The 141,822-nt window shown below is 29.4% G+C and overlaps 8 protein-coding genes across 12 annotated transcripts; 1 reads left to right on the top strand and 7 right to left on the bottom strand.

Moving 5' to 3' along the window:
- Positions 1-9,218: 9,218 nt before the first annotated feature.
- On the bottom strand, positions 9,219-30,400 carry LOC136978921 (uncharacterized). Of its 5 annotated transcripts, none has more exons than XM_067274754.1 (5): positions 30,386-30,400; positions 10,401-10,586; positions 9,826-9,859; positions 9,643-9,677; positions 9,219-9,440 (listed from the first exon to the last, which is right to left on the bottom strand). In XM_067274754.1, the coding sequence occupies exons 2-5, from the start codon at positions 10,419-10,421 to the stop codon at positions 9,225-9,227; spliced, it is 306 nt and encodes a 101-aa protein (XP_067130855.1). In that variant the 5' UTR covers positions 10,422-10,586; positions 30,386-30,400; the 3' UTR covers positions 9,219-9,224. The 5 variants fall into 5 exon arrangements, with proteins under 5 accessions (XP_067130855.1, XP_067130860.1, XP_067130861.1 ...); XM_067274759.1 differs by lacking the exon at positions 30,386-30,400 and adding an exon at positions 18,832-18,842; XM_067274760.1 differs by lacking the exon at positions 30,386-30,400 and adding an exon at positions 15,862-15,903.
- A 5,226-nt stretch (positions 30,401-35,626) lies between these two features.
- Positions 35,627-37,977, bottom strand: LOC136978940 (acetylcholinesterase-like). The gene is made up of 2 exons (XM_067274779.1): positions 36,439-37,977; positions 35,627-35,818 (listed from the first exon to the last, which is right to left on the bottom strand). The coding sequence occupies exons 1-2, from the start codon at positions 37,917-37,919 to the stop codon at positions 35,677-35,679; spliced, it is 1,623 nt and encodes a 540-aa protein (XP_067130880.1). The 5' UTR covers positions 37,920-37,977; the 3' UTR covers positions 35,627-35,676.
- Positions 37,978-45,492: 7,515 nt separating this feature from the next.
- Positions 45,493-49,200, bottom strand: LOC136978932 (monocarboxylate transporter 2-like). The gene is made up of 4 exons (XM_067274769.1): positions 48,993-49,200; positions 46,538-46,681; positions 45,707-46,477; positions 45,493-45,629 (listed from the first exon to the last, which is right to left on the bottom strand). The coding sequence occupies exons 1-4, from the start codon at positions 49,198-49,200 to the stop codon at positions 45,493-45,495; spliced, it is 1,260 nt and encodes a 419-aa protein (XP_067130870.1).
- Positions 49,201-51,776: 2,576 nt separating this feature from the next.
- On the bottom strand, positions 51,777-53,240 carry LOC136978931 (uncharacterized). The gene has a single exon (XM_067274768.1). It carries the CDS (start codon positions 53,238-53,240, stop codon positions 51,777-51,779), a length of 1,464 nt encoding a protein of 487 aa, XP_067130869.1.
- Positions 53,241-54,465: 1,225 nt separating this feature from the next.
- On the bottom strand, positions 54,466-66,792 carry LOC136978943 (heat shock factor-binding protein 1). The gene is made up of 3 exons (XM_067274782.1): positions 66,634-66,792; positions 57,264-57,330; positions 54,466-55,346 (listed from the first exon to the last, which is right to left on the bottom strand). The coding sequence occupies exons 1-3, from the start codon at positions 66,754-66,756 to the stop codon at positions 55,258-55,260; spliced, it is 279 nt and encodes a 92-aa protein (XP_067130883.1). The 5' UTR covers positions 66,757-66,792; the 3' UTR covers positions 54,466-55,257.
- A 226-nt stretch (positions 66,793-67,018) lies between these two features.
- Dpm1 (Dolichyl-phosphate mannosyltransferase subunit 1) lies at positions 67,019-106,329 on the top strand. The gene is made up of 8 exons (XM_067274781.1): positions 67,019-67,223; positions 76,435-76,534; positions 84,551-84,661; positions 86,490-86,515; positions 90,194-90,289; positions 91,868-91,936; positions 97,247-97,361; positions 105,459-106,329. Exons 1-8 carry the CDS (start codon positions 67,108-67,110, stop codon positions 105,561-105,563), a joined length of 738 nt encoding a protein of 245 aa, XP_067130882.1. The 5' UTR covers positions 67,019-67,107; the 3' UTR covers positions 105,564-106,329.
- A 1,168-nt stretch (positions 106,330-107,497) lies between these two features.
- On the bottom strand, positions 107,498-122,734 carry LOC136978951 (protein spire homolog 1-like). The gene is made up of 13 exons (XM_067274796.1): positions 122,403-122,734; positions 113,683-113,714; positions 112,628-112,894; positions 110,416-110,613; positions 110,183-110,344; positions 110,020-110,106; positions 109,832-109,949; positions 109,532-109,750; positions 109,314-109,462; positions 109,077-109,220; positions 108,903-109,004; positions 108,691-108,830; positions 107,498-108,568 (listed from the first exon to the last, which is right to left on the bottom strand). The coding sequence occupies exons 1-13, from the start codon at positions 122,659-122,661 to the stop codon at positions 108,181-108,183; spliced, it is 2,265 nt and encodes a 754-aa protein (XP_067130897.1). The 5' UTR covers positions 122,662-122,734; the 3' UTR covers positions 107,498-108,180.
- A 6,722-nt stretch (positions 122,735-129,456) lies between these two features.
- Positions 129,457-130,490, bottom strand: LOC136978956 (uncharacterized). Its single transcript, XM_067274808.1, has 3 exons — positions 130,345-130,490; positions 130,116-130,259; positions 129,457-129,808 (listed from the first exon to the last, which is right to left on the bottom strand). Exons 1-3 carry the CDS (start codon positions 130,397-130,399, stop codon positions 129,684-129,686), a joined length of 324 nt encoding a protein of 107 aa, XP_067130909.1. The 5' UTR covers positions 130,400-130,490; the 3' UTR covers positions 129,457-129,683.
- Positions 130,491-141,822: the final 11,332 nt, after the last annotated feature.

The raw sequence follows: 141,822 nt of genomic DNA, 5'->3' as shown, positions 1-141,822 counted from the left end.
GTCACTCACACTCATCACACTCTTTTTACTTATTTGAGAATGAATGCAACTCATTCTCATATTTGGTTTGGAAAGTAAAGTTGGAATGAGTGACTAGTAGAAGCGGGTAGTTCCGGGTTGGAACTATTTCAAAGATACCCTTCCGTATTCGGAACTACTAGGAATCGTTCCACACCGAACATGTTTCCATGTTGTTCTGAATTCGAACACAATCTACCTGACAAGGGCTCATAAATAGAGCCAAAAAACGTTAGTATAGAAAATTTACATACTCCAATGGTAAGGTGTTTTTATCTTTAGTTTAAATAAGAGCTTGGTTAGAATGGATTGTTTTCGAATAAGATTTGCTAATCGGAAACCACACCAGTATAATAAGTCTAATTACTATACAAGGTCCAAGTAGACAAGGATACAAACATATTATAACTTATTTTAGCTTATCATTGTTGTTTATCACTGTCAAGGGATTATATAAAATCGGGAAGGTGTAGAGTAACCAGGTTTCATTTTAGCTTACAGAATTCTAGAGAATAAGTATGAAAAATTTGGTGCAGATCGGTCAAAAGGTTTAGAAGTGTACAGAGGAAGACAGCATCAAACATTCTATTTTATATGCAGACTACAAGTTTATAGTTATGACACATGCAAACAATCAAAAACATTTTATTTATTACTACACTCTTGAGAGTAATGTGATTTCATGTTTCAATTTCTCTATTCCGTTTCTTTATACAAAGGAATAATGTTTTCTATTCGTTGATTCCATTCCTTAACTGCATCTAGGCAGTTTTGAGGAACTACTCCATCGTAACAGCTGCGCACTCGGAACCGTTCCAGGTCCAGAAGCCGAATTGGATTTCCCAACTCTAGTGACTAACGTGAGTGCGCATATCAGGAAATCGTCATATTTTCGTCATTAAATTGTGACGTAAGTGCAATCGCCATCATGACATAGTCGCTTGATATCGCATTTGAACGTGCTTATTTTATTATTTTTGTGACGTTGTCGGAAGTTTAAGTGTGAGATATGATATCTAAGCAGAGAAAATTGTTCGTGACGGCCGAAAAACAATATTAAACGAAGTTGGAGACCCGAAAACAAAAATGTAGAATAACGAAAACTGACTGAGAGGACGCTGTAAACAATGAATTCAATTCAGTGGCACAGCATACATTTGTAAGTATATTTTTATATTATTTTTAATATTGAGTATAACAACAAGTCCAGATTTGTATATAAATTATCTAACTAATAGGTTTTTGCATATAATATGATGACAAAAGGGATTGCTCTGTTTTGCTAGAATACATCAAAACAGTTTAAAAAGGCATGTGAGAATATAAGCCTAAATGGTCGCAACTGAAGAGAAATGTGAGTGAATATCTACAAGTGATGGTGCTTCTATACTTCTATACGTAAAAACCTATATTACACAATTTATATACAAAGCTGGACCTGTTCTTATACTCAGCATTAAAAATAATATACATTATAACATATAGGTTGAAAATCCTTTTTCCAAAATTCTAAAAACTAAAAACGTCCAAAATACAAAAGTTATTTCAATGCACTGGGAATGGGTCAGTTTCCTCCGCAGGTTCTTTTTGTACTCCCGGTCCCAAGCATTTCGGATAAAGGATGCACCGGAAAGTACAGGTTTGACTTTCAAATGTATGCCAAATGTATGCTGTGTCACTGAATTGAATCATTGCTTTTAGTGTCCCATGTATTTTCCTCTTACAAGTTTGAGATGTTGACACAATAAGTTTTGTTGCATTCGATGATAAGAAATACAATTCTTACAAAATATGGAAGTAAACACACAGAAGCTTTCATTTAGGGTCGATTTACACATAACAGTGACGTGGCGGCACAGTGACCGTTTGGTGACAATAACGTCGAGAGTGGCACAGATTGTAAGTGTGATTTTAGGGTCCTCCTGATTCCCCTTAATTGTCATTCACCTTCCACTCGCCTTTCCCTCATTTCACGCTCACCTTTCAGATGACTTATTATGTTGGTCGTTTGTTTCTGAATACCGTTTTGAGTGAATAAAGTTGCATAAATGTAAGATGAGAGTGAGTAGCTCTCGAGTCATGTTTCTTCCACCTAGCTAAATTCCACTTTAAATATCTGAATTTAAAATAAATCAATAAATAGTGAGCAAATTCATTTCTGAATGGATATTTTTTTTGAAATACTAGTTTAAATTTATTAAAATCTGATAGATGAAACACATTTATTAGAAAGATGTATCAAATATTTAACTTAATTCAAGTGTATTTCGGCTTATGACAGTGTTCCAAATTTAAAATTTCTAATTAACTGTTATTGTTAAGATTTTATTCCTTTGTTTTATAATCCGCAAAATAATATTGCATAAGTAAATGATGTTCTCTAGGCAATATTATACATTTATTTTCTGTAATTTATTTATTTAGAAATTTTTTTTACATATTTACAAAAAATGAAACGTTGAAACTACTACACGGCCTTTTGATAATTTAATTTTAATTTTTACTGATGAATACGCTTCATTAACATAGCATTTTCATCATATCCAGATTGTTTTCAGACTTTATGGACACCCCTTATTAAATATTTTACATTATTTGGTATGATTTTTAATGTTTTTAAATCAAATTAATTTTAAATACTGCACTAATGAACGGCTGATAAAGTAAACTGAAAATAATTGAGTAAGCATAAAAATATTGCAGTTTACAAAAAACACCCCTTCCTAGAAACTAAATTAATATCAATAACAATAATTTTAAAATGTACTTTGCATTATTATATTACATTCTATATTACATAATAAAATTAATAGACTTATTATCTAATAAAATTAACGTTTGATAAATACCTTAGTCAGGTGGTCATGTCTCACCGAAAATTGTAATCTGTTATTCATTTTGCATATTACGTACAGGTCTACAATTCCAAAGAATGGTATTTTTGAACTTAAGAAATTAAAGAATTAATCAATTTTATTAATTATCTTCCTAAAATTTAATCTTATATTAATTATCATAAAATTATATTATATCTTTTATTTAGTTTTACAAAAATAAGTATCTGTTATCGCTTATCAAGACAAACTCAAATAACTTAAAGTTTTTTTTATAAAGATTTTAAAATAGAACAGCTATAAAAATGCGATTTCTTAAAGTAAGGTGTCGTTACGATGCAAGCTCTCATTTCCATCTTTCTATGTGTATATTTCTGTGTTTGAATTAACTCTTTTATTCATAATAAAGATCAAATATAGGATTGTATAGTTTGTTTTCTGATAATTAAAACGTGAAACATACATCAGTATAGAAAACAGGTCCGGTATTCGGTATTCTGCAACTGATGATCGGACCTATGGCACACGTGCCAGAAGCGGCACATCGGGAGAAATAATATTTTAAATAGAACTCGTGGAATATATATATATAATATATATATATAATATATATATATATATATATATATATATATATATATTTTAATTTGAACTATTTGATATGTACAGTACTTGCTTTGCATAAGCGCGCCCCACAGTTTGAGAATTACTGGGCTAGCGCAAGATGTATGCAATACTATAACTATATTCCATAATGATTCATTTTAACTCGTAAGTCTTAAATTCGACTCATTATAATTAAAACAGTATGGTGCGGGTGGAAAGCTATGTCAGTGCATGAAAGTACGTATAAGAATAGCGGCACCTTTGAAAGGAGGAATTACAATATATTAACCTACTTTCTTAACCAATATAGTAATACCTACGATATATCATACATATATCTTGGCATGTATAAAATGTACTAGGATTAGGAATTGCAATCCAGCAGTGTTTTCAATCTAGCTGAATTTTTGCTGGACCAACATCATTCCAGCTGGATCCAGCGCGGTGCAATAAAGTGTTATCTATCTATTTATCCAGCAATTTATGGTTTTTTTTAAAGAAATAAAACATTTTTTTTAAATTCTTAAGAAACTTTTATTATTTAGACTGGTCACTATAAATCAGTAAAACTTCTTACACATTTAGGTAGTAAACTTAACTTTGGTTCGGTTTAACACTTGAGATAGAGATAATTAACTTTAAATGTTTAGTTAGATTATAATTATAATGTAATCTTTAAGTTAAATAATAGCAAAGGTAATTCTACTAATTAATTTATATTAATATATTATAATAATGTAAGGACGGATAATCAGTGGCTATCAGTCTTATAAGTTTTCTTATATAGACTCTACATGTAAATCTGTAGTTATTTATAACTAATTTAATTATTCATGTTAGTAAAGTAGTGAGTAAGTAATTAGTAGTTAGTTATTATTATCACATTCAAGAATCACATATATTCATATCATCATATATCTAAGATACTGATAATCATTCATTTAATTAACTATTTAACTAACTAGTTAGTCACAGTTTCTCACCAATTTTCACAATAAAATTGCCTAGCCTAGCCCACTAACCACTTATAGAATAAAAGTTAAAAACTCTTACTTAATAGAATTAGAGTAGAAGTTTTAAAATATTAGTCTTGTCTTGAATAAAGTATTTTAAAGGATTAAATACAATTAAATCAGTCACTTCTGTTATTTTTTTTACTTTTCTGGAAGTAGGATCTCAAGAAACAAATGGTGTTGTCTCCCAACCTACTTCTTAATGAACTGCATATATATCCGCTGCGGAGAAGGCCGTTTCTGCCACTACGTTAGTTGGTTTCAGGCAGCGCCGTAACTAGCCTTTTATGCGCCCGGTGCGAGCATCTGTAACTACGCACCAAAACTATGACCCCAAACTTGGTCCAGGTAATTTCTGCGTCCCCAGGGTCTACGCCCTGTGCCTGGGCACCGCTGGCACTGCCCTAGTTACGGCACTGGTTTCAGGGTCATCAAATAATCATAAATCGTTCCGTCACGTGATTCATTGACGTCACAACCGACCGTAAATTAGAATTATGCACCAGGACTATGAAAGGAGTTACTTATTTTATTTAGCGCGAAGACACTTTATTTAGCGAGAGCGCAAAGTCAACTGGCAATTAGATCAGCAGAGGCAAAAGGGTGGGAGGTTCAGTGTAGAGAGGGGTGTAGCACTTCTGGCACTGAACGGCAACGTCACTTTCGCCGCCGAGCGATAGCGCACGTAACAAAGCGGCAACGTGACAACGTAGACTTGCGGCATTATTTAGAAAGTTAATCGAGTATTTGCGGATCCGCAGCGCTGGATCCAACACCTGGTGCTGGATCCAGCGCATCCAGATCCCTAGCTAGATATGTATGATATACAGTATATGTTAAAATTCTTAAATTCACTAGTGTTTAGTAATTTCAATATAAGTACAGTCAAACCTGTTTTTATGCGCTCTTTTTATGTGCGATTTTTATTTGTGCGATTTTTTTAATGCGAATTTTTAATTTGTGCGGTATAGTTGGCGACTAGTCTCGTGCGATTCGTCATGTCTCACGTTGACTTATTATAGCTAAATAAACTTATTATAGCATAAATGCACTTATTATAGTAATAATATTGCATGAATATGCGAAAAATGAAATAATTTACTTTTTAAGTCAACAAAACACCACCTGGACAAAAATATGTAAAACAGACGATAGACCAGACGATGCAGTCAAGTGCTGACATCTGTTGTCAATAAATTCTATTTCGTACGGTTTTGAGTTATTTTCTATGTGAGACTTTTTTTATGCGGTCCCTGTTGACCGCATAAAAAAATTATTTTTTTTAATTGTGTTGCGAAAACTATTATTTACAGCCATTCGTGAAGTTTCGTGAGACTTTTTTTAATGCGATTTTTTTAATGCGGTCCCTATCCCCCGCATAAAAACAGGTTTGACTGTATATACCAAAGATGATAGAATGGAATACATATCAATAGATTGAAAGTAAAGAATGTAAAATTTTATTCAGATTGGATTTTTCTTCTGTTTGATTATGATCGTTCAAATTGTTCAGTATGCAGTGTAAATGAACAATTTTTATTACAAGTTTTTCCAGGCATATTTCTGTTTTTTCTAACATATTTTTTTTTGTTTTTTTATATCAAGTTTTATACTTGAAAAATAGATTAAAATTGAAGTTTATAAATAGTTTTCTTTTAATTAAGTCAACATTGCATCTATTCTTTTTGGCCTTGACATACTGTGCGTCATAAAAAACAAATGCTCAACATGGACGTTAGACGGGCGAATGCTCGTTTCAAATGATACTAATTTATATAGTAAATTTAGTGACGAACAGTTCTTGAAAATTTTACACCTCTTTTCATTTATATTCTTTCTCCCATATACCAGTTAAGTTTTCAGAAAAATCAAATCATTTTACGAGATACAGCATCAATCGTTACTTGGTAAAATATTTAAAATATCTTCTTCATATTTGTTTCGTTTGTAATTATGAAAGAAAAATTATTTTTAAAAATGTGTCAGTTCATTTATTTTGTCTGGAACAAAATTTGTTACATAGTTCATCTATAGTTTCAAGTAGTTCATATAATACAGTTATGTTAGAATTATAGAAAATTAAATACTATAACATTATTGCTGCTTATTATAAATCTCTAATGCTACTATATCATTTATACTTTCTTTTATTTTTAGTATTATAATATTGTTAGACAATATATTGACTTGTTAAAGAATTTTATTTGAGATTTATGAATTCATGAAATACTTCAGAAGATACGATACAATATAATGAAAATATAAACAAATATTAACTATAAAAAATTAAAACTTCATTATAGATTAAAATGGATCGAAATAGATTAAATGGAAAGAATTTATGGGATAGAGTATTTTACTGTAAAATAATGTAAAAGCAGTATTCAGGAGGGTGTAAGGCAGGGAAGTGTGATGTCTCCAAGGTTGTTTAATGTGTACACGAATGCATGTATGAAAAGAGCTATAATACCTGAGAGTGGAGTGAGAATTGGAAACGAATGTGTCTTGGCTGCAGCTGTGAGCAGCTGTTAGCGGAGAATAAGGAAGAACTATAGACCCTTGTGTCGAAGATGGCTGAAGCATGTAAGGAGTTGCGTTTCAATGTCAGTAAGACGAAGATGGTCGTCTGGGAATAAAGGGAAACAAACAGAATATGAAAATAAATGAGGATGAATTGATGGATAGAGTAGAGAGTGGAACATAGTATAACGTTGCAAAGATATTGTGTTTTGTGCTGAATACAGTATAGTCTTCGAAAGAGTGGAAGGAAAGCAACCAGAAAATCCTGGTTAGAGCTAAATGATAAGTATTTGGAGTAAAAGATAATAATCATGAAAGACGTGGGGAAGTTTGCTAAGTGAGAAATGAAGGTAGCAGAAACAACAGGTATGCGGGAATGTCTGCAGGTATATGATAAATGGATGCATATGATTTCACTTGCCTGCTGCCTACACCTTCTGGAAAATAGATAACATTTATATGCATATATTATATCTAAGTAAAAAATATTTATATCTTTTTATAAAATGTTTAGTTTTACATTGATAATAGATTCAATTATTGAAACGTTTTAAAATTATAGTAGGCCTATGCTTAAAATAATAATGGATTTTGTTCACGTCTATTCATTGTATACATTGTATTCATTGTCTATTCACGTGTATACATTGTATTATTAGCATTATTGAAAAAATTTGTTAATTGTGAAATGAAATATCACGTAACATATAGAATTGAGGATCGTTGTAAATCTGATATTTTAATCTGTCATATTTTTGTTAATTATTTATACAGCTCTGAAAATAAATAAATAAATGCATGCATTCATTCACAAATTAATGAAATCGTCTTAAATTAGTTAATATAAGATAAAAATTCATAAATAAATTTTTAAGAAGACTTCTATTAATCGTGTTATCAAATATTTTTAGTCATTTGATTAGAAACATCGTCGGATCTCAATTCTGCCTCTCTGGTTTTGATTTCTAATGAACTTCGAGGTAAAAGACCTCAAACAAATTTAATTCGATTCAGCAAACAAAAGAGTCTACAAATAAAATATTATTTGCTATTTTCTTAGACTAACAATTATAATGTTGTAAAGATATTGTGTTTTGTACTAGAAGAAAATTACTTATACAATCAAACCTGGATTTAGCACCATTCTCTTAAATATCCAGTGAATACTTGTGAAAGGATCGTCTCCAAAAATATCAAATGCAGTATCTGTAAATTACTAAATGTACGGTTTTTCATTGCAAACGTTATTTTCTTATCATTAATTCATGTAAATTTCATACTATCAAAGTCAAATTTGCATTAAAATTTCATTACTGTATTCACATTGAAGCTTTTTAATTTAATACCACAATAGATTTAATGCCAAGTTTCGAGGCAAAGAAATATTGGTGCTGAATCGAAGTTTGATTTATCTATTTTCGTTAAATAAGTCTTATATATATATATAATATATATAAGATTTATTTAACAATTTATTTTTAAGAGATATAAATTGAATAGAATTTATTTATGGAGGACTCAACCCATCACAGACAGGCGAGAATAGATGTAGGCCTATATATATATATATATATATATAGCTAACTTATATATGATCTCACTTGTCTATGATGGGTTGAGCCCTTCATAAATTCTATTCAACGAGCTCTATTCTTTGCTGTTGAAAATAAATCTTCATAGCTTTGAAAGTGGGTTGCAGTTTTTCACCTTTTCCTCGTATAACTTGTATTAAATATCTTTTAATTAAAATTCTAATTCAGCGATATTTTAGTATATATTATTCGAGCTCTCTTAATTTCAATGAACTCCATTTATTAAAGATACAAATTGACAAATAATTTTTTTATTTGTATTTGTGTACAATAAAAAATGCAATTTGTTGAAGTAATTATATATTCATTTATAAATATATATATTTCAACTCTTGAGCACGTTACATCGAAGTTTACAATTGCTCAGTAGCTAGATAATATTATGTTTTAATGGAAAAATGCCATCACCGAATTTTTAATATAAATTTTTAAATTTTATCCCTGAAATCCTGGTCGTCTTGGCGGTGGAATCCTTGGAGGTGGAGGTTGAAATGGTCGATCAGCTTTTGCTGCTTCCGCTCTTACTATATCTTGATCTGTTAAGAATAATGCATTTGGGTCTCCAATTCTTTCATTCAGATAGAAAAATTCTGGTGCTCTTTCGCAAAGGACCGCATCTTCTGGGAATGCACATGTTTGAGTTAATTGGTCGAATATTGTTTGATTTCCACAAATAAAACTCCACTGACGAGTTCTCGGCTCTTTCCCTTCTTCGAATGATGTATGGCAAACGTGGAAAATCTGACAATGATTTCTACATCGGCAAAATAACCATCTTTATCGCAAAAGAAATTTGTTCTGATCGATCCAATTAATAAATGTGCACCGTCAGGGAGTTCGTACGCTTGCCTTTTTCTCTAAAATCAAAGTTACTAATTATTAAAAATGTTTACTTTTAATATAAGAACTTTTACATTAAACATTTTTAGATATTAAAATAAGAAATTCACAAGTTAAAATAATTTTGGAGTCTGAAAATTTTTGAATGAATAATCATTCAATCATGAATTCATTGAAAATAAAAATTATTCTATGAAATAAATACTAATCAACACTCACCCTTAGCTTTGTTGTCAAAGCTAAACTGACAGCAACTAAAAACATTAAAAAATGTATATATATAATACTTAATTAATTTTTTTCTATAATTAGGAATTATATATAAAAATTAAAAATTTTAAGATTTAAAAACGTTATAAAGAAATTAAGACTTTAAAGCAATTTTTAAAGTATTTAACTTACTTAACAATAACAAAAGCACTTTCATGTTTTCAGTCTACAATAAAAATTCAAAATAAAAGTTATGTATTAATTAGATTAAGTATTAAAATTAACTAAAATAAAAAAAAATAATTAAATTAAAGATTTTCTAATTAGCGTATATTTAAATTTTAAAAATTATTTTTATATTCTTAGTTTCATTACTAAATTATTATATATACAATTATTAAACATTAGCGTTAAAATTATTAAAATAAATTTAACTTTTTTTAAATGAAAAATTAAACAGAATTTTTATTTAAAATGCTTAAAATTATATTATAATATTTTATTTTTGTTAAATGAATTTTAGATATTGATTTATAAAAACGTATAGAAAATGAATAAATTAACTTATATCTATAGAATTTAAACTGTGTGAATTAAATAAAAATTTAATTTAAAAATATTATATCTTTAAAAAACTATTTTTACTAGTCGAAAAACTGGATGTACTATTAAAGAAAAATGTAAGAAGTTTTTAAAAAGCGAATAGGTTTGTATGCTTCAAACTTAGAAGTGGTAGGCTTTATATATTTAAATATTCTTTTACTTACCAAATTTTGTCCACTTTTCATGCAACTTGGGAAGCTAAATACATTTTTATAGCCGGAGAAAGGATTTCCATAAAGCACCGAAGGGCCAATCAGGTAAGTGGAAGAGTAAATGGGTCATGAGGAAGATACTGAAGAGATGGTATGACACCTTCTTGTCATTTCATGCGCGTATCAGGACAGCAGGTGCTAAAATAAAAAAGGGTTCGATTATATATATTTTTTGATTAATATATATTTTTATAATGTGCTGTTTCTATTTATTTATTTACAAAACGTACAGTTAATTAATCGGATTAATTTAAAGTTTTTAAATATTAAGAAGACTTAGAATAAAATTTATTATTCTTGTAGAGAAGACCAATAATTCCCTATTAAAAGTTGTTTCTACGAAGAATTATTTTATATATATTTATTATTTACACAAATTTGATTAATAGTAGAAAGCATTTAAATGTTATAATTTTTTCCTTTTTTCCATTTTTTATTTTTTTATATTAATTTAAAGGCTATTTTATTTTAAAATCCATACTTATTTTATGGATTCGGTAAGCTTTCAAATCCCATTTGCAGATTAGCTACGAATTAAGCATTTGGTTGCAAAACCTAATTACGCGTTAATAATAAATTTAAAACAGAAAAAAACGAAAGCAAAATTATGCTAAACTTTCGAAAATCGTAGCGACTTCACCCGGAAATCGTATAATTGGATGACTTTCCCTTCACCCTATGAGTTCACAGGACTCGTGACCCATATTCGTACTCTTTATGATAAAAGCACCACCCCAAATTTAAAAAGAGCAGCAAGAATGTGACACAAATCGAATAAATTATGACTAAAGTGCAATATGGAAGTTTCTTTTTATGTCGTATTTTTTACAATCAACGAATTTCTAAAAAGGAAGGAAGAATGAAAAGAGTCGATACAAAATCTTAAGATTTAAAAACGTAACACCGCATCAATTCTACATTTCCCCCCCTCCCTGAAACAAAATTTTTGAATAATTATTAATTTTATGATTCAGATCAACAATAGGACTTTATCATTTTCCTGTTTCTTCCAAAATTTTAAACTTATTCAGTTCATTATTTAAAATATTCCTATTTATAAATACATTTTTATGTTTATTTAACCCCATTATTTGTTTTTTTAACCTCCTTTACATGTTTTGCTAATTTCGTAATTTTATAATTATAATTATTTTATAATCATCTTTATTTCTAATGATTCGTCTCTTGAACTAGAAAGAATCTAAATATCTGAACTAAAGAATCTAAATATCGCCGCTATGCAACAAAGAGACGTACAGTTGTGGCTTCCTTGCATGGCAAGAATTATGTAAATTACCTTTTTTACCTTGCCTGTAATTGTATATATAACTGGTATTCATAAAAATGTAAATTAATTTTCTCCACCGTCTAAACGTCATACAGAAAAATTAATTTATATTTGCGTGAAATGTGTTTTACTCGATTTTAAAAATGGCGCCTTGGACCGCTTTTTTTCTTGTTTTTATAACTAGAAATATTACTTTAATCCTTAAATCGTTATTAAGTAGGTTAATATTACTGAACAAATTTCTTCCTCTTCCATTTTGAGCGAGCATGCACTGTAAATAAAGCTACTACTAACATTTGTCAACGTTATCAGATGAAAATACAGGTCTACTATATAATATATTAACTTCTATATTTATTATTATTAACATTGTATTTGTTTAAAAGTATTTTAATACAGAAGCTCAGAAATTAAACATATGATATTTTTAATTTTACACGATACAGTATTTAATATTTTATACAAACACAAAAAGTGATGATTTGTTTTTAATTAAATATGCTTTTATATACCGATATCGCGACTTAATCAAAATTTGTTTTTGAAAATAAGCTTACTGTTAAGCTATTTTTTAGATTGAATGTTTCAATAGAGAGGTGTGTTTTAGTCAGTAACAGAAACACAAATTCTCATTGGTTATTTATTAGCTTATTTAAGGGTTATTTTTCTAACCTTTATTCCTTGATAAAGCAGAGCGAGATGTTTTGTCTATTATCTTACTTAGGTTTATTGTTTCTATTATCTTTATTCATTTGGGTTATCGCATTTGCAGATAGATAATGAAATGAAAATAAAAAGTTGTGATGACTTTTCAATAGGCGTTTTTCTCTTTTTATTAATAATTTAAATATTTAATTAAATTTAATTCTGTAAAAATAATAAAAAGGTTTAATCGCATTATTTTCTTGCGGTTTCTTGCAAATAAAATTTATCTTTCTTGCTTTTAACATTAGAAACTAGGTATAATTGAAAATTTAAAGCTTAGATCTTCAATAGATTCAGAGAATAATAGGCCTACATAATGTACAGTACATAGAGGTACAGTGCATACGTACAGTACATACATAAAAACAAAAGATAGACAAAGAACAAAAACCATTTTTAAAAAATTAATGTTTTATTTATGTTTTTATTCATTTTAATTACTTTATAATGTAAAAGTAAATGATAACTTAATAATAAAATTTAATTTACTTAACTCAAACGAGGACAACTGTAATTATGCTTACTCCTTAATGATGAACAATGCCTTGTCACAATCTATTGCTAAAGACCAAATCTCTATATTAAACTCAACTTATCACCAATGGTATTTGAATACGTTACATATTCCATCTCAATCGTGCATTGCTATGACTACTACCAACCTAAATGTAAAGCGTACGTTACTCCAGATGCGGCTTAATTATAGTTCAATATTAATAGACAACGTATACATTGATTTCGCTAGGGAGTGTTATTGGTGTAAATCTCGGCCTTTTTCTCTATATCATATTCTCACAGTGTGCTTAGCCATCGAAGATGCTCAACATAAATTTCAAATAAGGGAAATCTTTGTATCTACTCACGAACGAAATTTTAGATCCAGTCTTGACAATTTATCGAAAATTAGTATGTTTAAGATCTACAATTTTTTCGTCCATATTACTAAAATGTTGAAAAATTAATTATAAGTATTGTGTAACTCTAGTTGTTTATGTAAAAAAAAGATGTTCAAGTTGAAACCAACGTGATAAACGTTCAGAGATTTTTTTATATATTAATGTCTTATGTAACTAATCTTCAGCATATTAAAAATTAAATTGTAATATTAAATACTAGTTCCCCCTGTAACAAGGTAACCTTATTACAATAAAGTGATTATTATTATTATTATTATTATTATAAAATTTAATCAATTTTCGCTTATTAATTTGATATGTAAAAACTTTTTTAATTTAAAAAACACCCTGAAAATAAATAAAAAAAAATAAATTATAATTATTCGAATTTTATTATTAATAAGTTTTATCAATTATAATAAAGTTTATTTAATTTCACATTAAATTGAAGTTAAATAAGGAAACAAAAAATATGAGAAGTTAAATATAAATCCTACAATTTTTAATTTAATTTAAAATATATTAATTTTTAAAAAGAAACGAAATTGCAATAATTAAATTTTAATTAATTTTAAGTATAATTTTCAATTTTAACTCTTTTTTAAAGATACGTAAGCTACACTTAAATTTTTATTTAAGTGTAGGCTATCTCAGGTGTTTCAGGCTTAAATTTTATAGATTAATCCTATAACAATTCGTAGAATATTTAATTAAAATGTTTTTTTTTTCTTTTGTTTTCCTAAGAACAAAATGCATATTTATTATTGTTTAATTCTTGTATAAATTAAGTCGTCTTTATGAAAGCAAGATGCGTAGATGTGATATGAAGTTTACAAATGATAATTTCATATGCAGAAATATACATGATTCCAATAAGAATCAACTAATTTTCCATAGAACACCTACGCATCTGTATAACATAAACAAAGGTTAAAATGTTGAAATTTGATCATTTGCATAAAACTGCGAAAATCAAGATCGAAATCGTTATTTGTTTAATTAAATCTGCACCTTTTCATTTCTACGATGATATAAATGTAATTCGCTGTAATTCATGGGATTTTAATGAAGTTTATAACGCTATAATTTTCATTGAATATCTAAATTAAATATGATAATATTATTTCCTAAGAATATTCGTGAGTCCTTTTTTGTCAAGATAACTAGTTTCATGATTGATGATCTCAGCAGGTGAAGAGAAAAATGAAATATAGTAAAAAATTAATTTTTTATCTTTGGCATAAATATATTTCACATTATATATATATATATATATATATAGACAATTCTTTTATATATTTACCATCTTATATTAGTTATTTAAATATTATTTGATTGATAAATAGTTGGGTGATGTTGGTGATTCATCGGTGATAATTTAAAAAAAAAAATGATTTAGAATTTATTTTGGAAATACTTAATAGCTTAGGGTCTGGCGTTATGAGTCTATAGCTCAGGATCTCACATGCTATGTGGTCCTAAGCTATAGACGTTAGTATTTATGGGGTTGGGTTCCTCAGAGGTAAGAGAAGCTTAATTTTTCTTCATTCTGATTATAGTTTTTAGATCATCCTCCCAGACTATCCAGAGCAAAATCTTAGTTAAGCCACTTTTCACATGTTTTATTATTTGATGAAAGGGAAGAGCTTGTTATATGTTATAGCTTAAAAATGTCTAAGTCTAGCTCTGTAGAGAATATATAAGTTTTTAATTATTATTCTTTTATAAAAGTTACATTGTATAATATAAATATTTTATAAAAGTTATATTGCTCATGTTTATTTTTAAAAGATAATTTATATTTTCAAATTTAACATAGGCTATTAATCATTTATGACAATGCTTCAGTTAATTTCTATTCTACATAAAAAGTTATAAATCAAGTTTCTTTGGATGACCTAACAATTCAATATGCAGTTACATATAATTTGACTCCGATTATACTTTTTTGTTTTTAATCGTTTGATTAATAGATTTTTGTCTGTTATCACAGACAAAAATCTATTAATCAAAAGTGAAAAATATTTTTATCGGTATTCAAAGATTGATAAGATGAAAACCTAGAGTTAATGGCCCCCTTTTTTTATTAATAATGACGATAAAATTAGAATTTATACTATCGAAAATGATTCTATTTAAGATAGGTGTTTTAGAAATTGGACTCTGATTTTTTCTGTGTTTTCCAGACATTTTTACTGTAAAAAGTATGAAATTTCTTGGAAAAAATCGGATATTTTTCATATTTATGGTTTTCTTAATTGAATTTTTTGAAAAGTTACACAAATTTTAAAAATAATTTTCAACGTGGAAATAAATTTTTTTACAACGGCAACGTGAAATAAAGAGAAAAATTGCAAATTAAATTAGTAATATCAGGCTATCTTGTGAAAAAAATAAGCAAAACATGTTTTGATAAAATGCATTAATTATCAATTTATGATTTCAGATGATATTGATAATTAGTTTAAACAGATCAAAAAATAAAATTGTTTATCAAATAATTAATTTTTTAGAAAGATTCAACCTGTTTTATGATCATTTAAATATCGAACTTCAGCGTACACAAAGAAAAGTTCTTAAATCTATTCTTATTATTCACATGTTAAGTGTGGCCAACCCCTGGCCTTCCGAACCTTTGTAATCCGAACAACTCCCATTCTAAACTAAAATAACTGTATTCCTGTATCTCACGTGTAAACATAGGTCACGTGTTGTAAGCATTGCTACTCATTCTTTCTGTGACCCTGTTTGACTTAACAATTCTAACCTCTATTTGCTGCTGTAAAGTATCTTACAATAGTAAAAAAAAATGGCCTCTAAACGTTATTATTATTATTATACCTCGTTAATCCGAACTTTTCATTAATCCAAAATATCACAAGTTTCAATTAGTTCGGATTAGCGCGGCCGCTTTAAATTATTAAACATAGTCTAATTTAATTCATAAATTGTCAAACATAGGCTGTAGAAATTAAATTCTGAATACTGTATTTTCAAAATAAGTTAATTTTAAGTAGATTATTAGTCGAGTTTTGATTTAAACAGGCCGTCAAAGTAAGGGAATAGTCTAATTATGGTTTTAAAAAATGATTGCAAGATAGCATTATAGGAAGTGTGTTACTAATTCATCTAAATCTGACATTTTTTAGGGTGCATCAATCCTTTTCCATTTTATCGCTCAACCCAAATTTTATTTTAAAACCTTAAAAAATAAAAATAATAATAATGTCGTATTGCAAGTTTATAGCGAGCTTTTAAAAATGAATTTCTTTAATTCGAAAATATTTTTCTTGGAAAAAGACTACGAAATAAGGTCAGTATTATCTTTTAACTTATCCTGGTTAAGCATGGCATCATAGATTGACGAATAAGTTAATGTGACGTCATTTACAGATAATTTTCTCTGCACGGTGTGATCGTACCACCGAACACGTGGGTATGTAAACCTTATCGAACAGCTGATGATGTCAAAGATCGTTCATTAATTGATTAAATATCACTGAAACATTAACGAAATGTATTTAATCTATTTAACGTTTGTTAGGTAAATTTTTTTTTGAGTTTTCAAAAACAAAAACGATTAATTATATCCAGGATTTTTATTAATAAATTTTAACAAATTGTTCTTTTAACTGTATAAAAACTTATATATAATATTGTAAAGTTATATACAGGATATAGGCTTATTATTTTTTTTTTCGTATAAAGATTTATATATTAAAAAGTTGAAAATCAACTTGCAGTGATTTTCGTATATGCTACAGCATATGTAGAATGTCCAGGGCAATGTAACCAGATGTTTTATTACATCATTTTTAGTTTGTGAAATTTTTTGAAAACATTGTTTATCATTGAGAACTGTGCATTTAGAATATGACGACGAAATTAGGATAAATATATGCTGCATTACGATATCAAATATCATACATTTAATTTACTTTATCAATCGCTTTATTCAATTAAAAATTTTCTCAAATGTTCTATGTTGATATGGTTTTTATCAACATTTTTGCGTCATAGCAGCGTTATAAATGTAAAAAAAAAATAAGATTACTCGTTTGATATTTGCCACGAATTTCTGGCTAAGAAAACTTTCTCATAAGTTAATAAGTTTTTCTATTTTTCTGTTAGTTTATTCGCTTGTCAACAGAAATGTTAACATGTTAATGTATGTTATGGCTGACACGTTTTGCTGGCTTTGACTGACTTGCTGCTAATACAGTGTAAGTGGAAGCGACTAGATGAAAGTGTTTATTAACCTGCGAGCGAGTTATAAACATATATATCAGTCTGCGTGATGAATATTTAACAAAAATAATGTATTTGTAACCTTGTTAATTTGTTAATTTATTATTTAAAATAAATTTTAATTGGCAATAAAATTATTTATTTAGTTTCTAGAATTTTTATAGAGTATAATAATATAATAATGTAAAAATTATATTTTAATTATAAAGATTAAAAAGCCTAATTAAAAGTAAAACATGAAGCTAAATAATCCAAGTGTATATTCTAGTAAGTTAATACTGTACAGTTAATACTGTACTTATATATTTATAAATACATAGGATAGCATTATTTCTGATTTAGTTTTAAAAAAATTTTCGACTGTAGAATGTATAGATAATAAATAATAAAATATTAATAGACTTATTTTATGCAAAATTTTATTATTAGCATATAAAAGGAAAATACAGTATAATTGTTCGTTTAAAATCTGAAGATAATTTTGTCACTTTCCCTTTATAGTGATTGTGATCTTTGATCTAGAATAACTTATATGTCATAAGACCATCGCGTTTTCCTTAAAATTGAATATATACTATCAAACCACGTTCTTCTTCTATACTAAAATAGGCTTCTATATTATTAATTTCTAGGTTTTAAAATGCTTAACAGATAACCTTTCGCAAATGTTCATCTTTAGGAAACTCGTTAGAGAAGGTCGTGCAATGAGGTCGCTGCGCTTTCGAAAATATGATTTTAATAATTTTCTAGCTTTAATCATTCGTATTGAAACAATATCAATAATAAAGTTTCAATTAAATAAATAAATATCATTTTAAATATGAAAATTACGGAGAAATTAATTTATAATCCTCATCTAAAATTTTCTATACATATAATCTATAGTCATTTTATTTGTAAATGAGTTAAGATCAGAATACTTAATTATAAATTGATTTAGACACAAATGTTCTGATACCAGTTTTTAATGTTAGTGATAGGACCTATTAAAAAACTCTTTACATAAGAAACTTATAACTGAGTTAATAACAAAAGCTGATGTAATTCTTCTTAAAATTGATTAATATGTAGGCTATGTCATTTATGATATAGGCCTATTTTTCCAATATTTAGAAAAAAGCAATTGAAAATTATCTACCAGTTAATAATAATAATAATAATATCATAATTGCTCTTTAAATACTGAATAAATAGCCTATATATATTTCAATTACTCGGCTTTTTTTTCAATGAGAAAGAAAGGAACCTTTCTTTGGCTTCTACTCCTTTGAAATATATCTGATTATAAAAGTAAATTGATCAATTGGATTATATAAAACATGGAATCAATCACTCTTGAAAAATGTGATTCTTGATATACAGTATTATTTGATTTTTTACTTTTTTGCTCTTAAAGTAATAAGCGCGATCACATGTTTGATATGAAAAACAGTAAATTTTCTCTGATTACGGCTTTCATATACATCATTCGTATTTAATTTGAAGGATATTTTTAGAGAAAATTTGCCAAATAACAAGAGAAACCTGGATTAGATATAAGATCAATAAATATCGTGTATAAAATAAATTATATCATTAATGAATCGTAATTTGTTAAAATTATGACAAAGTAAAGCATGGTTTAGTAAAACAGACTTATTAATTAAAAACTATGCTTCATTTTACATTTTATAATATCTTCTTAATCAAAAGCAGAAATAATTAATATAAGATACAGGATAATTTCGAATTCGAACAAAATATACATCAGAAAAACTACCAGTTAATTCGTATGTGTTTTAAACACTTTATTTTATTTTATCAGAATGTTTACAGAGAAGAATTTCAAAAAACAATGGATTTCCCAGAAATCTCATCATCATTTTAATTGTAACGACTTATTTTATTAAAATACTCATACATTACTACAATAAAACGTTTACCAGGAACTGAACACCGTGATATTAGAACATTTCCATTTATAAGGAATAAACGACAATGAACAGTTGAGTTGTAACAGGAAAATTTTGTTTATTAAGAAAAATTTACTAGCCAGACATAAAAAAAAATTAAATCAATATTTTTCTACAAAATATTCTTTTTAATTTTGTAGTTGTAACTTGCAGTTTGTTCAGAAAAACGTTTCTGAATAAGAAACCCTCACAGTTTCTCATTACTTAAGACTTCGAACTTGAATATTAATTAGACAACGAAGGACGTAACTACACTGTTAGATTAACCTAATGAAGTAATTTTAAATAAAATACCACCGAAAACCTTCGTGAAGCAACCGTGGTAAAGCGCGGCGTTATACAGTATTTTCTGTAAGATTATGTTTCTGCAAATACATTTTTAAACAATATGGCGCTTAAATACAAAATTTTATATAATAAAAAAAAGTAATAAATAAATAAAAATTGCAGCCCAATAAATAAAAAATTCAATTTATTAGGCTACAATTTAAAAAAAATTATAGACTTATAAGTTTCCACTATTGTCCGTCCATCAGTCTGTCTTTTCTTAATCTCGAAAACGGAGTTAGATAGGTGAACATTGAGACCAGATACGGAAAGCTTAGGGACGGGAGGCCCGATTAACTGTATATGAACTTCCGATGCAAACAGGAAGTCACGTTTTTTCAATTCAAAACTCCCCCCCCCCGAAAGCAGTTAATACTACATAGATACAGGCACGACTTTATTGTTAAAGGAAAAGTATGATGTATAGAGGTAAGTCACTACTAATTTGAGATGGAGAGGGTGTATTTTAAATTAAATAAATTAAAAATATGATTAAAAATTGCAACCCGGCATTGTGATGATGTCACAATAAATAATTGCTCGTATTTATAAATTTTCCATTACGGTTGTAAAACGGGTCTTCTATATAATAATAAAATAATTGAAACTAAACTAATTTAGTAATTATATTATTAAGCTTTTAAGTTATCTTTTAGTTGCATTTATTCTTATTAAAAATAAAATAACGCTCGTAACCCCGAAGAAAATTTTTTTCTTTTAATTTTACAGGAAAATATTATTGTCATAATAAATAAAAATCCAAAATGTATTAATAGTTTTTTTTATAAACTTAAACAAACAATAATTAATTAATCTTTTACTAAACAATGTAATCAGCTAAAATCTAAAAGCTTTATAAAAGTTTTTATATTATAACGCTTAATAAGTTGAAATCTGAATTAAGATTTTTACTGTTTTAGTTGAGATGAGAGGATAATGTTTTTTTATTAAAATTCAAAATACATTAATTAAAACTATGGAATTTCATTTTCAAAGTATTCTCTCAATGTAATTCTAAAAATTGTTTTTCTTCTCGAATACTAATTGAATTTTGTGAAAATAAAGGATATCTAAAGCCCGATTACGACGTGGTCTTCTGGGATTTCAATAATGTTTGTGGTACAGACATTTATTGAGAATATAGCGCGCTTTTCATCAAACGTTTTCATGAAAATCGGAGATGAAAAACCTCGAACGACTTACGAGTAAGTTTTGCGGAACCTTTCACCCAGGAGCGCATGTTTCGGTGGCATCGTGTCTTACTCCTATTTGTGAGATTGCTGATTCGTGCCTTGATGAGTTTGGTAACCTTTAAATATATTCATTTTAAGGATAATTTTCGTGTCTGAACTTTATTTTTTAAACGCAAGAAGTTTCTCTGCAGAAGGTAAACATTTTGTTTTTGGCATTGCGTGCTGATTATTCGCAGCGTGCTGTTAAATATCTGCTAAATAAGTTGTTGTCAGGAACAAGCTTTTATTTAAAAAAGAAAAAAGTTGAAAATCTTTTATAGCTTTTCTCCCAGGAAAATATTACTTTTTTCAGTTCGGATCACTTGATAAAATCGTCCTTGTTGAAAACCACTCAACTACTAGTCGCGTCATCTTTTTAAATATTTTCATATTAATTTTGCAAATAAAATTATTATTAATTCAATAAAAAATTTTATTGAAGGCTTTATAATTATCATTTAACATTGTTTTATAAGAAGGCGCTATCAATGGAAATTCAGACATAGTGATCCTATGACAAATTGCAAGATTCAAAAAACAAGATGTTGAAAATATTTTGATCTTTGTCTTAAACAATTATGATTTACAATTACGATTATTTGCTATTTGCTTACAAGTAACATTACTAGACATAGTAACTTTGCTAATTTTATTTTTATTATAATAATAAAAATAATGATGATAGACAAATTGGCTAAAAATAAAATTAATCCAGCAAGCAGAACAAGCAGAATTAAATAAATAACAACAGAAATTACCGACGCATCTTCCTTCGATATATATTTTTCGATATGTTTAAACGTTTTATATATTTTTATATATTTATATAAAAATATATGAAAATATTTTTACACCACTGGCATTTCAGATATAAAAGCAAATGGTTTTAGTAAAAGAACAATAAGATGAATTAAAGGGCTAGAACCAAGGGTTCCAGAATATCGATGGTATTGGAATATCGTAGAAACTTGGATAATAATCTGTAAACTAAAAAAATGTTGAAAAATAGAACTAAGAATAGAGCTTTTTTGAAAGCTTATTCATATTCGTAGATAAAGCTTTCATTTGAAAAAGTGCTGATAAATCTTTTCCTTTGTTTTTGTGGCACAGAATTTGTATTTCTGTCGCTACTTGAAGGCTATTGTACAGTATAACAATAAGAAAATAACATAGCCTTAATAAACTAACTGTAATTAAAGACGAACCTACAAAGTTAAAAGATAAGACTATGTGTACAGGAATGAATATTGAGTGTTCTCGAACAAGACTGGTGAACATATAACATGTACTGTACACCCAAAGTGACACACTTAAACAATTAAGTACTCTGGTACGCAACATGTAATATGATTATATTTATTTATGTTTGCTGTGTGTGTATGTGTAGTGTGTGTGTTGTTTGTCCTTCATGCATTACCATACCATTTATCCGATTGCCATGAAACTTTGGGAAGTTGTTTAATACACTCCCACAAAGGTTTCTGGCATATGTGAAGACCACCATTTCCCCCCTTTCAAAAATATATTTATATATGGATTAAGGCTTTTATGTCCAACAGATGGCGCTAACTTCCGACGACCTAAGTTTGCTTCTCTGTGAGGCATTGTTTTTCTGTGAGAACGGACTAAACCAGATCATTTTCTATCTATCTATATAAATAAAATATAACGTTCGTTTGTTCCTACCGATTCCTTTGAAATTTTGACACTACGTTGCATTCGAATACGCACGTGTTTTTATATAATACACATGTCGAAATTCCCCCACTGGGGGGAGAGGGACAGGATTAACGCTTACTGTGAAGAACTCTGCTTCTATTTATACTATTTTGCATGCGTTTTTTGCGTTTTTAATTGCGTTTTAATAGGTTACGTCAACAGAATATATACTAAAAAGAGATTTTTCGATATTTCCTTGCGGGGGAGAGGGACAGGATTAAGGCTTACTGTGAAGAACTCGGCTTTTATTATACTATTTTAGACGTGTGTTTGATTGCGTTTTAATAGGGTACGTCAACAGAATATACACTAAAAAGGGATTTTTCGATATTCCCTTGCGAGGGAGAGGGACAGGATTAAGGCTTACTGTGAAGAACTCGGCTTTTATTATACTATTTTACATGCGGTTTTTTGCGTTTTTAATTGCGTTTTAATAGGTGACGTCAACAGAATATACACTAAAAAAGGGATTTTTCGATATTCCCCAGCGGGGAAAAGTACAGAATTAAGGCTTACCGTGAAGAACTCGGCTTCTATTTATACTATTTTACATGCGGTTTTTTGCGTTTTTAATTGCGTTTTAATAGGTGACGTCTACAGAATATACACTAAAAAAGGGATTTTTCGATATTCCCCAGCGAGGAAAGGGACAGGATTAAGGCTTACCCTGAAGAACTCGGCTTCTATTTATACTATTTTACATGCGGTTTTTTGCGTTTTTTAATTGCGTTTTAATAGGTGACGTCAACAGAATATACACTAAAAAAGGGATTTTTCGATATTCTCCAGCGGGGAAAGGGACAGGATTAAGGCTTACCGTGAAGAACTCGGCTTCTATTTATACTATTTTACATGCGGTTTTTTGCGTTTTTAGTTGCGTTTTAATAGGTGACAAAGTTAAAAGATAAGACTATGTGTACAGGAATGAATATTGAGTGTTCTCGAACAAGACTGGTGAACATATAACATGTACTGTACACCCAAAGTGACACACTTAAACAATTAAGTACTCTGGTACGCAACATGTAATATGATTATATTTATTTATTTTTCGCTGTTTTTTCCATAATACTAATTAGTAATTATAATTTTTTTATTATAACTCTTTAATTAATATGAAACAAAAGTTAAAAAAGATCATTCCGATAAATTAAATAACATAAATGGCATGAAAAGTATATGAATTTTTTTCAATTTATATCAATACTGTTAAGTTTTTTAATGCTGCTTTTATATTCAGTGTAGTTTATGATAATTGGGCTGCAATTTGAAAAATTGAAGACCTATAAATTCCCAATGTCATCTGTCCGTTGTCTGTCTTTCCTGATCCTGAAGTTAGATCGATGAAATCCGAGACCAGATATGAAAATTTTAGGAGCTGTAGGCCCCGATTAATTATATATGAGGTTGGGGAAAAAGAAATCCATTATTTTGTTGCTAGATGGCTGTAGTGATATATATCTCGTAAAGTATTGATCAAACAAGTTCAGACTTGTGCTCACTGGAAAAGTGACATTTTATACTAAAAAAAATTCTGTTACAGTTTTTTGATTGGTCGATTTAGTTGTGAGTTATAAGGTGTAAAAGATGGAAGTTACCAAAGAGAAAATTTGGTATGTTTTACAATTTTGCTTTGATAAAGGCGAAAATGCAATCCAGGCGGCTGAAATTGTGAATGATGTTTATGGTCCCGATACTGTCACAGCCAATTATGCACAATTTTAGTTTCGTCGATTCTATTCTGGTAATTTCGATGTTAAAGATGCACCTCGCATAGGTAGGCCCGTCATTAAAAATGTCAATAGAATCATGGAAATGATTGAAATGGGCAAGCATGTTAGCAGTTGTAGCATCACCCAGGAGCTAAAGATTGACCACAAAACAGTTTTAAACTATCTGCTTAAAGCTGGATTCAAAAAGAAGCTTGATGTTTGGGTGCCACACGAATTGACGCAAAAAACATGATGGATCGAATTTTCATCTGCAAAGCCTTGGCCAAATGGAACAAAATCGACCCATTTCTTAAATGGATGGTGACTGGGGATGAGAAATGAGTCACATATGACAATATTGTGTGAAAACGAGCGTGGTCAAAGCGCAGTGAAGCGGCTCAAAATGGTGGCCAAACCAGGAATAATGGCCAGGAAGGATTTGCTGTGCATTTGGTGGGACTGTAAAGGAATCATCTACTATGAGCTGCTTCCATATGGTCAAACATTAAATTCGGACCTCTACTGTCAACAATTAAACCATTGGAAGCTAGCAATTGATCAGAAGCGGCCAGAATTGGCCAACAGGAGAAGTGTTGTTTTTCATCAGGACAACGCCACGTCACACACGTCTATAGGGACTTGCCAGAAACTCTGGGAGCTTAGTTGGGAAGTTTTGATGCATCCACCTTATAGTGCGGACCTGGCACCAAGCAATTACCATCTTTTTTTATCATTGCAAAACTTCCTTAGTGATAAAAAATTGGCGTCAAGAGAAGATCACGAAAATCGCTTAGTTGAGTTTTTTGCCAATAGGGACCAGGGCTTCTATGAGAGAGGCATTATGAAGTTACCTTTAAAATGTCAACAAATTATAAAACAAAACGGTGCATATTTGACCTAAATCGGACAATCCGAACCACGTTAAATAAAGTCTTAAAATAAACATAAAAATAATGGATTTCTTTTTCCCCAACCTAATTATATATGAACGTCTGATACAAACCGGAAGTCACGTTATTTCAATTTAAAACTTTCCCTTAAAAGATGACCGGAATTACTCTATTCTTAAAGGAAAAGTATAATGTACAGGGGTAGGGCACTATTAGTAATTTGAGGTAAAGATCATATATTTTAAATTAAATAAATTAAAAATATGATTAAAAATTTCAACCCGGCATTGTGACGATGTCACAATGCCGGGTTGAAATGCTGGAAAATTGTCAAATTTTTGCCAAAATTTTACAATTACAAGATTTTAATTTAGTATTTATTTTTCCTTGAGTATGATTTATGTAGTTTACTAGCTTTATATGTTGGGTATTAATTAATTACAACTTCAAAACATAGAGATTATTTTGATTGCAGATAAACATCGTATCTTTATTTTATATTTAAGAAGAATTACTCGACAAGGAGAACAGCGAAGTTCGTTCTGTATGTCTAACTTCAATTAAATAAGTAGCAAATAGCAATACGAACGTGTTGAGGATTTGGAGTGGTGAGAATTCGTTCACTAAATAATCTCATTGAACGTGTTTTTAACACTTAATATTCTTGTTTGTGTTGTTACTCGCACAACTTGAGACTAAGTATTATGAATGCAGTCTAGTAGTAAATGTACAATATAAAGTCTACATTTACTAAGTCTAATTACCACCAGTATCACTGATTTCCAAGCTATAGTCTTGACAATAAGTACAGTACAGTCGTGCACAGGGAGATAAAAAAAATCAGGTGTGAAATGGTTTCTTTCAGCTGTATGGCACAACATAAACGCACACAAAATACTTAAATTTTGTAATATGATTTTGATTAACATTAACAAATTCACGTGCATTTCATAAACCTTAAAATATTTTTCAAATGTTTTCATTATAGCGAGTATTTGGATCTATGTGCGGAAAAAATTGGAAATCTGAAATATACAATTAAAATAAATAATGAATATTTCTATATTAATGCATAATTCGTTTTATTAAGAATATGTGATTTAAATGTTTAGCTTACTTTTTCACAGAACTCGATATTAAATCATTAAATAGTGTTACGATTTTATTTTCTGGTTATAAGATTTTATATTTCTCTTGGAATTATACCAAATGTTTTTAAATCCGAATAGCATAATTTGATAAATCCTGACTAAGCATTTTCATTAATGATTGATTGATAAGCACATCACGTCTACATGACCGGCAACAATTTTGTCTTTTAAGGACAGGCCTGATCCTGACATGGCCATCTTAATGAGGTTGACCATAAAGGATGAGGGAAGAAAAAAACGCTCCGGTTCATTATGGTCATGGAAAATCTGAATTGGATTCAAAACTGGATCCCCATGCCATAAACTGGCACGTGGCTATATGACCACTAAATATTGTTATTTACCTCAAGATATAATATCAATATATACAGTAAGTAAACAGCATAAGCAATACATCTGTTATATAGAATTTTTTCATATTTTTTTTCACTACTGTTGATAATTTATATTTTCAAAATCAGCCGTTTTTTCATCTTGTGGACGTTTACTTTTTGTTACATATTTTTTTTAACCTTAGTATACAATGATAAGATGATATAAACATATATTTTACTTACTATAAATTGATAATTTATATTTAAAATAGCAAAACTTTAACAATTTTTATGGGATGCTGTGTCCAGGATCCAGTCGATTAACTGTATTCATTTGTCTGGTGAAAAAAGTAATAAGTTGTTCCTCCCAGAAATAAAGACAAGAAATCAAGTGCTTTTTGCATGGTGTGAAAAACAATCATATGCAAAGAGGGACTAAATGACAGCAAAATGTTAAAAATGAGTAATGAAATCAACCCAGACTGTGGTATGGACTGCAATGAACTAAATTAATGCATTAAATGTAGTTTATCATCAAATGCACAAAAATATCTCCTCTTAAAAATAATGTACACATTCAATGCTTTGCATTTTCATAGTGTTTTAATGTTTATTTTTCCTTTCGTATTCTTTTTATATTTTTTGAATTCTTGTGCTAAATATGCCATATATAGGCTATACGTAAACCATTATATAATAGAAATGAATAGTTCCAAAAAGTAAGCCGAGTTATTTCATTTACATTCTTCGGTCACTGAATGCCCCCACGTTTCCAGTTAAGTAAAATGTTTTCACATGACTACTAAATAAGAGTTTTAAACAAAATAAAATTTGCAATCCACGTAATAAAAATATCGACTTTATCTGAAGAAGTATTGCTTATATCATTACTTAACTATTGTAAAATTTTAGAAAATATGTATAGCTTATATGTGATAACAGAATAAAAACGTATAAACTCCGTTCTAGAAATTAACGAAGGACAAACGGAGGGACAGACAACAGTGGGAATGTCTGCAATCTGAAAATTGCAGCTAAACATAGACATTTAAGATATGAAAAACTATAGTAACCTGTTTTATATTGTTCATAGACAACGATTTCTAATGATCCAAGAGATGTGTAATGAGATCTACTGTAGTATTGTATATCATAGATACATTTCTTTTCTAAATTCCTTCTTTATCTCTTATCATTTCTTGTAATAAAGAAGAAAAATCATGGAAATCTTCGAGAATTCGTTTCAATTTCGATACTTGTACCAACTTTTTAGATGAAACAAGTTAGATAAATAAAATTCCATAGGCTGGAAAAAATGTTATTTTTCAGTCTTTATGAATAAATTGTAATAAACTATATTTGTGTGCATTATTTCTGATTTTTTCTAAACTTGATTTAATAAAAAATTTTTAAAACTTCTTGTCCTGTGGACACTAAAAGCGCCTTTTTAGCAAGCTTATTATGGGTTCGGCCGAGTCCATAAGGGAGCGGCCGAATGATGAGGGACGGGCCCAACATATCCGGACGGACCACTTCGAAACTCGGGACCAACCCGGGGTTTTTCGATCCATCAGGGTTCTATCCCGAATCCCCACAGCGGTAAGCTGCCACGTTAACCGCTCGGCCATTCGGCCATAAAGAAATTATTATAAGTTCAGTCTATTCACGAAATTTACGAAAATTAGCAATTGTAATATGAAGGTAAATATGACACTAAATAAAGCATTTTACTTATAAACGTTTTCTTAGCTGTAATATAGTATCATCAAAGAAGAAATAGTTTATTAAAAACAAAGTTGAAATAATCGCAATAATTTATAAACCGCATTTATTTTATATGTAGAATTTATACTTAAAAATGTAAAAAATTAAAATGAATTTAGAAAAAATGTTTATATTATTTAATAAACTTCGATAATTTGGTTAATTATATTATGAAAATCAATTATATTTGTATGCCGTGATGACAAATAGCCGTTTCCAATATCGTTTCCAGATTGTTTCCTTTTCTCTATTGTTTCCAAGCCGAAACAATAGAGAAAAGGAAAACAATCTGGAAGAACAGAGGGAAGGAAACGTGATAAACTTTGAAAAAAAAAGAAAAAAAGATGTAGATTAATACACAGGGAAAAATACTGCTGAAATGCTTATACTTTAAATCTTATAATTAAAAAATTTTTTTTCTAATTTTTTCACTATCTTGAGGTTACAACACGAAGTATTCAGTTTACTTTGATATTTAACAATAAATATTCACAACGTATAGCGCAAATCTTTTGAGAGTATAAGATCAGTTCGTTCTCACAATGCTCAAAATTTCAGAAATGTAAACCATATATTGTAAGATGGTTATTTTAAAACGAAAACTAACACGAATATAAGAAATTCCGAACTTAATGCGTTTCTAAAGTTTGTATGAAAGTCAAATGCCCTAAAGTCAAAGAATAGAGTTGCATGTTATGAAGGAAGTTCCATTCCAAGAGAGATTTTAAAAAAAAATAATAATAAATTTCTTATTGTGGGAGAGAGGTTTTTGATTTTTACAGTGAATATGATACAATGTGCAAAACAATATTTATTTACTTCGCAACAGGAAAGAAATAACTTGTTTTTACAGTTTTTTAGAAAATATTATTTGTAAATCAGATTTCACAGTATGATTTTAATGATTTCAGATAAGTGAAAAGTCATAATTTGAGTGTTGAACAGGTGTTTTTAAACAAGTTTTATAATAACCTCGTACTTTTGGGATAACTCCAATAAAATAATTGCTACTCCAAGCTGAATTAGGCTAATTTTTCCAATATTAAAATTATCAGCAAAATAAGAAACACTTTCGAATATACAAATCGTCTAATAATTTTTGACAGGATAGGATAATATAAGCTATAACTGATGAGGTAAGGCAACGCGATATTTGGATCATTTGCCAAAGGATTAGCCATTTCCTTGGATATCGCCCAAGTTATTTCTATAGCAGATTGCTTTCTTTGAGGATTTTCTGTGAAAACTAGTTTCACAGGCACCAGCAAGTTCGTTGGTGTTTGTGGTTTTATTCACTAGGCTACCAGTGAATAAGTGTTATTCAGTGTTATTCACAACTACCAGTGTTTGTGGTTTTATTCCTTTGGCTAGTAGAACAAGGTTTTAATCATCTCAAAATTTAAAAATTTATCTATTAATCAAACAGTCTCTCAAAGGCATGTCTTTAAATTTAAATTTTATATTAATAGAAACATTACTGTAAAAGTTATATTGAAATATTTTTTAAACTATTATTCGATTAGAGTAAGCCTATTTGAAATAGACCTGCTCTAAAATAAACATAATCTAATTAAAATAATATTTATTCATTTTAACTTATTAATTTGAATATAATATTATAAATTGAAATAAAAAGCTGGCTTATTTTTCTCTATTTAAGCATTTTACTAAATTAGAAATCATTAAAGCAAATATAAATATAATACATTAAAATGAATATATAAGTATTTGTTACCTACAAATGTCAAAAAAACATCCAAATGGGGAAAATAAAAAACTGATAATCAGTTTCCTATATAAATCTTAGAACTCAGATTAAAGTTCAAAAGGAAATCCTTTTTTCTGGGTAAGGTTTGAATTAATATTCTATAACTATATAAGGAAAATATAGTTAAAGAGAAACTTTTAAATGAAAAGTGAATTTTAATTGATAATTATATATTTATAATATAGGAAAATCAAAATACTTTTCAGGAATTAAGATTTTTTTTCTACAATTTTATATATAATAATAAAGAAGTGTTACTTTTTTGATTATGAGACAATCCAAATTTACCAGTAATTCCACCATTCAATTGCTTTATAACTTTAGAAAAATTACTCGTGATCAACTTTTAAAATTATTTATTTGTTTCACATTTAATTTAATAAATAAAAATATAAATACGACTTTTTCACACAGGTAAACACTTCGCTTTAGTCCTTCTTTTTCGCCGTTACACCATCAGCAATTCTTAAAATTCACAAAGTTACATTAAATTGACATATAATATTCATGCATTAACAATAATTATATCAATGCCAATTAGTAAGCATTTATTCATCTCAATATCCAATTCCAATTTTAATCAGCTCAATATCCAATATTTATATTGGATGTGTTGGATATTGAACTTCAATTAACTTAAACAACTCAAAAATTAATTAAAATATAAATTTGTTTATACTTGCACAATCTACTTTAGTTTTCAATAACTCTAATTGTTAAGGAAATAATTATACAAATAATAAATGTGATTTTTATAGCACGAAGGGTATAATATTTATTTTAAACTTCCTGCAATTGCTATTTCTTGTTTAATATTTAGTATATAAAATTTGAAGCGTAACGATTTGGTATGGGGAAACATCCGTGCACAGTAGCCTAAGGTAACTGTTGCTGCTGTTTTCATTTTACAAAGATTACCGGAGGTAATTACTCTTTCTGTTCCCTGTCTTACTTGAGATGCAACCGTATTTATTCTTTTTTTTTTTTTGTAAATGGATTTCTCTAGGTCTTAACACGTAGCGGCTCAACACTACAAAGAATAGTAAAACTCGGAAGAAAGACGACAATGTATGATCGTCCTCGTTTCGTGTTTGGAATGAAATTCGAAGTTGGTTCACCTAATTATAATTTTTTCTAGCTCACGTTTAAACTCGTTCACCTTATAGGTCTATGTTACATATTTTTCTTGTGTCATCTTTGTCGTATATCCACGTCTTAAAAAAAAAGAACGACGTCAAATTTTTGTTATGGATGCCTTGTCCTATTTTGTTTAACGACGTGTTTCGTAAAATATGCTTTTATCTTTAGCGCGCATTTAAAAATTTCGTAATAGAAAAAATAATAAAAAAATATATATTTTTTCATTTTTATCTCATTAATTCAATATTACTATTGTTTTTTCTTTTTAACTATAATGTTTACAGGAAAGTTGGAATCAGAATGATTTCTACTTCCTTAAATCGTATTTTTATATATAATTATATAATTTACGAAATTTTTTTCTTAGATTAATTATTGAATAAATATATAGCCAATTATATTATATAAAACACTTAAAAAAAGAACATCATTCACTTGCATTTCCCGTTTAATAATCATTTTAATCGTGTACTGTTTATTAAGTAATTTATTTAAGATCTACTATTGTAGATAATGAAATAATTGATACTTATAAATTATTTTTAATCTATTAATTATTATAATTTATTATATTTAAATTTCATTACTACATATTTGTAGTAAAATATCGAAATGTTATCTCGAAGTTTTGTTAAACGTATTTATTTAAACATTTTTTCCTTCATAATTCTTACTTTGATTTACATGTGAAATATTTCGATAAAATTAAAATCGAATTTTAATTAATTACACCATTACGATTGAATATATATAAATAGCAATAAAGATTCGTTATAATTTTTAAATTATGGATGCAGTCTTTAAGAGTATTAAGAATTAAATCGTTTTCTCTTGTCTATTGAAAGTAATATAATAGAAGTACTAAACAGTAAATAACATAGAAATAAAGGTTAAACAAGAGAAAACGATTCAATTCATAATGCTCTTAAAGACAGCAATTTGAAAAAATGTTAGACCTATAAATTTCCACTGGCGTACGTCCGTCTGTCTGTCTTTTCGTAATCTCAAGAAAAGAGTTATATAGGTGAAAGAAGAGACCAGATATGGGAACCTTAGATGAAGGAGGCCCCGATTAATCATATTCGAACTTTTGCTATAAATTCTAAATCACTTTATTTCTATCCAAAATTTTCCCCCGAAAGGTGTTAGATGGCCGGCACGACTCTATTGTTAAAGAAAAAGTATGATGTAAGGGAACAAGTCGTTACTAATTTGAGGTGGAGAGCATATACTTTAAGTTAAATAAATTAAAAATATTAAAAATTGCAGCCCGGTATTGTGACGATGTCACAATAAATAATTGTTCGTTTATTTTTACTTTTCCGACTGTTATATATAACAGGAAAATTGTGGAGTTCGGTAAAAAAAAAAAAAAATATCTCCCCAAGATTTTTACATTTTTGGACTCGGAGAGCTTTCAAATGTCAAGAAATTTAAAAAATTTGGGAGTTTTTCTGTTTGTATGAATGTTCGTGCGTGTGAAGTGCACAATTTTGTTCATACACTTTGAAGCTTAATAACTCCTGTATATTTTGTCAAAATTTTCTGAAATTTTGCAGGAAGTTTGCGTATTAGGTGACATTGATGCTATTATATTTTGATGGTTAAAGGTTGAGAGGTTGGGGAGATACAGGCGGTCACGTGCCATATCTCAAATGTGATGGACTTATAGATTTTAGTCGTTATTGGCATTTAAATCTATTTATAAAATCCGTCTATACCCTCAAAATTAAGCCTTTTGCCATTTTATAATAATTAATAATAATAAAAGTTTTAAAAATAAAATCTCGGATACATAATTTTAAAGATTTTTGCTGGGAAAATTACACAACTCGTTACTGGATTTTTTTAAAAGTACAGTATTTAATGTACTGTACATTATAAAATTCTTTCTTTAAATTTTATTTTTAAGAATAATTTCAATAAAATAAAATGCATTAATCAGATATGAACTTTTTATATACTGTATTACTATAGTTTAAAAAAATTATTAATTATTTGATACCTTTGTAATCATTTTATTGAAAATATTGTATACAATTTAAACTAATTAATACGTATTATAAACACACGCGCAAAATATTTTAATAGTTAGAGATGCTGTAAGAAAAAACTACCAAGTTGAGGTCGCAACTATTAGAAACAGTTTGACAAATAATGGCAAAAAGAACCCGCTACGGAGAGAAAGGGTCTCGTTCTACTCTCAGGCCTCATACAACCTCTCGACGGCCCTACATGCAGTTATAAAAATTGTGAGATATACGTTAATAAAACATTGTTTGTAAAATATATAAAACCGTGTAAATTTGATATTTTACGATAAAATTTTGTAGGCATGTTTATCTCGACATGAGAAAACTATAAGCTGTTTGTTCATATAGGCCTTTATTTTATGATATGTACTACGAGTATTTAATATTTTTCGTATGTGTGTAGCTGCCGGGGGGAAAAGAAATTTCAAAAAATTAATATAACGATTATAAGATGATATATCGTTATCATCTTATATTCGTGTATCTTATATTAGTTATATCTTATATTCTTCTATTGCCATCTGGACTGCCGACCGGTAACAGTCAATGACATGTGGGAACGATTGAGTCAGAGATCGATGCCTCATTACAAACAACACAACCCTTTTATTAGACAATTAACTTACAATAAAAGTACTATTGTCACGAAGGGTTGAATCCTTATATATTTCGGCGCGTAGTCTTCGAAAGAAGAGGATCCAGCGACGAGGGTGGTTTCCTACCGCTGACCGGATGTTGCATTCTAAGACCAGTTCTCGAACAGGAAACGATATCCGGTGAATGCAGATCGGAATTTCCGAAGTTTCTCTCAACGTAGGTCTATAACTTAGTCTTATAGGATACTCGATAAAGGACCTTGAGGGAAACACCCCAGCGAGGGGCATAGTCTCGCCGGACGCCACGTCCTTGTGGCCTGGGCTTAAATATCTTGTGGTCTCGCAAATCGTTGCTTTATTGGTTATTAACCCCCTTTCTCGATCCCCCATTTGGTCTTTCTCTGTTACCAGGTGAAATTGGACCAGATCGTTTCCCGAGAAGACGATCGTTTATTAATACAATTCGACACCGTCTTTCGTTCGGTGTTGAACGAACTTTGTGCCTTAACTAACATTTTCTTTTTTCGTTCTTGTTGCCTTATAAAGTATTTAATTTACTAATTTTTCTCCTTTTTTGCCGTGTGGTTTTAATATTAAAATAATTTTATTTTTTCTCCTTTCCTTTATAATTTAGTTCCCTTAATTTTAATTAATCGCGAAGATCAAAATTCGTTTGTTTGGATATACGGTTAAAAGAATGTTTTTCATCCCAGCCCAGTGCCTCACATATGTGTGTCCAATAAAATTTGCACATTATGACTCTGGAAGAAATCCATTGACTGTTTGTTTATTAGAAACCTGACCAATGGAAGTTACACAAAATTTCAAGAAATCCATAGTATTGACCTTCTCGTCGTGTCCCGTGTATACCATAAGATTAAAGATAGACTCTTATTTGTCTTCTTTAGAATGGTGTTCCTTTATGCTCAAAAAATGCCATCAATGCTCGTTTAAACGGACTGCTCCACTAACGATGCTCTGTTAACGAGAGTCCTGCTAATGTAAAACGTAGGGGAGAAAACCGGAAACGTGGGTGAGAAACTTAATGTTTTCTTATCCGGTGTTCTCTTAAGTGTACTCGACTGTATTTATGAATCTCGGCATTTGTCTGTCACTATGGAAATTACTTCCCATTTTCCCGGAACATTAAGTTCCTGTCGATTACTATCAGTTTTTAGTCAGTCAAAGAAAAAAATGTAAAATTATCAATAAGTAATTCATTTTTACAAAAATTAAGCTAAATATGACAAACTATATTCCCGCTTACGTAGAATTTATTCATTTTCGATTTATTTATTTTTAATAATAAGATGCTATTGAAAGAAATTTTTCTTTATTTGCATTTTCGATATTAATACAATTTATAAAGTTATATTAGAAATCAAAGTTTATATAGTTTTATTTAGGAATTAATATTATATAATTATATAAAGTTAATAATACAAAAATGTATACGTATTCTGCTAAATATTGGTATAAAATCATTAAACAGTTTATATGGTCTTCAAGAAATCACAAAATGATTCTCTCCATTTTTCCCCGACGGTACGTTCAGGACCTAATGTTACATATTTTTTATCAGCTATTTCATACGAAGGCCAATTTACTTCTAGTTTTTGCGGTGAATTTACATTCCTGATGGGAAAAAGAAAGTTATATAATGAATGAAAATTCCTTTAAGTGATATTCTACAATATTTTGATAACTGCACCTACTGAACTAGACTAGTTATGACAACCGGATGGCCGAGCGGTCAAGGTGAAAACCTACTTCTCCTAGGAATCCGGGATCAAATCCGGATGGGTCGACCAATCCCAGGAATTTCTCAGATAATGGTCCGTCCAAATATATCAACCCCCGTTCCTATCACCAACCCGCCCCATTGTGGGCAAGGCCAAACCATAATGGGCTTGCTAAAGGAGGCCCTCTTAGTGTCCACAGGACGGAAAGTTCAAAATAATAATTATATTTTTAAATTCTTGATTCTTTTTATAAAATTATTTCGCGATTGTCTTTTTTATTTTACTATCCTGCTGGTACTAAGATCTTTCTTCAAACATATCATAGGTTTGGCCAGGCCTATAATGCAGCAGCTGACTGAGTCAAACTACCAATATTTTCTGAGATTTTTATCTTAGCTCAAAATCAGGTGGCCAAGAAAGCCAGGCCTTTACCGCTTTTGCTATTCGGTCATCCCAGAATTTAGTTATTACAGGTCATCAATAATAGAGCAAAAAATATTGTATGATACTTACCCTGTTTTAGCAAAATTACTCCAATATTTTATCATGGCAAGACTCAAATCTTTTTCTTCATCTGTGTAATTTTCGTGCAAATAAGGCTGTCCAAAAACATAAGGAATTTCATCGCCGTGCATGACTCCCATCCATTTTGGCCAAGGATTTTTAGATGATCTATGTGTGAAGAGATACATGTATAAATTAGATATATTAGCGTTTGCAAAGCTATTCATTATCTCATTTACTGGGCAGGTAAAGTATAAATCTCCGACTAATTTATCTAACGCGTCCAAATAAGTATTAGATTCATTCTTATATTGAAATTCAAGTATTTTGGTAATGTTATCAAAACTGTGACGAATTTTAGGTAAAAGGCTAAGAAATTGTTCTTTTGAAAGCGTAACTTCATCTTTCTTCGGCAATAATTCACCAAATGAATAAATTAGGAAATAAGAGCCTTCTTCTGTGTTAATTCCAGCAAGTATTGGCCCTTCCTTAAAATCACCACTTGATATATATTCTAACGGAGTTTTCTCTAAAAACTCTCCATCAATTACAGGAACGAATGCAAATTCTATTAGCTCTTGGACATCAAGAGGCACGTCAAGAATCTCTGAAGCAGTTTTATTTCGTAAACACTGTATCAATTCTTTACAATTGTTTTTGTTTTTATCACATTTCAAAGATGATGCAAGTTTAAATCCGATATCTTTCATTCTAGCGGGACTTGCAGTAGCCCATGATGATGTTGCTGATCCGCTTTGTAAAATAGCATTTTGAAACAGATGTCGGCTATAACAAGACATTTGAAGTAAATTGACAGCCACAGCTCCTGCACTTTCACCAAATAAGGTGACTCTGTTAGGATCACCACCAAAACTTTTTATATTATTACGAATCCATTTTAATGATTCAATTATGTCGAACATTCCAGCATTTCCAGGAGCATCGGAAGTTCCGAAATATAAAAATCCAAATGGGCCAACTCGATAATTAAAAGATACTATAATAATTTCTCCCTCTGTAGCTAAAATTTCACCATCGTATACATCCAATGTGGATGTTCCCGAATAAAATCCGCCTCCATAAATCCATACTAAAACTGCTGAGGAAGTTGGATAAGGATGTGGTACCCAGATGTTAAGTTTCAAACAATCCTCATTCATGTCCGTATTAGCATTCCACATATCCGATCCTTCAAATTTACCGAAAACCGTATCCAAAGTTTGCCAACAAGAATGTGGTTTTACATCAGCTTTCAATGTATCGTTCCACGGAGAAATTGGTACAGGATAACGAAATCTCAGACTTCCTACAGGAGGTTGTGCATATGGAATGCCATAGAAAACATCTACTTTCTTTCCCTGGGGCGTAGAAATTGTCTTTCCCTCGACTTTACCTAATGCAGTTTCGATTACTCGTTGTGCTAATACTTTATTAATAACAAACAGTAAAAATAAAATTTTTGGTGGTGGTAGAAACGACATATTGCACATTTGAATGAAGTTTAGTTCTCCTAGTGGTGAATCAGCACTATGAAAAATACAATAATAAATTTAATTAATCATAATAAATTTATCAATAAACACATAAAAATTAAATTATATACACGAATAGATAAGTATATTATTATTAATATATATTTTAACTATTTCCTTCCTATGGGCACTAAAAGACCTTTTTTTAGCAAGTCCATCTTAACCACTCGGCCATTCGACTATATTATTATATTACACTCTTTATTTCTATCTAAGCGAAGGATTGAAGAAAATAAGAACAACTTATCAAGAAATAGCATGAAAATTTTTAAATTCAGAGAGCAAGTTTAGTAAAACCAGATAAAAATTTCAAAACTAGGAGACGTTTCTAAAAAGTGGAAAAAGATTGAAAAAAATAATAATAAGTCCAGTATTACAAAAACGAAAAGAACATTGTTTATAATAAGAGAAATAAGTGAATGAGTAGAGAACCGTTTGCCAATTATGGGAAACATGTTGACGTGTTAAAAGAGAATTTTCCGAAATTAAGAATATTTCTCTTAACTAAGGGAATGATCAACAGCGTTTTTACGTTCTGATTAGCGGTTAAATAGAAGATCGAAGAAGTGAATGCCTGGAAGTAGTTCGCTAAGTATCCTTACTTCCTTTCGGCAAATCATAAATCGGTTTGTCGTTTTCTACAGTCAGGCCGGCAGAAGTATCTGACGCCCATAGACAAAGAAAATTTATGCACCCCTACACATTGTCTATATATGTGTGTATATTATCATACACAAAAACCCACATATTGGTGACCGCAGAAAATTGTCCAGGGGCAAAGCTGAAAGACAAACAATTACATCAATAAATTTTTATTTAATTATTTTTTGGGTTTATTTCACAAGTAGGTTATAGAAAAACAGTATTGCATTGTAACACCGGCTCTCGTTAGTGATAAAAAGAATGTGTAATGTTATGACATTGTGTAACACAATGTATTTGGCTTTGATTTCAAAACAAAAATTAATCTGGTGTAATTTGCCAATTTGTAAACTTTGCGAAAAGTCTTCATAGAGTTTATTATATTGTTTTCAAATAAAATCTTGTAAATTCTAATATTATCATCCAATAAAGTAATTTTAAGTAAGCTATAGCTATCAATTTGTGAAGAATTATATGTACTGCACAATACGTAATACACCGAGCTCCCGATTATCCCTGCTAATTAGTGCATGGGTGTGCATGATAGGAAAACCGGAAAACACGGATAATCTGATTAAATTATAAAAAAGTATTTAGAAGTTTTAAATGAACTACAGTACATATATAGCTCAACTGCGTTATAATCCGATGCGAGTGTGAATCCCAAGTTTCATAAGCTGAAATGTAACATAAAATATAAACAATATAAACAACAAAATAATAAACAATATAAATGTAACAATAAACATAAAAAATGTAGATTTCGTTTATTTTCAAAAATACCGTGTAGAAGTTTAAATTTTACATTTTTATGTATAATTCTTACATTTTTTTTTCTAAATTAGCCTATTGTAATTTAGTTTTAGGACAAGTAGGATATTTTTTTTCAAATCTGCTGTCTATAATGCTAACTTTGCTTACTGCAAAGTAACAAAGATTCACCTCATTTCCGACTATTAGAATTGACGGTTGAGGGAGGTAAGAAAAGCGGAATGTTGCTTAAGATACTTTGCTATTTTACAATAATTCTAATATTTCGACGCTGCACGGATAATCGGGAATTCGGTATATTTAGTAAACCTTCCAAATAGTTGAGTTACAGGGTTGTCTCTTTTCCAAATTTTCCATTTTATCCATGAAATAATAGGTTCGTGAACGAGAATGAAATGGGAAATGATCTTTTATTAATACATACCGATATTTATATCTTGATAAGGAAAACCAGCAAACCTGATAAAATCAAGGGAGGATATTCATAATTTTGTAGATAGAATTAATCAGTTATTCGATACTTGTTTTTCTTTATTAATCTTTCAATAATTTATTTCATAAACAAGAAAAACTTAAATAGACTAAACTCCTAAGTTTTATACATTTATTATTTTTTTATTTTTAACTTTTTTTTTGTCTTACAGGCACTAAGAGGAGGAATCAACCGTAGGAATAATTTATTGTTGATTCGGCCAGACTGAATTGGGCAACTGGATGGTGGAGGACGAGGCTCGATATATCCGAGACAGACCGCCCATGAAAATTTTCTTGGGAGATGTTCGCCCAGATTTATAGTACGAATCATAATGTACAGGCTAATCACAGTTAAACAGTAAGTGTTCGAAGCTCTCTGTAGAAAAAAACTATTTTGTAATTCTCAGTTAAATTTGGTACATATACTGTCTTGAGTACGCAGTTTCTATTATCGAGAAAAAATCTTACTTTAAAATTTAGCAGCTAGGGCAGATTTTGGTGCTGCAGTCCCTGTATGTTTTCTAATGAATTTCGGGAGTTAAGAAACAAAATACGATAATTTTATTTTAATTACAGATGTGGATTACAGTTTCGTTGATTTAACACACGATCAGGCAAAGTAAGCACCGTGACTGTTCAGCTGTAGAAGAATCGCAAATAACTTTACTAAAATTCTTTTATATCCAAAATTCATTAGAAAAGTATCTAATATGCACATTAAGCAGACATTAAGGGGAATAGTAGAGGATGAATTTTGTAGTAAAATTTGTTCTCCGAATATCGAAACCGCTTATTCAGAACAATTTGAGATTTGCCCAACAGTTCTTTCTACCGAGAAGCCTGAACATTTACTGTTTAATTATAATCACTCTGTATAACATGATTCTTAAGTTATAAAAAATAAAATAAATTTAAATTATATCTTAATTCTGACGTACGATATATTTTTAAGAAATGTTACAGAAGCTTTTTCTATTATGAGAATAGATTATTAGTTTAACTTGTCTGAACATTTATATGACAAGTATCCTGTGTAGCTTTAAACGAAATATTTACGAATTAATCAAAACTATATGATTGTTATCTATTCCTTATTTTATAACAGTTATATTAGTCGTGTAAAAATATTAATGGTATTTCAATAAAGAAAAACTTGAAAATAATTCTATACTATACTTACTTGGTATAGCCTACTATATAAACACACTACATAATTGCCATTATTATTGTTTTCTACAGTTCAATAAATGTACCGGTACCATTTACATTTTTTATGTACTGTGCAGTACCTGATCATTATTAATTAGGCAATTTGAGTTCTAAAATTTATGCATTTAAATAATATATTTATACATTAATTTATTGTTGGAAATGTAATGTTCAACAATTATATAATTGATGAACTTTATATACAGTTCTATATAAAATTTAGTAGTAAGTAATTGTAACTGACGAGATATTTGAATTATTTACACAAAACTGTAGCGTATTATTACTGTACTACAGTTTTATTAAATAAAAATTAAATTCGATTCCTGATGCAGGTCTTACAATCTTCTCTCATTTTTTATTTGTTCCTTTAAATAAACCAATTAACAGTTTAATTTGATTTATTTTATTTCATTTAGAATAATTGGTTTACAGATGTAGTAATTTAATATTATAGTAGAAGTAAGATATTTTATAAGACTGAATAGACAATATTTAAAATGGTTGTTTATAGATAGTGATGTAACAGTCGATCCAAGCTAGCAGAGATCAAAGATCCGGCTACAGAATACAGGTTAAAGTGTTTTTTCCTTGTTTAGTAAATTATGATAATTTTTTCCCGCTGTTTAATAATCTTTAAATTTTAGTATAATTACAGTTTTATTATTATTTTAATCGATAACTAAATTCTTTATATTAATTTCAAATAAATAATTATTTAGATTCTAATTGATTGTCTTTTAGCCCACTATTCATAATTTACTTTTTGACATTAAGAAAAAGATTACTATTATAAATTTTCGGTCACAAAGAGAAAATTTAATTAAATGAGATCGATTATTTAAAGAACAATAGATATTAACAAATCTATATAGGCCTATTAGTAAAGCCGTCAAAATACTATATACGTAGTCCAGTCTTACTTTCTAAAACTTTATTTATTTTTGGTTAGTTAAATTGAGGTTTATCGAAACTTTCTAATTTCATTAAATTTAAAAATAATGCCAAATGTATATAATTAAATTTTGACTATATTTAAATAATTGATTCCCCATTTAAAAACTACTGTATTAAATAAAGCGTTTTCAAATAATTTCAATACTTTTCTCATTTTTAATTCTTTCCGTCCTGTGGGTACTAAAAGGGTCTTTTTTTTTTAGAGGCTCACCACGGGTTCGTGCCGTTCGGCCAAGCCCGTAATGGAAGAAACCGGGTAGTGAGGGACGGCGCCCGACATATCCACCCATAAAAAATTCCTAGGGTTCTCTGCCCGGATCGATCCCAGATCCTCCAAAGCGGTAGGCTAATGCTATACCGCCTCGACTAGCCGTATATTTAAATTAATATTATAATAATATTTTCCATTCTTCTCACTTTAAAAGTTTTGTAACAAGACACGATTTTTATAATTTAGGAATCGTAACTTCTCTGCGGGTCAAATATAAGATACTAATTTAATCTGTTCTTCACTCTGTTCTAGAGTCTTATAAATAATTAGATTTATATCTAATTGCAAATTAAATACTTTGAATATTTCGAACAATTTATAAAGAACATCTACATAATTATTTAATAAAAATAATTCCTATCAAAGAAATAATACGTCATACAAACCTAGTGTAGCGAACGGAGGACAGGAACACTAAATTGAACGAACTAACTGCTGTCTGATGATCTTATTGGCCAGTTAATGCTTTAAATATTACAGAATGAGATAAAGTTTCGATATTCATATTTAAAAATGTAAACATTATCTTTCGCTTCGGCTTACAATACTGTAATTTTATTCTTTTATCATACTTGGAAAATTAAAAATTAATTCTTGTATCCTTTTACAATTCTTAAATATTATTTGATATATAAAGATACTTTCGGTGTTAGTTTAAATTAATTTTTTAAATTAATTAATTAAACTCATTAATAAAACGTTTTATAAATGAGATTGATGTCAGTGAAATATATTTTATTTAGCAGTTTCGTCTTCCAGCTAAATATATAATATAAATTCCCTGAAAAATTTCAATACACCACAAAATAAATTTAGATATAACTTATGGCCCACACTTTGGAATTTTTTGCTAGTGAGTTTCTCTTCAGATTTTCAAAACTCATGAAACACTGGTAGTAGGTCATGAGTTTGGGCATGGCCAACAGGCTGGCCACGTGAAGTTTTCCAGGTTTTCTTCACGTTTGTAACACTTAAATAGGGACCAACTTCACATAAAAGTCTTTCCAGGATGCATCCCCTCGGCAGATTCTCAAGTGTCGCGTTGCCGTAACCAAATAATCCAAACTAATTCTAACAATTTCTCTATAAACGCAATATTTACGAGAATACACTTCCAACGTAGTACATACAATCTGCTTCCAAAATTTAAACACTTTATTATCACATAAAAGCAATTATTCTTGCATTTTTAAACAAGTCATATGAAGTCTTTCGAACGTTAAGGTTAGCAATTTCGATCACAAGCGGCCATCACAACCTATCCAATACGGATTACTTTTCAAATATTAATAGTAAACCGGCATTAATTAGTAGTTGTTGACCGTCCTCTCTTACGGGAGGAGGTCAACGACTACTTTTGGTCGAATTAGCTTCGACTCTTTTCTGTAATAGTTCCTTCTTTCTATCGGATTAGCGGTATGGTGGCATTCCAATAGGAAAATTACGTAATGTAAGGTTACCGGCCAGCACAAAATATGTTTTAGATGGTTTTCCAGGATGGCGAGTTTAACTATTGTTTTTGCTTTTATTCGTTTAGAGATCAGTTGAGTTTCTGCTACTGATTCGGTACTTTGAATTCTAGCTTGAATTTCAGCCCCTCAAAAGTACTATCCATAAATTTGACCTGAAGAAATGGTCTAAAAAATTCGACTTTGACACGAATATATACGGTATACAGTCATGGGCGTATCCAGGAAGGGGCATGGATGGGCACGCCCCCCCCCCAGTTAATCTGGTGCCCCTCCCAGGAAATTACAGCCTCTACTAGGTTCCTCCCATAACAAAATCCTGGCTACGCCAATGTATACAGTATATATATATCAAATACTATAATACAATATCAGGATTAGAATAACGAAATAATCTAATAATCTTAATGTTCGTTTTATTTTTTGTCCGTTAAACGCTAGTATATTTAATATTTAATATTTTTTCCTCTCAATATTGCAGCAAATAAGAGTGATAGGCTTTATAATCAATGTTGTGTAAAATGGCAGTGGTCAATTCGACGAACGTACTTTTTTAAAATAATGTATTATAATTGTTTTTAAATATTAGTCACCTCAAATTAATTAACATTTATTTGACTGCCATTTAAATAAACATGTATATCAAATAAATAATTTTTCGACTCAAATTAATAAAAGTCAAACTAAAAATTTGGGTGTCGTTAATTGTTTTGCAAAAATTCTTGCTGAACTCGAAATTTTCTTTTTTTTTTCATATCTTTAATTGTGTGTTTTGGACACTAAAGGGGCATTTTTTCCTCTTGTCCATGGTGGGTTCGGCTTGACCCATAATAGGAGCTAGGAAATGGGGTCAAGACAATAAGTGTAAAAATTGGTCGTTTGCCTCTGAGACGGAACTTCTTTTTTATTTATAAGTGAAACAGAATCTTAATTAATTAAAATCTCTTTTTGAAAAGTTAGGTAAAACACAGACTATATTTTTGTACTACCTCAAAAATTTGTGTCGATTAATCCGCTCTCATCTTTCAGTTCCTCTTCAGTTTACTGTTTATTTTACCACTATTTTATTCTCTTGGACTTTCTCTGAGACATTTTTTTGCATTTATCTGATAATTCGTAATAATTAAATTGTACGTTATAATTTGTTAAAACCTCTTGTAGCATAATTTCTTATTGTATCATCCGTTCTAAACCAGAGCCAACTGTATATTACAATATTACACAATAAGATAATAGGGATATATTCTGATTATACACTAAAACCTGTTCAAAACAGAACCTTAATAAAACGGAACCCTAACTACTGTAAGTGGAAAGAATTCTTTGAAATGTTAAAATACGTTAAAAACCTGTTCAAGACGAAAACCTACCAAACCGGAAAAAAAATATTCGATACCGGGCAAGTCCGGTTTACACAGGTTTTTCTGTATATACAGCATATATATTACGTGTAGATACAGACATACACAGCTGTTTCATTACCATTAAAATACACGTTTGACTTGTTACAGAAGTATCCAAAACTTTATATTGATAACATTTTCTTTAATTATTAAAAAAACCTTATTATTTTAATAAAAAGAATTTTACAAGTTAAAGTTTTATTCTTTCTTGCTTTTTAATTCTTTTATAAATTTTTATATTTTTCGTATAAACTTTACATTTTACTTTTTATACAATCAATCAATAATACTAATTCCACGAATGTCGAAAAAATTCGATCACTTATGTTAAATGTTTACGGAACAACTCGGTTATTTCTATTTTGGCATTTGTTAATCAGTGGTTCCAACATCCATACAAATGCAGAAATGAATAACAAGGAAGCAAGCAAGTAGAAAAGATAATCGTATCGATTTATTTCTTCAAAATACGCTGAAACATAATTTTAAACGTCAATTTTTGATGTTTTAATTTTAAAAATGATCTAATATATAAATTAAAACGCTTACCTATTATAGGTACTTGAAGAAATAAAACAAATCCAATAATAAAATTCGTAAATCCTATCGCAACAGGTAACTTGATTAAGTCTACGTATTCCGTGAGGAGGACATGCTGTTCTACTCGAAGACATCCAAAGCCGATTCCAATGGCACAAAATACTACCAAGAATCCTACATATTCCCATAAATGTGGAAGTGAACAGGTTAAACCACCTAACCAGAAGAAACATAATATAACGAATTTAACTTTACTTATAATTCCAAGATCTAGAATCCAGCCGACGGCAAGTCGTGCAATACAATCAGTAATAGCATTTGCAGGTATAAAGAAAACTGCATTAAATTTATTTATTCCTTTTTTTACTGTAAAATCTAGTATAATGGTCAACAATATACTCATATATAAGTGATAGATAGAAAATGTAAATGATATCATTAAAAATAACGGATTTTTAAAAAAATCCCAACTTGTTTTTATAACTTTGAATTTATCGTTCGTATCCGATTTATTTTTGAGCGAATTTTCTGTGTCTGTAGCCATTTTTGGTTCATAATAAAGACAGGCAGCTGGCAAACACTGAAGTATAATTCCTCCGAAAATCAGAAAACTGCCTTCGATACCGTAGTTTTCGATTAGCACAGAAGATAATGGAGCAAGCGCGAATGATCCAATAGACGAACCACAAGTTGCTATACCCATTGCTCTAGTTTTGTATCGATTAAAGTACATACCGATGATGACTGGATTGAAAGAATAAAATATGCCAAGTCCCATACCTATAAAACACTTCAATATAAATGAATTCTTAAAATTGAATGAAATTTTTCTTGACTTACCATTTATAACGCCTAAAGCGAAGAGAATAACGAAAAAATTTGAAGAAAAATAGCATATGATGCTTCCTGTTGCTGCGAGAACACTTCCAATAATTGCTATTTTCCTGATCGAAACGTAATACATCAATGGAGAAAACATTAGACCTATAATGTATCAAAATTTAAATAATTAAATGCGATCGCGACTTATGCTCTTAACAAAACAGCGCATTTGATATTGAGCTTCGTTCAGGCTGTCTCCTCCATATTTATTTTCATGAATTTTTTGTTTTTTTCCTTCATTCATCATTCTTAATGAGAATTTATCTTGTATGATAACGAATAAAATGAATAATAGGCGTAATTTATTATCAATATGTACTAATAGTAACGATACTTCTTCGAAATTTAATGAAATAATTATATTGTATATATTTATACAATCTCGTGAATGTGAATAAAGTATTATAATATATGAACTTTATACGCTTTTTTCTCCTATTGCATATTATCTATTTCTAGTTTTATGACGAAATTTTGATTCCCAAAAGCTTTGGAAAGCGTTTGTATATTTGGATTAAGTGTTACTTTCCCCATTGTTATATATACTATGTATATATAACAAGGGAAAGTACTGGAGATGTGTTTGTGTGTCTGTTTATTTCGTTTAATATCTCAAGATGAGGTAAAGATTAAGAAAGGAAATTTGGCAGGATAACTTGTATATAAGGGGCATTGAAGCTATTAAATTTTGGTGGTTAAAGGTCGAGGGAATGGGGAGATAGAGAGGGGTCATGTATCATATCTCGAGAGGGGTCGAACTTAATGAGGATTTTACTTATTAGCAATTACAATGTTTTATTATTATTATTTTTTTTATATAAAACTCATCCTTACCTTCAAAATTAAGCTTTTCGCCAGTTTATAATTATTAATAATATAAAAAGTGTTTTATAATAATATCTTATAAAAGATGGCGCTACACGCAACTTTATTTCTTGTGATTAATAATATAAAATTTTTGTAATGTAAAAATATAAATTATTTCAAAAATTTAAAAAAAAAAAATCCGAGAATTAATCTCTTCCTATAGCGAAAAAAGAAAAAAAAACATTTTATGCAAAGAATGTCGATCTTATTGATAAAATTTTAAAGTTTTTATAAAAAATTATTTCATTGATTTTATTGAAATTATCACGACTTTGATCATTTTAATAAAATCAATGAAATAAGTAATATGCTGTAGGCTACATATTACGACGGCAAATTTATTCTCTATCAGGTCCCCGTTTTTGTTTATTTATTAAATTTCTGCCAAACAGACAAGAAATAAAAGCAGCAGAAGATAACATTAACAAATAGTTATCGCTAGTGGTCGCCATTTTACAAACTACTTAGTGATAGTTCATAGAAGGATATACGAAATATTCATCGGTTCTTTATCACTACGTCACGAGTGACAAGGAGCAAGATCGTCGGAATAAACAGTCTCGTGACTATAAAAATCACCTGTGAGGTCTCATCAAGAGCAATCGTATTGACTATCCTGTGGCTGGCTTAAAGCTCTCTCCTGTTGTATGCTTTTAACCCAGCGAAAATAAGACACGATATATCACTTCTTGTGGCTCAAGCGCCATTTTCATCGCGCAATGAGATAAAAATGGTGCTTCAATCGCAATTTAACAATTCCAATAATAAATTTAACATGGCTAAACGTGATGAACATTTACACGATAACTAATTACATTTGTATTATTAACATTATTTTAAAAAGTAGATTTACAAATGTCATGATTAGACCCAGTAAGATCCTCAAAGAAATTAATTTTTCTAAAGCCAGTTACTTTCTAATTTCGTACAGGAAATCTGAATATAAAATTTAATGTATAACATCATCTAACTCACTTCAACGAAAAGAAAGTATGCAAATTTGCTTGAATATATACTAAATTAATTTAAAATAAAAGCAATTCTGTGATACAGCAAACAAATCATAGGGTCTTGTATTAAAGTAAATTACTCTAATATCTAAAATAAAATTTTAGATCGGGATCAAAAACATAAAATTAGTAATCATGAATAGAAAATAGCGTGTATATTATGGAAAATGACTATTGATTGATTAATTACTCACATCAGTATCTATTAATTACATTATAATTGTACTGTACATTATATTTCAAATACTGATCATTTAATTCGAAAACGATAACACATTATATTTTATATTTAATTTCCTTTCATGTAGAACTAATATTTTTAATTAAAAAAATAATTCGTTGGTTTCGGTCTGGCTAATTTCATTGATTATTGATAAAGTTTGATTTAAAAAAATTGAAAATTAAATTTATTACAACCTCTTTACACGATGCTACTATGTTAATTAATATGATCAATGATTCGACGCATGTCCAATATACCTGCTTATATTAAACAAGTTAATGTGAGTGAAATATAATACTGCACTCGTTTTTACCTGATAAATGAATGAACGTGGGCATTAAACTGTAAGGCCAAGCAGCTTCTTCGCTAGTAAATCCCAAATTCCTCTTGAAAGCTTCATAAAATACACTCCTGGACTTTGAGAATCCCATTGTAGTAAAACTAGATATAAAACATACAAAAACAATTACCCATGCCCAACCTTTATCTCGCGCATCATTGTCAACTTTCGTAGTTTCCATTATTAGAACTGAACTGATATCAGATCTCCGCTAGCTTATTTAAATAATAATGCTTTTTATAATTACTGTATTTTAACATTTATAAATATTTTTGAGATTATTCCTAAAAAAACATTAATTTTACACGAGTAATCCATTTTCCTGAAATAATACCAATTAATAATAGTCTTAATATCGCGTGTTATCATCATCCGCAGTTGGAAAGAATAAGATTGCCAAATCAACACTGTAATGCACGTTTCCAAATATAGATTATACTGCTTCTACTTATAAAGTACTTATCGTATTTTCTATATTTATGAGAATGATTTGCTTTTTTTTTTTTTTTTTTCCTTCTGATGAAATTAAATTATTCCTAAAATCATTCTATCTCCTCCAAAATTAATTTTTGAAAATAAAATTTTGCACAATTTTGTATATTTTGATACATCACCCAATCCACAAAACGAAAATGTGTAAGATTTCACAATACTTTACCAAATTTAGTTTTTCTCTCCGCGCAATATTCCACTATTAAAACTTCAATCGCTAATCGCTGGCTTAAGCAAGAGAGTTCATATTTAAATTCGGCTGTTACGAAAACAACGCAACGAAAACTAATTTCGTTTTACGTGTCCCCGAAATCTCTATTTGTTATACAACATAAAGGTCGTGAAAATGATTTACGAGATCAACAAAAAAGATCTGGTTCTGCATACATCACTTCCTGTGTAACTACATTAAACAAAATGAATATATCTTTAATACTTTTGGAATAAAAACGGATACAAGGGATTTTTGACTCACCCTGTATAGTTTTTATATCAATACATTTTCTTGCATTTTCCACAAATGCAAAATTATTCAGTATTTTTTCCAATTCATTAGATGTTGTCCTTAAATATTCAGATTTTGACAAACTAATTCTTTATCCAATCTGTAGGACGGCCTACAGTAGCGGTCCCAACTTGTCTGACCTCACGGATCACTAAACGCACAATTTTGAATCACGCGGCCCACTATTATGACTTTTTTAAACGATACAAATAGCTATAGAATAATCGTTAAAGTTTCATTTTACTTTATTAATATGAAATTCACTTGTTTAATTATAACAAATTAGTATGAAGTTTGTTGCTTCTCGTTTGAAGTAAGTTTGTAGATTCTTGGCTCTTTTTCACGAAGGACAACAATCACACACACATTATTTATTGACATTATTATTTATTGATAACAGTTATTTTGTGTTTGGTTTTAGATTCGAATAAAAACCCGAGTGAGAAAAAGCAAACCAAGCATTTCGCATTTCTTTCGTAATAATTCGCGTAATCTTGAGTCGATCAATGTCCAAATTTCTCCACTGACCACCAAGATTTTTTCGCGGACCACCGGTTGGCGACCGCTGGCCTAGAAAGTAACGGAAGCTTTGGGCAAAATACATATTGGGGTTCCTACAGATAACTAGGTTATTACATTAAAGTGAAGGAAGTAAACGCACATTGTTTAATTCCCTAGGCATCCTTAATTCGTTTGGGCCTAGGGAATTTTCACTTGTGGGTGTCCCTCTCAAACTAGGAAACATAGTAGTATAACTAGGGAGAGATTGCGCCCACTGCTTTTTCTAAGCCAAAATTTTCAATAGGGGAGTGGATGGTACTCTTATTAAATTTTATCTTATTCAATGTAATTCGACAATTCGGACCTTTTTTACTTTCCCGGCTCTGTTATATATAACAGTTGGAAATATCCAAATAGAGGCCAGTTTTCTAGTCCTCCCGAGAGGCAATTGTATTTCTTACCACGATGCGTTATCATACACACTTCCAAATCTTATCAACGATCATTGTAAGAATTAAGACCGAATTTGTCTTGTCGACGAAGTAGTGACGTCACTCTACCGTCAGCGTTCGTTATGAGCTGAAATGAAATAGGTTTTTATGTAAAGATTAGAGTTTATTTTCCGGTCTTTTGCTTATCCGAATGTCGAGAAAAAGTAATCTGTATCCGGGATATAAATATATTTGGAATACATTATAAAATGAATATCGTGGAGGGGAATGATATTAAATGACAACTGTAAAAAATGAAAAATGATTATATGTTCTGCAATCTCCATGATAGGTAAAATAATATTGCTGTGTAATATCCGGCCTACTGTATGTGCATGGCAGATGGATGTTCTGTATGCCATTAGAGATTCATAACTTCTCGTGGACAGCAGTAACGTCCAGAATTTTATTAATGGGCCTCAACTCATAGGTATAGCCCAGAAATAAGAAGAGGAAAAAAGGAGGAAAGTTTGAAGAGTTAAGTTGAAGGTGAAGGGATAGTGGGATAGGAAAGAATGAAAGATAGTTGTGGTCCATGGAGTCCCATGGCGTTTACATCGTATTTACAGTGCTAGGTAATACTACATAACAATAGAACGAGGAACATAAAAATTGTTGAAATACAAATTTAAGCGCGTGGAGTTAACAAGGCGTGACTATTTACATATGTACAGTACAACGAAAGGCTATTAACGCAGTTAATAACAAATTTTGTAAGCTCAACGTATAACGACTGACTATATTGTTATTACTACTAAGTAGGAGAATTCAGTTTATAGTGTTAATAGTTTTTGCGAACTCTTTAAAGGCTGCATATATTTTCTTGTTATTAATGAACTTCTTAAGTTCGCATGGCCAAAGTTCATTTTCATCATTTACCTTTTTTCTTAGAATTTTCCTTTGGTTCGTAAAGTTTGGACAGAGATAAATGATATGTTGTGGCGTGTCTGCTTCTTGCAGAGGGCATTGGCACATACCATCTGTCTTTTTGATAAACCTCCTGAGGTAATTCCGAAAGTTCCCATGTCCTGTCAACAGTTGGGTTATGTTGAAGTTGGGTATTAAATGTTCGAATTTATTACGTTGCTTGACGTCTGGAATGTATTCGTGTGTTATTCTTCCAGTTGTGCCTTCATCCCATCTCTTCTGCCACCTTTGCCAGATGAATTCCTTGATATTCTTTTTTAACCAAGTTATGGGAGTGTAACTATAATTGTAGTCATTTGTCCAATTCGGAGCCGAGCGAGCCAAAAGATCTGCCCTCTCGTTACCTTGAGTACCCGCATGCCCTTTTATCCAATTTAGATTAATTCTAATTTTACTTCTTAGGTGTTTAAGTATGTTAATGTTTTCTCTAACCGCAATCAGCTTGATGTTCATGTTTTTAATCTGATGCAATGCCACTCTGCTATCGCTGTAGATCGTTATCCGATTGAATTTGTGGTGTTGTCTGTTTTCATTTATCCAATTGAGAGCCCTGTAGATTGCATATGATTCTGCTTGATTTGCTGTGCAGTGGTTCTGAAGTTTATATCTAGCCTGGTAGATGTTTTTGTCTTTGTTTTTCACGACTATGGAACTTCCCACTCCCGCTCCTGACTTTGATCCGTCTGTAAAGATACATAATCCGTTTGCTATAGCGCTTTCGTTCAAATTGATGTGTTCGTCGATCGTGAAGCTAGGATGGTATGCGTAGTCCTGCGGTTCCTTATCCAGTTTGTACTTCTGTATGTGGTCAGCTGTATTTTTTGCTTCTTCTTTGACCCCTATTTTTTCTGTTTCTCTATTGTATGTTTCCCTATTGATGCGTCCCGATGATAGTTTTAGTTGTAGAAATTGCCAGACCTTTCCTATGATGATGAGGTCAATTGATGGGAGGTTTGCAATGACAAGGGTGGAGTCAGTAGGGGCTGTCCTGTAAGATTTTGTAATCGAAATTGCAGACTTCCTTTGTGCTGAAAGAAGTTTTCTTTTAATGCGTGTTTTTGTAACCGCTTCCCCCCAGATCTCACATCCATAGGTGATCATTGGTTCAATTACCGCCGTGTAGAGTAACCTGCATGCCTTACTATCGTAGCCCCATTTGTTCCTTGCAATCGATGCTAGAGAGTGTATAGTATTGACAGTCTTATCGTATATGTAATATACATGGTTCTTCCAAGTCATCTTGTTGTCTAGTACGATACCTAAATATTTAATCTCTGTGCTGTTCCTGATTCGTTGATCATCCATTTTAATTATTAGTGCTTTCTTAAGCGGAGTGGATTTTGGGAATACTATGCACTGACATTTCCCGTAGTTAATTTTCAGTTTCATCATTTTACTCCACTGCGAGATTTTCTCAAGAATTTCGTTCGCCCTGTTCTGAAGAAGTTTTTGGTTACTATGTGTGGACAGCAGTAAGGAAATCTCAGGGCTTTTTCTGCCCTGTGGGCACTAAGAGAGCTTCTTTTAGCAAGCCTATTATGGGTACGGCCAGGTGGTGAGGGACTATTTTGTCTGTACAGTAAATGCAACGTTTTCTCAGTGAAGATGATAAGTCGGAAGCATTTATCACAATAAACAGTCGGATTTTTTTTAGTAATAAAGATACCATTTGCTGCATCGTTTCCCAGTACAGCATTTATTATAAAAATCTCAATTTAGCTGTATTGGTGCTTGAAAAACATTATTCGACATGAGCTTTCAATTATAATGTGATGAAATATTACAATGCATTCAATTTACAGAATTTTGGAACTGTTTCCTGTTACTTGAAAATACAATTTGTGTCTATAAAAAAAATTTCAGCCTGTTATGCTTGAATTTAGTATATCTTGTGTCAATTGGTTTGGTTTATTTGTATACAACACGAGACATGGGCGATCTGTATATTTTGCCGATTACCAGTTTGATCATAATTATGATGAGACAGACCATCCACAAGAAATTCTTCAAGATAAAAGTTGGATCCAAATTAAAATCCTTCTGAATGGCAGGCAGCCTTTTCCTGCATCGTAATTTTTTGTATGTGTATGTTGAATGTTTAATTGTTTAACATCTTGTACACCTCAGTATTTTTGTCCTTTTCTTTTTCATGCTGAATTCTTCTTTTAAAAGATCATTCACTTTGTTTAGAGAATACTGCAAATCATTTTCTGCTGTGAGGGCTGTCATCTGCAAAGCAAATTGTAGTGAAGAGCTTGCCATTCACTTTAAGATCAGTATATTGAGAGTCTATAAATTCCTCAATCATCATTCCCTTGCTATATACTGTATGTAGTTAGGCAGGAATTTATCACCATTACTAACTCCTTTTGATATTTTTATTTCCGTTTTATTTGCTCCTAATTATTATTAAAATCAAGATTTTTATAATGTAATATTAATGTAAACAAATATATTAATTTTTCTTCAATATCTGAATATTTAAAGGAGACATCTAATTTATATTTAAGAACAAGTTTCTACTACAGTATTATATTTACATGAAACCAATTTATTTTCTTTAATATTATTCAAATTAATAGCACACACTTTCTTCATAAATTTATTTCAAATGAAAAACAAAATAAATTACAAATCATTCTGATTTAACCTAATTGGTATTGCAATAAAATTGAACATATATATAATATTAAATATCAATTATTTTAAGTATAAACTATTATCTACATGCTTATTATGAACAGTCATAATATTGATATTTAATAAGATCAGTAAAATACAACATGAAAGCTATTATCACAGAAACTGTAGCTTACAATATGCTTAAATTTTTAAGCATATAAAACAATTAGACATCAATTTTTTTTTTAATCAGACAATGTTAAATTTCTTAAATTTATATTCAAAATACAAAATGACATATAATGTATATAGGCAAATATTGAATGTAGCAAATTAAAAATATTTTCATTATTTTAATAATTTTCTTTTGTATAATTATATAAAGAAAATGCTCAAAAAAATTAATATTTTCTCATTAAATGGAACAATCCTAATTTAGGAAAATGATATGCATATCAGCAAATCAGCTGATTGAGTGACAGAGTTTTGGTTATTGTATATGAAAGTGTTTAGATTTTTACGATTTATCAAAAGTAATTTCTCGTAAATATGTTTAAAATTTATCAATAATGTGGACATGAAACATTTTTTTCGTTTGTTTTTTCTGTTTGCTAGATAAACTGTATCCTTACAAAGGAGTTTGTTTAATATAAATATTAATACATTAAGATTTTAAAAACAATTAGCTAAAATTATCAAATCACTTATCGCTGTCTTCAATACCTCCTTGTGTCATCAAATCAGCAATGTTCTTTTCGAGATCATCTATGCGATGACCCATATCATCTAGTACGAAATGTTAAAGAAATTAAGACATAGCTACATAAAATTAATTTATTGGTAATAATTAGAAATAGTAGGAATATAAATCCTCTCTCTCATAATTTTTATTAGTAAATACAGCCACTCAAAATTTATTTGCTACTTTGAGTTTTATACATTGTTATTAATTCTAAAATTAATGGAATAATTAATTAATTTTGCCACAAGGTGATAGTCTAACTGCCTATCTTTTATCCAAATTAGTCAGTTACAATAATTAAAATCTAGCAAAAGAATAAACCAAAAAATTCAGCTTTTACTTGTAGATATTTGGTAACAACATATCTACTATTGTGTGTCAAATTAAATAATTGTTAAAATATATAAATTTAGAATACACAATTTTATCAAACTAGATAAAATTGTATATTCTATAATAGAATTAATATTTGCTTTCAACTAATGCCAGAAGCAAAAATAAAATAAATAAAAATTTTACAAAAAGATAAAATAATTGTAAAGACTTTTGTAACATTCTTAATTACATTAGAATTTTACGGGACATTCCAATTTTCAATGTTGACTAAGCACTAATCTCAACGTTCGTTAAAAGTCGTTCCTTTTTTTAACATTAAAGTGACACTTGTCAATATTGACTCAACAGATAAGTTGACTGCTGCTTTCCAATGTTATAGGTAATTAGTATGACATTTGAATAAAATCCATCTTGAAGAATGGGAACTAAGCACTTCATATTCGAAGTTAGAACGTCGTTGATGACGTCAAATTGTTGGTTTCAACACTCAACACTTGTGTTGAAAATCAAAATGTCCCATTAATAAAATTGCTGTCTTAAAAGCATATTTGCATCTTAAAGAAAAAGTTCTAAAATAACAAAAATGCACTACTAATTTATAACAATTTCTGTAGGTCTGTTATGATGCATTTTTGTCACTTGGATCATTATATATATATATATATATATATGTTACCGGCAAAACCCGATTTTACACCAAACTAGTTTTGCCATAAGCGTGTCAGGCCAAACTAGTTTAGAATTATTCAAGTGTATTAATGGTGGATTTTTTCTCGCACTTTTTTCAAAAAATTTAAGTTCTCCAATTTCTTTGAGCTTTCAAAAATGCAATAAATAACGTTTTTATTGCTCGCCGAGTTCACTCGGAAAAAAAAGTCAAAAAGTGCCGGCATCTCAGAATCCAACACGACCTTTTGGGTAGGAAAAATTTGGTTAATAATTTGGTTGGTAATAATTATGGTAATTTATTAGAATAGGTTAGGTTAGGTTAGAACGTGCGTCCTCACTGATCCCTGTCTTCTGATTGCTGGAATTGGAGATGAGCCGCCACCTTTGATATCTAGGGTAACATTAACTCCATTTTTTATAATTAAGTAGACTATGTTTGAATAAATATTGTTAATCTAATTGATTGCCTTTTAATTTTATTTTAACCATTAATATACTTGAATAATAATTCTAAACTAGTTTGGCCTGACACGCTTACGCCAAACTAGTTTGGCGTAAAATCGGGTTTTGCCGGTAACACACACACACACACACACATATATATATTACATATTCATAAAATTTTAATCTGATAGTTGTTTTCGAAACAAATGTTTTTAAAAACTTTTCATAAACTCAAGAGTTTTTCAGTTCGTGTCCATCCTAAGATGAAAAACTCAAAACTCTTCTCTAATTTTGGAAGATTGGCATAAAATCCAAAAGTGCTTTCATTCTCAGTTTAAAACATTTTTGTTCTTGACACAGAAATTTGAATTAAATTTTATATCTGAGATGTTTCCTTAAATAAGTAGGATAATTGTTACCTAATATTACATTATAATATATTTAAGTTATTAATATATAGTAGTTTTAAACATATATAAATTTAAATAATTTAATTAGATTAATAAAAAGGATATTTCTAGCAAGAATTTGATCTGACATCACTTGAAATTTATCTTGCATCTGCTGCAACAAAGTTTGTACCTTATTAAAAAAATAAAATATAATATAAATATTTGGTAATAAGTTCATTTTAAAATAGAATTTTATGTTTTTGATATTAAATTTTACTTAATAAAAATAATTCATATTGAAATGAATTAAGTGATTTGAATTAACTGCTAACTCTTACAAAACTACTATAATTTTACATGAAAAAACTACTGAAAACTTCATACATATAATTGTGCATATTTGAGATTTTTTACACTTACTCAAATTAACCTTTTGAAGAAATTAATACTGTTTTTATTAATATTTCACTAATGCAGATATAAAGTTTTTTAAAAGTATTTCTGAAACAAAATAAATTTTGTCTAAATTAATACTTTTTAAATGGACTCATCTTAGTTGTTATAAGTTCATTCATAAATTTATGAAGCATTTTAAAAACCAAACTCTGCATCATATAGTTGGAATTTACACACCAAAACAACAAAAAGATTTCTTTAATTTCTTCTGCACAATCTCAATGGTCAAAATATATGAGCCATTTTTCTTTGCAGAAACCACCTTCACAAGGTTAGCATACAGAGACATATTGGAAAACAGGCTAATGCCACAGCTTAATGAAAATTATGATTACATGACAACTAGCCACAATACTGAATGCACAGGTCTCCATATGGCTTTTGTACAATGGGAACTCTGGTCACTAAATCTAACCTCACTAACTTTTTCTCATTGGAATTCATGGAGGATACTTCTCTATATCCCATTCCCTACTGGTCTCAGAAAACTTTTCAACCATACGAGGGTTGTTCAGAAAGTTCACGGCCTTGCCTATATGTGGCGCTGCAATCAATTTAATTTCTGGCGGGAAGAATTCAGCCATCTTTGCTAAAGATACGATAACAATTTCCGCTTGATTGTCGTAAAGTTTTGCCACGACAGCTTAGCAGATAGTCAGTTTGCACATACTTTGTCAAAAATGGAGAAGATGGAGACTCGTGCGATCATAAAATACCTGACAAAAAAAGGGTTGACCCCATCTCAAATCAAAGCTGACATGGATGAAGTTTTGGGAGAGTCTGCTCCTTCGTACACCACTGTGAGAAAATGAACAGCCCTTTTTAAATCTGGCAGAGAGAGTGTGGAAGATGACTTTTGCAGTGGAAGGCCGTCAACTGCTGTCACTGCAGAAAATATCAACAAAGTCCACGATTTGGTGTTAGCAGATCGTCATTTGAAAACGCGTGAGAAAGCTGAGACAACAGGCATCTCTGTCGACCGAGTGCACCACATCCTAACTGAAAATTTGGGTGACAAAAGTCTCAGCAAGATGGGTGCCGCATCTGCTGACTGCCGAGCAAAAACGTGTTTGCACTTTGATGTCAAAGGAGTGTTTGGACTTCTACCAGAAAAACCCACAGGATTTCTTGCCTCGGTTTGTGACTACTGACAAAACGTGGATCCATTACTACACTCCTAAAACAAAAGAACAGTCAAAGCAATGGAAACACCACAGTTCGCCACCACCAAAGAAGGCAAAGACAGTTCCATCAGTGGGGAAAGTGATGGCCTTGGTTTTTTGGGATGCTAAAGGCATCATCTTTATTGACTACCTAGAAAGAGAAAAGACCATCAATGCTGTCTATTACTGTGAACTTTCGGAAAAACTGAAGAAAGAAATCAAAGAAAAGAGGCCACACTTGAAAAAGTTTCTGTTCCACCACGATAATGCACCTGCACATTCCGCCAGAATCACTGAACAAAAGAGAAACGAACTTTGCTTCCAATTAGTTCCACATCCACCGTACTCACCTGATTTGGCCTCCAGTGACTTCCACCTTTTTCCAAACCAAAAAAATTTCTTGGCTGGAAAGAGATTCCACTCAAATGACGAAGTCATCTCTGAAGTGAATGAGTATTTTGCACACCTTGACAAATCAACCTATTGTGATGGCATAAAAAAAGCTAGAACATCGCTGGAATAAGTGCATTGCTAATAAAGGAGACTACAATAAAAAATAAAAAAGTTTTAATATTATTTTGTTTGTTGTTCTATTTGAGGCCGCGAACTTTCCGAACAGCCCTTGTATTGTTGCAGCTGTGAGATTTACTGACTGACTTGCTCACATGTTCATGGAATAAAACGAAGTATTGTTGAAATGTCTGCCACTGTGTAAAGAAGGCACAATGAGCATTTGTAAGTATGTAAAAAATAGTCTGAGAATCTATAATAAAGAAAAAAATAACCTTTATTTCTCTAAGATGTATCTGTTATATACTGAGTGGTGAATTTTTGAAATGTTTCATAGACTTGTGAATAACCCTGAATATCTGTATTTGATTTATATAGAAGTTTTGAAGTTTTATTCTTTATTATGTATATTTAAAACATATAAAAATTAAAATATTAATGTTATTACAACTAACATTTTTGAACAATTTGATGTTACATGTAATATTGCATCAGTACATCTTTTGCTGATAAAATCAGATGGCATTATAAAATTATTACCTTTGCTTAATGTCTTATGGTTCTGACAAATCAGTGATAACACAAGTAAGTACTAGTTTCATAATTTTACCATTAGTTAACATAAAACATTACAGGAGAAAAGAAATAATTATTTTTTCAGGAATGGTAAACCTAGGGCACATGTGGACAAAGTGGTATGTTAGAAGAAATTATCTAAAGCACTGGTTACCAACCTTTTTTGACTTGCATACCTGTTGGCAGCCCATTTTCTAAATTGTACCCCTTACATTAGAAAAATGTTTGTACTTTATATAGTTGTATTTTAAACTTGTGTCAACTGTAAACATATAGCAGTACATGGCAAGGAAGGTGCAGTGCACAGGGCTACAAACTGATAAAGATTAAAAGTATTGGTACAAATATTTAGTGCTTGGTTTTTCTATTTTTCTACCTACCACACCATTCTCTTTGAAATTGGTTAATAAAAAACAAACTAATAATAGCTTCAATTGCATTTTCATAATTTCTATTAGCTGGCAAGTTGTACAATGTTAAAATAAAAATATTCTTATTTTGAGCTGTTAAGTGTTTTTAAAAAAATTACATTCCTTGTTTTTATAATTGGCATATTTTGTTTGTAGATGCCATAAATATAGGAAAGATTTCATGTTGCCATTTGACAGCACTTCCCATAAACTACACATTTCTGTTTAGGTCAATCATCAGCTCTTATATAGGAAAATTAATACTTCATGTAGTCATCACAGTATTTTCTCTTTTTACCTCCCTGTGGAACTGAAGACTGTGCCCTTTCAGTGTTTTGCACCAAAACATTGTGTCTTGAGAAGTGCTTGATAATTGGTCACTTTCCAAAATTTGTTTTTCAGCTCTTTTACTGTACCAGTTTTCAATCACTGATCTGTTTGTTTGTTATGGCAATGTAGCACTTGGGCAATCTGCGTAGTGGAGATGTCCTCTGGGAGGTCTGTTAAAGGTAAATGGCCCCTATTTAGGCATTAAAGATGTGGAGAAAACCTGGAAAACTCCATGTGGCCAGCCTGTCCTGACAAGGAATGAACCCATGATCAAACTACCAATGTTCAGGGAATAAAACTGCTTATTCCCTGAACACTGGTGGACCAAACCACTGATCCATATCTAACCATAAATGAATGTAGAAATTAATTTTAATTTTGAATTAAAATAATGATAAAAATTACTGTACAGAAACTGGTATTAATTAATAATAAAACATTATGATTGTGTGGCAGTACAAATGTATGCAAATTGATTAAATTAAATAGCTATTTAAATTAAATATAAAATAAATATCATAAAAATTAACTAAAAACTTACTTTTAAATTTGTAATATAAACAAATTTATAACATGCCAAAATGTTAGCACTAGTAGAATTGTAGTAATATAATGTTAAGTAAGTTTTATCTTGTGTGTTCATCAAACAGTGGTGCCTTGGTCAATTATATAGCACTGTACTATTACATGCAAAAAATTTTTTTTTATCAAAAAAAGTGATGGAGGAAGGACACAAATATAATAAAGATATAATTATGTTTTTATTTAAAACTAACCATTGAGTGCTGTGAAGTGGTCAAAGACCTCAATGCAGAATCTGAATATTCTTATAGTACATTTGCCATTATTAATTTTTTTTTGCATACCCCTAAACCATCAAGCATGTACAGTACCTTCAGTTGGAAATTGCTGGACTAAAGCCTAATTTACAAAAAGAATAAGCAGCTGCCATCATGTCTTGTGTAAGCCTGTATTGTCAAAAGCTTAACAATTTATATCAGGAGTACTTGAGTAGATTCAAACTCTTTACCAAAGATGTGGAGTCTTAAGTCAGAGTTAGTGAAAATGGACTGACTCCAGCTCTGATAGGGTAGATGTACCAGTTTTGGCCAGTGTAGTACCAGTTCTGGCCAAAAAACAAATTTAACTTAAAAATATAATCACAAATGAAACAAACTTTTATTGTTAACTGTTCACACAGTTAACAATAAAAGTTTGTTTCATTGGACAGATTTGAATGTGTGGTGATTATATTTTTAAGTTAAATTTGTTTTCTGACCAGAACTGGTACACTGGCCAAAACTGGTACATCTACCCTACCCATTTTTTTTAAGTTAAATTTGTTTTCTGACCAGAACTGGTACACTGGCCAAAACTGGTACATCTACCCTACCCATTTTTTTTATTATAAAATATTATTATTAAGCTCCTAATACAAGTGTTTACATCCTATCTTTCATTACAGGAGCCTCTTGTAATACAAGATCCTATTTTATGTTAATTTCCCTGGTTCATAAACTTTCTTTGCATATCACTAATTACTGCTGACTTTCTTTTCAGAAATTTATATTCAGTTACATTCTGTTAACTAATAACCTTTTCTAAATTTTTATTGTCAAAAACCCATGTAAAATGGCTAAGACAACTTGGATTTAAATTTGTTTTAAATTGGGTAGAATAAATAACGACATGTTACAATTAGTTTTATAATATATTGTTTGATTTCTTCATATCTGAAAAAAAGCAAATTAAAATTACTTTACAAAATATATCAAATACAATGTATCAAATGTAAATAAGAGGATGACCATCAAGTTCATATTTACCATAAGAAATTATAACAGAAAATACTGGCCATTTATTCATAAAATATGAACAAAAAGCTAACAGAAGATGCAGAATTTGCAAAGTCAAACAATGCAATACGCATTTGCTTTCCAACTACAGTAAAACCCCACTTAATGCTGATTTGATATAATGCGGTCTGCTAAAAAAAAAAGCTCAAAATTTACATAATTTAAATTATCACAGCATTTCATTGATTCATATATAATATGATTATTTATAAACACAAATCAATTAGCAAAAGGTGGCAAAAAGATGTATTTTCTTTAAATCTGTTTGTTTGGTGCAATTTTGGAAAAAATATAACATGATGGATGGCATAGGCAATATTGGCTTCACTTGGCAAGAATTAACTGATAAATGCATGAATGAAGTGTGGAAGAAGTTATGTCTGAAGGTATCCAAGAATTCTCAACGATAAGAGCCTATTGCTGTATTGTTAGGTTGGACTGATCAAATTGTCAACCCAATTGATACTGCAGAACTAGGAGATGTAGACAAGCAAGATATTGAGGAGTTACAGCAGGTTTCTGGTAAGAGCCTTACCAACGACGCTTTCAAAAACTGGCAGATCAAGGAATTCGTGCAGAACTAGAAAATAGAGATTCTGAAAATGAAGAACCCAAAAAATTTCTCTACAGATTCCCTTAGTAAAAGTTTGGTAACGATAACTGAAATCATTGATCAAATTGTTGCGAATGATCCAGATTTTGAAAGGAGTGAAAAGCAAAATGAGGCGTTTTAGATGCGATCTCCTGTTATCGACATTTGCTTAATGAAAGAAAAAGAAAGCGACAAAAATCATCACTAGACAAGTTCATCACAAAAAATTCAAGAATTTCAGAAAAGCCAGGACCTTCATCATAAAAAATGAAGTTACATTTTCGTGTGTTATTTAACATGTATTATGATACAAATTAATATAAAAATCTCTTAAAATTAAAGTAAAATTTGTTTACTTTTGGTTGCATGTTTCCCTATCCCTATTTACTCTATGTTAAAATGACCTCATTTAACACTGTTTCGTTTAGCGCTTTGTCGTCTAGGAACACATCCCCCACGTTAAGTGGGGTATTACTGTAATTCAATTCATAACACTTATAAATTGTTACAGAAAATTTAAACTTCTGTATTTATACTAACAGTTTTTTTTCTTTCTTTCTTTCTAACTCTTTCAACTCTATGGGCATTAAGAGCACTCATTTTTTAGCAAGCCTATTACAGGTTTTGCAGACCTCAGGGATTCAGATGAACCATCTCCAGAAAAATTCTTGGATTTTTTTCAACTTGTCCACACACTATCTCTGGTCTCTTGGCTGGGATGGTAGGTTTCTACTGTAACTTTTGGCCATCTGGCCATCCAAGCTAATAGTCAATGACAAATATATGCAATTTTTTTAAATTAAAATGAATTATTAATTTTTGTAAAGTTTTTATGTCTATTCTAATAGCAGTGGCAGATCCAGAAGAACCCAAAGGGGAGAGCTAACTCAAAATTTAAAGATGTTTGAGTAATTGTAAATACCTTTTATTGACATGTGCAAGACAAGAATTAAGCATTGTGTTGTGGATGGTCTGAAAACCATATTTGTCATAAATGTTTTTATAAACAATGTTTTAAAGTTAAAACACATTTTAATTATTTTAGTATCAATGGGAAGGGTCTGAGCCTCTGTACCCCTCTGGATTGGCCCATCTCAGAGTAAAAACAGAAAGATCAAATAAAATTTGTTTATATATAATTTTTAATATTCTTGACAGTTAATGGATTAATAAAATATTTCTCTCTTTTATAATTTCAATTACAAAATCAAAAAACAAAGAAAAAGTCTAGAAAATAATTTTTTATAAAAAATAACAAAATGAATTAATTAAAACTGATTAGTAAAATATGTAAATATAGCAGTAACCCATTAAAAATGGCAATAAAATAAATAAAATCTATCAGTTGTTGTAAAATTGGTAATTTTGTTAAACTTAATGGTAAGCAAAATCACACTATTAAGCAGTTTTTTAATTTTTTTCCCATCAAAAATGATGAGATAAGAAATTAAAAAATTATATTTTTACTTAAAAGTATACAAGCTTTACAAACTACATTTTTTATCATGTCATTTTCCATAAAGACTTGTCTCTTAATAATTTGTCACATTATAGGCTATTTTAAATTTGGGATAAGGTAAGTTCTTACTATTTCACAAACTGATAACAAACATCGCAAAGCCCAATATGCATATAGAAACATCACCAAACGATAAGAAAAACACACACCTTTAAAAATCCAGCAAATAATTTTACTAATAATTTCAAATGGTTTTACCAATCTTCATCAGTTAAAATGACATAGATTGTGAAAATAGAACGTAAATTTAAAAATAAACGTTAAGTAGAATTCTAAAATAAATAGATAGATACATAACCGAAATCGTAGTTGTGAATGATAAATAAATAACTACAGAAATAAATTAAACAATAAAAAATAAAAATAGACAAATAAAAGCCCCTTAATAAATTAATATTCAAAAAAAGATCGCCATGCGGTAGCCAAGCTATCAGTGTCTCTATGGTTGATGCAACCTGTTTTTCTGTGCACTTTAAATATCTACAATTTTTCTAGATATCCCGTAGTATTTATCTTTGATGTTGGTTTGATGATAGAAGCCTGCTCTCATTGCACTTGAATGTCCTGATGTTGTGCATAAGCTGCTATCGAGATTTTTATCAATAGTATATTTATGTTCTTTAATCCATTGCTCTAAGTTGTGCCTAGTGGCACCCATGTAGACCAGTCTTGATTTGAAACGTTGGTCAATTATCGGGATGGAGTAAATTCCCGCAGTGGAATTACGGGACTACGGGAAAAATTATAGATATTTAAAGTGCACAGAAAAACAGGTTGCATCAACCATAGAGATGCTGATAGCTTGGCTACCGCATGGCAATCTTTTTTTGAATATTAATTTATTAAGGGGCTTTTATTTGTCTATTTTTATTTTTTATTGTTTAATTTATTTCTGTAGTTATTTATTTATTATTCACAACTACCAATTTTGGTTATGTATCTATATATTTATTTTAGAATTCTGCTTAACGTTTATTTTTAAATTTACATTCTATTTTCACAATCTATGTCATCTTAACTGATGAAGATCGGTAAAACCATTCGAAATTATTAGTAAAATTATTTGCTGAATTTTTAGAGGTGTGTTTTTCTTATTGACTATTTTTATCCAGTTGAAAGAAAATATATTGATATCACCAAACTATCCTAACTTATCCAATTTTGTCAATCTTTAATTTGGACATGCACCATCTGCCAAAATTGTTATATTTGGTTTAAAACTTCTGGTAAAGAAAGTATTCTACCATGGATAATTCAAAAATACATAGTTTAAAATATGTCTGAAGAATAACAAAGCTTCATACAGCACACCAGCCTATAATCAATATAGAAGGAAACACAAGAAATTATTAATTAGTTGTATATAAATTTTTGTGTGTGGTAAGGGTTCACATATTGACTGCGTTCAGCAGACTCAACAGTAATAACTGAACAAATTGGTAGCTGTTATGCAGCAACCTGGATCTGCAGGACGACAAGCGACGTATGCATCGGAACAAAAAGCCTCATCGGTAGTGATAGGTAGCGTAAACAAAGTACGCCACCAAATGTGACATCAAAACACCAAACACATTCCGAAAGAGCGCTACCATAGAGAGCGTTCAGCAGAAAAATACTCAACAGCTCCAGAACTGATGAGTCTGCCGAATGCAGCCATTGTTTCTCCGCTTGTTATAAATCACCATTAAAATACGAGTTCATTCAGACATTTACACAAATATTAAAGCCAATTTAAGGACTAGCCATACTATAAGAAAGAATTGTTATTTTCTGATTAAATATCTCACCAAAAATTTCTGAGTTTTTGAGATAATTTAATGGGTCCTGTAGATTCTGGAGAAAGAATTAAACTCTCAGTTTAAATTTCTGAAAATTATTTCCTTCTTAAGATTCTAATTATAACCAAGAGGAGAAGTACGGATTATCCTGACGTTGAATTAGCAATTCAATTAATCTTTGAAATAATACAAGTATTTGTATGTTTGACTCGGATACACGAGTTCACTACCCGGAAGAAGATTATCATCATTTAAAAAAAAAATGCATTAATTTCTTATGCATTAAATTTAGAAATATCTTACGTATTGTGCTAAATCCTGTATGCTTTTAGGATCTGGTATACCTTCTTCGTTAGTTTTTTTATTAGCATCTTTTTTCATCTCTTGACTTTTCTGCACCTGTGTTTCGTTCGCTGGATCCGCCATTTTGATTAGAGACAGCGACGCTTAGCAGGAATTTATTCAAAGAATTATTCGATTGATGAGTAAACGGAAAATCATAAACAGTTAATTAATAATTTCATTAACAATAATTACGAATATATTAAATAGATTGTTTATTATACGAAAATGATTTTATCAGAACGTTAATAATAAATATTAAAATAATATTAATTTAAACGGAATAAAATTATACGAAATAACATTTATTACGAATTAGGTGCAATTATAATAATCATCGGTATTATAAATGTTTTTTCCGGAAGAGTTCGCTAGAAGCAAAATATGACCACGAGTACACGTTGTTCAAACAAGATAAAATAAACTTGTTTAACTATGGATGAAAATAATTCTCAAAAGAAAAATTTTTATAGTATTTTATTACCTACGTATAACGAAAAAGAAAATCTACCTATAATAGTATGGCTGATTATGAAATATATGACAGAAAGGTATGGTTTATTATTAATCGAGATTAGTATTTAATTCTTCTTGACAAGAAACAATGTAAATACGATTTGATTTGTAATTTTTATTAATAAATTACGATAATATATAAGCTGTTAAAAATATAAAAATATATCACAGGTTTGTGCAGCTTGACATTTTTATTGAATAATTTTATTTCTTGAATTTCACAGCCAAAATATAACATTAACACATTCATAACAAACTAGGATTTTAGTTTTTACAATATTCATTGTATATTTTTTCCCAGAATTAATAATTAATTGATGTTGTGAACTTCATTACTTGTTTAAAATTTACATGATTTACATTATAGCATTTAGATTACCGATTAAAAATTTCATTGGCTGCATTCAGCAACTCAACGGTTCTGGAGCGGTTGAGTATTTTATTGCTGAATGCCCTCTACGGTAGCACTGTTTCAGAATGTGTTTGGTATTTTAACATCACATTTAGTATCGTCTTTTGTTTACACTAGCTACAACTGACCAATGATGGCTGCTTTTTTGTTTCAATGCATATGTCACTCATTGTTCAGCAGATGTAATTACGTAACAGCCACCGATTGAAACACCTTTGCTCGGTTACAACTGTTGACTCTACTGAATGCAGCCATTATCATCTATCCACTGTTTCAGTCAATTAGTATTTGGTTAGTTGAGTCAAAATTCTCCATTATTTATGGAATTGTCAACTACAGTATGTATTAATTGGTGGTGTGCTGAGAATGGACTAGGGCATGGTTGTCCAACTTTTTTTCCTAATGGGCCAAATTAGGAATTTAGGTATATTCAGTGGGCCACAAAGGTACTTTATATAAATGTATGCTTTTAAAAAGTTCAAAATGTGAATATCAAATTTTAAAAACAAATATATATAATTACAAAAATACTGTATTACAGTAAAAAAAAAGAAGAAGAAATTATACTCGCACAAAATAAAAATAAATTGGATGCAATTTTTGACATTGCCTTCCTTTTATAATATTGTCAATATCTGCTTTTAGGGTAACTGAACAAATTGGTAGCTGTTACGCAGCAACCTGGATCTGCAGGATGACGTTGCTCGTCATCCTGCAGATCCATGCAGATTCTTAGAAATATTTATTCTAAGAATGTTAGTTAAATGGGAATTACTCAACATATTTCTTTCAGCAGTTTTGATGATTTTCATGCATGAAAAGAATTGTTTACAACAGTATGTACTACCCCACACACATAACAGTTCTTTAGATAAAACAGTTTTCTAACACCAGTTATGCCATTATGACTTCAAAGTGTATCCAGTGAAACAAGAATAATTTTTATGACACTTTACCAAAATAAATGATAATATACCTAAAAAAATTTAGGATGCAGTGGGCTGCAGGTTGGACATCCCTGGACTAGGGGCTGATCAGAATCAGTGCAGCTGATCAAAATGAATTGTCACAGCAGAGTGAAGACAATTAATGATTTCCATGCTGTATTCTGGATTGTCTGCTCGAAACGTCACTAAGCCTTAAGTTTCCAAGAAAAAGGTCTAGCAACGAGTTGCTTAACTTTCCCGGCAACATTTAAAAATGAATGTGACACCATTTGTTATGATACTTTATTTTAAAAATTGTTTATATTTTTAATTATTATAAAATGGCAAAAGGCTTAATTTTAAGCATAGGGGTTGGGTTTTATTTAAAAAAGCAATTGTAAATGCTAATAACAAGTAAAATTGTCATTTATTAAGTTTGACCTACTCATGATACAACACATGACCTCTCTCTATCTCCCCTCCCCATTGACCTTTAACCACCAAAATTTAATAGCATCAATCCTCATAATATACAAACTGCCCTGCAAAATTTCAGAAATTTTTGACAAAAAGCACAGGTATTATTAAGCATCAAAGAAGGTGAAGAAAACCATTCTCCCCACACACTAACATCCATTCATACAGAAAAAACCCCGAATTTTTTGCACTTCTTGATGTTTTAATGTCTTCTGAATTCAAAAATGTAAAAATCTTGGGGGGTCATGTTTTAACCCATTGCCATACTTTCCCTCTGTTATATATACAGAGCCAGGAAAGTAAAATTAATGTGCAAATAAAATGAGTTTTTATGGGAGATTAAATAATAATTGTTACAAGGTATGAAAAATAGGTTTTCTCACATCTGGTCCCTTTTGAAAACTGTCACCGCACACCCCTGGTATTAATACTGATCAAAAGGAAAACAATTAAATGAGAAATGTAGACTTTCCAACCTGCTACATAAACAAAAGATGCTGTCACCAAAACAAACATAATATTAATTGAAAAAAGCTGGCACTCTCAGTAAAATAAAATATACATATTTCTATTCCTTTATTTATAGCTAGCTATATTGATGTTTGTACAACTAGATTTGTCTCTTTTCAATTAATTTCACCTGTAGTTTATAGTGGGGGAAACTTGTCATTATAGAAAACAAAATCAAATATATTGCAATTACTTTTTATTTTATATAGCAATATCCTCATGTAAAATGTATAACTGTATAATAGATATAATATTAACTTAACTATACATTCTATGAGCCAACATTCCTGTGCTTTCAAAAAAAGGGAAAAAATGTTTTCTTACAGTTTCAAAATGATGAATACATAATATTAACTTAATGTTTTAGCATTTCAACCTGTTTAATATAAAAATAGTAAGTTTTCTTATTCACAAACATAACCAATGACAAGTAGAAGCCTAGACTGTAGCCCCAGAGCACAGACCTATACAAAAACTTGGGCAAGATCTGTTTCATAAACATGAACTATAAATTTCTATAATTCCGCTATCTCAATTTATATAATTTCAAATACATAAAAAAGGAGAGAAAAGAACTGGGATGTATTCTGTTTGATGCAGCATGCAGCATGCTACTTGGCTAGTTGCCAGGAAACATTTTCTGAAGTGATGTTCAGGTATGACTCAAACATGTGTTCTGCTGAGTAGCATGCAGTCTTTATCAGTTGGCTACCAGAGATGCTAACAAAAGGTATCATCTGTGCACTTAAATTGCATTGCTAATTCTGATTACATTGTTTTCATTACTGCCACAAAACATTTTCATTTATCTCTCACTTAACTAAAACACCAAAATTTTTAAAATTTATAAAAGGCTCTTTCATTTCACATGTCAGCAACATATAAAGAATCCACACCTATATGTCAGAATTACACTCTGTCTTATTACAATCCTGGAAAGTTTATTCAGAACAATGTTGCAATGCATTACAAACATAAAATGATTAGAAACATTCAATAGTTTACAGCCTCTTCTACATCTGAAATTTAAAGGCAGCCATCCTAATTGCACAACTCATGCATGGAAAAGAAAATGTTTTGTTGAATTATTCCATTAACAAAACATGGGTAATAACAGTTTAAAATTTAACTTCCTTAAGTAACTTTTGCAGTATTTATGATAAGATGACTGAATCATGCAACTATAAAGGAAATGTTCAGTATTATATTGAATAATTTTTGTAAAACAGCAGGCATAACCATCAACATCCCTGAGAAAGATTCAAACCAGTGGCATGGAAAATAAGTAAATCAAGGAATTGCCAAATGGAACTGCTTACGGAAGAAAAAGCAATACAGCAGATAAAATTTGGATAATGTGATGGAAAAAAAACAGAATTGGGATCACCAAACAATTGTGTAGTAAAACTTTTGTGATCCAAGCTCCATATTTGGGGATGAATGATAATGGCAGATCACCAGACAGCTGTGTAATACTTCTGTCACATGATCTGATTAAAGAGTCGCGAATTCCAAAACATAATGACATAACTATCAGCAAAAGCAATTATTGGTCAATTAATCAACAATAAATTTTTCCATCTTCTGCCTCCTAAAGAAACAGACTCTGTTTCTATTAAAACCCCTCCTAAAAGATGTATCCTCTTTTCTGATAAATATCCTATCTACAGCTTCCACAAGATTACCAGATGCAACATTTCAGTTGTTTCCCTTTCAATTAAAAATAATAAAAAAATGATTTCATGGTGAATGGAAAAAAATTTGAATTTTTTGAACGTGCATATGATACAATCAATTAGCGCAGAAGCAGATGCCAAGTATTGGCCATGTGCCATCATGTATAGATTGCCAAACAGAATACAGTCAAGAAATATAATAAACCAAAAGGCATCATGTCATAATAATAGATAAGTGGCAATTCAAGTATTACATCAGCAAAAATTTGCCCTTTCTTTTTATCCCTTCTATTCCCATTATCACCATACATCAGAAATAAAGATACCCCATCTCCCTAATTATGTCATAATTATGTCATTAAACTATTTGCAAATACACAGGAATTATTTATTGTAGCAGATACAAGCTTGCAATTGCAATCTTTGTTTTGTGGACTCGCATATTAGAAAATTTTAATTCATGTCAAAATAAACATTGTGAATACAAAGAACACATGCCTTAAATTTATCTTTGTATACTAGTACATTTATCAATTAACAGGACTTATTATACTGGAAAATACTGGAAGTTTCTAGAAGAGGAGAGAGAGCAAATAAGAACAGGTATGCAAAACATAATTAAAAATAAACAATTAAATAAAAAAACACAAAATAAGATAAAAAATTATAAAAGAAATCTCAACAATGTTAAAGCATTTTTAATAAATAATAATTTGGAAATACTTCAAGGGGATAAAACCAAACAAATAATAATAATGGAAGAAGACAAGAAAATCGAAGTCATCAAAGAATTAATTCAAGAAGGAAGTTATGACCAACTCAACAAAGATCCAGTGAATGGTCTAATAAAAGCTTTAGACAAGGAACTAAAGAATTTAAAAATACAACAATATATAACAAAAGAAGACATCAAATACATAAAAAGAGAAGACAACAGAACATCGAAATTTAACATAAGGGTAAAGAGACACAAAAATTCTATTAAATATAGACCTCTAATAGATGTGAAAAATTACATATATTATAATTTAGAAAAATTTTTAAAAGATAAATTAAATTTATTAGAAGTATCTAAGTATAGTATAAAAAATGTGGATGAATTATTAAGTAGATTAAAAAATATAACTATTAACGAAAATTTGAAGTTAATATCACTAGATGTTGTCAATATGTACCCTAGCATTACAATAGAAGACATAGAAAATTCGTCAATAAAAATCAAAACGCCAAATTGGATAATTAAATTATGTTTAATAGTAATTAAAAATAACTATTTTCAGTTTGATAAGAAATTTTACACCCAAATAGAAGGAATACCTATGGGCACATGTATAGGTCCAAAATTGGCCAAAATATCAATGATACAAATAGATGAAAAGATGAAAAATATAGAAGGTATTGAATTTTATAGCAGGTATGTGGATGATTGCATAATAATTTTTGATAAAAGGAAAACAAATGAAAATATAATCATAAATATGGCTAATAAGATCAAAGAGAATATTAAATTTGAATTAGAAAAAGAAAAACAGAACAGTATAAATTATCTAGATGTAACTATAGAAAGAAAAAATGATAGATTAGTTTATAAGAAATATGTTAAACCTATACAAATACCCAAAATAATTAATTATAAATCTGTTATATCTGTTAGTATGAAATATAATATATTTAAAATGTATATGAATAAAATAAGACAAAGAACAAGTGAAATAGAAACACAAAAACAAGAGGAGGAAGAAATAATTAAAATGTTTATTTTAAATGACTACCCAAAATGTTTATTAAATAAATGGAATGAAAAATTACGTAATGACAATCAATCAAAATCAATGGACAGAGAGAAAAAATTTGTTAAATTAAGGTATGTACCAAAATTATTTGAAAGAATTAAAAAAGTTGTAAAAAGTAGAATTAATTTAATACCTGAAAAAATAAATTCAACTAAAAAATATTTGTGTTATAGAAAAGAAGAAAAATATGATATAACAGAGGAAAAAGGTGTTGTATATTCATTTAATTGCAATTGTAACCCAAAGAAAACATACATTGGAGAAACAAAAAGAAAATTAAAAATAAGATTAAGTGAGCATATTAGAGCAATAAAAGGAAAATATGCAAATTCAGCAGTGGCTGAACATTGTAATATGGAAGGTTGCGAAATTGATTTAAACACTGTTAAAATAAGGAAAAAAGAAGAAAATAATTATGAACGTCAGTTATATGAACATATAAATATAATCAGACAAACAGAAAGAATAAATAACAATACCAGAAGGGAAATCCACCAATCCTGGAGAAGCATTATAGAAGGGGGGAGGGAAAGTATAAAAGGAGAGATTTGGAATGAATTGTAAATATAGATTAAGTAAAAAAGAATAATCAAAGATGTAAGTAGTTAATGTAGAAATTTTAGATGAAATTACAATTATAAATTTAATAAGATTAATTATGATGTATAAAAAATAGGTATACAGTTCAAATTATATGGTTAATGTGGATTACAAGTATATTTGAATTTTTAAAGAAGTTCGGAAATACGGAAACTGTAAGAATTTTATTATTTTATTGTCGGGAAATTAATGTGTTTATTTTAATTTTTAATTATAATTGTAACAAAAAAACATTTTAATTGTTAATTATAGAAAGTGCTTTTTGAATGCCAGCTGAGGAGGGACAAACAAGTTCGAAACACAAGCTTAAAGTGTATGTGTTCAGGCAAACTAAATAAAAAATATATTATTTCTGATCTGTAAGATTAAATATCTGCATCCATAATTTTCCACTATAATAAGTCCTGTTAATTGATAAATGTACTAGTATACAAAGATAAATTTAAGTTATGATAAAGGACACAAAGGCATAATAATTGAAACAAAGAACACATGATTTACGGTGCCGGATTAACCAATAAACAAATAAGACAAATGTCTAGGTCCCAGTGTAAATACAGGAAAAAATGAATAATAAATTTTAAAAAAATAAAAAAATATTTTAAAAATAAATCTTTAACAACATAAAAAATTCTATATTATTATTTTTAAATAATACAAATAAATGTCATTATAATAATTGATAAAGTAATAAAATTGGATTCAGTGTTACATCCTATACCAGTGTATAGTGTGCATCGGCTATGTATACATGATAACTCCAATTATGCATTTTGCAATGTGTGTTCACTGTTACTGTTTGTCTGTTTGCAATTACAGTTGCTATTGTAACAAGTAACATAAACATCTTTTCATTTGTTCTACAAATTAGGACTTATGAGTATAAACACCAAATAGTTATGTTACAGTAGTATTCTGTGAGTGAATAATATGTCTTTCTGATATTGATATTGAAATAAAAAAGTTTACTTCAATGACATTAATGTTGAAGAACTAGACAATGAACTGGCATAATCTATTTTAATGGCAAGAAAACAAAATTTGCAAAGCCCAAACAATATGTACCAGTTCATACAAAATGCCATCTTTTTCTAATACTAAAGTAATGTTAAGAATTTACTTAACCATGCTTGTAAGTAATGCAACAGAGAGAGAGAGCTTTCTCTATTTTAAAACAAGTTAAAAATTATTTAAGAAATTCAATAAGAACAGGAAAGGCCAAGGTCTTCAGCAATGATTGCTACAGAAAAAGATATTCTCAAACAGCTAGATTACAAAGATATTATTGGTCAATTTTCTGAAATGAAAATCCGCAAACGAAAAATTTAAATTTTTGAAAAACTGATTAATGACTAATAATATATCTTTTTATATATTTTTCATTATACCAGAAACATGATTATACAATTATTGTTGTATTAGTGTTTGTATTTTCTATTATTAATAAAAATTTTAGGTGATATTATTTAAGTTTTCTTTAGAAACAACTTATTTAAATGTGGCTCTAATTTAAATTTTGTCTACGGCCTGTTAGAGGCTTAATCTGGCACTGATGATATATAATATATTATTTAAAAGGAATGCTATAATAATATTGCAGTTATCCCCAGAAATTTTGTGATGAGTGTGGAGAAAAATAACAACATATGAATTTATGTCATCAAAGACAATCCTCTGTCTTACCTATTGTCAACAATTGTCAGATACAAATGAAGCCTCCTCCCCATAAATTACTGATGTAATATTTGAATGGTCCATAGAAAGGCCTAGGAAGTCCTGGTAAGGTGATGTCCATAAACTATGTCCACATTTTTCTTGAAATTTTTACTTCCCCTCTTCCTCTTGTCCCAGTTTATCCAATTTTTTGTAATCTTGTCTCCTCTTTTGATGTTTAACAAAACTCAACCACCCTTAAAACCTTTATCACTTTATGAATGATAGATACCATAAGTATAAATGAAACAAACAAGAAATTTTGAAATAAATATAATAAAATGCATAAATTGTATAAAATTTAATGAAATAAACAGACATCCACTGAATTGTCTTTTTGTCCAATTGTAACTCTCCCCTCCCTTCCAGTGTGGATGTTATTCAAAAGATTTTTGTCAGTCATTTCACCATTTTAAAAATATTTTTGCTGCTTTTGATTCTATGTTGCCACATTGTGATCTACCCATTATTCCATGTAAATGGCTGACATTCACAGGAACATCATATATCGGGTGGGCAAGCAAGAGTTTAGTGGGAGCCGAAATGTAGGTTTTGCAAAATGCATGGGAGCCGCAGTTCTGTACTGTCGTGGCGGATAGTATGGTAAGGCGCGCGATTTTATTATATAATATAAATATAATATAAAACAAATATTGAATTTTTTAATAAACATATTTTCACAAAATTACAAAAATAAAATTGTAAAAATAATAATAAAAAACAGAAATTAACACCTTCAGCAAGAGCCACATGTAACTCAAAAAGAGCTGCATTTGCCCATGTCTGTCATATATAATAGATAAATGCCTCACCTCATTTTTATTTCAGAGGTTCAATGGAATTGAGTTAACTCTATTCTGTCAAATCTCACAACTCAGTGAGAACATTTTTATCTTCTTGTTTATCAAATTAATTTATTTCTATAACAGGCATTCTCTTGAAACTTTTTCACTAGAAAATAGACACTTTCCTCTGTTTTATAGTACAGATTTTGTAATTTTGTATTAATTTTCATCTTCAATTGATTATGAAAATTAATTGTATTCAATTATATGCTTTTACTTTAGTTAATAATTAACAATATATAATTTTGTTTTAAAATGATTCAATTTTAAATAAAAATTTAATTTTTTTTGTAGTGAATATGATTTTGAAATTATAATTGTTGATGATGGAAGCCCAGATGGTACTTTATCTGTAGCAGAACAATTACAGAAGATTTATGGAAATGATAAAATTGTAATAAGTATCTCATGTTTATTCCATTAGTGATAATTATGCAATTTAAATATGAAGGAAAAGAATTTTAGTGTATCATGTTTTTTTTAGTCCTAAAAAATTAATAATTCGTACATTTATTTTATTGTGTGTGGTTTTACCAGGAGTAAAGTATAGAGTACGTGCACTCCAGACTTTTCTAGCTGATCAATTGCTAATGTGCATGACTGTATTCTCATTTTGTAACAGCAAAACAAGCAATATTTGAAGTTTATTATACAATTAACCCCTTCACAAGCATCTGATATGAGTGTCCTCTCACTGGTGTCGAAATATGTACGGTACCATCAAACTGGCCACTCCTGTCATTATATTAAATAGGTTTGCAGTAAAGATATCAACAAATTAAAGCATATTTAATGACTATTATTATTTATACGTTAGATACTTTTTAAGGTTATTTTTTAAATGATTTTCTAGCTTTGGTTTAAGTTTTACCATTTTTATGGTTTTGACCATTTTGTCAAACATTATATCATGATTTTGTTTTGTTCCATTACGGATAAATCAGTTTCCACTGTTTATAAAGCTATACATAACTCTATCACGTATATAGGATGCCATAAGAGAATTTGATCCAAGACTAGAACAACTGCACCTCATGTCCCAAGTCTGTATTGGCACATTCATACATCACTACACTCAACAGATTTTATTGTGAAACCTTAAATTTTGTTGGTGGAACCCTAGGGTTCTGTGGAACACAAGTTGTGAACTCCTGCTTTGAAGTAAAAACTTAAGATAAAAATATTTCAATTTTTTTCATAATGCAGAAAAGTCATTTTAATGAATGTAGCAATGATAAAAATAAAGTAAATAATAAGTTAATAACTTGGAATATTAATTAAACTTTGTCAAGAAGTGTTTAATATAGACACAGCTATAAAATATAATAATTTTAAAATAAAATTGAATTTTGACATTTGGCAATAATAAATAATGGAATTTTAGTCTAGAAATAAAGATGCCATCATAGAGCTCGCCAACAGTTTAAACTAGACAAGAAGCATATTAGAGTATTTAAATTCTTGATAATTTGTCATGTCTTCACTGTTACAATACATGAAGCAATTTAACAAATTATCAGAAGTTTTTAAAATATCATTATTATTTACTATAATTTAAATGTTAAATTTTTTATTCAAATAAGGAACTACAGCAAGCCTACACTTAATGCCATTGATAGGTTATTGGAAACTATTGAAATATGAATCTTAAATGAAATAATGTATTACGAAACCATTTTTAACGTAGGCTAATTGATATAAACAAGATATAATTCAACAATTAATATTATTCTAATTAGATTGCGTTTGCAACCTCTGGCATTTATTTTCCACTTCATAGAATCAGTTTCACCGTTTTTTAAGAAAATTCAACAATGATAATTTAAATGATTACAGTTGTACTTGTATGTTTGCACAATGATGCTGTAATGAAACAATATTAAGTGTAGACTTGCTGTAATTAGAAACAAGATTATTGATGTGTGTAATGCATAAATGATTATACATAATAGCAACGAATTGAACCTTTAAAGAAATTCCAGGATAATTAATTGCAAATTCGATAATCTATTGCAACCTCTAATGTTTTCAATCTACTTAGGAGATCTTCCTCGGGATTCATTAAATTGGAATGCAGAAATTGGAACATTTTTAAAAATTATTTAAAAACTATAAACGAGAATTTTTCAACTAATTCTCTTAAAAATTTAAAATAATAATTTAAATTGATTAAAATGAATTTAAATTTCTCCAAAATAATTTTTAATTCAACCTTTCCCTTAGGTATAATGATTGCCATGCATAAGATGCATAACTTGTTCTTTCTCTTTGAAATGAATACAACGGCCGCTCTTTACAGATTTAAATATTTCGAGAGCTTCTGGTGTCTTTATTTGGTCATGTTTAAATTGTCTTATGATGGAAGCTTGGTCTAGATGGACTTGAATGCCATTGTCTGCTGCATACCTGGCTAGGGCGGTGTTGTATTTTCCTTTACTGATATCATACTTGTGTTTGGCCAGCCTTACTTTGAGAGATCATGGTGGTGCTGATGTACTCAAGATCATGCTGGAATCTATTGTGTCTCAGCGTAATCTTATAAATGCCAGGGACCCTAAGCATGTCGGTGTTGTCCTTTCCATCTCTAAGGATGTTATAAACAGTGGGAACACGCCTATAAGCTAATCTATCACCTCTGTGACAGGCAATCTCTTTATATAAGCCAGTGGTTCCCAACTGGTGTTCCGTAAGCATCTCCCAAGTGTTCCGCAGATTTAGTCGCAAATCGGAAAGCGTACAATCATATTTGAGCCGCCGAATATCAAAAAATTAAAATCATAAAATTTTCATAAACTTAAATATATATGTACTGTACGATTCGTACTTATGGAGTGTACTTTTGTTTCGAATAAGATAAAGGCAATGATAAAAACTGAATGAAATATGTAAAAAACATCAGGCACAAGTTTCCCATTAAAGTTATTTAGGTATATTTTTTCCTGTCTTGGAATTGGCGTTAATAATATGAGTAGAGATTTTGAATTATAACTGCTCAATTCTAATAAAATAACTGATGACAAGCTTATGTATTTCATATTAACTTAAGTAAGTGTTCCGCTAAAGAAAATTGTTCACAAAAGTGTTCCGCATCCTAGAAAAGGTTGGGAACCACTGATATAAGCTTTTCATGTTGTGGTTACAATCTATAACTATGCGGCACATGTTGTGAGCATTCTCGCTTAGTGATGCAACGTTATTGGGCATAGGAGTACCCCTGTTGGAATAGGCATTCGCTAATTTACAAATAAGATGTTTTTGGTAACCATGCCTTTTAGCTATGTCCTCAAGATGTTTGAGCTCTTTTAACATGTCCTCATAGTACATACAGTGGGTAAAAGCATGTTTGGTTAAGGCATGAAAAGCAGCTATTTTGTAGATATATGGGTCGTATGAGTACGCTGGTATAAACAATGGAGGGTGAGATGGTTTATGATAAATATTGTATGGACAACACTGTTTATAATACTGATATTGAGATCTAAAATAAAGATGACAAATGTAAGATGACCAAATAAAGAGACTGGAAGCTCTTGAAATATTTAAATCAGTAAAGAGCGGCCGTTGCATTAATTTCAAAGAGGAAGGACAAGTATCTTATGCATGGCAATCATTATACCTAAGGAAGCAGTTGAATTAAAAATTATTTTGGAGAAATTTAAATTCATTTTAATCGATTTAAAATATTTTAAATTTTTAAAAGAATTAGTTGAAAAATTCTCGTTTATATGTTTTTAAATAATTTTTAAAAATGCTCCAATTTCTGCATTCCAATTTAATGAATCATGAGGAAGATCTCGTAAGTAGATCAAAAAACATTAGAGGTTGCAATAGATTATCGAATTTGCAATTAATTATCCTGGAATTTCTTTAAAGATTCAATTCGTTGCTATTATGTATAATATATTTCAGGCTTGAAGAGTTTGAGATAAATGATTATAATGATTTTGTCAATATCTGTCTGTAACTTTCAAATAAAACATGTTTGATTAGTTTTTACATCTTTAACTTTATTTTTTTTTAATCTCTTGTGAAATTTGTTAATATTCATGCTATCACAGAGTATGAAAAATAGATATATTGTAGAATAACACTATATGATTTTTTTATATGAATTTTGTAATAACTATTAAGATGTCAAAAAATGAAAGGAAGTGTGTTACAGTATATGAATACTCAACATTAAATGCTAATTATACAGGTGTTTCATAGACTTATATGGAAATAGTATGTAAATATCTGGGTGTGTTTGTTCATAGAATTTTTTATTGATCTTTATTTATTCTTTTGCAGGTAAAGCATGGTATAAGGTGCAACAAATTCAAATTATTTCGATGGTGGAGACTCAGAATTAGCAATAAGTTGTCAAAGAGTTTACCCAGACTGCTTTATGATTGATGCTCAAGTGTAGAATAAATACAGCCTGTTAAACTCTTTGGCAACTTCTCACTAACTATGCATCCCTATTAAAATAACTTGAATTTATATCTCCTTACTCAGAGCCATGCTTTACCTGAAAAGAATAAACAAAGATTAACATACAGGTGTCCCAAAATGATTACCTGAATTTCAGAATGTTATTGCTTTATATCAGTGATTCCCAAACTTTTTCAATCCACCGCCCCCTTTGTTCCATAAAGTTATACCCAATGCTCCCTAACCCATTTTCTCTTGTGTGAGAAAGGATTGGAAATATTCTTAGGAAAACTTTTCTATGAATCTCGCACTTTGTGCCCTTACCATACATTGTTCTCAACATCTGGAAACCATTAAATGCAATGTTTCCTCTTATCAGTTTAACAGAGGAAAGGAAACGACTGTCAGTGACCCCAACTTTTGCCTTTGGTCACCGTTCAGTACCCTGCCTCCAGCGCCCCCCTAGATTTACTCACCGCCCACAAGGGGGCGTTATCACCCACTTTGAGAAACACTGCTTTATATTGATGTCATTGATTTCACTTTTCCTTGGCAAGTGTGTTTGTGCACTCTTGAAGTTTTGGTGGCTGTGGGTTCCAGTTCCCAATTCTCCTGCTAGGTGTGCTATAGCTACTGACTCTTTGAAATGATGTTGGTATAGGAAAAAGCAGAGTGTTGTGTGGCTAGCTGAGACATAAATTTTTCAGCAAGATGGGGCATCACCTCTCTGGGCAATGTTGGTGTGGGAATGTCTTGATGAAGCATTTCTGAATCAATGGATTGGTAGAGACAGTCCTGTCCTATCCCGTGGTCTACGAGATCACCTGTCATTACCCCAATGGGTTTTTTCCTTTGGGGATATGTTAAGGACAAGGTTTATACAACATCTGTGCCAGATATGCTCACTTTGTGTGAATGCATCATATGAGTAGTTGAAGTCACTCTCCAAATGTTGCAAAATGTATGGCAGGTGGTAGGGTACTGATTGAATATTTTGTGTCACTGGAAGTGTCCATATTGAGTGCATAAAGTAATAACTGAAAATTTTATCATTATTCATATTGATGTGCAAGTTCTGGCATCTGTTACTATATTCCTTAAATAGTTATAAGTAGTTGAAATAAGGGTATTCATTATGGAACATCCAGTAACTCCTATTCTTCCAGACTAATGGACATGTCACGGTTTATAATATAAAATGTTTATGATGACATGATTTGACAATTTTTTTACAGTTCAGTATAAGAAAAGTGCTATTTTTGTTTTTGTAGAATATTTGTATTTAAAGAAGAAGGGATTCAATCATTTTCAAAATAGTGAGCACAGATTACAGTGGGATCTGGTTAACTCAAATTGGGATAACTCAAAGTCTTTCTTTCCCCAGTTATTCTTCATAGGGATTTATATGTTAAATTAAACTGGTTAACTCAAATGGAGTTTTGATATAATAATCTCACAAACAACAGAATTTTAATTTAAATAAAATAATTAGTGTTCATCTATTGAATAAACTAATCAGAAACTTTCTATAAAGAATGAAAACCATATATGACTAAAAGTAAACATTGTGTTATCTGACAGACAACAGGTGGAGGTGGTGGTGGTTTCCAGACAGTGTGTGTGACCTAGATATTGTAACTGCCATTCATATCTGCTTTTTTTTTTCAAACTTTTGTTTTTGATTGCTAATGGATTTCTCTGACCACATAATAAATGAATTTTTGATAATTTAATATTAAAAAATGATTAAAGTCTGATTTTATGTAGAAATTTTAACCTTGTGGCAAAATTTTAAAAAATAAGTCACAAAGAGTGGTATGTTTGTGATTAAAAAAACATTAATTTTAGGCATAAAATATTGCAATTAAAAAAATCCTTACAAAGCACTTAGGAGTGAATAGATCAACTATTTGGGAAAGCATTTCTCAGTAGCTTGTTTAACCATTCAGTTAAGCATTTTTGAGTTTCTGGACAACACCAAGAGGTTTACATTGACACAATGATTCTACATAAGACTCACAGAAATATTGTGTAGATAGTTTATTATGGGTCATCAATAAACTAATGCGCAAAATTTTGATTTATTAGTCAAACCTCTATAACTTCAAAGTTTTTAACTGAAAGACCAAATTTTTTTCTTCAGCTGATTTGATATAATCAGGTTCCATAGTATCATTGTTTTAAAAGAAAAATATTTAACAATTTTAGAAATCATTTAGGAATTTTTGTAATATTCACATATTTTGATATCAGTTTGACTTATGACTAAGATTTTTTTTTTAATTAGCGAGGTTGAAGCCAAAGTTTTCAATATGAAAACGTGTACGTAGGACGTTCAGCACCGTCTTCCTGTAAGCGTAGAAGTTTGACAATGATGTTTGGAATGTCAGTGAAATCATGCTCGATGTTCCAAACACCATTGTCAAACTTCTACGCCTACAGGAAGACGGTGCTGAACATCCAACGTACATGTTTTCATGTTGAAAACTTTGGCCTCAACCTTGCTATTGTGGTGGATGTTAAACAATTTTTAAGTGAAAATTATTATAATAAAATATAACATAAAAATTACAGATGTAACTGTTACCGGCAAAACCCGATTTTACGCCAAACTAGTTTGGCATAAGCGTGTCAGGCCAAATTAGTTTAGAATTATTATTCAAGTATATTAATGGTTCAAATAAAATTAAAAGGCAATCAATTAGATGAACAATATTTATTCAAACAGGCTACTTAATTATAAAAAACGAGGTTAATGTTACCCTATGTATCAAAGGTGGCAGCTCTTCTCCAAGTCCAGCAATCAGAAGACAGGGAACAGTGGGGACGTACGTTCTAACCTATTGTAATAAATTACCATAATTATTAAGTAGACTATGTTTGAATAAATATTGTTCGTCTAATTGATTGCCTTTTAATTTAATTTTAACCATGAATATACTTGAATAATAATTCTAAACTAGTTTGGCCTGACACGCTTACCCTGACGTAAAATCGGGTTTTGCCGGTAACAACCAATACTGATCCAATACCAATATATATCAGCATATCAGAATGTTCCTGAAATATTGGGATTTGTTCATTTTACAAACTATTTTTTTTTTTTTTTGTGTGAATACATCAAACACAATTATAGATGTATTATGCTATAAATTTGGCCCAACTTAAGCAGACTGACTCTTCACATGTGATTTGCCACCAATGAGCACATGATGTGTGGTTGTTGTCACTTTTTGAAGGTGCCAACTTGGTGTAAGGTGCTGCATAGCAATGGATGGGTAATATGCAAACAGTGTTGCCCAGTCTGATGATTTGTAGCCAGAGTTGGTAATATCTCAAGCCAGTTGATGATTTTGCAACTGTTTTCTCAATCTGGTAATTTTTCTTTACTGTCATAAATTTATTCAATGTATGTTTAAATTGTTTTTTAAAAGTGGCTGAAGTTAGTTCTAGGCAAACTGGAAACTACAATTTCTAGGGCCCAGATCTGAAAGATACCTTTAAATTGATTTGTAAACTTTTATTTTGTATGTTTGAATTTAAAGGATTAGTGAACAAAATGAAAATTCTCTAAATCAATGAGCTTTCAGGTTTTTTTTTTATTACCAACATCTATAGTATCATATAGAAGTGAGTATCAGATTGGATCAGTTGAAAAATTATCAACATCAGATTATATCAGCAGAATTCAGTATTGTATCATCTTTAATAAAAATGGTAGTTTATTCAATATAAATGAATATAGTGTTGAATTAATAGAATGTTCATGTTCATTGCATTAAATTGATGAAAATTTATTTTATTTTATTTAAATCAGCCAAAATTTTGGAAAAAGTAATGAATTACTAATTTAACAAACTGAGCATCTGATATAATTATATAAAACATTTTATACAATTATAACAGATATTGTTGTTGTGGTTTTTATGTTTAAAACATTTTATATATCATATTTAAATATACTAAATATTTAAATTTTATAACTATTTCTGTTTAGATTTTGAGACCAAGAGAAAAGAAATTAGGTTTAGGTACAGCATATATTCATGGAATGAAACATGCAAAAGGAAATTTTATCATAATAATGGATGCTGATTTGTCTCACCATGTAAGATAAGTCATTCTTTATAATTATCATAATATTATTTAGTCACAAAGGTTTTAAAGTCATTTTCAAATGAATATCTGTATGTTAAAAGTTTTAGTTTCAATTATATGTATGTTAATTTATATAAAGTAAAATCTGTTTACGTTTTACTGTATATAAATTAATATACATAAAATATGGAATGATAATCAAATATTTTTTTTGGTTTGGCTGATTTCTGTTTTGAACAGGTTTTGGAATTTTTTTACTTATTTATTTATCTTTATACTTTACCAGATAAATTTTACACAATTATATTCATTTTTATAGTAAAATCATTTTTGCATACATAAAAAAGTTTTATTAGGTCGAATTCAAGTTAATCCAAAGTGATTCCAACTAAAGATGGGAGTATTTGAATGGAAGAATTGAGAATTATTCATTTGCAAAACATTCTCATTGTTTCCAAGAACTTGTGCTCGGTATTCAAATAGTTCTCAGGTGTAATTCTTATGAACTCGCACAACAGCAAACAAGTCAGTTCAAGTATCAAAAACTAGTGTCTTGTTCTGCTGTCAGAAATTCTAATTGCATTACAGTAGTGCAAAAATAGCTATTCTTTGATCTGACTTTTCAAGGAATTTTAATACTCTGATTAATCATTTACTTCATCTTGATCAAATTTGTAATTATCAACATGTTAAATCAACTTATTTTTGAATAGTTTATATTAGTTAGTTACTAACTACATACCAGATAAGTTGGCAGCATTACATTACCTTATTCATATTATTTTTATCAATCACATTATATGTAATTGATAAAATCTGTATCTCTTATCTCTAACCAGATCATTTATATCTATTTACTAATTATAATAGCCTAATAGTGCCAAATTGTCTTATTAATTATTTATTTATTATAGCCAACTCTAGCCCGATAATTCGGCTCTTGTGGATGTATAGCCTAATAGCAATTTGACAATCCATTTGTTGCTTGTTCTCTAGAATTCAATTCTTAAAAGTATTTAATAATGCTCCTGGTTAATTCTAACAAAGACTAATATTAACAAAAACATTGTGTTTGTATGTCACTTAAGCTTTGTTTCTCCTACAAGGTTCAAAATAATTCTCAGAATACAGTTTGTCATGCTCTGTGATGTCTATTATACCTGGAGGCTATTTTAATTTATGTCTACAAATGGAATCTTGATTTTCCTTTGTATCAAGGTTAAGTTATATTCTTCATACACAAAATCCTCTTCTGTTTCTGTATTGGACAGATTTTCGACTTATAGTAAAATTTAACAGAAAATTGTTATATTGCAGAGAATTTTTCCCATTTTTAGGTAGGTTTCCATTTCATGAAGGTTCTATTTTGGACAGGTTTTACTGTATTTACAATTTTATTTAGTGACAATGAACTAATAAATATTTTTGTTTTGATTACAATTATTTGTTGGATAATATTAATATCATAAATTATATGGCATTTTAACATTATGAAATAATGAATTGTAATCTTTTTAATAGGAATTAAGTAATCTTTCAAAGCTTTTTGGTGTTTTGAAAATTTTTAATGCTAAATTAATTAACTTCTCCATAAGTATACAGAAAAATATTTTTACTTTTAGTCTTAATAAAAAGTTAATAAGGAATATTTTTAAAATTTTATTATTTATTTGTGTGCTAGTTATTTCAGATTAAATTCTTACAATAAATCTGATAAATAAGTATTATCTTAGGATGACATTGTCTAAAAATATGATTTTTAAATAATAAACAAATTAGATAATTACTCATTATATATTTATATACTATATTAATTATAATTACATTGAATTTTTCAGCCGAAATTTATTCCAGAATTCATTGTGTGAGTATATTTTTTTAATATAGTTTTTATATTTATATTTTAAAGTAAAAATAATTAATATTTTTATTTACATTATATCATATCTGTGTGAGAAGTACTGATGAATTGCATTATATTTTAGATGTATAAATATATAATTTACTTAATTCAAGAAGCTTTTTCGTCTTTTTACGTAAAAAGTTTTATGACTTTAATTTGTGGAGACTAATGAAGAACTGTTTTATTTGTGGTCTTTTTGACAGAATATTGATATCTCCTGAGTTGATTCCTCAGGAATATTTACTTTTCACATATGTAGAACAAATTTAGGAAGTATTATCTGGATTTGAGACGACAAATGCATCTTCCATTTTAAATTTTTCAAGAGATGTTATTTTAATTTTGTTTATCATTTGGTGTACAAGGTTTATTATGTGACAAATACATAGCAAATTTTTGCAACAAGAAACATCATTCTGTAATAACTATAACAGAGAGAGAATGTTTCAAATTACAGAAAATCTTCTAGTGATTTTTTTATCTTATAGGATTTTGAATTAAAGTTATACACTAGTATGGATGGCAAAGTTTTTGATTAGAGTTCAGCTTTTTCTTGGAAAAATCCTCCTTTGATTTGTCAATTTGGTCCTTGTCATTAAACTATTTTAGCACATTATGTATAGATAGGGGATATATCAATATTTCAAGTCAGTTGGGACCTATTGGAGACCTGAACTTTGTTGTGACATTTTCAATATATTAATTTTGAATTCTTATATTTGTTAATCTATTGAGCTTTTTATTTTAATTAATTATTTAATTAATTTGTTTTTTATAGATGTATTTAATGATTTAAAATTAATTCATTCTTAGTTTTGGAATCCTCATGTTTTTTATATCATGGGTAACAAAAAATTTATGTTAGTTTTCTTATAAGTAAATAACTATACAAATTTGTTTAAACTAAAATAAAATGGTGTTTTTGGTGTTTTCAATTAGAATTATAATATCATTCAAATATTATTAAACATTATTATTATAGAGAAAAACTAATAATTCCTTAAAAAATTTTTAAATTTTTAATTTTTTAAGGAATTTAAAGTACAATAATATCACCTTTAGAGGACTAATTTAATAATAATAGAATAAAATAAAATTTTTAATTTGAACAAATGAAAACAATTTGTTTTTAAATTTTCTTTATAATTTAAAAGAATTTCATTAAATATTATGCAATGTAATAAGGACTATTAAATATTATAAAATATATAATAATCAAATTCAGTTGATATTGCCAAATGATCCATCAGATTGCGTATTGGACTATATTAAAGCCAATTTAATATTAGTTATAAAAGCAGTTTGGCTAGAGTTAGGTGGTTAAGCTATCATCTCATAAATTTAATTAGAAATAAATTAATTTTTAATTTATTTTTTCAATATTTTGGAAGAAAAGATTGGTTCAAAGCAGAACTCAAACCTGTAACTCAAATGAATTTCCAATTACATTCTCCAGACCTAAATATTAATAAAAATATATGAAAAGTTTAAAACAAAAGACACTTTTTCTCCCTCACTAATGTATGCATTTTATTAACTTTCCCTTAAAATTAATTTTTTTTTTTTTTCCTTTTATGTATTTCTTTCATTAGACATGATAAAATTTTGTTTTCTAACATAATATTAATTACAGTGGAAAGTCGAAAATTGGAATCAATTGGGGACTGGGGTTGTTCCGATTAGTCATTTGTTCTGATTACCCATTATGTATGAAAAAATACATTAACCTGTCCGATGTTCAAATTTTTCTCCATTGCGTGTTGCTTCGTGTTGAATTTTTTTTCGTTGTGTGTCGCTTTGCGTTGAATTTTCGTCGATTTTAAGCCTAACGAAAATTTTTATAATAATAATCGAGGCTATTGTATCGTTAAAAATTATTTCTTTATTTTGTACAAACAAAATAAATATATTGAAGAATATAAAAACATGAAAATTATACTTTAGAAGTAAATCTAGTATCAAAAACGTTCGATTCAGCATGACACAGTCCAACTGAAAATCGTTCCGATTACCGGCGTTCCGATTAACGACTCTCTACTGTACTATTATTTTTCAAAATATATAGTCTCTCTATTAGATACATTGACAAATTCTTTTAATATTTTTTAAAATCTTAGTTCGATTTCATTTATCTGCTATACTTCTGGTTAATGCTATCTCTATCAATGCTGCTGTGTTCCAAGAGATCTTATATTTACTTTAAATATAAAGCATCTTTTTGATAAACATGAAACAGAATACGTTTTTTTTTTTTTAATTTTAATATTGTGATAACCTTTCTTATTCTATAATTTTATTATTTTTAAATAGTTTTTTTGTTGTTGTTGTTGTATTTGCATCATGTTATTCTATTGCTTTAATACTTTTCTTGTAATTGCTGGTTGTTTGTTTTTCACAACTGATTTAATTTTTAGCTGTTGGTAGATTGAATCTCATAAGATTTCTTGTAGTCTTTATTAGGAACCCTTGCTTTTAGTTAAATTATTTATAAAATTTAGTTTTTTCAAGTCTATACATTTACAGTAAATAAAAGCCTTACATTGAAGACAACTTGTACACGTCAGGTGTACAAGTTGTCTTCAATGTAAGGCTACTATACTTCTGGTTAATGCTATCTCTATCAATGCTGTTGTGTTCCAAGAGATCTTATATTTACTTTAAATATAAAGCGTGAAATTAAGGTGCGTCTTATAGTCCATAGCGTCTTATAGTCCGTAAAATACGGTATAGAAAATATTTATGCTGTGAACTTATAAAATCTTTCTCTAGTAAAGTTTTTTTTTAATGAAGAAAATGATTTTATACAAAAATGATTTTATACAGGCTTTGAAAAATTGGAAGAATATATAAAATGAAATTGAGTTTAGTATAAAAACAGCAAAGTATTTAAAAATGAGAAAATTATAGCTCCACACTCATTGTTTTTAGTTTAAAACTTGAGCACTAAACATTTTATATAAATTTTAGATCATTCAAAATTTTTATCATTTTTAACATTCATAATTTTATTTAAAGATTATTTTTTCAATTGTCAACAATCTTTCAATATATCACCAAAATATGTTCTATATTATGACTATTCTTTTTTTTTCTTCTGTATATAATTACCGTATTTTATGGACTATAAGACGCACTTTTTTCTTCGAAAAATTGCCTCCAAAATTCAGGTGCGTCTTACAGTCCGTAGCGTCTTATAGGTATTTTTTTTTTACTTGTTTAAAAATTAAGGTGCGTCTTATAGTCCGTAAAATACGGTATAGAAAATATTTATGCTGTGAACTTATAAAATCTTTCTCTAGTAAAGTTTTTTTTAATGAAGAAAATAATTTTATACAATTGATTAGGAAATAGAAACAGCTCTAAAATTTATAATTCACAAGCAAAAAATTCAATTTGAACAGTTTTGTTTCTTGTAACAGTTACCTATATATTATACTAATTATGAAAGATTCAAAAATGTTTTGGTAAAAATAGTTTAATAATTTTTGTTTTGTTGCTAAATTGTAATTTTATCCAGTCCTAGAGAGAGTAAATTTTCAATGTTAAATATTATATTAATATTAAAATGTAACTCAGTTTTATTAATATTTTTAATTTTATAAGAGAAACTAAAAATATGTAAATTTTTTTATTCTTCAGAAAACAACAAAAAAATAATTATGATATAATTTCTGGTACTCGTTACATTGGAAGTGGAGGGGTTTATGGCTGGGATTTGAAAAGAAAAATAATAAGGTATTTTCACAAAATTATATAAATTTATAATCTTAATTTATATTTGTTAACTTTTTAATTACAGTAGAGAGTCGTTAATCGGAACCCCGGTAATCAGAACGATTTTCAGTCAGACTGTGTTGTGCTGAATCGAACGTTTTTGATACTAGATTTACTTCTAAAGTATAATTTTTATGTTTTTATATTCTTCAATATATTTATTTTGTTTGTACAAAATGAAGAAATAATTTTTAACGATACGATAGCCTCGATTATTATTATAAAAATTTTCGTTAGGCTTAAAATCGACAAAAATTCAACACGAGGCGACACGCAACGGAGAAAAATTTGAACATCGGACAGGTTAATATATTTTTTCGTACATAATCGGTAATCGGAACAAATCACCAATCTGAACAACCCCAGTCCCTAATTGATTCCAATTTTCGACTCTCTACTGTACAATTTATGATTAAATTAAACTTATAATGAAAGTATTGCTGCTGTTTAAGAAATTATGTATTTTTACATGGAATGATTTTATAAATAACTGTTTATTTTATGTGACAGACTGTAGTCAGTTTTCTGCAGACAATTTGCTCTTTCATACATAATTTTATAATATCTGCTAAATTGCTGTTTTTATGCCAAATTTTCAAAACAAAAATATTGGGTTATTGTGCAGTAATAGTTTCTTCCAGTTTTGGTTTTATAACAGCAAAATTATTGCTAAAAATTAATTTTTATTGTCTATTATTAGCTTAATCTGTGGTTTTAATGTTTTATGCATTGTAACTTATTCACTGTAAAAAAAAGAAAAGTCTTAATAAGAGCTTTAGATTTTTCTTTTTAGTTCTTCAAGAACTTCCTTTATAATATAGAATTATATTTCTTGACGTTTATACATATTTTTAAGATTGCATTATGTCTGATAGTCAGAAACTGCCTATATTTGAATATATATAAAGTCATTCTTCCAACAAACCTTATGTAAATTTAAATTTATGATGACGAAAAGAAAAGAGATAAGATAAATAGATAGAAGTAATGAATAAAATAGACTTTAAAGATGAGTATTGGAGAGAGAGAGGAAAAAAATTTTGCAACCAATAGCTTTTGATAATTAGTTTATGTTAAAAAAAAAAAAATCTAAAAACACAACAATAACAGAACTAAGATTTCAAGAATGATTTCTGAAAAAATTTATTTTTAAGTTGGAAATGAAGTTCCTTATAAAACTATAGCGATTCTCAAGAGCCAGAAGTTTGCCATAACATCTAACATTTAAATATTTTACATAACATTAAATTCCAAATATATATTAACAAGCTCAAAAATGAAATGATGGACTGACAGCCTCTTATCCTTTTTGATCTATGACAGTCTAAATTGGTATTAATATATAATCATTAAGATATTTGTTAATTTGATCCATTATTATCATTATCAAAGTAGAAAATCAGTTATAAAATTTTTTGTTAAAGAATTTGAGTATTAAGAGATTCTAGTTTATTAACATATATGTTACATTTTATAAATTTTTGATGTTTTTTAAATTTATTAAAATTTTTTTCTCTTTTAAATTATTTTTGATTTTAGTCGAGGAGCAAATTATTTAACACAGATACTGTTAAGGCCTGGTTCTTCAGATTTAACTGGTAGTTTCAGGTAAAGTAATTTTCATTATATGTTTTATTAAATATGCTGTTTCAAATATGTGGTATAAAATAATAAATTTTTTATAATGCTTAACATAGTTAGTCTTTTTACATTTATTATCTTTTTGTGTTATAAAAAAGATAAACATTGATATTTTAACTTTAATTAGTTTTTCTATATAATTTATTTGTTAATACATGCTTCACCTGTTTTAAATAGTAACATCATTATTTAATGTTAATATTTTTGTTTTATATTTGTGTATAATCTATAAAACACAAAAAAATATTAAAAATTGAACTGATATATGGAGAGTGTCACAATTTATAATAATTAGAATATACAGGTCATTTCATATATCTTGGTCTGACAATGCATGGTACAGTACACAGAGTACCATAAAGTTTTAAGATAAAATTAATACTGGTGACTTCTGATAATATTTTGAAAAATATTGAAGAAATTTTAATTATAGTTATCATAACCTTAATTTTATAAAAGTGCTTGTAAATTTTGCAAAATAACTTTTGTATGCAACTCTTTATGCAATTTTAATTTAAAAATTGTAGCATATACAAAATAAAATATTTTTGTTATCTATTTATATATATATTTTTATAATATTTGAAAATCAAATTGTTTTTTATTAATAAACAATAAAAAATATAAGTAACATAATTACTTACTGCTGGGATATGTAAGTATAAATATTTTGAATATATGAAACACAATGAAACCATTAAAAAGCTTATGAAAGAAGATTCTGTCAAAATATTTTGCATATGCATTTACAGTAGTTCTGGGAATCAGAATCTTAAGTGTAATGTAGAATTAAAGTCAGAGTATGGCAAATTGGCTGGTATGTTAAGTAGGAAATAAACTTTTGATAATAGGATGGCTTTAATATAAAGACATTATGCTATTAAATTTTGGTGATTAAAGATCAAGGGAATGGGGGAGATAATGAAGGTCGTGTGTATCTCCAGTAGAGTTTTTACTCATTATTAGTATTTACAATTTTTTTATAAAACTCGTCCCTACTCTCAAAACTAAGCTTTTTGCTGTTTTATAATAGTTAAAAATATAAATAGTTTTTTAATAATAAAATATGATAACAGATGGCATTACCAAATGTTGTCAGGGAAAGTTGTTTAGATGAGATTATCGGGACCAAAATTGGCTGCAATTCAAACTTTAGTCATAATTCATTTCATTAACCGCTCAAAGTGTTCAGTTTTGAAGTGGCAAAGTCTGGCCTTCATCTTGTCTTCCAACTCCTTTAGGATCCAACTTCCCAACCATTTTCATAAACTTTTTGCTTTAGTTGGTACCAAAAACTCTTAATTAGTCTCGTTGAATAGTAGGAACTTTGGCTTCACAAGAGATGTATTGAATTGTGTAATGGTCCAATTTGGCAATTGTATTGTGAGCATAATTTTCAGAGGCTTTGTATGATAAGAAAACATCCTTAGTGAGGGTAGTATTTCTTTAGAAAGAGTACTAGCTTTTTCTGAATGCATTCATTATAGAACTTCTTTAGTGGTGGAGAGCTGTAATGGATATTGAAGGTCTGTGAACATTCCTTTGAACTGATTGCTAGCCAAACCAGAATCTTCAGTGAAAACTTGGAGTTTTGTTTGAATTTGACTTCAGGATCTACATATAGTTCTTCCTTGGTAAAACATGATTGTTACCTGCACATTCACTTCCATCAAAAGTGAAATCGGACTTGTCGTCCATAACCACATTAAGATTATTTGATGCCTTCAACATTCCATCATGTAGCTTCTGCAGAAGATTTTTGAATACTGAGTTGCTTCTTCATATATTTTGGAGTGAACTTTTGATTCTTGATAGTCATTTGATGTTCCTTCAGAATCTGGCAAACATGTCCATATAAAATTTTGAATTTTCCTCCCAGTTTTCTAATGATTTAATCCTTTTATTTCTATATAAGCAACAATTCCACAAACTCAATTTTTGATTAAAGCTAGACTACTACCTGGACCTATGGCTAATCTTCACTTCCAGAACTATTAATTTAGATATAATTATCACCTTTCATTTTTGAAATTAATCTTATTTATATAAAATTTTTCAATAAATGGAATCAACAACATTCTAGAAAGAATGTATGCTATCTCATGTGCATGTGCAATTATTCAAAATTACTGGAAAATGCTATTGAAATTTATGCAAATTTTTAGGATACATGTCAAGATAGATTAGTCAGCATGTGCATGAATAGGCAAAATTACTCTTACATTCAACTTCTAATTTAACCATTTGTCATGTACAAAAAACAACATGAATCCCTATGTATCAATTCTGCATAAAAGCAAAATCCTATTATATTCTGCCCTTTCCAATAGTAAAATATGTATTAATACAACTAACTGTAAGAGAATTCTTTTACTTTTATATTATAGGTGTTTCATTTTAGATTTAATTTAATAACAAATTTTGAATAAACAAAAAATGCTGAACTGACTTTCATGAAATCATTATAAAACTTTTATTAAGAAGTTTAATTGTGATTTTTTTTAAATGTAAACATTAAAATTGCTATAGAAATTCTATTATTTGAGAGAGTTTTATAATGTTGCTAATAAAGTGAGTTCAGACTAAATTGAAACTTTAGAATTTGGTGTTTTAAAATATGTTTTAGAAAAGAAATGGAGGAATCAAAAAGATTATTTGAAGAGATTAACACGTAAAAGTTGTTAATTTTTATATTTCAGTAATTTAATATACTTTTATTGTTCTGCTAACATTTCTTTGGTGTATTTGTAATATAAATCCTTAATTATTGTTCTATATGTAACATGATAATTTTTATGGAAAATAATTAATCTTCAAAAGAATTAATAAACATTTAGAATTCAGACTCCTGAAAAGAAGTCTGATGTTTTTCATTCTGTTTTGTAAAAGTCTAGGTATTTAAATATCTAGAATTTTACAAACTCGAAATATCTAATATTAAACTTATATGTTATTTAATATTCTGTTGGATACATAGATTAATTAATATGCTCAATAAAAAAATATTGAATATTGTAGTTTTTACTGAGAAATGATATTTTAGTAAAATTAGAAGCCACAGTTAAAATTCTTTTATAATAAAATTTAACTTGTTATGCTGACAGAAATAGAAAATGTTATACCAAGAAAACATTGAATGATTCTTATGAAACACATTTAACATTCATACTGAATACATCAATCAATGAAAGTATAGTTATAACAACTCACTTATATAAAATATAGGATAAATTATATTGAACAAGTGTCATTTTTGTGATGTAGCAAATGATATCATTATGTTTAGGTATTTGTACTTTGTTTTTTAAGTTGTTTATAATCAAACCAATAATTATAAATTTATACAAACTTAATTTATTGCAAATGTTTTCAACCAATCTGAAAGGTTTTCATTAAGCTACAGTAAACAAAATACTCTAATCATCTAGAGCAGTTTCTCAAACTTTTTGCTCATACAACTCAATATAATTGTTTGTAATGGTTCCATAACCCAAATGTTTTTAATATAAAATTTTTAAAAACCCTGGTAAATTGGAGTTGCTGTATATTATAAAACAAAATAAAATTATGCTTTATTGATAACTTCTAAGTGTAAAATGTAACATTGAGTGTGTTTCTATTAAAAGCAGTTTGGACCAATTTTGATTTGTAACAAATACTTCAGTTTCAGCTTTTGTTATTGAAATTTGACTATTAAAAAATGTAACACTGACCATTGTAAATAAAATGGACTGTTTCAAAATTATTCAGGACTCTTTTGCTTTGAAAAATACTACAAATTTCTTATAAACTTAATGAATCATTTTTTAAAATTGACTTTTCAGATTTAAGATGTCAATTTCATTTTGTACATATGCCAAAAAAATCTTTAAAAATTATTTATTGATTCACTTGTGCCAAAATTCATCCATTATTTATTTTTTGTAATTTATTGTTATGTATGACAATAAATCTAAAAGTTTGAATAAACAAGGAAATATTTTCCAAACCATTGCAACTTAAATGGCTTTATAACTACAACCTTACATAAAATATCTATTTTGATGTTGTTCAAAATGGAAAAGAGAAATTAATTTCATATACACCCTTTCTATAATCTTAATTTTATTACTAATGACAATAATAATTTCAGAAAAAAGTTGTTCAAAATTTTTAGTATGTAAGAGATGTATCTATTGTTCTAGTTCTTAGAGAATATTTCAGTAATACAAGTATTACAAGTATTTCTGCAGAAAGTAGTATCACTTTGTGACCCATTAAAATTTTAACACGACCCATAGTTTGAGAAAAACTGATCTAGAGAACACAGGTAGAAGTGTCAAAATATATAAATTTGAAATGTAGAGTGTTACAAAAATAGAATAAAAATTAAAATATTTTTATTCTATCTTTTTGTAAGGGTAAATATTTGAAAAAGAACATTATTGGAATTTAGCAAAGCTGATTTAAATAAAAAGAATATAAATATAACATATGATTACATAAATAGAATCAAAATGAGAAAACAACATAAAAGATTAAAAATAAACATTGTACAGTGCATAGTGTCAATCGCCTTGACTTAGCAGATTTTTATGTTAATTTCATATACATCTTTTTGTACATTAGAAAGGCTTTCAACATCCTTAGCATTTATGTACTTAGCTCTTTGGAGAATATGTAAATTTCCAATTCTTTAAGACCTAATGAGTCTACAAATTTAATTTAATGGTATTAATGTTCAAAAAATTAAATGTTTCTAGCCCTTTACTTCCAATATGTTATTGGCTAGATGTAGCAGTCTAGCTGCCTCCATACCTGAAGTTCAAGTTGATATACATGCAGCTTGATTACTAAATCCAGTCAATAACATAATAACATATTGGAATTAAAAAGTCCTGAACAAAAAGAACAATGGTAAATTCATTCTAAAACAGTTTTTTTTAGCACAATATTTTGTCCTCAAGAAACTGTTATGTCTATAGTCTTCTTTGACTGTCTGTTCTTCATATATAACCATGTAACATGAACTTTTCACTAATTTGAACAATCTTGTTCAACAGTTAGTTTAGATTAGTGAAAATGCACTGTACTTTGGTTTTTGTTTTAAGGAGATACAAAATAATTACATAAGTTGTTAATACTATTTTGAAAAATTTGAACAGTTAGACTGTATTTAATATTTTTATTATTGTATTAAAAATTATTATAATTTACTAGTGATATGAAATGTTATTGTCACTATTGTTTATATACAGTTTTTTCCTAAACATAATGAAAATAAACATTTTAATCTAGGTTATATAAAAAGTCAGTGTTACAAAAACTTGTTGAAGCATGTGTTTCTAAAGGCTATGTTTTTCAAATGGAAATGATAATAAGAGCTCGTCAGCTTGGATATACTATTGGTGAAGTAAGTACTTAATAAAAATTTTTGATTGATGTATTGTTTTCTAGTGATTTAATATTTGAAAAAATAAATAAATAATTTGACTATTAGATATTTTATTTATTTATTTAATATGCAAAATACAAATAAAAAATTACAACGATTATTGTACAATATTCAAACCAACAAATGTAATCTATAAACAACAAATAAATAAAGAATGAAATTTCATCAGGCTGTGATGAATTGTTCCATACTAGAATTAAACAAACAATAAGCCACAAAGATTACCTGGAAAAAGTTTATAAAATGTAAATTAAGTACAACACACATTAATCTATCATAACAATCATAGACAATTCTTACAAAGCAGAAAAGCCATAGTGAACTAATATGGCAGAGTGATAAAGCAACACTCCTGAAAATTTAAGCATAGAATTTATAAAGATTTACTATCTTAATAATATAAAATTTTAATATCTTATTTGAAAAAGTAATCAATACAGAAGTTCTCTTGTAACGATAATTTTGTACCAAATATTTTTTATGGAGTTCAGCAAATTTATGCTTCTACAGGAAGCAACATCATGAAAAGTATCTTCATCACCAAAGAAAATCAACAAACCTTTTAAGAAAACATGTAGAATCACTTCTAACTAATAATTCTTAACAATGCAGACCAAACATAAAAATTTAAATAACTTTGAGATATACAACATCATTAAAATCTCTATACCAAAAGATCTATCAGTGTCACATAACTTCATTTTAACTTCCACAGATTCAAATTTCCATTCAGCCATTGTCTATAAGAAAAGGTGATTCACTAAATTCTGTATCTCCTTACCATAATCAAACTGTTTAGATAAAAGAGAATCTCTACCTTTTCTCATCAAGGTGGTTTTAATACCCAATTCATTGAACCAAAGAAGTCATCTTTTCACAATATTAAAATAAATAGTAAGTTTGGCAAACTTTAAGATTATAAAGTAATGCAGAACCCCACAGCCCTTACCATAACAATGTTTAATGAAATGTCACTGGATATTTTCAAACATGTTACACCAATCTATAAACTAAACTCTATATAAAACCAATGCTTGTACCTAGGCTTCAAATAACTGTTGTTTTTCTCTCTATTTAACCAATCTCCATAAGTATGTGTATGAATAATCTTCATTGAAACCAGTCCTGCCTTTTTCTTAATCAAATTCAAATGCTTAAGGAACCTATCATTAGACTAAAACAAAACCAAATATTTAATATTCCTAAAAACCTCAATTTGAACATCTTTAAAGAATAAATTTTTATTTTACAAACTGATACTACCATTTATGAATGTCAGTATCTTTGATTTACTTAAATTTACCTTCAATTACATTTTAAGAATGAAATCCTTGAAAATAACAATAAGCCACCGCCATAAATTATTAACTGAATTCACTAATAATATAAGATGGTTTGCATATTCCAAAATCTTAACCTAAGTATGGCAAATCTGAAACCAGAAGCCAAATAGTCAACCATTTCTTTAATTAACCCATTCAAATAGAAATTAAAAAGAATATGACTTAACGTGTAGCCTGACAAATACTTCTATTCATAAAAAGAAGTCAGACTTTCCTTTTCTAGTCTGCAAAAAGGCTGAAATGTAACTATACCAATGCATTAAACAATTCAATTCCCAATTCTGAATGTTAAACCATTTTCCCACGATACATGCCACAAGATATATCTGTTAAAAAGATCAAAGGCAGAATGCAAGTCTACAAAAAAGAGATAAAGTTTCCAAGTGATGTAGTTTATGATTTGCACATAGTGTTTCTTTTCATAAGAAAATTCTTTAAATTTAACCTCCTGATAAAGCATTTTCAATATTATGTACAATAAAAGTAGAATAAAAATGTTGCTAGTTATTCCAACATTGTTACTTTGAATTACTTTGGATAAAAGTGTTTTTAATAGTTCTATTTTCATATTTTTTATATCAAAATGTTACAGAAATTTTCATGCTGAAATGTATTTAATATTTTATTGTGTCTCCTGTGATTGTTAACATAATTGTATATTTCATTAAATGCAAAGAAACATTTTTTGTCATTCTAAAAGCAAACATACTTTTGTTAGGTAACTCACTCTTTGAACTTTTGTATCCGGTACTTTTTTACCCTCCAGAAAACATACGTTTTCGGCCTCACTCGAGGTCTGCTTCAGGTTAAAAGAACAAAAGAAACTGGCTTCCCAATTTTTGAATTATTCTTCAGGGAACGTTTAGCTTTAAAATAAATTTGAACATAATTTTCGAATATATGCGTGCGCTACGTAGCGCTGTTGTCATTTTCTTGTTCTTTGCATACGTAACGCGAGGTGTATGAAAGTGCATTGCCGTCTTTACATTCCTCGAAGAATAATTCAAAAATTGGGAAGCCAGTTTCTTTTGTTCTTTTAACCTGAAGCAGACCTCGAGTGAGGTCGAAAACGTTTGTTTTCTGGAGGGTAAAAAAGTACCGGATACAAAGGTTCAAAGAGTGAGTACTTATTTAATACCGGTATTCAGACTTGAAGATTTGATACTTTTGTTAGTTTTATACAAATACACTATTGTTTTAGTATGAAAATTTTAAGAAAAGATATACATAGTGTATAGCAGGGGTGGGCAAACAAGAGTTCAGTGGGAGCCAAAATGTAGGTTTTGCAAAATGCATGGGAACTGCAGTTCTGTACTGTCATGGCGGATAGTATGGTAAGGCGCGCAATTTTATTATATAAGTTAAATATAATATAAAACAAATATTGAATTTTTTTAATAAACATATTTTCACAAAATTATAAAAATAAAATTGTAAAAATAATAATAAAAAACAGAAATGAACACTTTCAGCAACAGCCGCATGTAACTCAAAAAGAGCCGCATTTGCCCATGTCTGGTATATAGGAAAACATAATATTAAAATAAATTTTTTAGGTTAACTGTTTAATTTGAATAATTACCGGTAATTTATTTGAGGACATTTTATGATTAATAACAAATTTATCTCATAATTCAAAACAATCTCTTTCAAGGTATGTATAACATATTTTATTCAGGAAAAAATTTGACAGAAATGTTAATGAGAAGGTATAAAATGTACTTTTATATTCTTTTAATGTTAAAAATTGAAAATATTTGAAAGTTATTTATAATTATTACACACACACACACACACACAGTTAAAACCTCTATATAAGGAATTTTTCTTTATAATAGATTTTTTTCTGTAGAATGTTGAGAAAGTCTTTTTTTTTTTTTTTTATATTCACTACTGGTGTATTTTTCATCTAACAAATTCTCTACGTTTGCTATGACAGTTCATTTAATATATATTAATTTTTAAATATTATAAATTCTAAAATGTTATATGCATCATTTGTGATACTAAATATTTCATAATACCCTGATTTTGGATTCTTTCCAAATTACTAAGAATAATCTTATTATACTGAATAAAATTTATTATTATTCTATTGTAAATGTATGACAAGCTATTATATTTTATGCATGCAATATTTTTGCATAATTATTCTCGATTATTTCTTTATTCAATATACAAAAGTATTATTTTAAAATAAGCTGCATTTTTTAAATATCATCAAAACTTTAAAAATTATCATCAATAAATTTATTAAAATTAATATTAAGTTCTTGTAATCTGATTTTATTCTTTAATATTTAGATATTTAAGATAGTGACTTTTAAATTTACATGTATTTTAAAAACCTTTCATAAAGATAAGAAGTGTTAATATCTCAGAAAATATGCACAATATTATATTTTTACTGTTACATGTTTTAAATTGATTAAGGCCAAATGCAAGAATAATGATTAACTAAGAGTTTCAGTAACTATGAATTTTTACTGTAAAATAACTTTTTCATTAAAATAAAAGAAACCCAAATTAATTTAGGATTTTTATAATAGCATTATGAAACACACAATTAACAAAGCATTGCAAAAAATACATAAAATAATTAATCATATCTAAATGCTATCATTTCGTAGAAATTATACAATAGGAAAATTAATCTTCCAAGGAGAATTTAATAAGCTTAAATGATGATGTACAGTGATATCATCGAATTTAAGTTTATTTGAATTTTATGTACAGAGATCAGCTAGATACATTGAGGAAACATAAAAAATAAATACAGTATATATAATATCTGTAATTTGAACAATTTGCATTTGATATAAAATTTTAATTTCGAAGTTAAGACAATGAAGAAAATATACACATTTTCAAGTCCATGTTTTATCCATTTTTCACCAACCACAGAAGTAACAGCTAAAAACACATGAAGATAAACTTCACGAAAAGACAAACAATAAGTAGAAAATTCACAAATATGTTAAGGACTTGATGGTATGGTAAGAAGATTATACTTCTGGTTTTAATGTAAAAAACGTCAGATCCTCCATAGAAAGGCTGATGTTGATATCGTTTTAACTGTGTGAATTTTCTACTTATTGTTTGTCTTTTCGTGAAGTTTATCTTCATGTGTTTTTAGCTGTTACTTCTGTGGTTGGTGAAAAATGGATAAAACATAGACTTGAAAATGTGTATATTTTCTTCATTGTCTTAACTTCGAAATAGAAGATATCAAGAGTTATGTAACATTAAAATTTTAATGTTATTTCAATGTCTATAGATATAATAAACAAAATTTTTCATATTTAAGAACAAATACATTAACTCTTATTTTTACTAAATTATATAAGCAATATCTGTCTGAACTTTTTAAATTGCAAAAAATAAAAATTTATTGTTGAATATGTGGTGGCATCAATAATTATTTTATATCATAGAAATTTATGGACTTATTAATATAAATTTTACAAAATTTATTATAATTATTAATATAGTCATTTAACATTTTAAATTATATGAATGGATGTTATAAAATTTAAACTGATTCTTTGTATTTAGAAATATATCATATGAAGATAAATTTTGTTTCTTGTTATTACTGCATAGAATATTTAAATACTTTTGCTGAATGAGCTGAAACAAAATTTTTAATCAAGCTTTTCTTCCATCTATTTTTATCGTCATTACCTCAGAACAATATATGAAATTAAACAGAATAAAATCAAAAATTTTTTTAAAATGAAATGATAAATCCATGCTGAATTGCATAAATGTTTTTCTCTAACCTTTTTAGTTTTTTGAAGATGAATATATAAAATGTTTAAACATTTCTTATAATGTTGACCGTTAAGCATATTATATATAACAAAATAAAATTAAAGAAAAATAAAAATAATATATGTAACTAAATTATATAATTACAGCAAAACATTTTTGATCTGTCAGTGTATATTAACCATCATGTTACTAGTGCATTACATGTCTGAGAAATTGTATAACAACAACAGCATTTGTCAGCCCAAATTTACAGAACATGCATACATTAAACAAAAACTAACAAAAAAATATAATAACAGATTAAATGCAAAACACATTTAAAGCAATAAACACATATGGCATCCCAATACTCATATATTCTCATATTAGATGAGTTTATTAAGTAAACTCGAGTATCATTACAAGAGTTTTCAGTGCATAGGAAATGACATAATATAGCAAAGGAATACTGAATGATTAGTGTGTGCTTTCTAAATATGAAGGTGTTTTGAAAAGTAATGCCTTTTTAATTTTTTAATTTTTCAGATAATGCATTTTATTCAAACTGAATATATAAAATGAAATATAAGTGTAAGTCTATTTTTATATCTAAGAACTGAAAGCTTTTATGCACTTATCTCAGCATGTCACAAAGTTGAAAGTATCATTTCCCAAAAATCATCATATTTTGAGAGTTGAGTACTGGATTTCAGTTCTTCATCTTCCCTGTGAGAAACTTTTTGCTTTGGGTTAAATTGGTGAAAGTTGCTAGGTATTACATCAGAGCTGTAGAGTAGATGTGGCAGTAGTTCCCAACTGTTAGAAAAGTGTTTTCTGCAACCTTCTATGTTTGTGGGCAGATTGCTGCTCATTTCATAAGCTCGTTTGCTCTTGTTTAAACATTTTTCACCATTGTCAGATACTATAATAATTCATGCAATCTTCAAAATACTTTTCAAACATTTTGGCATGGATTTTTGATGTTTTGAATGAAAAGGCAAAAACTAAGCACACCACAACTATGTATCACTTGCTTGCAAGTACTTGTTGAACAACATTGTGGAAGAGAAAAAGAGTGCACTTTACAGTCTTGCTATTTTTTTTTTTTAATTCAAATTAAAATGTATGCAATAGAAAATAAAAGGTATTATTTTCAAAACTCCCTTGTAGCTACTCCAAAAAAAGAATATTATATTATTATGTAACATTTGTACCATTTTCAGTAATTGTCTGAGGTAATTCTTCATCCAAAAATAAAGAAAATTTATGTTCTTCATAATGAAATTGGTAACACTTGGAGGTCAGTCATTTTGTTGCACTGATGGAAAACCAACTATAAAGAGTGCAAAATAGTGCTGGCACTGGAAAAGAGTTTTTTTTTTACTGAACATTGTGCTCCAGATGATCTGTACATGCATTAATGCATTTAAGTTTATTTACTGAACTTGTCCCTAGAATTACAAAACATTCACACACAACTAGAACAACTCCAAAGACAAATACAAACAACATTAACAAAACTTAACAATCATCATCCTAAGGAAAGGTCCTCTGTGGAAAGGCTGATGCTTCCTTATAAAGAGGTAGGACAAGGCCTCAAATATTACTACAAGCAAATTACCAACACTGAACTTTTTAACAAAAAATAAAAACATCACAATTACAGAAAGATTTTCATACAAAAAATGGTACACCATTAAACCTGCACAATGCTTACCTGGATCTAATACCATACAACAGACACAGACAGTCCAAGATTTAGAAGAAGCATTGCAGTAGGTATCTTAATGATCTCAGCTTGGATTATGTTAACTGAACTGCATCAAACTGCTGATGACTCACGAATGACACTTTGGAGAGATGGAAGGATTTGTGATTGCCACACAAATACAGAAAACTACAGAAATTATATCTTAAAAGATCTAACAATACTTGTAGATGATACTTGTAGAAAATGACACATCATGCATGAAATTGTACGATGTACATCAGGTTACAAGCAATCAAGATAATATACAATTTCATGTGATGTGTTTGATTTTATGTTTTCTATTTGATCATTGTGACTACTTATGTTGATGTAATGAAATAGAAAACATAATATATCAAAAGTTTGCACACAAACAAACACTATTAGACACCCAGCAACAATACTACAAATACACATCTCAGACAGTCATAGAAAGCAACACACATACTATGACTCAGCCATAATCATAGATTAAACAACCCATAACAAAAGACCAGATATCTCATTCATTGACAAACAAAACAAAATCATATATGTTGTATACATAGCTATTCCAGACCCCACAACATTCAAAATACATATACTGAAAAAGTTAGAAAATACTCCAAACTTACCTGCAATATAGTGTCCACAGATGCTGTATTTTGTAACAAGTTGTGCCTGTGGTTCTTTCTTGCAAAGGCATTGTACGAAATACATTACACGAGAGTATAGCAACATTAGGGCTTCACAACAGTACACATAATATGTTACAGAAAGCAGCCATACTTAACAAGAAATATAATCAGGAAATTCTTAAACACAGATGCATACATGAACATCACTTAATAGAAATAACAGCTTGTTTTGTAGCTATACCTTAATGCTGAACCATAGTGCTAGGCATTAGTATTAACCGAGTATGATACATTCCACCAACATCATAATAATAATAATAATTCTTATTATAAATTTATTGGTAATTACATAGTTTGTCCTGTATATCAGTAATATTGTGGTGGTTGTATTATAAATTTAATTAAATGTTAAAAGTAATAAGTTTTTTTTTATATTTATAATTTATTTTTGTTTCCTTAGTAGAATAATTTAAACTGTTAACTGACAAAAGCATTAGAAAGCATAATAATGATGATAAATATTAGAATATTAATCATAACAAGTAACAGTGCTAATAATTATGTTATGTTTTCCATAATTGTTTTTGCATAGGTTCCGATTACATTTGTGGATCGTTTTTATGGAGAATCTAAACTTGGAGGAAATGAAATAGTCCAGTTTGTAAAGGGTCTCTTATATCTGTTTGTTACCACATGAATCAAAATGTAATTTATTTTTATAAAATTAATAATAATAACTTATTAAATATAAGAAAAAATTATCTTAAACAGATTTTTTAATTATGAAAATTATAGCTAAATATGCATTTTAAATTTTTGAATTTATGTAAACGTTTTATCAATTGGTATATGATAGAAATATGTTTTTCTTTTTTAAAATAATAACTTTAAATCTGTTTGGTATTTAATCTTGGCAAATAACTTGTGGATTTTAGATATAAGTGTTTTGGTAACAATTAAGATCTTTTAAAATATCTTAAATTTTAAGATAAACTTTTGAGATATTACATAATGTTGCTGTTGGTAAGACATTTAAAGTAAATTCTTTAAGATAGATTAAATTTAAAGCATTAAAATGAAACTCAATTATATAACATAGCTATTTGGAATTTTCCTGTTTTCATTTAAAAGATGCAAAATAAATGAAAATCATCATCCAACTAAAATATTGAAAACACGCTTAATTATAATTAAAACACTAAAGCAAATTTTGATATATTAATTTTCTTTTAGGAAAATATTGAAAATTTTATTATTCACCTTCTAAGGCGCATTGTAATATTTATTACATCAGACGTATCTATCGTTTTCTCTGATGTCCACTTTATATTATTAGAAATAAATTGTATAGCTAATATAAATAGTTATCGAGACAATTTCATACTGTAATAAATTATTTTTTTATTGTATGACTGATATTAAGTATGTAATTAAAATGTTTTGATATAAAAAGTGTGTTTTGATTATTAATTTTTTTTTTTTTTTGAAATATCTGAATAATAAATTATTTTTGATATAATACAACATTAAAGCTGCAGTTGATTACTTTAATGAAGGTAATCTATTTTTAGATAGTAAATGGAATTTTAATTGAATAATTTTTATAATTAATTATGATTAAATAGGAAAATGACTTTAAATTCTTGATATTTGGTTTTAAACCTGGAGGATATTTTAGGCTCAGAATATATGAAATGATAATACTGCATTAAACAAGAATGCACAAGAGTATTGAATTAGATTGATTGATATGACAAACTCAGATTCAGAGTAAATCAGTTTTCTTTCTTTCGAAAAAAATCAATTTCTTTTCTATTAGTTAAAAAATGTGTTCTCTTGGAGACTTGTAATATTTTAAATTTTCAGATTTTATTTAAATAATTTTTTTACTAAACAATATTTGTTTATAAATAAATAAAATACTAAATTTCAAACTTAGAAAAGTTAAATTTCTTATGCTGTTTATCATAGAAATTCATTAACTGATATCCAAAAGAAATTCTGATGAAAAATGCCACTTTTGGATAAATTTTTGATAATTTATAACTTATGAAGATGCAAAATAATTTTAACATAGCCATACACAATAAAAAACTAAGCTAGATATTAAATAAATTTTCAATTATATTATATGGATGAATGTTTATATTTTTGTTTTATTATTTTTATTATTAAAAAAAAAATGTTTGTTGAATAAGTAATTTTTGAAAGGAAATTATTTTTCTTCTTTTCAATGTTCCTAATTAATGTTGAGATTTACAGTTTTTTCAATTTCTATAAAAATAGATTTTAGCACAAAATTGTTTAGATTCATCAAGAAAATAAAACAAGTTACTATAAAATAAAAAGACAACACTTTGAAACATAAACTAGATACTGAAATATAAAACTTTCATTTAACTTCTAACAATTGATCAACTTTGCATCTTGATGATTCCAATGGTGCATTTAAAGTAATTGAAATTAATAAGAAGACACCATATTATTTTGATCAGTGGCATCGGTATAAAATAAGTTCTGCAAAAATGTAGGTTAAAAACAAGATTTAATACTATGAAATTCAAATTATCTCTAATGTGAGGAATTATATAATGAATTTTTATTTTGAAAAGAGTTTAAAACAAACCAACATATCACAATTTTATTTTAATGATTGTAAAACAGAGTACATTTTTTTTTAAATTCACATGCAGATTATGTACAAGAAAATGAAAAACTCTTATTTACATTTTATCATACATTGATTTTTTTTATAGCCTTTTCATCAGAATAAACAATAACAGAGATAGACAACTTCCCTCGATCAAAATAATACACAGTATCGCTGAAGTAATTATTTTTCAATATTTTAATTCTGTAACCTGAGAATATTTTCTTCAATGTGTTGACTAGAACTGAGATCAGAACAGGGAAGTATTGATACAAAAGACTATAAATTATTCTTTAAAAAATACATATAACAATTATGATGGAAAAATAATTAAAATTCAGCTTCTACAAAAATTTTTAATGAGTTGTACAAAAACTTTTCAAAAGAATTTTCAGCTGACTAGTAGCATTTTACATTGTTATTAACTGCTATAAAATGTTTCTTTTTTATGGAAGTATTATTTACAAATTTTTTTTCCAGTTATCAATCAGTAGGATAGAAAAGAAATAGTATATAAATTTCGATTATGCAAATTTGAATATGTTACTTTCACTTTTAATTTGTTTACCATGCTTATCTTACTATGATACTTTTATCAAATGTGTATCCGTGCAAATAAATTAAATTTAGCAATTGATAGAAAGAGAAATTTCAATAAAGATAGCTAAGAGTGAGTCAACTCTTGAGGAGTTTTAGGTGGACTTTCTAGCAGAGGTGACATGCAAGAAGGAACACAAGCTGTAAGGGCCCTTTTTTCGGACCACCTATTTCGTTTCTCCGAAACGGTGGCATTTTTTCTGCTGGTAAGAATGACATGGCACACCATTCCTTTGCATTCTCGACATACGGTAGTTAGTGGTCCCTTGGGAGTTTCTACGGTCGTTTCGGCTTCCTGAATCGTCCGTGATCTATTAAAAGGAAAGCGTCTTGCTGCTGGCCAAGTTCCAGTTGCTTCATGAATTGCATGACTGGAGATTGACTGATGAATTTTATTTCCCTCCAGTTGATTAGATTTTGTTACAATATGTTGGCTCCTTTTACTTGTCCACAGACTAAATAAAAAAAGTAGTTCTTTGCTTTAATAAAAGGTCAGTGTCAGTTTTAATTAATTGAAATGTTATACTAAAGTTTTCCTATTAAACATAAAACTCAAATAATTTAAATTTATGCTAACCTGGAAAGCTGAAACGATTCTGATAATTTTTTCAAAGAATATCCAGATGCATTAGTGTCTGGTAATTCTGTCACTGGACTGGGGGTTGGGCTGAGCATATATACAGGGATGTTGGCAAAATGATCCGTAGGAATACGCATCTAAATAATAATAATAATAGTTGAAGTTATAAATTAAAAACGTAAAATATAACAACAAAAAACAACACTTACCTTAGTAGAACATTTGTCACAGACAATTCTCTGACACATCTTGCATTTAACTCCCCAAGGACCAAAAAATGAAAATCTTGTTTTTTTACACGTAAAGCATACCTATAAATAAATAAATGTTGTAAATAAGTAATTTAAATATTTATCAATTAAATCCACGTGTAACGAACTTACTTTTCCCTTTTCTAATTCCTGGTATAATGTGTTTCCCATGTTTAACATTAACGTTTCTAGTTCTGCTTTCGTTAATACATTTCTTATATGAATCACTTCTTCCAAAGTTAAAGAAAGTGACTGGATGGATTTTTCCCAATGAGACTAATAAATTTCATTATTTTTTAAATATTTAAGCATGCAATTTAATAATTAAAAGTGATTTTATATTTAAAAAAAAAAAAAAAAACTACTCACTGCGCTCCAAACTGAAAATTTGTTTGGTATCGAAGATATTTGAAGTTGTGGACTTTTACAAATGAATTTTCCTGAAATTAATGCTAGTTGCTGAGGTTTTGTAGGCGACTCACAAACCGATATGCTATGTCTTCTTTCTAATCTGTGACCTAATTAAAAGGGGTTTTTTTTTAGTATTTTTTATTTATAAAAAATTAATAGTAGTTTCCAAAATTTACTTTGTTGCCATAATGTGTTTGGTGGTTTAATAGCTATTATATTATCTGTTTGATGTGTAGTTGCAGTTTTCTCGGTTGTAGGCGTTACAGGAAAATCGGGATCGTCGTCGTCGTCGTCAAAACTCGGTGTTAAGGAGAGAGATAAATCAGCCTTAATTAAACGTCTTCGAGGTTGAGGCGTAATGTCGTTATCGTTTAATTTCGTTCTAGACGTTTCCACTGTGTTACAAAAATAATTTCGTTATTATTCAATAAAATGGAAAGGGATGAAATATCGCTTTTATTTTCTAAAATCATCACCTGTTTCCTCCCTGTTTCCGGTAGGACGGAGCGTGTGTTGTTGACGGATGGAAGCCATTAGTTTCTCGTATAGAGTAGGCTGTTTCGGTGGAGCGGGAGCTAATTTTCTTTTTGATACCTGTAAATATTTATTGCTCTTTATACTTCCTTGCATTTTAAAATCGATTAAAATATAAACGAATGCGTACGGGTACCAACGGTGGTCGAGATCGAATAAACTCTAAAATCAAGGCGTGCGCATCTTTCTTCACTCTCGGAGGTATATCACCATTGACCTAGGTTATAAGAAAGAACTTTAGTAAAATAGTAATTTTGTTGAAATTTACAGTGAAGTAACAGAAATATACCAACCATAATTTTATTTAGTTTATATCTACGAGAACGTATGTCATCTAATAACATTTCGTAAGGAGTCAATTCGAATTCGATGGGCTGAGGATTAAGATCTCTCTCGACTTTTCTTAATTTTACACCTTGACGCAATTCTCTGATTACTTGCATCCATAGACCCGCCTAAAAAACAGGTTATAAATTAGTATATATTTAAAGGATACGGAGATAAAACCTTAATAGCCATTTTTTACCCAATCTTGAAATTTCAAGTTATCTAAATTTGATTCTCCATCAGTTTCAACCAAAGCGTGCTGTCTCAGTTCTTTAGTACCTGCCGAAATCTTTTCTAGAAATGTAGATAATTCTAACACTTCGGCTACCAGTGCTCGACACACTGCTTTGTAATGGCCGTCTGCCTGACCAGGACACGCTAAACGATTGGCACATATCTTGAAAAGAAAAATAATAAGATCTACTTTAAACTATTGAATATTTAAAAGAAATCTTATCCATCTGTACTTCACCAACTATAATTATTTTTAAATACTAAGCTATCTTGAATATTAATTTCACGCCTGTACGCATCTTCTAATTAGGCTCATAGTTTTAGAGGATTTTGATATCCTACACAATGGGATTAAAGGACAACATTTATTTTAAAAAATGTCGGAGAGAGATATCTAATTCCTTTACAGAAATAATTTCTATTTTATAATTTATGTTCTTTTAAGTATCATTTTTATTTAGACGTGGAAACGATCTTCTATTAAAATGGTTTAAGCTGTTGTAAAAAATATCCTCCCCCCTTCTAAATTAATATAAATGAGCTTTCAGTATAAATATCCTCGGGACGGAGTTTTGTGTCATAAGATACAGTAACGTAATCCTATAATATATGCAGAAATATATTATTCTCGTAAGCTTTTCATCCAATTTAATCTGGAATCATAAATTTTAAAGAAATTCTGGCATATTTTTCGTTAAAAATATAAATTTTAACGTTAGTTTGTCTTATAATTTTTTTTTCTTTTTACAGAAAGGAAAATTCTGTTTACCTAACCAATTTAAAAAATTGTTTTTTTGTGAAGACATATTTGAATAATTACGTTCGATTTAACAAAATGTTAGTTAGTTACATAGTTATAATTATATTTGTAACTAAGCAACTACGTTGTTAACATTTTTTTCTTCTTTAATTAATGAAAAACTTCAACAGCAAACATAATTATAGTGGCATCAGTTGGTTACAACGTTCGACTAGAAAACAAAGAAAATGGTATTTCAGTTCTACGAGAAGCAACATCGTGTAACATATTTCAACGCTAACTGATCTAATCACGAAACATGTTAAATTTTATATTCTATAAGGGAAAGTTAACTATAAAGTTTTCTTCTGGTAGAGCGAGATGAAGAGAAGAAGAAAATTTCTTCTTCGAAGATGGATGATCCCAAATACTTGGATCGTGTTCAATTTAACTTAAATTTAATTTCCTCCTGCGAAGAGAACTGAATTCTAACAATTCAAGAAGAAACTTTTCCACATTATTCGTTAAAATACAATTTATTCTCTCGCTGTATTTTTTTAAGTTCGTCGGTTGGTTGACCACAGATAACAGAAGTAAATAAAGCCAAGCTTACAAAGATATAACACGCAGTAAAATACTATTAAATCTCATTTACATTTATTCGAGAGGGCAGAAATTATATATATATATATGTTAAATTATATAACATTTTTACACGAAAAATGCTAATTTAATTCCGTATATAAAGGCAACTAGTGACACAATTATCGTCGACAAATTAATGATCCACAACATATACTTTAACTCTACAAAAGGATTAGTCACCATCTGTCCATGACCTTGCAACCAAACACCTGCTCGTTCCCACTAAATTGTTCTCACATCACTGCATCCATTCTTAATGGGTGTTATTTTCTGTATAATTGTCTTACGGCACATCATTTTCCCCCCTCTCTTCTCTTCTGAAATTTTAAATTGTACGTATCGAAACGTTCGCGTATCATGAATTTTCGTGTAGCCCACCTCGAGAAACCGAAGCGTGAAAAGTTTAATGTTTATCAAATCGGTTAACGATAACAGCTTCCATGTTTTCTAGACACGTTCGGAATGCCGTGTGAAAGCTACAGAATAAAAAATTTATGGCTATTCAATCGGTTAAGTGAGTTTGAAATTCTGTTTCTATTGTTGTCTAGAATTTACAATTTAAAAAATTAGTAGGAGTTGCCACGAATACAATAGATTTCCCCCCTTTTATCTAACTTTTAACGAGTAAAACTTTCCCAAAAAAAAAAATCAATAAAAAATAATGTAATCTGTATCTGGCATTGATAATTACAAATTTGAATATTTAAATTATTCTTTTCAAATATATTTAATAATAATTAAAATTGTATTTTTGTCTAATTTTTTATTTTTTATTATTTTTATTTACTCGTACCTCCATTACTTTAATTAAAGTCACGCCCTGCGACTGTTTAGAATCGGAATCGTCGTTCGTTTCGTCTTCCTCCGCATCTCTCTCGATACCTTCGTCACCATTTTGAGATTCAGCGTCATCGTCTGACGTCGTACCTTCGTCATCTTGATCCGCTGACGTCATCACGTCGATTAAACTCTCTAATTGATTGCTAAGACTTCTTTCTTCGTTTTCCGATAAGCCGTAATCTAATGCTTTAAAAATTGCCAGACCCAAGGACGAAACGAGCTACATTGAAAAAAAAGCCATTAAAATGTAATTTTCGACTTCTGGAAAATTTCTAAAAAGGAAAAAAAAAATTGAAAGTTTATATATTGGAATAGGAAATAGAAGTTTAAAAAAAAAAATGTTTACTGTTTAATAAAAGCGGAAGAAGGAAGTCATGTGACGAAATAGTCAAGTTATCACGCATTTCTAACTTAATATCGTGATGCAGAAGGTCTTTTTCACAATCACGCGTGATGCATGAAAAGGGCATTCGAGTTCCGCGTTAGAATTTTTAAAATACAAATTTAAGCAAATAAATAAATAATAAAATTTCTTGAAATTTTCCATCAAAGATGATTTACAAATTACAATCCACGGAGGTATTTTTAGACTGGTAAGTAACATTAGCTCTCGTGTAACGTTATAAAAACCCTAAGAACAATAAAAGTAATTCTTATTATTATTATCTCGACATAAATTTATATTTAATATACGAGGAAATAAATTTATACCGAGAAAAAATGTAAAGAAATGTGTGCAATTTCATTGTATACACGCTCTCTCTCTCTCTCTCTTAAAGAATTTTTTAAATATAGTAACTGTTGTACAGTAAGAGTTTAGAAAGGAAATATTGCGCTATAAATTCTTTTAAAAATTACTACTAAATTTTAATATAAACTCTATAAATGTCAACTATAATTAATAGCATGAAAATTTCATTAGAAATCTGTAATAAAATATTTCAATTTTAGTTTACTTAAGCGCATTTATTATTATTATTATCATTAAATGTTAATAAAATTAATTACCTGATATTCGTTATCAGCCAATGATCTGAGCCCTGAAATGAGATTTTTCTGTTAAATTTTTTCTATTTTATATATTTTACTGTAATAGGCTATAAATATTCGAGGAAATATTCAACGGGTTAAAACAATTATCGTATTAAAAGTAGCATAACTAATTTAATTTGCGATGAGTAATAATATAAACATCGTGCTACATTTATTTATATTGTGTTTATAATATAAACAAGCGTACATTCATTAGTTTTATAATTCGAACTGTCAGTAATGGTAGATTACACAAGTAGGAAATCAACGTAAAAGAAATGGATTGTTGTCGAATCCTTGGGCATATCGATAACATTTATATTATTGGGTCATCCATTTTAAACTTCCAATATAAGGTCAATCGAATAGTCGCATTGTTTTTAATGCATAGCTTATTCTAGAACGAAATTCGTACTACACATGTCAATAAATCAGTATGTATGTGTGTTAGAGGAAATATCAGGGTGACCGTGACAAATCGTTATTAACAAGAAATCTCCTAGACCGGCAGCCATAATACACTAAGATTCTGTCCGAAGGCGTAGATAATGACGTAAATTAGTAACGGCAAGATGAGTAACCTGGCCGAAAGGAGGAAAATATCGAAAAGTTTTGTATACACGCGGCGGAATATCTACATCTCGAGAACGTTTCGGTAATTTCAAAGATAAAAATAAATTTTAATGAGAACAGTATCAGGTTTTCCTGATTTATTTGTATTTCCTTTTATCAACGCCGATTTCACGCCCAATTAATAGCCTAACTCGAAAATAAAAAATAAAAGAATTGTAATGTAACAAAGACTCTTACAGGAATTACCTTCTTTTCGATGCGGCAAAAGACCAGACACGCGCTCTTTAAGATTTTTAAAACTAATACCAAATATTCAAGATAATGAAGATAGAATTGAAAAAGCATTAAGAAAACAAACGTCTGGTTAAAATAATTGACGTTTTGTTTGCAAAGAAAGAAAACGAATTTCTCTCAGAGCTCATGAAAGACGAAAATTCCAGGATATTAAACTCATTCCGCTAATTAAATATTTTTTTTCTTTTTTTGTATTTCCATTTAATGGCTCTACAAACATTTTTCTGATATAAAGGAAAAAAATAGATATTTAAATAGAAATCTACATTTATTGTAATTAAATATTTTATTTGGGAATTTGAGATTTCAAAGCCTGATTAATAAAGATAAAAAATAAAATAATACGAGTTACATGTGGGGAGTCCTAGATATCCACGTCCGCTATTAATTATAGATACGAAGGGGAAAACCAATTTTTCCTATCTGTAATCTTATTTTTTTTTAATTTGCTCTTTAAAGAAAATATTTTGAACTCTTATTAAAAATCTTTTTATGTCTTCGCCCATAAAATCCTTCGATAATAATGAAGAAACTTAATACGTCGCCGGTTACTTTCGGCATTCGTACTGTCTGGAAGAGTTAAATAAATTAAAGTTTTTAAACAGCGAATCTTACTATTTACGGAAAGAATTGTATTCTGACAGAATATAAATAATTCATCTAGATTAACTAAGAGATATAATATAAAAAGAAATATATAATTTCCAATTTCTAACGTCACGACTTTACTTGTGGCCGTTTTGTACTTTACAAACAAAAAAACAACAATTATAGATGAAGAGATACGCCTTTTGAATGACAACTTATTAACAAAATAATCTTTATGGGGTTAGAGTTTGGGTTACCAATTCTAACTCCTTCTACCCAAAGTCACGTAATGTTTATTATGCGTGAAATTTTAATTGGAAGCGTGATTATTCTCACGCAATATATACAGAGTCGTTTAATATAAACAAGTGTCCAGAAAAATATTCTCGAAACTTATTTTTTTAACCTATATTTCGGTCGAGAATTTTATGGGTTCTATATATCATAATTAATTCAAAAAATGCAAAATGTCGTGAGAAGTAACCCTTTATAACGGAATAAAAGGCAGGATGAAGCGATCGGGTCAAGTTAAAGGTGATGTAACGTGACCCTTATGTTAAAGATGCGAAGAATTATGAGAATTCTTTGTTTAAAACTTATGAAAAAAGAACTTTTGCAATAGCATTCTCCTCCCTCGTATAATAGCGGGAGGTATATTAGCGTTAAACAACCTCGGGCACAAAATGGCGAATTATCTCGTTGGTCCGTGTCGATAAGCTCCCCGACTTCCAGCTTTCGGTAATCTAGGGGATGCAACAATAGCAGCTGTGAAACTGCAGGTGTTTGGATTATCGATTACTTAATTTTTGATATCATCGACTCGATTCGTATACGGATATATTTCTGAGAAAAATCTCCACGAGCTGACGAATATTTTCGAGAAAAACACAAGATAAATAGAATCAAACATTTGACTGTCTTAAATGTCAATCTAAATGATAAACTTTCAAAATTAAAATTAGGTTGAGGACGCGAACTTGGCCCCAATTTAAGAAGTTCAGGGGCTCAATTAAGGGGATTTTTAATCCTCTTTTTACCCATTAGACGAGATTATTGTCGATTGTGTCATTTCGACTGATGTTATCTAATTACGCGATAAGATTACAACTATGGCCATTCACCTCTATCGTTGGAGTGAAAGCAACGCGAGCGGTTCTATAATCTAATCTTTAAGTTCTTGTCAGCTGTCAATTCGTAACTATAATCGCAATCGAAGAGATTTAAAGAGAATTTTAATTTAAAGCGACTAGTTGGAGGGTCAATACCACAGAAACACTTTTCCGCATTCTTGTAATGGTAGGGAGTCGTGTCCTGGTTTTTTGTCCTTTGAATTTAAGAAATTCAAATTACGCCATATTTGTCCTTGCATCACTTAAAACCTTTTTTTTTTTACGAAACTGTTGCATCAACCTTGATTTTACAAGGCACTCCACCCAACCTTGATTTTCCCACGCGTGGCCATGTGGTAGTTTCTCATCGAAGCAACGTGGCTACAAATCATTATAGGGCTTAAAAAATGATACACAGTCGTATTTAATGTAATCACTTACATCTAAGGTACACAATCAAGAACTAATTTCAAGATAATTTGAGCGGAAGTTAAATGGTTCGAGAGCGTGCACGATGCATTTAAAGTCCGAAATTCTCATTATGGTTTTGGATCATTCCCTTCGAAACGGAATGATCCAGAACCACCGGTAACCAGTAGTAACAGAGAAGGATTTGTAAATGCGACAGATAATAACAGATCAATCACGAGAAATGGTGTGGGATGCTGTCACCCATGGCAACTGATGTAGGCTTTCGATATGTGGGTGGAACTACTAAGATTGCTATCGCTCCTTTTCCCAAAATGGAAACTAAGCACGAAAACTGGTCTGTCCTAAATATTATGATTTTTCTAGTTACATATCATAAAAACACTCGAATGGGTCGCGCGTAGGCCTCGTAATCTTATTTTTAAGTATTTCTGAAGTGCCTTGCGGAGAGGAGGTCCTGCAAATAAAGTACAGTATATAGAATTCAGAGCTTAAATGTTTGGCAGCACTAGCATCAACTTCGACGTTATTAATCCACAGATGTTAACTAGTGTTAATTTTCGAATATTTTATCAATTCTTAAATTAAAAATTAGTCTTTAAAATCAATTAAATGTATAAGAAAAAACGTTAACAAAGCTTCTTTTACAAGAGACGAGATCGTCTCTTTTGCATGATGCAATTTCCAACAAAATTGCAGCTAGGGCAAAATTCCAGTCATTATCTTTTGAATCAATACGAGTCCTCTTATGCTTCCGCTTGTATGAAAATTTACTTTAGAACGTAGGCTTAAAACTAGTTAGGCTATTTTAACAAACTACTTAGGTTATATATCAGTCTGTTTATTCTTATTTGTTATCAAAAGTGCTAAAAAATCCTACACAAAAAAATGCGAAACATCAGGTTAATAACAGACAATTCCTTTAACCATGTGGGGTGGATATGCATACTAAGCAGTCATTTTCAGGAAGTGTCCATAATAATATTGAATGTAGGAGGTATCACTGTCCACAAACAGGTTATTCTCATGTGATGATAATTATATTATTTTGAGGGCTACGATCGTCAGAAAGTTTTTTTTTTTTTTGTACAAGACAATGAAAACATTCTTTTTTATATTTTTCGATTATATGAACCAAATATACGGTTTGAAAATCTTTTTAAGAAGTTTTTAAATTGTAATTCGTATATAGGAAATGACATTGGTCTAACCTACTCCTTAATATTGTCGATCCATAATTATAGAAAATTGTTATTTTTGCAGAATTTTCATCTTTGATAAATGGTTGCAAAAACCCGTTACATTCTTCCATTTTATTCTCTTGTATAACTTCCGAATTTCCTACGAAAGAGGTCGCATAAATTTTCTGAAGTCCCGACAATAGCCCGAAGGAATAATACAAATTATTCATTAATAAGAATTATGTAGGCAATCCTTCGTCGAGCTAATAAAAGCCAGTTTCTATTATCAGAAAAATATTACGACTAAATTTCTATAGTAGCAAGATTTACGTATTGTTTATCGTTGTTATTTACATAATGGGAAGAGTATGGCACATCGCGGGTATCGAATAACATCATACATTAAATTCTCTTTACAGTTCTCACCATACGAAGGATAAAATTATTACTAAATGCCAGTAGAATGAATGCACTCAATCACAGACAAAAATCTGTAACCATACGACTGTAGATCCTGTCTTGGCAACACTAAACCGTGTAGTTCCTTTTCGACCGGAAATACCCATTCTACCGTTATCTGCACACCCGGCAGGTGATGTCAAGGACGAGAGAAAGCTAGTCAACCCTCCTTTTTCCTTTCGGGAGCAATAACATGTGACTCAATCTTACCACGTTTGGCCGCTTTGTTATAAAAGGTATCCCGACAACTGTTTTGTAATACGAAAAAAAGGCCAACTGATTACATTTTAAAATGAGAAATTTCCACGCTCGAGATAATTTTCCGATCATTTGCTACAATCGATTCTCTAAATTAATTTTTTCCGAATCGTACGTCTGATAATAGTGAAATTAAACCTCGTTACGGCTCCTTTACGGTTCCTCTTCCATTGAAAAAAGAAAAAAAGAGGAAAGCCAGTCCTCCTATAATTAAATCTGACCCAGAATAACTGAAGATTGATACGTTCTTCTTTAAATATAAAATAAGTTAAGGCCATTTAAAAGTATTTTCTAATAATAAAAACGAGCAGACACAATTATAAAACTTGAAGAAGTCGCGACGAAAATACTTTGAATTCATCGATTTTTGAAAGGAACACTGTGTCATGGCCACAGTCTGCACATCTAATCCACGACAATCATCGATCTGTCTTAGTATGCGAGATGCCATGTGACTCTTGCTATTTTTATGATCCATAAACCCTAAAGAGAATAGCATCGTTCGTTCTGAAATTACTTCGCTTATCCCACCGCTTAATTTTCCTCACTGCTATTTTCCAATGAAATATATGCCCATCTTTCGAGTTAAAACGATAAAGAATGCAATATATCATATATATCAAACCAGTTTTTACAATCTTTTTGGCTTCCTCCCCATGTTTTAATTATATAATTTGTATGAAAAAGAATATTACGAGAGAATAATTTATGTAATAAACTATATATGGATAAATTTTTGGGTTAAAAAAAGCGTTAGTCTTTCTTTTAGGACATCTCCATTGTTAAAGATTTTGGTGTCAGCCTTTTTCTTAAAACTAAACACGCTTTCTGCCCGCCTACGTAGGTGTGTCCACACTTTTATCTAGGTCTGAAATGGAAGTTTTCCACTTCGATGGATTAATCATTCATTTGTGGCACGATTTTCTCATTTTTATCTACCAAGAAAAATATTTATTACACATTTACAATAATAATAAATAAGAGATTTCGTCCATGTTTGTTTTTAATGCTCGCACAGATTCGATGCTAGATGCCCCATATACGATAGGCCATAAAATTTGGTTTGGGTCAGGAAATAAACAAATTCACTTAGATAAAATCTTTTCATTTAAATTTCAAGAGCGCAAGATTTGCAATTTCACAGATCGGAAGAGGAAAAAACCAACGATATATAGGTCTACGTACTACGTATGTAGGCTAAGTCAACCTAATCTCTAACGATTTCAACATTAATGTGTCAGGTGTACTCGATTTCGAAAAGTGCCATTATCTAACAATTAGAAAAGTAATTCTAATCGAGTAATTAGAAAACTCCATTTTTCAACAGCCCGTTTGTTTCTGTTAATAACAAGTTTTGAAATGCACAACTTTTACAGTTAGAGAAATCGTTTATAACACTCAGTTAATAACTTAATTACCCAATTACTGGTTTGGAAACGTGCGGAAGAGCTTGTCTATTACATCGTATTGCTTCCTATATTTATAACACAGCACTGTAAATTTGCATCTGAGATTTTACTCAACTGTCCATACACGTATCAAGCGTTCTTTCCTGACCCGCACTAATATGGGTCATTGTCATGTAAACATACCTGGCTAGAGGCAAAAGCCGTTCAATGGATACTCGTCCCTTTATTACATAACCTTGCCGTGTCTATCTCTTCCTGTAAAACTCGAAAATTAATGCTCGTTTTAGAACAGTGTTGTCCCTCTCGTGAGAGATCTCGAACAGGTGGCGCACACGATCTTTCTGTTTGTAGCAACACTCGCGTGGTTTGTCTACGAGAAAACTGAATTAAAGCACGCCTCCCTTTCCGATCGAAAGATTAATTTAGTGGCTTTTCCACTCCAGCAAAATACAGATTAAGCACTAATTAAGAATACTAATTTCTCAGACGGAAATGCCATTTAATTAAATTTATTTATCTGTATTTAATAAATTGAATTATATTATCTTGGTGGAAGAGGAATTCGCCATTTCCGATCATTTTCTGCTGTGAGATAAATGATTATGACGTTACTATAAATACGTATATAAAGTGGCTTTAAACTTTATCAAGCGATGTTTTATTATCTGGATTAGAGGAGATAGCCGGATAGCATGGGTCTGCGATTCTTTGTAGCGTAGCACAGTATCATCCGGTTCTTGGCCACTGTCTGCGGTCACGGTCTCTTAATTTTTTTTCTTGTTTCTTTTTATAATTCCTAAATTTATGCTTCAAACTTTCTAATTTAAAAAAAAAATCCTGTAAAATGTTTGTCAAGTCTGGATGAAATCTAAACCTATAAAACTTGGAAATTAATTCTCTTAAGGAAACGGATAATCGATTTGGGAATAGAAAGTCACTTAACGACATTACGCTTGGCTTTGAAGAGGAGGATGTGAATTACAGTTTCGTTTATTCTTGTTAATTTATAGCTAAACAAGATCTCAACTGGATTAAGTTGTTGAAACGAATAGTTAAATGTTTCTTTTTGGGAATTTTTAAGAAGAAAAAATCCTTTCTAATTATCTCTTGTGTTTAGCGGAGCTTAAAATGCGGAGGAACCTTAATAAATTGTTATCGTTATTTCCCTCATTAATTCTTTGGTGCAGCCAAATCCGTTAGAGCGAAACACAAAAGTCCTTTCACTCCAACTTGGACTGAACATTTTTTTAAATGTTATATAAAAACAAAATTAAAGATAGAGTATTATATTATGACTTTGACTCGTCTCAATTATAAACAAGTTCTCTCGATGGCCAGAGGGGAGCGATGTCAACACTGCACTTTGTCTAACTGGTACGACTCGATTTTTGTTGATCACCGTAGTGTTTTGTACTTCCTTCTGTCAGGAAATAGTCTCTCTCATTTCCAACAGAACCTATCTTTACGCTCGTTCTACAGATACGAAAACCGAACTCGTCAGATAATACTAGAATTCGAGAACACCTGGTTATAGTTTTATTGTCGAAGATACGTGTTTATTCCGTGATTCATCGCCAATTATATTTCTAGAATCGGGAGAAACGTTTACCTTTATTATCTGAATGCTCATCTAAGGGTAATATTTACCTAACATGCCTCTATTAATACATTCATTAACTTTACATTTTACGGCATTCAAACTGTTAGTAAATTCTTCGATTCTGTAGAAATTTATTTAGAATAAATATTTGGGGCATTTACATTATATTAAAATCTGAAACGTGATATGATTTCCTGTACAGTAACAAACAATATCCTCTTCCGCAGGATATCGAACTTAATAAAGTTTAATTAGAAGTGAAATGGTGAAACTCTGATCTATTGGTCTATATTTAGGTTGTAGCGTCAAATTGAGGAATTGTTCGTAAATGTTTTGATTGTATAAACCGTGTCTACGACGAGGCATGCGACGTAGCCTACAAATATGGACTGCGAAAATCGATCAACTCCACGAGAATTCTCTCATTGATTGAAAGCGTGGAATGTTGCATTTTAAATACTGTGGATTTCTATTACCTAACCGGTCATTTTCTATTAAAGGTGGGTGTTTAAATTCTATTTTCCTGCATAACCTCTGCCCAGTTTGGCAGGTGTCCCTATTTATTCTCTGTATAGAGAGTAGGTGTCAATGAAATAAACAAGATACATAAAATCGATGTTTACATGCAAATTAGATCGCACCATGCAAACATATGATTTATATATAGCGTTTTTCGTAAGATTATATAATGTAAAGTTAGAATTATGATAGTGGAAATATCGTGAGAACGCAATAAACGGAACGACACCGATCAATTTCTTACGAAGCACCTAAAACGCACTTTCTACGGACTCACCTGTATTAATTTCTCTGATGGTGGCCGGATGAACGTATCCATCTTTATGGATCTGAATCTCCTCCGTATCGTACAGGCAATAGCATTTTCTAGTATCCTTTTCCCACTCCTTTCGCATGCATTTCGAAGTCTGATAGCAGATGGCCCAAGCTTGTTCTTCGCTAATAGATGCATTGAACGACTGTAAAATGGATGACAATTTGACACAACCTTTGGCGTCCAAAGCACACCGTGGCGATAGCTTTCTCTCGACCGCCATGCTGTCTATGAACGAATATGACAACTGCACTGCAGAACTGGTACGCTCAGCACACACGCACGCACATACAAACACTGACTGGATCCGTAATTGACTGCTTAAAATGACGATCGCCATCTGGAGACCGTTTCGTGAATTATATTTTTCATATCAATCCATATTGTTCAGAAGTAAATTTTCAATATGTTTTGATATATCGACGCGAAAATTACAAATTTCTAAATAAGGGAATAAGAATTAACTTAAAATTATATTATATTATGTCGAGTTATTGTTTAGCTCTACTCTAAAGTATAATATAGGCCCTATATTTCGAATATTAACTGTATAATAAACCCTATTTCTATGCTCTACCCAAAAGAATTCCTGCAAGAAAAAGAAATTCAATGATGTTTTATCTACTTAATTGACTTATATTTATTTTATTATTTTTTTTTAAGTGAAATTTTAAAGTTTTAAATAAATTTAAAACCGATTTGAATTTAAAAATTCGACGATTTTTACGTTGTTTTATGGTTTATTATCAAGATATCAATCGAAGTGTAACGCAAATATGGGACAAAAGTAGAAAATTGCACCTGCATTCGGTTATGTGCGGGTGCGCATTTTAATTAAAAAAAATAATAAAAAAACGCCCTATATATTTTGTCAATTAAACTGTATAACCATGTGAAAATGTGAACTTATTCGTGAAGGTGACGACAAGTTAAACCGTTAATAGATATAGGAGCTTGAGAAAAGTTTTTCCGGATATGAGATTATCCATCTTGTATGTCACGGCAGGTCAAAAGAACTACTACAATCATTGTTTTGGCTACGTAAGTACTTTTGCAAGGGATGATTCTCATCACGTGACTCGGATAATCCAATGGTAGATGATAATTTGGAGGTCCATGACTTTAAGAGCAAAAGTACATTCACCGCCAAGAAAGAAAAGTTGATTGTAGGATTTAAGGCGAATTAAGTTTAAAATCTACGCTTTTTCAATCTTAAAACTAGTTTTTATTGACAATATAACTGGAAATATGTTTAAGGTTATTGAAAAATTATAACTTAATGCTAACAAAACAAGTAAAATTATTTATTTTATTTTTTTTAAGGATAGAATATTTGTAATGTCATGTTTTTAAATTAAACAATTAAGATAAATACTTAAGTGCTATCGATATAAATGCTTAAACGTGACGTCAGTATAACAGATTAAATATAATTCTTGTCGATTATTTTTTTTTATTGTGATTACTGAATTGCATAATATACATGACTATAATTACAAGAGATTATTTAATAAGTAATTTAGCAGAGTGATGTATTATTAACAAGTGAACAGAAGAAGAAAAGAAAAGATAAATATATGTTATTGTTTTATAAGTTAACAAATAATACAATAGAAAACTGATCGATTTTTTTGTGTGTGTGTGAACAAAATTCTATTAACAGTTACTTCTTTTTTAAATATTAACAATATTCTGTAAATAATAATCAAGTTTTTATTATAATCAAATGCTATACAAAGGAATAACTTAAATAAAATTAAACAGAGAACAATAAAAATCATTTCTGATAATTAATTACAAATATTACAATTTAACTTGTTTCAAATAATGATAATTATTATTAACAAATAAACTATATTAAAGGGAGATTTCACGAATTAAACATGAATTATAATTTATAAGGATTTTTTAATAAAATTTTAACATTTCAGAAGATTATAAAGGAATTATTTTTAGGGTTTGCTATCGTGTAATCAAATATAAAAGTCCGTGTAGGGGTATGGTTTCTTTATTGTAATGATTTGTGAATAGTGACTTTTATACAAACGACAGAATAAAAATCAACGAATAGATGTAATATTATGCATTGCATTCAGCTGTCTGTCGCAGACATTAACGATTGTCAGACCTCTCATCCATATAATACATGTCATTCTTATACACACTCCAAGCTCTTTTTCCTCCAAAAGAATTACATTTACTGTATAGGAATCTATGTAGAAAATAAGCTAAAACTTCTTATAAAATAAATATTATACACCTTATAAGTGTGTGTAAGAGTGTTTTCATTTTTAATTATTAAACATCCGGTCTATAATAATAATAATAATAATAATAATACAATTAATTAATTACATACCTAAATCATTACAGGAAGAAAAAAAGAAATGTTTATAAAGATAAATTTAGTGAAATGAATTTGAGATTTTAAGGAAAGATAGCTGGAGAATTTTTTAAAAATTTTTAATCATAATTATATGCATCTTAATTATACATAAAAAGTGAGTATAGTAAATTAAATATAAATGCCAGTTAATGATGTCTTTAAACTAATTATATTTATAGATAAAGAATGCATAATTATTGGCTGGAAGGATTAAAAAAAAAAAAAATAGGAGAAAAAAACAAGAAACTAGTGATTATCATTTAATTATGTTCATTTTAAAACAATTTCAAGAATAAAAGTAGAAATATTCAAATAATTATAATAATACCGACATCATACGAGGCGTTTCTCCCCCCCTGCAAACAAAACTACTCTAAACATTTCTTTCTTTTGCCATTAATCTAAATTCCTTCCGGTGTCAGGTTTTGGCAACAGTTTTTAACAAATACAATAGAAAGGAAATGAATAATATGCGAGGAAACGTATTGTTATATTTTCCTCAACTTGAGGTCAAAGGTAAAGTTTGGGATCTGTTACTCCTGAGTTCGCCATTGTTTCAAATGTGATCTAGCAATTTTGTTTTTATTTCGTAAATATACACTGTATTATGTAACTATATATTCAAATAAAGTTAAATTATAACAATATTATTATATAAATTAACATATAAAAGTTCAGATAGATAAAGTCTTATCACCCACATTTACAAAAAAAAAAAACTTTAATTTCATGCAATTTTATTTTTAAAATAAGGTCTTTATTTAATCGTCGAGAGTCAAGTTATTCCTTTTTAATATTTATTATTACATAAAGAAACGTTTACCTATTTTAATTAAGATATTAAAAGAGGAAAAAAAGAAGTGAAATTAAAAATAGTCCTATTGCAAATTCGTTATTAAATGTTAAATATATTTATAAAGATGTAAAGGGGAAATTTATAATTAACAAATTTAGAACATGTTGTAAAACTTCCCTATATTTATTTAATTAAAATCTATGAGGTCGCGAAGGAAAAAAAATATGTTAAAAACTCTCGTAACTCGTTTAGAAACGAATACATTTTTCTATAATACTGTTAAATAAGAAGATAATTAAAGTTTTAATTTGCAATTACACGCTTCTTTTTTTAAAATTTTCCTTGAATTTATAGAATTCAATACGTTTCACGGTCACGTAAACTGATACAATCCACTCACAATATTACAATAACAATGTAATTCAATTAATTACAATTACATTTTAATATTAAAATAGTATTTTTCTTTCCTTTTATTCTCCTTTCAAAATTGTTTCTTGTCTATTCTTAAATTTTATGACTCATTTTATATATAAAAATGAGAATAACAAGATTTAAACAAGTCAGTTTTTATAATAATTTTCCTTGAATTTTATTTTTTAATTAACTATTTTTGTGAACCAGAAAAATAAAAGTTTCTTTGCATATTTAAGTAATGATGCTGAAATATGTCAGAAAGAAAATTATATTTCGAGTTTAGTTTTATAGATTTGACAGAAAGATTTTTGGTAATTAGTATCGTATCTCTAAGGAATTTCCTTACAGATTAAATGTTTACTTGTACGTCAAAAATTAATATCTTTTTCTAACTTTTACTCGTATCTAAAGCCATCCAGAGCACGTATGAGGCTACAGAGTGTCCCTTTTTACCCTTCAGAGGACCCTGTTGCTTCTTAGCCAGCCTTCTTTTACTTTTTTAAACGTAGAATGCTACTTTAATTTAAAAAAAACAGTTTAAACATTTAATTTTTTGTTAGTAAAAAATGACATTAAATGGGTAGGAACGATTAAGTTTCCTTCCATCTCAGGTAAAAATCCTCAGACCCTCTACTCTCGACTGAGGCAGTCGAGAGGAGAGGGTCTGAGGATTTTTACCCGCTCGTATCTTAATTTTCTGCATAATAATTATTAATAAAAAGTGTAAATATGATCCACACAATAACTTGTGAAAAAATCGAAAGTTATAAAATGTCTGGTTACTTTCTCATAAATAAATAAAAAAAAGCTAGTAGGAAAAGAAGATTTCTTATGGGATTTTTAGAAAGTTAAAAGGAAAAAGGTAAAAAATGTATGTATTAATAATAATAAAAAAATATATAATAAAATTTCAGGTCTAACGAGAATTTTTAGGAAAATTTTACTTGATGATATTCCTCTTATTAATTAGTACATGCGTGTTCCTAACTACAGTTTTTTTTTTTTTAAATTCTCTCTCTTTTTTTAATTCTCGGGTAAACAGCTTTATTAAATTATGTCTAGTTTTATAAATGCTAAATTGCTTTTTTATATATTAAAAACAATATTTAAACATTTAAAAACAATATGTTAATTAGAAAAACTTATTTTTAAAATTGCTTTTCCTCCATTAGCAAGTCAGATTTAAAGTTTTAATAATTCTCTCGGGAATAGAAAAAAAAATTATTATGTAAATTTTTTTATATAAATTTGAAAAATATTTTAAAATATAATTTTATTTAAAATACTGTAAGAAAGGGGGGAAAGACATTAAACTTATGCATTAATTTCAATGCTGATTTTAATTTATTAAGGTCATTACTGTCTGTCCGACTTACTTACACCAGTCTGGTTTTTAATCATTTATTTTATTTCTTTTCATTAAAAATATACTTTAAAAATGAATATATTCTCACATAAATTTAGAAAATGAAAGAATATTGTGGCTTATATACTTGCACTGGATGCAACGACGTTATCCGCGATTTGATAATAGACAACGTTATCAAGCGTGGACAAACATTATCCATTAACAAAGGAAAATCAAGCGGACCAACGTTAAATAAAAAAGACTCGGGCCAATGGAAACTTTACTACCCGCATCATTGGAAAATCTGACGGCTCCATCTTGGAATCTTGTAAATTTACAACTCTTCGACATCTCGCTTTAATAAAGATCTATTAAACATTGTATCGAATGGTGTATTTTATATGGGTTTATAAATTCGTACGTTTCGTAAATGTTTAACCCATTAATGATAGTGAACCGAATGATTTAATGAGAATAAAAGACCAAAAGCTATGAAATGGCTTCAGATAAATTAGAAAAGTCAATAATCTAACGTTAACATTAACGTTTGATATCAATTGACGTATTATTATTGGAAGTAAAGCCATAATTTTTCAGGAGATTTGGTACTAAAGCTACGATTAAGCTATCGAATTTAGTTATAATATAATTTTGAAAGACGACAGACGTCAGATTTACGCCATTAAAAATGGATAAAGTTTTCCATAAGATATTTTATTGACTTAGAAATAATCAAAAATAAATAAAATCTTTCGGAATTTATGAGAAAATTTGTGTAAATATGTGTGAAATTTGTGCAGAGTTTTGTCCAATTTGTAAAAAAAAAGTTTAGGAATAAGATTTGTAATTTCTCGAATAAAAGAGGAAGATTTGAAATTCAAATTGGGCGGTGGTAAAAGAAAGAATTTCTAATGGCAGACTCAAACATCAATATTGGAATATGAATCGAGATAACTTGAAGGCAATTTTGATATTCGACTTCTCTGTCCCCTGATTGCTTGACGAATGGATTCTTACACGATTTATTGTCTAATGAAAGTTGTGAAGAAAATTTCAAATGGCTAATCAACCGAGAAATTTTATTTGACAGGCCGACGTTGAGTTTTCTATTGTTTCTTTAAGATAAAAGAAGACAGAATGGCCGTTCCTTTCTCTTTAAATATCAAAATTTTGACGTCATTAGGATTGATGAGATCATCATTTCGGCAGTAATCAAATAATTCATTAATTTTCTTCGAAATTTCATTATGGAGCAGCAACTAGGTTTTGTATTGTTAGGAGCAAAACCGTATTATTATTAATCTAAATGCTTTAGTTTTTTTTTTCTTTCTATTAAATACAGAATAAATAAATGAGGATGGGGAAAAATCTAGGAAACACTCAGAAATGTTAAAAAGAAGGCAGAAAAATGAGGAAATTCCTGTAAAATCGGAGATAATACGTAATATTCTGATTTAATTCATCAAATGATTACCGAAATCAAATTCGGTTTACAAATCGTCGAAACAAACAGCTGATGTAATTTTTATTAATTTGGATTTTCATTAAGTAAATGTGTATTTTCGTCAAATGAATTTAATGTTTTCAATTTGATATTTAAAAAAGAGGAAGTGTACAATAGAATTTTTTTTTTTTTTTTGGTCATTACACTAAGACGTAGTTTTGTAGTTATTGTACATTGTTTTAAATTATTGTTAAAATATTTTTTAATTCGATTTAATGTAATTATTTTTTTCTTTTCTTAAAACTAAATCATATAATAAACAACGTTGTAATACAGTATATTATCACATCTGTATTAAATCGCTGCCTCCATCTATGAGTAGAAAACGCAACCATTAAGAAAACTGTAATGTGGCGCCATCTGATGTTACGATTTGAATTTAACACCATCGTATGAATATTTTAATAATTATTTTATTACTATTATTAAAATGTAGATAAAATGTAATTTATCGTATATAATAAAGTGAATTTTAACTTGATAAAAATCTTTTAAAATATTGTTGAAAAATTGAATAGATAATTAGTTCTAGTGTAAATTAGAATACAATATATAATAATAAAGTAATGACGTTTAAAAAAATAAATTATTTATTTTTTTTAAATATATAAAACACAAAGAGCATTTAACTTCCGTTTTTACACGTAACGTTATTTTATTTTATTATTCTTCGTCCATTAGAGGTAAAATGAAACAACGCGTTCTTCGAAAGGAATACGATGAGACATAATAATAATGATGACGATGATCGATATAATTAGATTTAAATATCTGTTGGAATTTCTCCGCTCTTCTCAGTGAAGTAGGACGCAGCACACTTTGTCACCTTGACACTTGACTCCCAATTCTCTAGGTGCTCTGTGACACTGATCGCTCGTAAGACATTCTCCTCCTCTTGTGTGGCAATCGGATGGAGTGGCTATAAATAATACAATATTAATATTAATCGGTGGTCGTATCTGATTCTTCTTTATCGTCGATTTAACTGGAGCATTACTAGATAGCGTTTAATTATATTAATCAGACATTTTTTTCTATCTATTTCTTTGTTTATTCGGATTCTTAAGCAAAGTGATTCGACCTACTACCCTATATGCTCTAAAATAATCGCATATTTAATTAGTTAAGTTGATAAACTCCAACCTATTTCGACTGGAAGTGATTTCAAAGACATATCCGGACAAAATATAATTCGAATCAATTGTAAAAGAATGAAAATTGTTCACCTTCGTGACAACACACGACACCACTTTCTTCTTGTTCGGGACAAAGACCAGTTGTTTCCGCTCTCATAATGACCGGGCAGTTACTTTTAAAGATGCAGTTGCCACCTGTTCTTAAGCATGGTTCCTCGTTGCGCGGATGCCTACCTGTTCAACCAATATTTACACGTATGAAAACACTATAATTATTAAGTCCGAGAAAATAGTTCTTCCTACGACTTTAAATACTCACCGACGGCCAAAATAAATAACGTCAAACAAACGGAACAAAATAAGTAACAATTCATGGCGCCTGCAAACCTGAAATGAACTTTTATCAATGACCCGGACGTGCTTATCCCCGCAATTTTATAATAATCTCATTTATGACGTCATCGGGAACGACCAACCAATCCTAGTTTGGAACATTGTAAAAAAATTTCCTCTTGTGTAATTATTTTGCAACTTTAAACAATTTATTTTTGTTATTTTAAAAACGTTCGAAATTCATTCATATATATATATATATATGAATGAATTTCGAACGTTTTTAAAAAAAAAATATATATATATATATATTTTTAATGTTGTTTTAATCTTTTTATGTTATAAATAAATTTGCAGCTTGTAAGAAATAATATTTACGAGGGATATAAAATACAGCAGTTGCGTGTTGTCACGTTACAGAGAATCCAAAGTGTACCTTTCGGTTCTTTTTTTAATATATCCAGAAATATCTTTTAATGCTTATTTATCAAAAATTTCGTATGATCTAATTGTATTAACCTGTTTCACTTATTATTTTTTCTAGTTATAGTTTCATAAATAGTAATTTAAATCCGGATATTTCACTAATATGGAGAGGAGCGTGAAGAATATGTTTCTCTTTATGGGGCGCATAAAACACGTTTGAAACTTCTTTTACTTTTTCGTTTGTGTCATGACTTATCTTTCACGTCTTTAGCTATTAAAAACAATAGCTAATCTCTCCATTTTAAGGTAAAAATATTTTAAAAATTCGTTATCATTTACTTTAAATCAAATATCTCTTTGGGGAAAACGTTTCTCTGAAATGTTACCCCCATTCACGACAAGAGGAAAAACGTCTTCAATTATTAAAATTGAATTGAAAATTAAAAAAAAAACATTTTAATAATTATAAGAATGAAAATAAATTGTATATTTTCTAATTTCAGTAAGGTTGAATCCTTACAGAAAGGAATTTCTTGGCATTTTAATCATATCTCGACAGAGGAAGAAAAAACACTGATATTAATTCACTTATATTTTAATTACCAGCGAATGTTAATTGTTAATTAAAAACTTGATTCTTGTCCTTGTATAATTAATATTATAATTAAAGATTAATTTTATAATTAAAAAAAGAAGAAGTACAATTAAAATTGTCTGATGGGAAGAAGGAAGAGGTTTCTTCTTCAACTGGTACGAGGTCATTTTCGTCTTTAAAATTTTATATTTCGAAATTACAAACATGGAAAATTTAAAGATTCGCCTAAATGTAAAACTAAAAAAAAAAAAACATTTCCTGTTTCTCAATGTCTAAAATAAAATAGGAATAGGAAAAACCCACGTCTACGAAATTGGGTCATGTGTGTGTTTTGCCGTTAAAATGCGATAGTCCCATAGTTGCCATGCCATGCCAATAATTATAATTATATATATTATAAATATATAGTGCATATAATCATAAGTGCGTGAAATTAGGGCTTATTGTCTAATTTAGGAGTTTAAATAAGTAGTTCTTTAAAAGATCCTCCGTGTTATTATCTCGACCTTAAAATTACGACTCTACCGCATCGAGTAATCGACAATACCTTATTTATAAAATGTATTATTTTTATATATTCTTCGATGAAATTTTTCGGATTCTTATTTTATTTTCCTTATTTTCCTATTACTTAAAATTCTGTAAAATGCCCTTTTCTTCTTTTTCTGGTAGGGATTTTCGCTCTATTCTCCAGTAAATAAGGCTAACATCCGTGTTTGAATGTAGGGCCCCAACTGTCGCGTTGAATGAAAAGACCCACTACTCTGTGGAGGGCCCTCTTTTATAGCAGATCCAATAGGGCGAACGAGTGAGCCTGCTATAATAAAGGGCCCTACACGGGGGAGTTAAATAATAATAATTAACTTTAATTATTATTTAATTAAGTTATTTAAACTTTAAAAAAAATTTTTTTAAAGATATTTTATATTAAAATAAATAAATTATTAGTTTAAAAAATTAATTAATATTTTAAAAAATCACAGGCCTTATAAAAAATACATTAACTTGTATTTATTTAATTTTTTTTTTAATTTTAATATAAATGCTTCAGATTTTTTCTGAAAATTTTGCTAATTATTACTTTATAATAATTACAATTAAGTTTTGAATTTAATAATTATTTTTATAATAATAATAAAGTTTTAAGGTGTTTTTTTATTTATCTTTTTTATTCGCTAATTTAATAAAATATGATTATTAAAATAAATTAATATATAATTTATTTATTTAATATTTTTTAAATTTTATTAATATTAATTTATATAAAATTTTAAAAATGTGATTATTTGTTCGTGTGCCGCCATCTGTGAGTAAATATACAAACAACATTTTTCAAGAGAAATATTTGGAGTTTGAGAATATTGGTACCAGATGTCGCCACATTCTCATTAATTTAAAATTCAAAATTTAAAATATTCAATCGATTAATCCGATTTCGTCGAGATTAGTTCGATAAAAATAATGAGGGTAATTACATTAATTTTTTGCTGCGTGTCAATAAAATAAAACCAATGTTCAATAATCCGTTTTGTGTGTAGAAAACTACACACAAAACTCGGACACCCGACAAATAATTGATTTTTTTCGTGACGTCACTTCCGTTAATTCCTCTTATTTAAATTTACATTCCAATTTGAACCTTTAATATATATATAGGCCTATATATAAATTGGAAGAGAAAATAAAAATTTTCACCGCAAATAAATTAACTTGTCACTTATTTAAGAGGAAAGAAAACTAATTTAACTTAATGGAGACGGCTAATAGAAGAATTTCGAAGTTTAAACAATTAGTTGAAACGTCCGTTCATTTGTTATTTATCTAATTGTTTATGTATCGCGAGAAAAATCATCAGAAAATAAAATTTCAAAGAAACTTTGATGTTTTGTATTTGGCTTGGGGGTATACATGATAAAGTCGAAAAAAGCTCAAGAGGAATTACTCTTTCGTCTTTCTTCCATCTTTATCGGAAGATCTAAATGAAACAAGAAACATGCATGATTAACGAGACATACATAAATATTTGCTGAAAGTAAAAATGCACTTTGCTAAAACGAATCGAATGTCGACACACAGAGAGGCCTTTCATATTCCAGACAAGTATATACTATCATTAGAATTTTTTAAAATAAATTTTATATTGTTTTAAATGCATTCTACTAGTAATGGAATGAATTTTTACATAATTTACGACCCCTCGGAAGATACTTCGTATACAAGAGGTTGTAAGAAGTAGCGACGGTACCGAACTTCTCTAGGCATTTACTTCCACTGATTTTAATATTATTTTCATCTTTATTATACATGTAAATAACGATTTTAAGGGGGAATATTTTTTCTTTTGGGGAAAAAAAATCAGCACGTGGGTGGTACTTCTAACAATTAAGCGACTCTACGGGAAGTGATGTTCCCCCTGTAGAAATAGGTAGTGATGGAAATGCGGAGACACAATCCTAGACGTAGAGCAGCACCCCTATGTGGTTTATAGCCACACCAGACAGATATAGATGACGCTTACTATCTAACCTAGCTCATTTTTTGTTTCACCAGGTGTCCCCTACCAGTCGGATGCACATACCCATTTTTAACCTCAAACTTTTTTTCTCTATTGATTTATAACAAATCTTAATTATTTGATTTAATATAAACTATGGGACGACTTAAATCTTTGCTGAAAGAACCATCTCGAATGTTGTAAATTAAATTTTAACGTATGCAAATATTAATTGAGAGTAGAAAATCGGATATGTAAATATTCAGGTCGTAAATATGGCTTGTTAGGGAGAAGCGGAGTGCGGATTTAGTTGAATTTTTAAAGTCGAAATGGGATTTTAAGATGTATAAACGAGTTTAAAGATGGAAGAATGAACTCGGAATTAATGTCCAGTTGGTAAATTAATTTCCGAATTGAAAATTGTATTACGAATTACTTTGTAGTTTATGAGATTACCATATATTTGATGTAGGCTATTTTAATATAATAAGAGTCATGTGTCTTGTTAAAACACACCCTGGGACGGTTTTAATGGGATGCTACATTGATATACTGATACAATTAAATCGTACGATTTTCAATGGGAGAGTTATAGAAATGGGTAGGAATTAGTTTTCTTTTAATTAAAGTGTTTATCCGAAAGGCAGGAGGGATATTCCTGTAGTTTGTTACAACGAGGTGTACTCCCGAAACGTAAAAAAACGAGGGGTACTCGAGGAAGATATATGTAAAGCATCATTAATGCCAAACAGGACGAGGCTTTATACGAGAATAAATTCCATTTGAAAATAATGTGATTGCAGAAACATCAACTGAGTTGAAAGTCACAAGCGAAAAACCAAAAATCTTCTTTTCTTCGGAAAATGAAGTTTATCCGATGGAAAAGAAGGGATTCGGGCATTTGAATAATTCTACTCTCATTCATGTGTGCAAAGCCTGTTAAGCAGTTTGAATTCTTCGGGGACCTGCTCTCTTTTCTCCTCTTGCTCCAAGCCAGACGAGTGCAAGAAGGGAAAGAAGTTTGCGAGGCATTCCAGTAAAGGATTTTTTACAACCCCTCTCCTCTTGGTTGCTAAGGGCAACCGTAGCTTAAGGCAAACATAGTCAGCACCATCAAGTTAGACTAGAAGGATGAAACTTTTGCATTTTGAGCAGTCGTTCCTTTTAATAGTTGCAGTCAATACTGACAAACACGGACATTATCATCGACTGAAAAACCTTTGCAGTCGTTTAACGAATTCTGTAAATTATTTTAATTTGATTTGTCGAAAGGGGGCATATTTTTTCTAAACGGTCAACAAAAAAGTCCCAGTCTCATTAACAAACCAGAAGGAAACGAAGAGAAAGTAGATGAAGATATAATTCTGGTTTATCCCGAATTGTGTCTAAAATATTATACATTTTACTGATTATACGCCTCGATAACGAATCTCATAGACGCCCCGGCTGTCATACGCTTTAAAATGTTGTCATAACACCGGCGAAAGTGGCAGCTGCGAAATAAATAACGCAATAACAAAACACGAAACCGTAATTAAAATTCCTCAAGAGATAAACCGTCGACGGTCGGTCGAAAAATTGTTTATATTGGTTTGTTAAATAGAAATGCATTTTTTAAAATGGCTTGTTCGAACCGACGGTATTGATAACAATAGGTACGATTGGTGGGATAAAACAAAAGTAAAAAGCAGCTCGGCCATACCATATCTATCGGGGAGTGGTTTGTATGAAGTGTAAATTCTTCCTCAGATAAGGTAGGGTAAGCCGGATGAAGCTCGATACTATCACTAGAAGTAGCGAGTAGCCCGAGGGCCAGAAAAGGAGAGACAGTATTGTTTGCGATAAGAGCGAACGGCTAGCATCACGTCGAAGCACACCTCCAGCTACGACCCTAACCCTCGGGCACTTTAATATGTTCCTAGCTTTTTATGATCACTCTCCCCAAGAACTTTACCGCCGTCGTAAGCCTTGGGCGCCGAACCAGCTGCTGTAGTCCACATGTTGCCATGACTACGCGCGAATTGCCAAAGGGACAGTAATTATTGGATGTGGCGGATTACAGAGACGAAACCCCCGTGGCGTTCGCTAACTGTACGCGTATATAGAGTGGTGAATTGATGCAACCCTTACTACCATATACTGCAGAGTAGTAAACAGCAACTCTCTCTTCTGTTACTAGCTTTTATTCTGCACTCTACACTGCCTTTGGGCAACCCAATTAAATATTTTCAATAATGAAGGCAACCAACCATTGGTGGTTTGCAGACTTGGGTAAAGAGAGAGAACGAAAAGTCCCCGGAGGCGGCACCGAAGAAGAAACTGTTCTGCACGCTACTCCCCCTTTCTTACCCCTATATACAGCCGCAGGGATCCCTAAGGTCTCAACATCTTTTGTAGACAACATCCTCGGATACGATGACAAACCAATTTTCAGATCGTTCATTTCGCCCTTTCTGGTTTGATAGATGAGAGAAATGCTGAAAACTGAGAAATTAAAGAAATAAACTACTTATTTGTCTTTTTATTTTCCTCCGTCTCCTACGTCAAACATCTCATTTTTCCCAGTTAACGCCAGAAAATAACTATTTCTATTCTTACCGAGAGGCCATCTAAGACAAAAATCATCTGTTCGGGTGTATTATTCATCCAAGTTTTATTTTTTCCTTTACCTCCATTTTAGCCCCGGGATAAACGTTAAATTGATATTGAAGTTTGCTATTTGCAAAACATTGTTCGCACTCTAAACTCGGCTGTATCTCCACATAGGATATTCCTATTTTAATATTTGATCAGAACAACTATCACGTGTCTAAAATACAGTGAATTATTCATGGTATCATATGGATATTGCTTGTTTTCTGGTCGAAGAAGACAAGTATTAATGCAGAGACAAGGTCGATTAGACGGAATCTATAAAAATTTAATACATTTTCCTTTAAACTGAAGTTTGCAATAGCAGAGACGTATTCGTTTCTAAACAGGATTTCCTTACAAAGTTGTTTCGTAGAATTAAATTTACATTAAAGAATGATGCGGCAGTTTTTCCAGTTGATAAGGAAGTTGTGTCTTACAGAATCTAATTTCGAAAGATTAAAAAACGATATCCTCTAAAGAATTATCATCCGAAAGCGCCCGTGTTGAATTTATACATCTTAAACGTACGAATTAAGCAAAAATCACCACAAAATATACGATTAGAGTCGAGTTTACGTCTTCCACTTCTATTAATTCTTAATGGCGAAGCACGAGTTACATAAAGAGGAAGAAGAAGCCTTCTCTATCAAATTAATTCAAAAGCATTAACGAGTCTGCGATAGAATGAAATCTATTCCGTGTGTAAGCGAATGCTGTCTACGCTTTTCCTTGTTAGTTAATTTACGACGGATATTTTTTTACGCCACTAAAAACAAACGAACAAAGTTCTTTTGTTCCAATCTTGAATAATTAAGCACTATTTTACAATAGGTATTTTGCCAAGAATGCTAAAATAATTAATAAATCTTTCATTTTATTTTCGTTTTTTTTCCTCTCGTAACCGGGCTCACTCCTTCAATATTTTGTAGATGTCATAAGGGTAAAAGAAACTCTTTTATCGTCTATTTCTCCGAGAGATATTAATTAATGAAGAAAAATCATTCTATTATTTAATTACAAACCTCGATTAATTTAGATATATGTCTCCTTTTTTTCTGTCTTTTCGTGGCGCCAAAAAAAGCATGACAGAAATCATTGATGGATGACTAAACGAAAGACATCATCGAGAATTAATAAATTTAAACTTAAAAAAACCAGTCAAAACTATTTTAATTAAGTATTTATTATAATATTAATTAATTCGTTTATGTAGCATTTAAAGGGGGGAGGATTTTGAAATTTCAATTAAGAAACAAACTTTCCTTTGATATTAATGAAGCTCGTACAGTACGTAAGCTGATAGGAAATGATTATTGTAGAAGGTAATTCGAAGCACGATGATTAACGCGTGAAGATCATTATTAAAGATGCAATGTTGTTCTTTGTAGTGTTAATAGAGGAAGGAAGTTGTGGGGCTTACTTAATAAAGAAGATATTAGGCGAAATTGTCGATTATTAGCTCGGATATTTGATGATTGCAGTGTGTTCGGTATGGCCGTTAGAAGTTAATTAGACTAAGATAAAGACGGATTTCTTCATGAATTTTGAAGTGGAAAAAAAAGAGTCGAAACCTGGAGGGAATCTTTGGTGCTGCTATTAAACCGAACCATTACTAGGAGTAGCAGATTGGCGACCATGATCTAATTGTCTGCTCAAAGTCGGCTCCGTGACTCATTTTAATAGGAGGACCTCGGGCCCTATCGTGAGATACGTCACAATGGCCATCATTATTCAACTTCTACGTCACATTTGTATGTTATAAATAGTCGACTAAATGCGTATTGTTTGTGACTGCTTTTGTACAATTGGAATAGATTATCCGCGATCCGACACGGGGATGCTCCCGATGTCATCCGAGCGAGTTCCTTTAGCGATGGTCAAGATATCTTGGGAGGGGCACGTCCTATGCGCATTATGCTCGGTTGAAGGGAGGGAGCAATACCAGTCAGGTCATAGCCCTCATGGCCGCGGGGTGGGTCAGACAGAGGCCAGAACAGCAAAGCCCTTCCAAGGTTAGGTAACCCGCCTAGCATTATATAGCCCGAAGTAATGCCTTGTTAGGATGAAGGGAGACGAGTATGCAGACAGTAGTGTACGTAGACCACACCTCGGGGCCAGCTCTCCCGCTGAGACCTTAGATCCAGCTTTCGCGTGTGACAAACTGTAGTCTTGGGGATGATGGTTGTCATCGGGTGTACCAATTGTTAGACAAATCGTTGACCTTCGTGCAAGGTTTCTGAATTATTCAACGTGGAGTGATTGAATTCGATTTCAAACTAATAAAACGGAAATAACTTACACTCGGTTAATGTCCTTTATGTTTGTTCGCTAATTTATTCAATTTCTGTATGGCCTAAAATAAAATGAAGCCATAAATTGAAATAAATAGAAACTGGAGGGGGGTGTTAGCCCGTCCAATAACGTGTCATAAGTCAAAGCAGATGGTGATTGATCCGGATGAGATTAACACGAATATTTACGGCATTCCGTGTTAAGTATTAAACATTGTACAGTACGTCATCTCGCTGTTTGATTGATAACGTTCCCGGAGGCTTGTTAGATATTTTAAACAATTAACAAAATGTTGTAATATATAGTAAAGGTCAGTCGTATTCTAAAGAATCTTTGTCAAGGTGATGGAGGATTTTCTGCCCTCAGTCAATGTGTGGGTCAACCTAGATAAATTTTTCAACATTTCAATGTCTTCCACGTGTAAATAAAGCAGGAATTGGTCTTTATTGCTGGTTGCGCGAGTTTTTCGTGTAATGATACGGCCATGAATTTGTGAAAAGGCTACTAATAAATGAAAATTTTAAATGCCCAAGTATTATAAGGTCAAACGAAACTCGTATCCGATATTTCTGTACATTTATAATAAATTATACAGAAATAATCATAAGTCTACTCGTACAATTCTGTGGTTTAGAATTCGCTTCCGTAAAAATATGCTTTGGTACAGGTTTTAATGAAGTAAATAGATTGCATAAGCATTAATATTGTTAATTTATTGAAGCAGATTTTGCGTGTACGAAATAAATTTTTATCTATAAAAAAACCTGTTTCTAAATATTCCACAATATAATAGATAATTTACATTTAATTCTTATATTTAGACGGAAATTTATATTAATTTTATAAACACATTTCCCGTTTATTAAACGTAATAACAGTGAAAATAAAATCGAGTTATGGTAATTATTAAGTAAAAATTTACCTTTTTAATTCACTGAAACACACTGTGAAAAATGGGAAAAGGAAATGTTGTACAATTTTTAATAGTAGATTATTTTAAAGCATTACTTCTGGGCATAATTAATCTCTCAAGCCCATTTTATATAGCTTAAACGTAGGAGCATAATTTTAATCGATTTTATTCGTCGGCTATTCGAGTTATTAATAAACCCAGACGACATTTTAATAAGAATAGAATTGAAATTTCTTAAAGTTGATAGAAAATTTGATTTTGTTTACAAATTTCCTTTAATATCAAACACGATTTAAATGCCCCATTATTATCTCCTTATTCCGGGAGAATAAGAAAGGGAATAAGAGTATTTTAATATTTAAAAACGGTTTGAAAAATGAAAAATTCTCAAAGCATAAAAAAGAATAAAGAAAGTATTCAAGTCACATTAGGAGTTCTTCATTGATAATAAAGAAGATTGGGTTCTTTGATTTCAATATCCTATTATTACAATATTGTAAATTGCCATCACGCTCGCATTAATTCTTTCAATGCTGCAGTTTTTGAACATTACGGTTTTGTCACGTACCAATGTTGGGCGTTTGTCCTTTCCCATACATCAACAGCAACTTTATAAATATGCAAATGGCCTTCCGTACGATAAGAATCCCGATAAGAAAGAGACACGTTTTCACTGCATCAAAATATTAACCAAATCGTCACGAATGAACACGAAGTAATCATATTAACGTCGTAACGTGATGATTGGAATCGGGTGTGGCCGGTCGGGATGACCAAAACGCGCAACATGACCCTTTCCTCCCCCACCCGTCGAGAGACAAAACTAAGGGGTCAAAATTCTAGGATCACAGATATAAAAATAAATCCCTTATTTTCTCACGATGGCCCATTTACCCCGAGGAGTAATCAGTTATGTTTTCGTGGCAAACACGATGGCCATCTGGGTCACATTTAGAGCAGGGGTCACGTTCTATAAAGTCTCAACTCGACACATTTGTTGAGTTTTCCATCTCATTATGTCAGCCTATGCGTGACGATAATCTATTATCATTCTCTTTCTCACTCGTCTATGGAAACTTTAACAATGCAAATTATATGCTGTAGAATAGCTAAGCGAACTTGAAAAACTACAAAAGATTTAAACGTTTAAGTGGTAGAGCACTACAAATTTAAACATTCAAATGGTTAAATTTGAGACCACCCAATTCTTTAGGTTATTTAACTAATAATGTGATGTTGACCCATGGCTATAAATAATTGAAAATATCAAATAACAGCTTTGAAAACGGTTAAGATATATTGTTTCTAATAAATATCGCGTAGATTTTAAAATTTATCAGATATTTATCACACCCGTTTATCGATAGGAGTGATGAATATCCGTTTCATACTCCGAATCTATTAAAATTTACGAAAGTTTACTCGACTTAGGGAATTTATCAATTGTACGTTCTACAATAAATCAAATCTATTTTTCATTTTACACAAGATAATTATAAAAATAAACAATTTCTTTAAGCATTTTCAATTAATTTCTTAGTTTTATTGTATTGGTCTATACAGTTACGGTCCTTTAACCTTGTCCGTTTAAGTCGTGTCAACAACTACATCATTCAACGTAATCGTGTTAAAAAGAATACAGAAGGAAGAATAACCTAAAGACATGTTCTTGAAAATATCAGAATGATTAAATTATTTTTTCATATATATATATATATCTTATTGAATTGTTCCCACGAGGGAATTACAAAACGGGTCATAAGAGAGCTAAGCAGTCGTGACCTTTCGGTTACAACTTCCTGTATCATAGACCTAGTTTAAAAAAGTCTGAAAACATCACTTCATTTCCTATCTATCTCATCTCTTATGTTTGTTGTTAATCAGATATGCGGAGTAAGTGTTATATACTCACTACAAATAGGAGTTACGGGTCTACGTAAACTCGTTCTAGACGTAAATTTACCGTGGTAATATATTATCCAATTGATTTACGTATGGAAAACAGGTAATTCGAGCTTAAATTTTTAAAATCTAACTTTTTCATAGTTATTATTTTATTTATAATTAATTTTTAAGTAGTCAAATGCTAGCTTTTCCTTATAATTTTAAC

Source organism: Centruroides vittatus, unplaced genomic scaffold (assembly GCF_030686945.1).
Source record: "Centruroides vittatus isolate TY-2023 unplaced genomic scaffold, ASM3068694v2 contig_564, whole genome shotgun sequence".
Taxonomy (NCBI): Eukaryota; Metazoa; Arthropoda; class Arachnida; order Scorpiones; family Buthidae; genus Centruroides; species Centruroides vittatus.
Note: the sequence above shows the minus strand (reverse complement) of the source record. Positions and strands in the feature narration are given on the sequence as shown.

Coding starts and splice junctions, on each gene's coding strand:
- LOC136978921 (XM_067274754.1), bottom strand. CDS start 10,421: ATGAAAAGTGGACAAAATTTG. Junction 9,860..10,400: donor TGAAAAGTGGACAAAATTTG/GTAAGTAAAAGA, acceptor TTTTTATTGTAG/ACTGAAAACATGAAAGTGCT. Junction 9,441..9,642: donor CTTTGACAACAAAGCTAAGG/GTGAGTGTTGAT, acceptor CTTTGATTTTAG/AGAAAAAGGCAAGCGTACGA.
- LOC136978940 (XM_067274779.1), bottom strand. CDS start 37,919: ATGTGCAATATGTCGTTTCTACCACCACCAAAAATTTTATTTTTACTG. Junction 35,819..36,438: donor AGTAATTTTGCTAAAACAGG/GTAAGTATCATA, acceptor TTTTCCCATCAG/GAATGTAAATTCACCGCAAA.
- LOC136978932 (XM_067274769.1), bottom strand. CDS start 49,200: ATGGAAACTACGAAAGTTGACAATGATGCGCGAGATAAAGGTTGGGCA. Junction 46,682..48,992: donor CACGTTCATTCATTTATCAG/GTAAAAACGAGT, acceptor GATACATTATAG/GTCTAATGTTTTCTCCATTG. Junction 45,630..45,706: donor TCTTCAAGTACCTATAATAG/GTAAGCGTTTTA, acceptor ATTATGTTTCAG/CGTATTTTGAAGAAATAAAT.
- LOC136978931 (XM_067274768.1), bottom strand. CDS start 53,240: ATGGATGATCAACGAATCAGGAACAGCACAGAGATTAAATATTTAGGT.
- LOC136978943 (XM_067274782.1), bottom strand. CDS start 66,756: ATGGCGGATCCAGCGAACGAAACACAGGTGCAGAAAAGTCAAGAGATG. Junction 57,331..66,633: donor TACAGGATTTAGCACAATAC/GTAAGATATTTC, acceptor TTTTTTAATAAG/GTACAAACTTTGTTGCAGCA. Junction 55,347..57,263: donor AGATCAAATTCTTGCTAGAA/ATATCCTTTTTA, acceptor AACATTTCGTAC/TAGATGATATGGGTCATCGC.
- Dpm1 (XM_067274781.1), top strand. CDS start 67,108: ATGGATGAAAATAATTCTCAAAAGAAAAATTTTTATAGTATTTTATTA. Junction 76,535..84,550: donor TTTATGGAAATGATAAAATT/GTAATAAGTATC, acceptor ATTTCTGTTTAG/ATTTTGAGACCAAGAGAAAA. Junction 91,937..97,246: donor GATTTAACTGGTAGTTTCAG/GTAAAGTAATTT, acceptor ATTTTAATCTAG/GTTATATAAAAAGTCAGTGT.
- LOC136978951 (XM_067274796.1), bottom strand. CDS start 122,661: ATGGCGGTCGAGAGAAAGCTATCGCCACGGTGTGCTTTGGACGCCAAA. Junction 109,950..110,019: donor CTCGACCACCGTTGGTACCC/GTACGCATTCGT, acceptor AAATATTTACAG/GTATCAAAAAGAAAATTAGC. Junction 108,831..108,902: donor GTGACAAATGTTCTACTAAG/GTAAGTGTTGTT, acceptor ATTATTATTTAG/ATGCGTATTCCTACGGATCA.
- LOC136978956 (XM_067274808.1), bottom strand. CDS start 130,399: ATGAATTGTTACTTATTTTGTTCCGTTTGTTTGACGTTATTTATTTTG. Junction 130,260..130,344: donor GTTATTTATTTTGGCCGTCG/GTGAGTATTTAA, acceptor TTGGTTGAACAG/GTAGGCATCCGCGCAACGAG. Junction 129,809..130,115: donor TGTCGTGTGTTGTCACGAAG/GTGAACAATTTT, acceptor TATTATTTATAG/CCACTCCATCCGATTGCCAC.